General features: G+C 44.9%; 3 protein-coding genes, 1 non-coding gene and 1 pseudogene across 5 annotated transcripts; 2 read left to right on the top strand and 3 right to left on the bottom strand.

Annotated features, from left to right (window-relative positions):
- Window positions 1-2,482: 2,482 nt before the first annotated feature.
- On the bottom strand, window positions 2,483-17,336 carry TAB1 (TGF-beta activated kinase 1 (MAP3K7) binding protein 1). The gene is made up of 11 exons (XM_048501926.1): window positions 17,205-17,336; window positions 15,473-15,609; window positions 14,990-15,143; window positions 13,183-13,269; window positions 12,417-12,555; window positions 11,964-12,077; window positions 7,405-7,516; window positions 7,158-7,302; window positions 6,146-6,368; window positions 5,699-5,855; window positions 2,483-3,801 (listed from the first exon to the last, which is right to left on the bottom strand). The coding sequence occupies exons 1-11, from the start codon at window positions 17,232-17,234 to the stop codon at window positions 3,594-3,596; spliced, it is 1,506 nt and encodes a 501-aa protein (XP_048357883.1). The 5' UTR covers window positions 17,235-17,336; the 3' UTR covers window positions 2,483-3,593.
- A 5,941-nt stretch (window positions 17,337-23,277) lies between these two features.
- Window positions 23,278-62,322, bottom strand: SYNGR1 (synaptogyrin 1). Of its 2 annotated transcripts, none has more exons than XM_048501927.1 (4): window positions 61,834-62,322; window positions 45,486-45,723; window positions 35,871-36,016; window positions 23,278-31,571 (listed from the first exon to the last, which is right to left on the bottom strand). In XM_048501927.1, exons 1-4 carry the CDS (start codon window positions 61,933-61,935, stop codon window positions 31,353-31,355), a joined length of 705 nt encoding a protein of 234 aa, XP_048357884.1. In that variant the 5' UTR covers window positions 61,936-62,322; the 3' UTR covers window positions 23,278-31,352. The 2 variants fall into 2 exon arrangements, with proteins under 2 accessions (XP_048357884.1, XP_048357885.1); XM_048501928.1 differs by lacking the exon at window positions 23,278-31,571 and adding an exon at window positions 32,306-32,752.
- Window positions 51,067-60,361, bottom strand: LOC125434554 (annotated as a pseudogene).
- Window positions 62,323-80,090: 17,768 nt separating the features above from the next.
- RPL3 (ribosomal protein L3) lies at window positions 80,091-89,057 on the top strand. Its single transcript, XM_048500661.1, has 10 exons — window positions 80,091-80,212; window positions 82,061-82,253; window positions 83,054-83,222; window positions 84,057-84,192; window positions 84,967-85,153; window positions 85,551-85,711; window positions 86,672-86,773; window positions 87,114-87,209; window positions 87,576-87,695; window positions 88,947-89,057. Exons 1-10 carry the CDS (start codon window positions 80,210-80,212, stop codon window positions 88,989-88,991), a joined length of 1,212 nt encoding a protein of 403 aa, XP_048356618.1. The 5' UTR covers window positions 80,091-80,209; the 3' UTR covers window positions 88,992-89,057.
- LOC125435996 lies at window positions 85,267-85,359 on the top strand. The gene has a single exon (XR_007244972.1). It is a non-coding gene; the product is annotated as a small nucleolar RNA U83B (small nucleolar RNA).
- Window positions 89,058-144,179: the final 55,122 nt, after the last annotated feature.

Below are 144,179 nucleotides of genomic sequence, written 5' to 3'. Positions count from 1 at the left end.
CACAGGCTGATTATCTGAGTTTCTCCAATCAAGGTCCAAAAACACCCACTTACCAGCATTTTACCTTTTTTACCCCAAAAATCTTCAAAGTGGTGTACAGTAGACATTTAAGAAACCCCCCACAATGATGAAAACGACTGAAATTTATCAACTAAAACAACCAGTAGCAGAACAGAGAGCCTCGCGTAAGAATACCGAAAGCACGACAAAAACAGAAAAGCCTTGACTTGCGCACGAAAGAACAAGAGGGAAGATGCTGTCAGAATCAGCCCTGGAGGGACATTCCAGAGTTCAGAAGCAAGAAGGCTCAGCTTCTGATGGACGACCTTCTGGATAAGGGTGAGGGTTCACAGGAGGAATGCTCCCTGAAGTTATCAGATGTATGCTATTTAGAGAAGGGGTGTCCAACTCTGGCCCTCCAAATGGTCATGGACTATGATTTCCATCAGCCCCTGTCAGGGGTTGATGGAAATCATAGTCCATGACTATTTGGAGGACCAGAGCTGGACACCTCTAATTTACAGCTATAAAAGTGAAAATCAGCACTTGATAGCCAGTGCAGTATATCTATCCCAAAACAAGTGATAAAGCAACTTCCATTCTGCAGCAAAATATAACAGGTTGAACTTTGGTATATTCTACTACTGCCACCTCCTGGCTCCTTTTCTTTTCAATAAAAAGTTTAGTAGCTCTCAAAACATTTAGCAGTGTTTATATCACAGGGCAAGAGCCAATGGGGTGTAGTAGTTTAAGGTGCCAGACTACGATTAGGAAACCCAGGCTCAAATTCCCACTCGCGCCACAGAAGCTTGTTTGGTGACTCTGGGCCAGCCACACACTCTCAGCCTCGACCCTGGCAAGTATTTGGATGGGAGACCTCCAAGGAATGTAACAAGGAGGCAGGCAATGGCAAACCATCTCTGAACATCTCTTGCCTTGAAAACTCTATGGGATTGCCATAAGTCAGCTGTGACTTGACAGCAAATAAATAAATAAATCACAAGGCACAGCTTGAATGGAAAGTCTGACAAGCAGCTTCCTTGGAAGGAATTCTGGTAAGCCAACAGAACAGCCATGAACCCAATTTGATTATGAGTTCCTCACCCAACCACTACCAGTGGGTTTGACATCAATTCCACCTCAATCAAGATCAGCAGAGAATGCTTACAACATATATGCCCCACCTACTAACCTCTATCTCATGATGATCAGGCACGCTTTGTAATTGTGGCCTTTCCTTTGCTTAGAGGTTTGCCAAAGCCCCAAGCAATTGTCAGACCTCCCTGTCTGGGTTGTCTTTCAGAGACTAGGATTAATCTAGAACTGGATGGTTTTAATAACATTTTTTAAATTGATAAGATTGTGTTTCACATTTTAGCATTTTTCAAGCTACTGCAGAAAAAATAAGGTAAAATGTATGTGAATAAAGGAATTTGATCCTAAGCTCCTAATATTTATCTTACCTTTCCTCTAAGAAGCTCACAGGACATCTAACCCCACAGTCCCATTTTCTCATCATAACTCTGTGGGGCAGGGTTACATGGAGAGAGCATGGCTGGCTCAAGATCACCCAATAATCTGGTTCCAGGTGTGAGGGAATTTGAACCTGGATCTTTCCTAACCAGTTCTAGCCCCTAAACTTCAGTGGCTCTTTTCCATCTGACTGTGAGTGGGGAAACAGTATCCACTTTTAAACAGGCAGTGAAAATTCCTTTAGCACAACTTTCATCTGTATTTTCTCCTGTTTTATATTTAATGTAAGGACTAGTAACACTTTCTTTCTTTCTTTCTTTGATTCCTGCTCTCCCTTCTTTTTGACTTCATTTTACTGACAGTGGTAGGTGAAATGGAATCATTTCCCAAAGTACCTCAAAGTGGATCCCACCAGGTTCAAACATTCCCAGGGCAGCCTTTATCACACTTATATCTTGGCCTTGAGAAGCCTCTAGCTCCCCACAGAATAACAAAATGAGCAGAGGCAGCAGTCTTGCTGGATGAAAGACGGTGGTTCCAGAGCTTCCTGCTATTAAGAGAAATAATTGATTATGAATTATTCATTGTTCTAGCCAAGGCCTGACCTCATGCTCCCCCCCCCCCCCCCCCCCCAAAAAAAAACGCTTGCATTTTCCTTCCCTTCAGTAAAAAAACCTCTAGGCAAAGGAAGTCTTCAGCTCAATGGTGTAAATGGCATCCTTTTTCAGCCTCAAGGCAGGCACTACTAAATAAGCACAGGATGTCCTATTCCCACCTCCAGCTAATCTGCCTTAAAAAAGGGGCCTGCTTCTTTTCCACAAGTTACTGTCTATCCCCAGGTGCCATGGAAAATCTGACATATCATGAAAACATTACAGTGTCCTTCCAGTGCTTTAAACGTCTGTCCTGGTAGAGGGAAAACATCACTTAGATGTTGATAATACAGCAGCAATTCCTTTAAAATTATTTTCATGCTTTCTCCTCAACAGCTCAAAGAAAACAACAGAAATAAGAATGTGGAGGCTTTAATAGCATCACATACTGACCAGGTTTAATTGTGAAAGTACAAAACTCCACCAGAATACAGCTTGCTGTACATGTAGATTGGAGTTTGCTGGCTTTACGCAACTCAGTTGTACCATCATCATTCCTGCTCTCCAGCTGGATATCAATTAGGAATGAACCAGGTATCTTTCCCTGTATCATTAAGTAGATCTATTATACCAGATTGCTTCTAAGTAGTAAAAGAGTCCCCTCCCTTTCTAGTGGGATATCCCCTGAACAAACAGGAGTGAGAAGGCTGCTGTTTAAAGTAAAACTATGTTGATAAGGAAGGGCAGAGGGTAGGTTAGATCTAGTTTCAAACTGATGCTTCCTCCCTTTCACTGCTTCAAGCTTTGGTGCAAAGGGCTTACTGACTACCAGAGTAGAAGACTAGACAACAATGTTGCCTCTCTGACTGAACTGTCAATGTTTATGGTACCAAGGCCTATTGCTGATGATGTAGTACATCATGCCTTTCAGAAGCAGGAGATGCTCTTGTCCCTCACAAGGTGCTTCTCCTATATGAGCCCTACAGCTGACTGAAAGCTGTAGTGTTTACTTTAGGAAGCTGAGGATTTTACGTTTATCTATTGGATGTTAAAAGGTCACAAAAATAAAGTGAAAATGTGTCCGATAAAAATGACGAGAAGCTATAATTTATTCTGTAAACTAGATGTATCTTTCATGGAATTAAATCAGTATCATGATGAAGTATTTCCAGGACTAAAACTTGAGCAATAGCGTGCACGCACACCCACAACCCTTTACAGACATGGTCTTTTCCACAAAAGTCCAGCCTGGTGACCGCAATACTAAAGATATAGGAAAGGTTCACAATCCACTCTAGAGCCCACAAGGCCTGCACAATGGCAGAAACAATTAGAAAACAGGTTGATGTACATGCATGTGTCCTGACAAGCTGATAAAAACTGTATCAGCAATCTCTTGGTACATTAGCTTTGTCCACAAAGGTTCATGCTTCAAGGAAGAATGGGAACAATTTGATGATAAATTAGTCCTGCCTCACCAGGTTCTATTTTCCCATACTGAAGTTCACAGGAGCTGGTCTCCTTGGATTACGACACAGTCAGTGCTCCTGTTTCACTGTGGTCCATGTTCCAGAGGCGGTAGAACTCTGCAAAGTCCACATAGGGCTCAACGCGCCCATCTTCATCTGGCTGGAGAGAGTGAGAGGGGCGGGAACGAAAGAGGCCCCCATCTGAGCTTGAGCTGCTACTCTGGGTATGAGTGTTGGTAGACTGGAGGGTCACAGTTGGACTTTGACTGAGAGATGGCCATGGAAAGAGAAAGAGAGGCACACAGTCACTACTATCCACACAAATGATCCAGCAAACACAAAATGTTCCAAGTAATATAAACAGCAAATTCCTCATCCTGTCCCTACCTGTATCATTATGGAAACAAAGTCATAATTGCTATATTACACTCATGAGGTAAAAGAAGCCCAAATCCTGCAATTAGGCCATTTCACAGCCAAACCTCCTCGATGCATACCTTTGCAAAACTCATTTGTTGCATTTATACTTTACATTTTCGGGCAAATATCTAAAAAAAATCTGTGTGGATGCACATAGTTGGAATATTTTATGTAAATCAGGAAAGGGTACATACACTTGCTTCATTAACATTAATATGGAAAACATAAAAGAGTCCTTCAACGGTGGTACCAAGAAGGAATGTAGGAAGATTGAAACTTTAGTACTGATAATGGGGGGCAATTTCTGTGTATATGGATAGAAGAAACAAAACAGTCTACACAGCAGAAACTCCACCAAATCTGCCATTAGCTAAAATGCATATTTAACATCTCAAAACTGTTTTTTTTTAAAGAATATGGAAGGGACATACTAGAATCCAGGAGTGGATATGCTAAGGGGGGAGGGGAGGGGAGAGGGGAGAGAGAGAGAGAGAGAAGATATTTATGAAATAGGGAAACATTAGTAGGTAGAGAGGAATGGGAGTTTTCAAGCAATTTATATGCAACATGCTGGATGTTACTGGGTTCCTCCTTTGTTACCTTGTACGAATTACTTCAGCAGTGGCGTAGTGGCTAAGAGCAGTGGCTAAGAGCAGGTGCACTGTGATCTGGAGGAACTGGGTTTGATTCCCAGCTCTGCCGCTTGAGTTGTGGAGGCTTATCTGGGGAATTCAGGTTAGCCTGTACACTCCCACACATGCCAGCTGGGTGACCTTGGGCTAGTCACAGCTCTACGGAGCTCTCTCAGCCCCACCCACCTCACAGGGTGTTAGTTGTGAGGGGGGAAGGGCAAGGAGATTGTAAGCCCCTTTGAGTCTCCAACAGGAGAGAAAGGGGGGATATAAATCCAAACTCTTCTTCTTCTTCTACTACTTATATTGCCCCTGAAAGGCCGTTAGAAGAAACTCCAGAAGTCATTTTCAAACTTTTATCCACAACCATATCGGGTAGATATATTTTTGCTTTTTTGATGTAATCATTTAATGAAAACTAAGAGTCCGGTCATTGTCCCAATTATTGATTCATAGTACATCTACAACTGTTTAGGAACATGTAGCCCAGTGGTGGTGAACCTATGGCATGGGTGCCAGAGGTGGCACTCAGAGCCCTCTCTGTGGGCACGCACAGAGTGCCCCCCACACACATCTAGGCTGGCCGCTGGGCTCGATTATTAGCATTAAACCTAAAACCTAGTTTTGGGGAAGCAGTGTAGGTAACCCTGTTAAGCGCTGTTAAACCCCACTGATTTTCATGCAAAGAACTAAAGTGCGATCCTTTACCTGGGAGTAAGATTGGTTGCTGGCAATGGGGCTTGTTTCTGAGTAAACCTTCCTAGGGTCGTGAGTCACCTGTTGGAAGAGTTGCACAGTTGCTTCAAAGCAAAGCCACTGACTACCACCAAGCTTACTCCTGAGTAATGCACGCCTCTGAGCTAAACGAAAACCTCAGTATCTAGAAGGGTTAAATCTAAGCTGTGCTTGGCACCTCTTTACATAAATGGATTCTTTTGGGTTGCAATTTGGGCACTCGGTCTCGAAAAGGTTCACTATCACTGATGTAGCCAATGCTGTAAACTGAAAGGACCCCAAAAGCAGATGACAGGACAAAAGCAGAGTATTGGAAGGACCATGAGGGCAGAGGGAGGCCTCCAAAGGCAGCCATGTCAGAGCAGGGGATGCTTACTTTGTAAGAGTTGGTGTGACTTCATCCAATGTAGAGCTACTGTGGGCACCGTTGACCATCTGACCTTGGGAAGGCATGACAAGAGACAACGTCACACTGGTTTTGCTAGTACTCTGGTTACTGGAGTATGGCACTGACACTGGGTAAACACGGCCTCCTGAGAAGTAAAATAAAAATATACCAGTGCATGAGGAAGCTTTGGAACCCTTAACAACTATGTCACATCATGAGTGAGTGGCATTCCCCATGGGCAACTACTGAGGACCTTGCTTACAAAGCTCCGTCTTTCCAACATCTTTTGGCTTCTGCATCACTTGAAGCCTTAAAGGGATAAGTCAATTACTTCAGAACTATGAAAGGCCAACAATAAAGCATCACAGCTTGGACAGAACCATTTCTCCCTCCCTCTTGCACACATATTCAAACACTTATTTATGTCAGCCATACCTTGCGTTGGGGTCAGCGTGGGCTGGCTCATCTCACCCAGTGGATATGCAAAATTCCTCACTAGCAGCGTCATGTCCTCATGCCGAGAGCAGAACTTGGACCGTTCGCCACCACTGGCGTATGTATCACAGTGAATGCGCTTCACTCTATCGACAACAGCCTGTGCTACAGAATCCAGTGAAGTTTGCTTGGCAAATTCAGTGGCAATCATGGCTGCAATTTCCTGGAGAGAAAAGAGTATAGGGGTATGTTTTGGAATTGTTGCAAAGATTTAAAGCCTTTTAGATATACAGGTCCCAACCACAAACCTGGCCTCCAGGTGCGAACACGCTCTTCTATGTGAAAGAAGTATGCAGACATGGCCCTATCACCCACATGACTGAGTTCTTTGAAGATTCACCCTGCTGTGTACAAGCCTCTCATTAAGAGGGCCTTCACTTGGCATGGGGATCTCCCACCTAATAGGGGGTACTGCATTAAGTCACCTGACATGAACCCTGCAGGGTACCTTTGTTAGGATCCTGGAAACAAAAATTGCACTTCAGGGAAGAAAGGATTCACAAATCTCCCATAAACAATACCACCGACCCCAGGGCTCCACTAGTATCACTTCCTCTGCTGTGAATCATGCAAGACACAGAGAAAGAATGGGAGCAATCCCATGCTGGTTTCTTTCTCCTGGACTGCAATTTCACTTGCCTACTGTCTTCTCTGCCAAGTCAGTGGAAAGGAGAACCTTGGAATTAAGGATGTGGCTTTGCTTCCCTGAAGAGGAAGACCATCTTTACCATCTAGGTCTACTCATGGGCTCTGGATTTTTGGTCTCTGTATCTATTCTATTGGCTCATGTCAGCAGCCACAGCACTGTCTACAGCAAACAACAGGAATCAATAATGCACACTCTCCAAATAGCTGAGAGGCCAATTGTCCCTATGCTTTAGCACAGAACACATGTCATAATCAATGCAACAAAATCCCTGCATGCGGTTTAAATCTGCTCTGGAGCTCTTACCTGATTGGCTTGCCCAGGTCCATGAGCTGCTTCCAGAGCTTTGTAGAGCCCTTCTGACATCAGAACAAGAAAACCTGTCACTCCATCAAGTGGGTACCCTCCATGGATTTCAGGCTCTGCTATGATTGGTTTGGATTTTGCGGTGCTATAAAACAAAATGAACCATTAGTACTGAACAGGGGAAAGCAACAAAGACGGAAGGACTTCCCTTCAAAGTAAAGGCTTGGGACAGAAACCTTTGCCTCACCTGAGAAGTTCAATGTCACTGTAGCCATATTTGACCTTATAATCCCCAATGCGGCGAGTGCTCTCCTGCCCACATATGGTTCCTACTTGCTTTATTTTTGTTGCGTCCAAACCTGCCAGATAAAGAATCAGCTAATTGACTTTGATGCATGTGGCAGATCTCTTGTATTTGCATTCTAGCACAGGAAATTGCCTCTAGCCAAACAGACATGTCGACTGGGAAGGAAAATCTAATAAATAAGATGGCGGACCAAACAAAGAGAGAAGGGAAAAGAGCAGTAATTATTCATGAGAGTAAAAAAGAAGATATGTGCACTCAGAAGCAGCCTTTTTTTTGCCTCAGTACACACCCAGTGTAACTTGAGATCTTTTGCCCTGTGCACCAGCTAAGGGTATTAGTCTGCAAACAGCCTCCAGAATCCATCTTAAGATGGTCACATTTTGCAAGGGGGCTTTCCCATGCACTAACAACATATTTCCCCCTCCCTCCCTTTTTGCACAAGCATCCATCCTGAAGAAGAGTTTGGTGACACTCTAAAGCCAGTTATACCCTACTTGCAAGGTTCCCAGAAGCCTCTGAGAAGAAGCTGAACTAACTGGACTTTTGGTCTTAACTGTTCCTAATGTTATGCTGTTCATTCACTTTACAACTTTTAACTGGGTCCAATAAAAGGGCTATGGTCCTCCTGCTGTTTGGATTTTTTGCAGTGGACCAACACGGCTGCCTATATGCCTCTGAAGCCAATAAAACTGATCTTGGAAATCATGATCAACGTTCAGGGCAAAATCTCTGCAGAGCAATAATTCTAATCAGAACTCTTCTGTGTAACAAAAGGATAAAACTTGCGTATTTCGAGACCAATTTTTCAAAAAATATTCCTAACCCACTGTTTAGTCCAAAACCACTCAAGGTGGCATATGGACAATCAAACAAAACAAAAGCAGCCCATGACGTACAGGCAATTTCATGACAGCAGCTAATGGTTTGCTACCACTCAGTGCAAAGGCCTTCTGAAACCACCAGGTTTTCACTGTTTAGTAAACTACACCGCAATAGAGCCAACTGGACTTCTTTTGGGAAAGCATTCCAAAGTCAGGTACTTCGAAGAAATCCTACACTGTGTTCGCACACCACACTTCAGAATAAGAATTCTGACATCGGTTTGCATGAGAAGTCCTTACTTGACATTTAGGGCTTTTAAAAGCACAAAATGGGCCTGGAAACAAACTAGCAACCACTGACTGCTCTGGCAAACTGTTTTCCACCAGCTGTAGCTGCTAATCACTTTGTCATGTAAAATGCATAATTGTATTGTGCTCTATATGTTATTATGCATGAATAAGAGTGCTAAGTACAGCGAGGTGTAGAAAGCCAACACTGTGCAGTGGTTAAGGTGACTAGGATCTGCGAAAACACAGGATTGAATCCCCCCTCTGCCACTGAGACTTGCTGGGTGACTTTGGGCCAGTCACGCCCTCTCAGCCTCGACCCTGTCAAGGATATGCACGGGAGACCTCCAATGAATGTTGTGAGGAAGAGGCAGGCAATGGCAAACCACCTCTGAAAGTCTCTTAGCCTTAAAAACCCCATCAAGTTATCATAAGTCAGCTTGGACTTGACAGCAAAAAAAAAAAAGGTCTACCTTGTGCAGGGAAAGAGAATGGCTTGCAAAAACCTCTCCTGGCTACTGCTGTCTCCTGGGCATCCAAGAACAGTACTGGATCCTGGAGTTACCCCGAGCTCTGACCCTTAGCGATAAAATCCATCCAAAACAGGATACAGATCTATTTCAAGATGAACTGATACCTCAGTCAAAATTACATCCACTTTGTCTGGATTAAGTTGCATCCACATCCAGCCGATCCCTGATCTCAGACTGAAGTTCATGAACTCCAGCCACCCACCCTACCCAGCATTTGAGTGAAAGGAAAGCATACTGATGACATCTCATGTATTCTATTTATTTAATTCATTTGTCCCCGGCCTTTCTCCCCAATTGGGAGCCAAAGTGGCTTACATAATTCTCCTCTCCTCCATTTTATCCTCACAACAAAGCTGAGAAAGTGTGGCTGGCCCAAGGTCAGCCAGGGAGCTTCATGGCACGAGTGGAATTCAGACCTTGGTCTTTCCACATACCATCCCAGTCCAAAGCTCTTAACCGCTGGACCACACTGGACCACACTGGCTTTCACTTTAACCACTGGACCACAATGGCTTTCACTTTAAGTGCTAAACTCTGTGGAAGAAGAAGAAGAGTTGGATTTATATCCCCCCTTTCTCTCCTGTAGGAGACTACACACTCCTTTCACTTCCCCCCTCACAACAAATACCCTGTGAGGTAGGTGGGGCGCTGAGAGCTCAGAAGAACTGTGACTAGCCCAAGGTCACCTAGCTGGCGTGGGTGGGAGTGCACAGGCTAATCTGAATTCTCCAGATAAACCTCAGGCGGAAGAGCAGGGAATCAAACTCGGTTCCTCCAGATTAGAGTACACCTGCTCTTAACCACTATGCCACTGCTGCTCCACTGGAGGACAAAAGGACCCTTGCAGAGTCTCACTAGCCAGCATCCATGGAGTGGCTCAGCACCCCCTCTTAGGACCCATCCTCTAAGAATGACCAAAGCAGTCCTGGTTTTCCTTATAGGTGGGAATCAGAAAACTACCTTAGCAGTCACGAAATATTTAGCCACAGTGTTTGCCTGTAAAAGGGCTGGCTCTTACTCTATTCAAGACCTCTGATTTAAAAGAACAGTAAGATAAGAAGAATGACCAGAGTTACAGTAAGGAGCAATAACAAAAGTATTCTAAAAGATCCCCCCCTACAGAACGGCTGTTGCACAGCAGCCTCTGATGGTCATAAGCCCTATTTTAACCCCCAGTTACAAAATTCCATCAACAGAGACAATTAAGGCTGAAGGAGAGCAACTGTTCCAACACAGTGGATACTAGTGAGTGTGTGGATTTTACTTCCTTACTTAGGCCGTTTCTGCACGGCCTCCCTCACTCTCATCGCCTCGGGCAGGAGTCTCTTGTCAAGGCGCATATGGAGCTCTGTCTCACACGCAGGGCGCAGGCGAGCAGTGCAACGGGGAGGTGCCGGGTAGAGGCAGGCTGGCTCCGCATCGGAGCCGCTTCAAAGCTTCGGCCGTTTTACTGGCGTCTTCAGCCGCCTGGCGGGGCGCCGTGAGTCTCGCTTCGACACGCTTCGCCCTCCAACCCCTGGAGGCCTGAGGACAGTGTGGGCGGTGGAGGACAGTGCATGGAAGGCGACGCTCGCGAGGGCTGCACGCCTCGTAATTTGCAGGGGAGTGACGCTCGTAAGGCTGGGCTGGGAGAAAGCGCCTCCGGGCGAAGCGCTGCTCCGCGACTGGGCCGCAAGTAGGAGAAGACGATTATCTCTCAACAACAACCCTTTAAAGCAGTTGTTGTTTCAGGTATGCTTGACGCCGCTCACTGGGGAGTGGAAGAGGCTGTTAGGTCACGCTGCCGCGCTGCTGCTGCAGCAGCGGCGCTTGTAGGATCGGCGCCTGGGGGGCTTCTTTGGCTCTTCAGGTCGTCGGTGAAAAGCGGCCGTGCAGCAGATACGGCCTAAGATTTCTTTTTCATCTCATCTCAGGGGCTCTGCACTGGATCTTGGCAGCCATTTAGCCAATCTTAAACTGTAAAGTAGCTCAAGCTCAGACAGCAGGGCTTTCTCAAGGTTACCCAAGTCAGATTCATGGATGAGAAGATATTTGTGTGGTCCCCGTCTCAAACTAGGGCTCCCACCGCAACAAATTCAAGTTGTGCTACTCCCTTTTTTAATAAGAGAGAGACAAGGGAAAGCCCTAGACTGAGCTTTAGAAAGTTCTCACAGTTTCCTACACATTTCCAAAGTGAGGGAGATCTTCTCCAGGATTAGAAGCAGCTGTTTAGAAATGGATTTGCTTAGGACACATGCATAATAACACATGCACAAGGCATTTATTCTGGTTTACATGCTTCTAATTGCTATCAATGCTGATTCACAGTGACTAAAGACTAAGTAACAGGCTAAATAAAGGGATGATTGGCAACAGACCCCTGTCTTCAATCATATCTAATGTTCTGTTTTGCACTCCCTACAAGTGGTAAAAAGAAAGATCAATCATCATAATATATTAATACTGGCATAATTTGGCATGACCCTAAAAAAAGGTAAAGTTTCCCCTTCAGTCGTATCCTGGAGTATCACTGCAAGCAGTGATTTTATAGGCAAGCCGTTTTTGTGCATGTAGCTTGCACATTACTGTTTTCCCCGGCTCATTCCTTTTACCCCTAGCTAATGTGCGTTGTAGGTACTCATTTACTCAACCATAGAATCGGCTGGCTGGCTGAGCTTGGACTCATGAGCCAGCTGCTAGGATATCTGACCCACAGGGGGCTCAAACTCCTGACCGTGTGAGTGGCAGTGCAAGCACTTAACCACTATGCTACACAGCTCTGCAAGGCAAAACCACAAAGACTATGCCCTGGCAGCCCTTTCTCTGTTGATTCAGCTGAAAACCAAGAACAGTCTCTCTGGGCATGCTGCTTACTCACCCAGCTGGGAAAATCGGAACAGTTCGTCCTCATTCTCTGTGGTATGGTCCATATTGAGTTGTGTCACTTGTAACCCATCTACTGTAGATTTGCACAAGAGAGCCCGGTTCGTTCCTGTGCAGAAAAAGTGCATGATACAAAAGTGTAGGAAAAGGAAATGAGACAGGCAACAGGAAAAGGATATACACAGGTTCAAATTGCAACCAACCATTATCATTTCAGTGCAACATCATGAAGCAGGGCTTGCTTGGAAATTCCCAAGGCTCTTCCCTCTTTCCCAAGAAGCTATATTACTTGACAGAGTTACTTGCAGCCAGTTTCAGAGGCTCTTTAAGAAGTCAGTAAAGTATGTGTTTCAAATGCAAAGTGAATAAAGTAATCCAGTGGCCTTTTCCTTCATTGATCCGGGCTGCACTCAGGAAATGCCCAAAACAGTGGTGAAAAGGCACATACCTACATTGGCGATGTAAAGCTTGCTGTTCAGAATGACCGCCACAATAGCCATGGCTCCTCCAGAGATTTCTTTTTCCACAGCCTTCAAGCGCTCCATGATTTTCTGGTACTGAGGCGGCAGCTGGTGATGAGGCACACCCTAAAACACAAAGTTATGAAAGCCTGCTTAAAAATGATCCATGTGCCAGTCTTGATATATTTTTAGCACAGAGATTATATAATGTTCTTGATGCCTTCAGTACTCAGATCTCTAAACAACTGCTATACAACAGGCCCTGGAGAGAACATTTAAGGAACTGAATTTCATGTTTTGCATCTTAGTTGTTCCCCTTTGCAAATGGGCGTACCTCCTCTTTTCTTTCAAGGCATACTTCTGGTGAAATGGGGATTCTAATTCCCTTGAGCCAAGGGGTTGAATTTTGTAGATTACTGAGTGGGAAAATACAAGGGCCCAGTCCTGTGTAAATATCACAAAGTGGTCAAATAAGCCCCCTGTACCAATTACATCTTTCAGTTCAACCTATAGGTGCTAAACTGACAAGAAAAGATTTTAGCTCTTCTGTCATTTAGATCTTTTAGGATCACCAACAAGTAGCACCAAATGAAGGCAGATTTTTGAAACATAAACACATTGGAAATGGGCCAAACCATTTCCCCTGCATCTAGGCTTTCACGGAAGACTTCAAGGATTCTCAGACAAAGAAATTATACAGTTACAGCTCCCTGTTTCCAGTAATGCTTCTTTAAAGTCAAGAGGGTATGTTACCTCCGGTAGCTGGGACTGAAGGCTGGCCTTTTCCGCCAAAGCATCATCAATGGTCTCCAGGAAACTCCTCTCTACCACATCAAAAGCCTAACGGGGTCCAGAACAAGGAGAACATAGAAAGATATCATCAAACAAAAAAGAAAAATGCAATATCAGCTACATCGAATTCAGGACTACACAGGTCGCACCAACTTGTTCAGGAGTGTTGACAACACACCAATAGTACTCCTTGTTATGCTAAAAACCTTTCTGTTTTTTTTCCTACAGTTTCCTCTACTCCATTTTCTCGATTCCTGTCTGATCCAGTCTGGCAAGGCAAATTGAAAACCTAACACAGAACAGCCTGTACTCTTTTGACAAAGGATGCACCGAGGTTGGGGAGAAATGAGACGAGAGCACGAGAGCTGGTCTCCAGCTCAGGAGAGCAACTGAGAGTGGCTGGAAACTGTCTTAAATCCAACACAGGCATCTCCTCCCTCACAGACCGAGCATGTTCAAGAATAGAGCTTTGCAACATGGGGACCAACAACCTTTTATGATTATAAAGAGATACACTATGTCAAAATTCAGACCAAATCAACAAAGAACCAGTTTAAGAAATCCATTAGCATAACTGAAAATGCGCAGTTATAGTCTGCATCCAGATTCCTAGCAATTTTTCACTTCCATCTTCTCCCTTTCTGTACAAGGATATCGAAGAACCCCTTTATTCTGATAAGATCTTTACTATTTCCTTCACATTTCAGTTGTTCCAGCATTGCACCCACTCCTCCCATTTACCTTAACTTAAATATTTCTCTTTTTTGTCAGTATTTTATATCAAAAGCTGTGCACTACCCATGAACTTCATAACTGAATATTCAGTTAACGGAAGAAGCCCTCCTGAGGCAGTTAATACATATAACTCTATATTATAAAAAATAGAAACACTGTTTCAATTGTAATTGTAACAATAAATTACAACCATTAAAGGAATCACTAAACAGTGCTCAAGGGGTCACCCAAAACTCATCAGAAGACAGAAACAGCTAAGCTCTTGTCAAAAGCCTGGCAGAACAACAACAAAAAAGTCTTCATCCGCCTCTGAAAGAACGCACGTGAAGAGGAATGGCACGCCTGCAGGGAAAGTTTATTTCACAACACGAGGGCAGCTACCAAGAAGCCTGTTTCTGATGGATACCCACACTGCATCCTACTGAGAAGACAGCCCAAGCAGGTCACCATTACTGGATCTCAGAAAGGTGTCACGAGTAGAAATGTAGGGCTTGCGTAGGAGTAAAGATGTGAGTGCCCAGGGGTGGGAAAAGAACAGGGAAAAATGGGAAACAGTTTTTTGTTTTGAATCCTCCCTCCCCAGGGATTTCTTTTCCAATATTTCCCTTGGAAAAATTGGAATATTTAGGGGAATGCTTAAAAAATCAGCGAAATATTCCCTTCAGGAAAGAATTAAGTGCTTTTAAAGACGTTTTTACAACCTCAAAATGGACAGTATCCAGATTTATTTACCTCATTTTAAAGTCTGCCTTTCTCATTGGGACTCATCGGGGATTACACAGTATGTCAGTGCAATCAAGAGAATAAGACATCTGATAAACAAGATAAAACAGCTCAGCACTGACAAGGGGCAGACTACCCCAATGTTGACAACAAGAACAATATAGAGATGCGCTGTATAGTGGCATCAATCTGTTGATGACACCACAGTGAGATTTTGGCCTGACCCACAACACAGATCCTCCTCTTCGTTGTGCTGCAAAAGAGGGGCACCAGTATATTCCTGATACCCTCACAGACAGAGTTCAAGTACCTGTAGCAGGACTTTGCGCACATCAGCATCATCAGGATCGGCACTCAGCTGGCCCAGCAGGAGCTCCGCAGAGAGTCTCTCCCCCACAAAATTGGTGATCCGGTTGCCATCATACCCGTTGAAGACTCCATAGAGATAGCAGTTGTTCTCACTCCTGCCAAAAGAGGTCAGGGTGGCAAGGATAAGACAAGGTCATCACTATGTAGTGTACGAACAGCAACTGAACCCACAATAAATATATTCCAGTTAAAATGAGCTTGTTAGAATGAATGGGTTGGATCCAAACTGAGCTGACTTCAGAACTCCTTTAGTGGGATCTTCTGTTTCCTAGGAGCAGCATTTTGTGGGTATCAATGGGTTACAATGGGAAATGGGAAATAGAACACGTCCATTCCACTCATGGAAAGTTTAATCTGGATCCAACCCACCAAGATTGTCAGTTTTGCCACTAAATCATTCTACCCCCTTCTGTAGGCAACTTACCTGAATTTCAGCCAATTATCCTCCAAGGGGTGGGTTTCTGTTCCTTTTCCATCTGCAGTATATGAACGGTTAGAAGATGAACCCACACCAGACAGCTGGCAGAGGGGCAAGTCATCTGTCCAACTTGCTGGTTGCTCCTGAGAAACAACAGAAAAGAGCTTCAATACAGCTTCTAGCAAAGGCCTGAATAATGATCACACCGGTTGAGATAGTCTTTCAGTTGCCTCACAATTTAAGGGCCAACAAAAGTTAATGAACAAACTTCTACTGATCCCGTTTCCGACCACCATCTAATTATTTCATTGCTGTTTTCTTAATTTACTCAGGTTCTTTATTGCACCCATTCAGATATGCCTCTCCTCTTGCCACTATTACATTACTCCCAGTTCTTCACTTTCTATCCCTCTCAACACACACACCTTGGCTTGAAATCAAATGTACAAAAAAAATCTGCTAGTTAATTCTGAATATATGCATCTTGAGCTGGTCTTAGAAAACAAAATCAGATAAGGTTCACAAATTTTAATTAGTGAAGCTGGATAACAGAACTCCAGCTTTCTTACTTAATTGTCCTCTGTGCATAACTGGGCTATTTGTGGTACACAATATGAACATCTATTGATGCAAACTACAAGGGAACTCATACCTTCTATCTACACATAAAAATGGTCATCTGCCATTTCACCAACTCTGGAGCTGTTAGAGACCTTCCAGGTGCCATTTCCACAAAGGTTTTATATAAGGGACATCACAGAAAAGGGACCTCCTGACGGGTTGGAGTTGATGGTTTTTCCTGACAACTACTTCTGCAGTGTCCCTGATAGTATGCTTGGATCAGGAGTGATTGACGCAGGGACTGATCCAATTCATTTTATTAGGGCATCATGTCAGCATATCAGTCATCCACAGTGCTGGGGAAAAGAGACAGCCTCTCAAACAGGGCTGCACAACTTGTTACTCTACAAGTTGAATACAAGCCACCAGAACCCAGCCAGATCTTTTTTAAAAATCAGTCAGCAAAACTAGATTATCTAGTCCACAGCTGCACCCCTCTTCTGATAACCCAGAAGGACTGAAGTGTTGGTGGAAACCCCCCAACCTAACCCCACCCCTCCATATATTGTCTACTGTCTTAGACTTTTTATAAACAACTTCCTGAAAATGTGAATGCCAAGAGGTCCACCTCTCCTTACAGCCACATCTGTGAAGATATATGTAAATCTGCAACTCCTCCCTTGAGGAAATTAATCCACCCACTGTAGTCACTGAGCCGAAATCTATCCGATAACTTATTGTCGGGTGCAGCTTTCCCTCCATTATTCACAACAACTGCAGGATAACCTGCATTTGGAGATACTTTCCTGTTTTGTTCCATTCTTAACAGTATACTTCACTGTACACTGGTAATAGAAAGCTTATGCATATCCTATGTCCAGTGAGCTGGCTAGGAAAGGGGATAAGCAGAATGCAAGAGTTCCAGCCATTGCAGAGACAACCAACATGTGCAGAGACAAAGCGACAGGATAGTTTCTCTCTTATTCTTCCTACCTGCAGCTTTCTAACAGGGACCCCCCCCCCCCCCCCCCGCCACGTTCCTTAGACATGAGCAGCCCTTCCCCCATAAAAGAAGGCTCAAGCACCCCCCAACTTTTCCTTTGAAACTGAGCGTGAGTGGGGGGCGTTTTCTTTTCTCAGATTCCTCCCTCCCCAGGGAAGGGGCTGGGTTTCTCACACTCTGCAGGAGACTCCTCCTAGCCGCCATCTTTTCGCAGGAGCGACATCCTCCACCCTTCGCTGGCGAAGGAGATGCAGTGAGCCGGAGGGAAGACAGGCCTAGAGCGTCCTTTAGTTTCGTTAACGGACGATGATCCCGCACTTAATGACAGCGCCACCTGCAGATGGAAGGGAGTAGCGCCGGTTGGGGCAGGGTTTATGTTGTTTTCGTTGTCCCGCATTAACAGGCGACAGGAGTGCAAGAGAGCGTACATTTATCCATTTCCTCGGTATTTTGAAAAGAAAGTCCCTTAAAATGTATGTGGGGGTGGACACCTGAAATGCTGAAACATGGACCCTGGGCTCTCCATCTCAATGGCTTGCGTTGCCGTCTTTTTTCTCTGTTGTGCCTTTAATACGTATAGGAGAGGAGATGCAGCTCTTAAACCCTTTCTGCACATGCAGAATAATCCACTTTCAAAATTGTTTGCAAGTGGGTTTTGCTATTCTGCATAGTAAAATCCAGCATTGAAAGTGGATTGAAAATGTATTATTCTGCGGAAGGAGCCTCAGGTGTGCGACTTCTGTCTATTATAAAAGCATGGAGCCTTTCAAGGAGACAGCAATTCTAGTTATAATTGATATCTCAACTGTGTCCACGTCATTTAAAAACATTTATGTATACATTAATACTCTTTCATGTGCTTGATTTGTCTACGATAGTGAACCTATGTACACTTTAAATACATGTAAATATATTTGCTTAATTTTACCCAGATTTTCTTCACAATGGTGCCCCCAAAGTCACTTCTCCTGTCCTCCGTTTGATCCTTACATCAACCCTACGAAGTAGGCTAGGCTGAGTGTGTGACTGGGCCACAAGGGCACCCAGTAAGTTTTCATGATGGAGTGGGGTTTCGAACCTCAATACCTCTGTTGTACTCCTCATTGTCTTCTGCAGATCATCACTGGTGCTCTGCCCCACAGCGAGGGTAAGTTTCCTCAGGGGCAGAGATTTCTGTACTGACACGATCCCACTTGCAGTGCCAAAGATTTCCCTTTCACCAGAGTCTTACCTCTGGAGTCCAGCAGTATTCAGTCTTCACTCTAGCATGTAATCCTGTGGAGATCTGCAACTGAGATAATATCAATATTCTACTACAGGGGTGTCAAACATGATGCTGAGGGGCTGGAACCAGCCTCTTGAGGTGGCTTACCAGGCCTGTAAGCCAGCTGAGGAACCTTCTCTCACTCCAGATCTGGCCCGGCAAGCCCAGTTTTGCTACGGGCTCACCAGTCAGGCCCCACCACCTTCCCAGTGCTGTTCTGGGGTCAGCCAAGGCAGCCACCCCACCCACCCAGGGCCCAGCCTGACCAAGTCATATTTATGTCAAAACTCGCCCTCGTAACAAATGAGTTCAATATTTATTTATTTATTTATTTATTTATTTATTTATTTATTTATTTATTTATTTATGGGTTTTTTATACCGCTCTACCCCCGAAGGGCTCTGAGCGGTGTACAACATAGTTTCCTCTACACAGTGTACAATAACCCATATAAATACCCCATTAAAATTAGATTAAAACACAGCGATAAAAATTAATAAATACAGATGACGTCCCGCAATAACCCCAATTAAAACCCTCCCAGAGGGGGGAAGCAAACAAAAGTGGGTCCCATAGATGATCATGGGAGCTCTAAAACGGAAAGATGAAAAGGGGGGGCACTCTCAGCGACTGGACACTCCAAAAGCCTGGCAGAACAACTCAGTCTTACAGGCCCTGCGGAACTCACCAAGGTCCCGCAGGGCCCGGACAGCTGGAGGAAGAGTGTTCCACCAGGCAGGGGCCAGGGCTGAAAAGGTCCTGGCCCGGGTGGAGGCCAGTCGCATCATTGAGGGGCCAGGAACCACCAGCAAATTGGCCTCTGCCGAACGCAGAGGCCGAGTAGGGACATATGGGGTAATACAGTCCCGAAGGTACGAGGGTCCCAGGCCGCGTAAGGCCTTAAAGGTCAGCACCCACACCTTGAAGATGATTTGGAACTCGACTGGGAGCAAATGCAGGTGGCGCAACACAGGTTGGATGTGATCACGAAAGGCGCCCCCTGTGAGCAACCGCGCCGCCGCATGCTGGACCAGTTTTAACCTCTGGATCAAACGCAAGGGAAGGCCCGCGTAGAGCGAGTTACAATAGTCTAACCTGGAGGTGACTGTTGCATGGATCACAGTGGCCAGATCCGCGTTGGAGAGGAAGGGAGCCAGCCGCCGGGCCTGGCGAAGATGGAAAAACGCAACCTGGGTTGTATGGGCCACCTGGGTCTCCATTGAAAGAGACGAATCCAGGTGGACCCCCCAGGCTGTGGACAGAGGGGGTCGGCGCCAATGAGACCCCCTCCCACACCGGCGGCTGGAAATTCCCAACCTCCCCCCCACGGTCAAGCCAAAGGATCTCCGTTTTCGATGGATTTAGTTTCAACCTGCTCTGCTGCAACCAACCAGCTACCGCCTCCAAACAATGCTGTAGAGCCGCAGGGGTGGTGACAGCTCCCCCCTCCATCGACAGAATGAGCTGAGTGTCATTGGCGTACTGATGACAGATCAGCCCAAAGCTCCGTACCAGCTGAGCAAGGGGTCGCATATAGATGTTAAATAACAGCGGGGATAATAAAGCCCCCTGAGGCACTTCGCAATGAAGTGGGCACCTCTGGGAGGCCTGTTCCCCGCACCACACTTGCTGACCCCGGTCCCGAAGGAAAGAGACAATCCACTGAAGGACAGTGCCCCGTACCCCGGAAGCAGCCAGGCGGTGGGCCAAAAGGTCGTGATCGACCATATCAAACGCTGCAGTCAGATCTAACAATACCAGCAGCGCCGATCCGCCTCGGTCAAGCTGTATACGGAGCGTATCTGTGACAGCGACGAGAACCGTCTCCGTCCCATGCCCAGCACGGAAGCCGGACTGGAAGGGATCGAAAGCCGATGTGTCATCCAGGAAACCCTGAAGCTGCTCCAACACCACTCTCTCAATTACCTTCCCCAGAAACTTCTGTTCAAATAGCATCCTGTTCCACCTCTCCTTATTTTCAAAGATTCCCCCCCACCCAACCCCCCGCTGCTGATGAGGCCTTTCCTGCAATCACTTAGCTGCCCTAGCACTAGTATTACAACCCCCATAATAAAAATCTAGCAATTCCTGTCCACAAAGGCAAGATTCTATGGTTATATTTATCTGAAAGTAAATTCAGTGAATATTCCATTCCCCCGCCTTAATTTGTATTTCTCTCTCTCGTTTCACAGCATAAGACCAGCCATGGACGTAGGTAAGGGGGGTTTTTTCTCGGGTTTGAACCCCCCCCATTCATGTCCGAAGTCTACCACCGCTTTTTTGTGGGGTTTAAAAAAATCCTTTTTAGTGCTTTTCGGTTTTGGCCTGCAGGGGCTGCAGAGTTGTTTGTTGGGACTCCGTTTCCAGATGTTCAGGGAATTAGCACTCCTTATCAGTTTCGTCAGCATGGCCACTGGGCCATGCTGGTAGGGGCCGATGGGAATTGTAGTTCCTGAACATCTGAGAGCCGCGAGGTTCCCTACCCTGGCTAGCAGCACCAAACTTTCAGAGATTGTTTGGTGGACTCTTCTGATGATACTACCCAGGTTTGGTGATGTTTGGTTCAGGGGGTCCAAAGTTATGGACTCCCAAAGGGGGGTGCCCCCATCCTCCATTGTTTCCAATGGGAGCTATATTAGGAAGAATGGGGCTACATTCCCTTTGAGGGTCCCATATCTCTTTGGATTCCTGAACCAACTTTCTAATCAAACCTGGGATGTACTATCAGGAGAGTCTCTTATTGATACTTCACTACCAGTGGGTTTTGTGAAGTTTGGTCCAGGGGGTCCAAAGCTGACATGGACTCCCAAAGGGAGTGCTCCCATCCCTCCATTGTTTTCAATGGGAGCTAATAGAAGATGAAGACTACATCTTTGGAGGGTCCATAGCTTTGGGACCCCTGAACCAAACTTTAATCAAACCTGGGATACTATCAGGAGAGTCTCTTATTGATACCACTCCAGGTTTTGAGAAGTTTGAGTCTAGGGAGTCCAAAGCTATGGACTCCAAAGGGTGCTCTATCCCCATTGTTTCCAATGGGAGCTAATAGGAGATGGGGCTACACCTTTGAGGGTCCACAACTTTGGACCCCTCTGGAACCAAACTTCACTAAACCTGGGTGGTAATCATTAGGAGAGACTCCTAAAGATACCCTGAAGGTTTGGTGCTTATAGCTTAACAATTGCACTCTGACAGCAGGCACCCCTTACTTCAGATTCTCCTTTAAATCCACCCCTTCTGCATGGGATTTAAAGGGAGAATCTGAGGTCCTCAGTTTAGAAGAAAAAAGAAGAGTTTGGATTTATATCCCCCTTTCTCCTGTAGGAGACTCAAAGGGGCTTACAATCCTTGCCCTTGCTCCTCACAGCAAAAACCCTGTGAGGGGGGTGGGGCTGAGAGGAAGCCCAAAAGCTGTGACTAGCCCAAGGTCACCCAGCTGGCGTGCAGGTGGGAGTGCACAGGCTAATCTGAATTCCCCAGATAAGCCTCCACAGGTCAAGTGGCAGAGCAGGGAATCAAACCCGGTTCCTCCAGATTAGAATACACCTGCTCTTAATTACTACGCCACATTGAAAGTGATGCTGTTTCAGGGTGGATATTCATTCTAAAATATATCATTTTCAATGTTGTTTATCAAGGGACCCCAGATTCTCCCTTTAAGGTGGATTTAAAAGGAGAATTTGGGCTCTCTAGTTTAAACACCATTGAAAGTGATGCTGTTTTGGGGTGGATTCCAGCATCACAGCAGCTGCCCGGGGGGAGATTTTGCACCAGGCTCCATTTTCCCTATATGCCTCTGCCCAGAGGGGAGGGCAGGGCAAGGGAGTCTGTTATCCCCGACCTCGGAGAGCTGCTTTAGTAAGCCAGGCCAGGGCGGGCTTGGGAGTATGGCCATGCCCTAGGGCTGGTGTGGGGGTGTGGCTCACCCCCCAACCCCCATAAAAAAAAATCTATACCTATGTCCCTGAGACCAGCCAGTTGGATCAGACCAGAGGTCCCCTGTAATCCAGCATTCTTTTTCACACCAGCCTCCCAAGAAAATAAGAACTGATTAAAAGCCATTTGGTGCACCCTGGGTACTTTAAAGCCCATCCTCTTTGTGGTCCATCGCAAAGACTATCAAGACAATCTTGCTTGGTATACAATCAAGGAATGAGCAGAAACATTAAGGTAGCCAAAATACTAACTTTTTCAAAGAGCTTACAGTGTCTGTCAGGTGCAAGTTTTCTCCCACCTTCACTATTTCAATGATTTTTATACCAAAAAAGTAGATGCTGGGTGGTCTGTGAGGTTGCCCACTAAGTTTCCATCAGGCCTGAAGAAAAATGCTAAATGTGGGCAATTAATGCTTTTGATGGCACAGCACCTCCTGGTATTTGTTGTAGATCAAACAGATATTAAAAACAGTACACTGGATATTAAAGAGGCAGGACATTTTTCTCCAGGTCTGCTGGCAACCCCAATTCCCCTGCCTGTGTCAAATAGTTATTTCCTAATTTTTAACAGTTCCGTGTATATAATCCTTTCTTGTCATATTAATGTTTAAAATCTTTCTTAAAAAACACAGACCTAGACTGTTGTTTAGTGGAGTTTGGCTTTGAGGTTCTATTGCAAGGTGCCAGTAATGGCAAGCAGAAATATTATTTCACAAACACACCCAGCTGAAAGATTCGTTTGAATTAAATTAAATGAGGATACTTCTGAACTGTCCCAACTGTACTTAAGTGTTGTTATCCATTTTTCCCTGCAGAGCGCCATAGTTTGAACTCCCACTAGATCAGTTGGTTAATTTCCCGGCCTGAATGGTTTTGAGAGAATTGCTGAGCTGGGCCATTTTTATATTGTATTGAAGGGGGAGGAAGAATACCTGAGGTTTACTTTGTGTGTATCTATCATGTCTGTGTTCACTACTTTGTAAAACACATACAGGTATATGATACATTTTTTAAAAACGCAGAATGGGACAAACACAACATATTGGGGTTTTTTTGTCTTTTGAATGTAACTTTATTGATAAGACACACCAGTAGTTACCACCTTCACTTTTTTAAAACCACGAATATACAGGACATCGTAAACACAGGTGCCAAAATGGCAGGATTTATGTTTGTTCACTTGGGAGGAAACAGACTAAAGAGAGCAGGTCATTTGGGAACTGGACATTTGGGGATCCTGTATAGACCAGGGCACCCTTTCATTGTCACATGTATAAATATATATTTGAATAGTTTTATATTATACATCTTTATATATAATATATATACTATACACAGGCAGTAATGCTGCGCACAGGGAGTGCAGAGATTTCCAATGAAGTTGCCACAGGAGCTGTACAGATTGTCAGAAGAAATGGTCTGTGTGACGCATGAGGCAAAATGAACAGTGATTTAGCTTCTCAATGATGTTCCAGTCGTCTGTTCTGGTATCTGAAAGATCACCTGTACACTTTGAAGGGGGGGGATGGCAGGATCAAGTACTGAGGCTTCCCCATTATTCACAAGGTGACTGAGGTAACATGAATGAAGTAAGCATATGTGCATGTTTAAGAGTCAAGGGGAGACCTTACTGCACCTGCAACAGCTAAGAAATTGGAATAACAAACTAGGTCTGTTCCAGCCTATTTGCTTGCACGGCAAAATAGCATCTAACTCAGAATACGTGGATAAGGTCAATCAGTACTTCCCTTCCTAGCAGGGCACTGAAGAGCACAGATTGCCTGCTCAAATTGTGACCACCAATTCAAGTGAAGGTCACATTTGGTCATCTGCCATCTTTGGTCTTGACTGCTCTGGCTTTGCAACATAGGGAGGGAGATATCAAGCAGCCAGCATTCCTCAGTACCGACCAGTGGTTGCATTTGGCTCAGTGGCTCACCAACTGTGCAGACCCTGGTTTGTACTATTTGGCAGAGATTGATCCCGAATGGTGATAATGCTTGTTAACAATGTTGCTGTTTGTGCGTTCACTTTTCATTTTCTCAATCTGAATATATTATTACTGCATTCACACAAGAGAGTGGCATTTTACAGCACAGTTAAGTGCTTTAATCTCATTTTAAAGCTGCTTCACCTAATTCAGCAGTAGCTAGGGGAAAAAACATTTCCCAAAGTAGGCATATAAAGTAGGATAGAAAGCACACTCAAGGACATGTACCTGGGACCTATACTGAGCTGTACCTGTTTGGTGCATATAATATACACACATTTGTCCTTCGCACGATATATTTTCGAAGGGAGATTTTGGAAGTGTTTTGGGGACCACATACATCACTGATTTACGTTATATGTCAATTGCCAACCCAATTTACATAAATTGCTACGCGGTTTACATGATTTTCCTACATGATTTTCCTGTTCTCCATTTTATCCTCACATCAATCCAGTGAGGTAAATTAGGTTGAGAGTTTGCCTGGCCCTAGATGACCCAGCCAGCTTCCATGGCAGAGTGGAGAATTTGAACCTGGATCTCCCAGCTCCAGCTCCATATCTAATTTGTTTTATATATATATCAAATTTGTTTTGATGCCATATCCCAGTGCTGTTTCACTGTTGCAAAACTGTTTCAGGCTAGCCGGAATATCTCTTTTGCCTTATTTAGTGATGGGATCTCTAAAAGATGCCATTTTACCCAGGTGAATAATGTCCCATCTTATGTTACATTTACATGTCATGAATATTTTTAAGTACACCTATCTGCTGGATTGTGGCCATAATTTTTTTTCCCAGTTTGACTATGGACAAGTGAATGGTCCTGTGTAGGGCACTGCATGGAACTACAGAAAATATTCCTGTTTTGATTCAGGAATCCAGCCATTTGTGACAATAAAGTTGGTGTTTAAAAGGGGAGAGGAATAATTAGTTTGCATGCATCCAGTTTGAAAGTCTTGGCCTACCCCCCTCCCCAATAAAATCCATGCAAGCAGATGTTGTAGAGAAGAACATCTCCTGTTCCACCACAACACATGAAAGCATGCACCCAACACTAATGAAATTTCACAACAATGTGGGATTTTCCACCCCCCAACCCTCCACTCCCAAGATTCTCTCTTTTCCCTCCAGGGGGAGACATTAATATGAAGGACCGCTCCCTGACCTCAGTTATTTAAAAAAACCCACTCTGTAAAATACCCACCCTCAAGCCTAAATATTAGGTCATCGCAATAGAAGAGACAGTCACTTGGGAGGTGGAGAACCTTTCCTCCTCCCTCATCGTAGTATTACTTTCAGTTAGGACACAGAGACAGTCTTAGTTTCTCTTCATTCGCAACAGCATGCACTATACCCCCTCTCATTCTCCACTAACCTAGTCTAGCCGCTCACCATATAAGGAGCCGCAAGGGTCTGCAACCTGCGGCTCTCCAGATGTTCATGGACTACAATTCCCATCAGCCCCTGCCAGCACAGCCAATTGGCTATGCTGGCAGGGGCTGATGGGAATTGTAGTCCATGAACATCTGGAGAGCCGCAGGTTGCAGACCCCACATACACACCACCATGCAAACTGCATAACGGGGGTAGCCCTAACAACTACTACAACGGCTTCTCCCCATTCCACTCCTTGACCAAAGTTCCATGGCCTCCAAAGTCAAAGGCTGTGAGGAAAACAAATGAGCAAAATCCACTAAAGAATATCTACATTCCCAGCAGTCTGTCACTCATTTTGGTACAATTCTGCCTTGTTATACTTCCCTCTTCCTATCTAGTTACTTGTGGAAGAAATATTATTTTCACATGGGTTATTTGCCCTATGTTCAATGTTGCTGGGAAGCAGTGTTTGTTTTTTACTGCTACTTTGCAGCATCATGTTGCATTTGTACACCTCCCAGGGTTTACCCACCTCTCCTCTGATCTTTCATGAACCTGTTTTGTTGCAAAGGTTAGGAAAGATTGCAGAAAAATATGGATTTCCTACCCACACATCAGCCATATTCCCTCGCACTGTCCCATGGATATTCAGTGGCCAATTTTTAGGTTAGGAAAGATTGCAGAAAAATATGGATTTCCTACCCACACATCAGCCATATTCCCTCACACTGTCCCATGGATATTCAGTGGCCAATTTTTTAAAAATCTGCGCTGGCCTAGGGAGTAGAGGGAGAATAATAACTGCTGAGTGACTGGGGAAGAGAAACTGTGGGGAAATCTACCAGGTGGAAGCCCTTATGCTGCTGTGCTGTATTGGCAGCCATCCATTTGGGGAAATCACCAAAGACACACAGCACTTATCAAAATAGTTACTACTTCAATCAAAATCCTCATGTTTAAAAAGGGAAACAGCTACAAATTGGCCACAGTAAGCAATTTTTATAACACTGGAAAGATCAGCCACAAGTAAGGAGGCCAACAGGTCTGGGGAAAATTTCTGTCCCTTTAATAGAAGCGTAAAGTGTAGAAATGGACAGTTAAAGATTTTCTTGGTATAGAAGTAAATAACATCCCACTGAGACTCTGCTAAAGGGACTTTTTCTACTCTAAGCCAGCTGGCAATGCTAGACACAATTAACAAACTAAATAAATTTTGTAGTTGCTTTGAGAAACTGAAGTCCATGGACACAAAGACATACAGCTGGTCATATCAACTTCTGTCAGTGGCTCGAAATTTTACAATTGTGCTTTGCTTCTTAACCTTGGCCTTCATATTGGGCCCCTCTTCCTCATCTTCCTAATGGTTAGCACCATACTCCTGCACCTCTGCAGATATATGTATGCTTTGGGGGACACAAACAAAATGTTCCTCAAGTCTATTCCCTTAAACACTTTATTTACAAGAGCTATTTTCTTTTTAGTCGCCAATCTTAAACCCTCCCCTTAACTTCAGGCGTTAAATGCTTAAGAGCATATTGGCTATTTGCACTGTGTGTGGACTTCTGCCCTGGCACATCATAAACAAAGGCATTAAACAGGTACTGAAGAGTTTTCAGTCTGGCCTACCCTTGTGACAGGAGAAGTTCACAGTATCTGTTAAGAGTAGCAAAGGCTGCCAAGAGATGTCGGGGGTACAGATCTTGACAAATAGTGATGGGCGGGGCCGGAGCGAGTGGGAACTGTGCCCAGGACATGCATGCACCCTGCGCCCCTGCCAAGCCCCCACCCCGGGGTGTGCCCGGTGCATCACGTGCGCACCCTGTCCCCTTGGTGCTACGCCACTGGTGATGAGACAAGCTCTTTGTAAGAGTACCAGTCAGCTCTTTGTTACATCATTATAGCTATACAGCAAGCACTTGACTAAGGCTGGGATCATCAGTGTGGTACTTGTGGGCACCAAAAAACACATTTCCTGGTGCCAATCAAGTGTTTTTAGAATGTGGGTGAAGTCAGGTGGAGCTTCAGCTCAGCAACACTTCTGATTGGCCACTGGAGATTTAGTTTTCTAAGCATTTTTTTAAAATGTTGCTTTGGCAGCAGCTCTATCACAGCACAAGGATCTTCTCTGTGGAACTGAGGGTAAACTGCAGCGGCTGTGCTATGGCTGGCTCTGCCTTCTGTTGCAGCAGTTTTGTGGCTACACTCTCCCTAGTATGTCAGAATTCCAAAAGTGGCCCCAGGCTCAAAAAGACTGGGGACCCCTGGCCTAAGGTCACACTGCAAACTCTGCCCTTCTAATGCCTTACTTTATGATAACGTGAAACATTATTGCATCATCATTTTTAGGCATAATTCTTCCCTAGAAGTACAGAATGTATGAAAAGGCCAGAGCTGCTGACCCCAAAATACACAGGTCCAGAGAGGCACAAAGCTAGACCACTAACCTTTTAGTGTGAATTGGGTACAGGATCAGGCACTAAGACCAGAGGAATGCAGCAGTTCACCATATTATTGCTTTGGATCACTTCCAAGATTACATTTCCCTACTCATAAGAAAATGGGATTAAGGGTTCAGTGGCATCTGGTAGGAACAGACACACAGTTAAGGAGCTGTCAAGATTTTTCCACCTGATATTTGAATTCAATGAGTGTATTATTATTTGGGGTGCCATCCTAAGAAGTTACACATTTCTAAGTCCATTAACTTCACCAATGGAATAGCAAATATCATTAGCTGATAGATATTCCAAACTGATTATTCCAAACTGATTAATCCCAACGCATGTAATTTTGGGAATGTGCTCCAGCAGGTTTTGGGGGAGGGGGTTTAAGGTGCAAAGAATTTGTTCTCTGTGGTTCTCTTAACCATCTAAAGATTCTCTTGAAGGATTAAGCTCAGATAAAGAAAACAGAGAAAACACACAGTAATAGGAGGGATATTAAGCATGGTAGCTGATCTCACCCAACACAACTGTCTTCCCTCCCAGCTAAGGAAAACATTCACCGTGGGAATTATGGCTGGTTCTTCTTGACCACAATGGTGTGTGACATAGTTTGCTCTGCGCTAGAACTAAATTGTCTTCCCCCTTAACACCAGGAAAGCAAGAGAGACACAGGCCTCTGACCCACTGTGTAAATGCCAGAGGGCTCAAAGGGTTGACAAAATTTAACCACCTTTAAAGCTAGTTTCTCCTTCAAGTCAACCCAGTTAGTTTTTTTCCTCCTCATTTTAATACACAACACAATGGATTGTGATCACTTAAGCCAACATTATGTGGCAAAGTGCAAGTGGTCGAAAAGTTTTGTTTCACTACTTGGTAGACAAAGTGAATTTACTACCCTATTAATAGGGACCGGCTATTGTTGTGAATATATCTTCCAGGCAGTTTTTCATCCTGGCATCTCTCTTTAGAAGTCTTATGGAGTGACAGAAACATCCCATAGCTGCAATTCTATACACACCCACGCTCTGGTGTAAACCCCATTCAACTGAGCGGGTCTAACCTTTGATCTTGCGAAGGATAGGACTGCATAACAATTCCCAATGACCTGTGGCGTATGGCTTATTACTAGGGGAACCATTCTAATTGTTTCCCTTCCAGTGCATCATTTTCTTGGCTACAGAGGACAAATTCCATATAGGAGCACAAAAAGGTTTTGGAAATGAGGAATTATTTTGGTGTGCCTTCGTATATCCAGAATAATTTTGTTCCATGGAGGCTTGACTCACATAGCCAAGACAGTTTATTATTATCAGGGGATTCTAGCATGTTGAACTAATCTTTCAAGTGCACTGCTACATCAAAAACTCATCCCATTTAACTGATGAACAGAGATTCTCCCAATCACAGATGCCCATATGTAATCCTAGTGGAAGTCTCACTAATTGGGCATTCAAATTTGAAGACAGCCTCGCTCTTGGCTTTGAGAGTCCATGCAATTTCAACTCTACACTTTGTCCAGTATCAAGCAGGTTATGGGTTAGAGCATTTATAAACCATAGTTCCACATGTCAAAACACACTGGTTTATATGTTCCTGAATACACATACATACACACGCACACACAAAAGGGAATACAAACCAACCCAAATTGAATTAGGTACCACAAAAGTTAAGCAGGAACAATGTTAAAAATGTGTTAAACATAATAAATCAATTTATTGTACAGCGCACTTAAATATAAATTAAAAACAGGCCTTGAATATGGCCTCCAGATTGAAGCCACCAGACTAAGTAGTCATCAATATACATAAAATAATACAAATAAATATCCACAAGTTCATTCCATACAAATAAACAGTAAAGAGGATCAAATGTTTTTCAGTCGATCGGCCTTCTTCAATGATCACTAATACACAGATAAATATACACACCAAGAACAATTGGTGGTATAAAAAGCCAAAATAGAGGTTGATTAAATACTGTGTTGCCACAGTATTTACATTATCATTATCTGGTCAGATTGCTGGCTGATGTAGACATACATACCATAAAGGAATGAACTGCTAAAACTAGTTATCAATTACAACCATACCATTTTATGTGAGGATGAAAATCTTGGTATGAAATCCGAGAGTCATGGTCCAAACAACGTCACACTGTCAACATGCAGTTTTGTTTATTACACCAATAATAGTTTTGGGTGTGTGTGTATCTAAGTATTAGTGACCTGAAAAAGGCCCATTGGGCCAAAATGTGTTTGCTCCTGTTTACTGTGCTTGTGGTCTGATCTGCACGTCATCAACTTGCGGATATTTATCTGTATTATTTAATGTACACTAAGGACTATTTAGTCTGGTGGTTTCAACGTATAAGTTAAATTCAAGGCTTAGACTTTTAATTTATGCTTTAAGTAACCCATGTTCCTGTTCAACCTTCTGACATGTTCCTGCCCGTGTTAATGGTGCTAGCAAGTTCTCTCATATACCCTTGAAACACACACATACTCTAAACACCTTTTCTCAGCACTCCAAAGAGCAAGCTGAGGGAGAGATTGGCCAACTGCAATTCACACTTATGACAGAAGCGGAATATGGCCAACTTCCCATGGAGAGAATGCAGATCAAGATTACCTGGGTCAAAAATGCATTCTAATATGGAAATAATAGCCATAAGAATTAACCAGTTGAGAGAGGACCAAGTCCTCCTTTGTTTAGAACTATCAAGTTGGAGTTGATGCAGGCCTTGAAGTTGAGTTGGGTGAAAAGGTAATCTCAGGCCTAGTTGACACCCCTCCCTACATGCCTATCATGGTCACACTCCACTGACTCCTGCATCATTTTACCTTTGCCTGACGCACGTCCACATAGTGTCACCCGGCACATAGAGTTTTTCTACCCCTCCAAGCCTTGTTCTCTTTCTTTGCTGCTTGCACTGGCACCATCTCTGTCGCCTACTCCAACCTAGCTATTTTGCCTTCAGGTCTTTCCGTCTTTTCCCCTTACAGAAAATAAGAAGCAAATCTCTTCCTAGAGCAGCTTTCTATAAAAACAGAAAAAAGGTTGTCTCTTTCAGAATATACCACGAAACACTTTGGATTCAACCATTCAAACTCAGTAGAGGAGCAGCGAGGCATTAGGTTTTCCAGTTTTAAAAACTATGAAATTAAAAAGAAAGACTCTAGAAGGCTGGAGGGTGGCCCAGAGCCACCTGTCGCTCCAAAATACACGTGTCTGTTTTGCACCTTGGCTTGTTGGTGGCAAAGAAGACTGGGCAGAGGGGAGGGAAAAGGAGAAGAGCTTCCCAACAGCTCTCAGTAGTTCTGTGTCTGGTACCCCTGTGTGTCAGCATCAAAAGCATCCACTGAAGGAGGCTGCTGATACGTCCCCATGCTAGCTGTAGTGTCATCCTCATTTGTGTAGGGCGCGTAAGGCATGCCAGCCTCCTGGCTCGGGTCCATGTAATCCTGGGAGAAGAGAGCCGAATCGGCGCCAAGCAGGTACCGCTGGAATGCCAGAAATGACTGGCCCACCTTTAAAAAGAGTATGTGGCAACACAGGAAAAATGTTGGGGGTGGGGTGGGGGAATGGGAAGAAGGAAAATATGGAGGGGGAGGGAGGGGAAACATATTAAGGAGAAACAAAAGCAGAATTAGTAGTGGTTAGTGCACAAGACATCATTAGTGCATGAGACGCTGGAATTATTAACAAGTCAAACCTAAAGACATTCAAAAACAGGAAGAAGATTTTAACATGCCCCACAGAGCACAAGTTCAGAAAAGAAACCACAGAGTGAGCCCAAGCAACTGTTCCCCTTACCATCTTGTATCTCACACTATTTTAAAAAGGACAGCAAAAATAATAATGATGTGCATATTCGAAATCCCCAGACAGAACATGGTGCTTATTTTCAGGGCTAGCCTACATACGTTGCAGGTTTTGGCCTTAGTACAGAACATGCTTTGTTATGCTGGCATTAGAATGGCTTGGGAGGAAAGGTTTCAGCTCCTTTTTCAGGCCACCCACCCTGTACGTGTAGACTCATCTTTAGTAGTCCTTGGGACACTGGATATACTGGCAGATGGGCATTTTCAACACACAAGAACCATCAAAGCCCAGTGGTCAAGCCCAGCCTCATTACAGAAAGTTTTTTCGCTACACTCTTTGGCAAAATTAGGGGGAGAAAGGCTCAGAGATCACCAGCTGCCTTCCCAACACCCTCAATTTGTGCTAGGGGAAGAGCAAACCAGAAAGACACGAGAAAGAGTAGAAGAACAAAGTGTATTTTGGCAATGCCCGTTGGCAGTTAAATCATATTAAGGCTGACAGAAAAGTACATTGGTGTTGTTTGGCATGAACTGAGGAGAGAGGCACAGAGGCAGGAAGAGAGAAGGTGAACAGGACACATTCTATGTTCAGCAATTGGAGCACTAAAGGGAAGGTAGAGGATCTCCCCGACTTCAAGGCATCTCATCCTCCTGACATTAGCTGTGCAAACACTCTCTAGAAAAAAAATTCTGCCTCATCTTCCTTCTTGCCCCTCAGCGTGGAGCTGGAAACATTTTTACTCCAACAATTTCCTCCCTGCTATGCCCAACCTTTCTGGACACTAGCATTAGGGCAGCAGCGGTGGAGAGTTAGGGAACAGTGTGTTGTATTCTTCCTGAAAGGTAATGTCTCCAAATCTCCGATAAGCCAGAAATGTCAGCGTGCTCTGTAGGGAGAGAACAGGACGTAACAATGGGCATTAATGAGGGAAAGGATTCAGCAAGACCTCCTTGGTTTAAAAAATGCATCCTATGGACTAAAAGAAGAAAGGGATTGTTGGAGTGTCAATGGAAGGCCTCACCGTTTTTTGCAAAGGAGACCTGCATGACTGCAAATGCTACCTTCAGGGGCAGCAGGCTCTAGCTGTACACACAAAGGGCTGCATAAGAAACAAACCTCAGCATTCCCATGATTTTGCATTAAAAAGTGGATTGTGGGAGCTCAATTGAGCAGCCGGCAGCTCCAATCTACAATGGGGGACCATTTAAAAGTTGAGTGCCTATCTTAGCATTGAAGATTTTTAAAGCTGTGGGGACAAACTGATTATCTCTGTTATTTTTAAAAAAGGATAATAGCTCATGCAGGGGTATTGGCTATAGCTATAGCTGATTTTCTATGGGGGGGGTCTGCAAAGTGTTATACTGGAAGGGATGCATTAGATACCTAAACAGGGGCAGAGCAAGGGGGAACTGAGCCCGGGGCATGCCTGTGTCTCTGCCACGCCCCCCACCCCACCCCAGAGTGCGCTTCGTGCATTGCACCTGCCCCACCCCACCCCTTGGCGCTACTCCACTGTACCTAAATTGTTTTACTTGTTCCAGGCTATGATCATTTAACTTCCAGTTTTAGCAAAAAACAAGAGCCTTAGATTTTTCGTAGTTAAGTTCTAATCTGCTGATCGCACAATATTCAGCACAGCATCTCACCAAGTATTTCAGACCCTCTTGCATGAGTGACAGCAATACAGCACCATCTGCATGCAGCAGAATGGGCACATGGGTTGAACATAATTTTGGACAGTATCCATCCACTTCCAAAATAAAGGGAGCTAAGTCGTTTTTAAAAAGATTAAATAAAAAAGGAGATAGAACACAGCCCTGCTTAACTCCTTTATTAATAGGGATCTTTCCAGTGAGCGATCCTGTCAGAGAGCACTTGACTTGGCAGTTTGCAGAAGTATGCAGCTTCTTAATGAGGAACAATACTCAACTATCAATGTTCAGTAGCTCTACTTTCTTCCACTGAAGATCTCTCAAGACAGAGTCAAATGAGCCTTTCAAGTCAAGAAAGGCAGTGAATAGTTTGGTCTTACTTCTTAAGACATATTTATTTATTAAGTGAGAGAGTATCAAGCAGTGATCCAGGGAGGAGCTACCTTGTCAAAAGCCCTCTGGTTCAGGGCCAGGGATTCCCTGAAGGGACATCCAAGACCTTAGTCTCATAAGAATATATCTGGCATATAACTTGCCCACAACTAACAGGAGGATAATTGGTCTAATGTCTGCCAGGCAGCCAGTCACCCTTTTTATAAATGAGGATACTATTGCATTTGTCCAACTCTTAGGGATAATGCCTCACTTATTTATCATAGTAAAAAGAGCAGCTAGCATAGGTGCCCACCAGTCAAGATCTATGGTACCTTCAGCATTTCTGCAATAAATGCATCAGGGTCTGGGGCTTTCCCAGTTTTCAGCTGCTATATTAAATCTTTAGTTCCCTGAGTAGTAATGGGGGACCAATCTGGGCAGCCAGTATAAACCATTTCGCAGGTCAGCTCCTAAAAAAATAGATTTGAATAGTGATCAACCAAGTAGAGGTGGGGATGCTTGCCATAGAGGGAATAGTGTTCCACATATTGCCACCAACCAGTAACAAGAATTGTTTAGAGTTATGTGATAAAGTAGTGTACAAAAGTTGGTTCCCATTGTATTTAATATATACATTTTGCTTCTCTTTAATAAGAAGCTGTAAGAGCTGTTTAAGATCAAAAAACTCTGAAGGGAGAAATTTAGCATTAGAGTTTTGGTAATGACGATAAATAGTTCAAATGTGGCTGTTTATTGCTTTACATTCTTGATCAAACCAGCCACTATTATTCCTGCTCAATTTGGTTCTTTTTTCCTGACTCCTGGGTGAGGGATTCAGCAATGTAAGCAACTAATTTTTCATATCTTTTTATTCTTTCCAAAGGGTTATTTGTATTCATAATGGAAGCTCTGTAATTTAAACTAGGTTGGTTACAAAGGATTTCTATGGTTTTCTGAGTCATTCGAGGAGACCAATTAATTTTGGGTAGGGTACCAGAGACCTTAGATTGGGCTGCTCCCGTGTGATGGTTTAAGCAAAAAATGTTTATTAAAGGGATTCGGTCACTAATAATTAGGTCACCCACTGTAAAGAAAATGAGAAAATTCCTCATATAAGGTGATATCAACATATAGTTGATTACGCTGCATCCCCTAATAAGGTTTTAAAACCAGCCAAAGGTAACAAGCAGCACCAAAGAGAATCTTGAAAAATTGGGCAGAACCAGATCACTGAAAGCACAGGATAATAACAGAAAGTGTTTTCAGAATGCAAAAGTTTTATTAACAAACAATAAACAAGCCATTCGCTTGCACTGAATATGTCCTAGACACTGGAATAGCCCCTATACCAGGAGTGGCCAACCTATGGCGCTCCAGATGTTCATGGACTACAATTCCCATCAGCCCCTGCCAGCATGGCCAATTGGAGCCCAGGCTCCAAAGCCCATTATCATGACATGGTCAGTTTATGACAATCATTTGAGGAATATAATTTTGAAAAACTAGGACTTGTGAGAGTATATTAGGGAGATGGAGAGAGCCCATATAATAACAAATTTGAACAGGCCCAGGGACATTATAATTGGGCCCTGTTGGTAAGTGCAGACCCACAATAAATTCAAGGTATTTAGATCTGTCTTTGGCCTAAGGACAGAGAGTTGTCCTGCCACTCTGCCCTGCCAGGATGGAGATGAAGTTCATACACAGCTGTGCTTGGGATGCTATGGTAAGTGAGGCACAAAGAACAGATCTCTGCAAGCAACCAAATACTGAAGTTACATGAAATTTGGCACATAAAACTGTCTGGAAAGTTCTGGCCGTGATCTATCCAGTGACATGTTTGGATATATGTGAAGACCTTTTGGATTGTGAAACCTGCAAAAAAAAAAAAGCTGCACTGCATGTAATAGCACTGGAAGCTGAAGTAACAGGATGTCTTGGGAAGGAGAACCACAATTACTTAGCTGCATTACTTACCCAAGTGAAAATGGAGAAAAAAGAGAATGCAATGGCTGCCCGGGCTGCATCTGTCCCTTCATTCATCGGATTGTCTTCTGGCTTTGAAACTCTCCATTGGTCAGCCAGGAAACAGAAACTGACAAACCAGAGGAACGCCCACAAACCTGAAAGACCACCATCAAAATGAGGAGGAAGAAGAAGAAAAGGTAAAAAGAAGGTATGAGTAAGTATCAATTCTTCCATTTCCCTAGCAAATACTAATATATGGCAACCCAAAGCATTTTTTCAGGCAAGAAGAACTATCATTTGTGCAAAGCAGAGTAACATACCAAGAGAACACGTGGAAAAGGCAGGTGAGAAAGTGGTGCATACCTCTCCCCCTTCCTGGGCATTTTCTCCAGCAGATGCCTTGTTCCAGCCTTTTTTAGCCTGAATTTTTTTCTAGTCTGGCTCAGAGCCCTTAACTAAGCCCAGCTGAGGGCAAAATGACCTTGGTGGACAATATTTACAGAAAAGAGAATCAGAATGTATGGGTTAACCCCTTTTCCCAACCATCCCAGCATTTGTGTTACCTTGGTGAATGCAGATTTGGAAACATGAAATTGCAGAGGTAAAATTTAACTCTACCGTAAGATAGGAAAAGCAGACATTCTATGAAATGGGGAAAGACAGACAGTTTCAGCAACACTGGGCCTGTAGTGTAATTCTTAGCTGGTATTATCCATGACATGTGAGACCTGCTGGGCACGGCAAAAGTAACGTCATGTGTTTGTTTATTCCTGAAATGCAGCCTTCTGTAGAATTAAGCCACGTTATAAAACACTGTCCTGGAAAGCACGGCTGAAGGGTGAACGTCTCAAATCCACTGCAGAGGAACTACAGCTATAGACTATACAAAAACCTACTGGAATCTTGCCAAAATTCTAAGACTAGTTCCTTATTCTTAAGGGAAGAAAAATGCCACAGAATCATTAATATAATATTTTTCAGTGATCACTAGTTCGAGACTCTTTCCATGGATGGATGTTACATGAGGTAGTAATGCAGATAATAAATATCAGGGAACACAAGGAGAGACAGACACATTTCACACATATAATTCCAGGCTCTTCAGAAATATAGGCACAAGATCATAACGCTGCAAAAAATAAAAAAGACCCCAATCTTCTCTCCCCACTCCATTCAGTATTGCAATTATTTTGAAAAAAGAATGGCTACTTGCAGTGCATCAACCCATCCTACTTTCACCTCTGATAAACAAGGTTTTGCAGATATTCATGCTGATTAGCAAACTTACAAAACCTTACCTGACCAGAGGAAACGGTGACATAAAGGGAACTGTTGCTCGATCTCACAGCAGCGTTTGATGTGGTCGATCACGACCTTTTGATCCACCGCCTGGCTGCCTCTGGAATACGGGGCACTGTCCTTCAATGGATTGCCTCGTTTCTCCAGGGTCGGGGTCAGCAGGTATGGTGCGGGGATGAGGCTTCCCATAGAGCCCCACTTAGTTGTGGGGTTCCTCAGGGAACCTTGCTCTCCCCGCTTTTATTTAACATCTACATGCGACCCCTTGCTCAGCTGGTGCGGCGTTTTGGGCTGGCCTGTCACCAATATGCGGATGACACCCAGCTCATTCTGTTGATGGAGGGGGGCGGCGGCCTCTGCCCCTGCAGCTCTACAGCATTGTTTGGAGTCGGTTGCTGGTTGGTTGAGGCAGAGTAGGTTAAAACTTAATCCAACGAAGACGGAGGTCCTCCTGGCTGGGCCGGGGGGAGAGACCGGGGGATTTTCAGCCGCCTATTTTGGAGGGGGTTGTGTTGGCCCCGACATCCCTGGTACGCAGCCTGGGGGTCCGCCTGGACTCTTCATTACCAATGGAGGGCCAGGTGGCCCATGTCACCCGGGTTGCGTTTCTTTCCCATCTTTAAGCTACGGAGGCACGGCGGCTGGCTCCCCTATCTCTCCCGGTCCGACCTGCAGCCATCATGTGATCCATGCGGCCGGTCACCTCGAGGGATTTGGATTACTGTAACTTCGCCTATCGTGGACCTTCCCGCGATTAATCTTTAAGTTGAAGCTGGTCCAGAATTCAGTGGCCCGGCTTTTGACAGGCGGTGAATACTCCGATCATATCAGCCCTCCGTGCTATGCCGCTCTGCACTGGCTCCCAGTGGAGTTCCGGATTGTTTTCAAGGTGTTGGTACTGACGCTTTAAGGCCTTACAGCGGCATGGGGCTGGCCCTCAGCTACCTACGAGGACCGCATCACCCCTTATGTCCCACCCAGAGGCCGCTGAGTTCGGCTTAACTGGCAAGAACTGCTGGTGACCCCTGGCCCCGCTGATGATACGGCTGGCCTCGACCCGGGCCAGAGCCTTCACGGCTCTGGGCCCCTGCCTGGTGGAATGTCTCTACCTCAGCCGTTGTCCGAGACTCCTGCGGGACCTTGAGTGAGATTCACTCATGAGGCCTGCAGAGCGACAGCCTACTCCACCGGGCTTTTGGAGAGGCCGGCCGTGGTCCTACTGCCCCCCACCGAATCTGAGGCTGCCTATTTCCATCTTTTTATCTTTGGTTGGGCCTGATCAATTGATAACATCGCGGGCCCGACCTTTCTCCTGCCTTCCTTGGCCTTGGTTCGGGTGCCTGTTTTAAATAATTTTCGTTTTAAAATACTTAGTTATTTAATCTATTTGCTGCATAGGTTTTTAAGTTTTATAGGCTGATCCGTGGATTTGTTGATTTGATTTGTTGATTTGCTGCTTGTTGGAACAGCCATGTTGTGAGCCGCCTCGAGCCCTTCGGGGATGAGGCGGCCTATAAGTTTAATAAATAAACAAACAAACAAACAAACAAACAAACTGTGGGAAGCAGAACATCGCCCGAACTACTTTCAATTGTCTCAGAAGCCACTATATCTCTTAACTGTAAAATACATTATTAAAGCTTTGGTGAGTGTGGGACAGCTTGGGAGCACTGCCCAATTTGGAACTATCTGGTACCTCAGGGCACTTCCTTTGCTGCACTTTGATACAGAAATATTTCTACATCTTCAGGCAAATCAGGCATGACGTTTGGGAATTCCATGAATGGAGCTCCCAGACCCTTTTATATAAACAACAGATAGAGATAGACTCCAACTGGAATCTTGAACAAGAAATTTTAAACCTTCCTTCCCATCTTTAACCCAATCTGAAACAGCCGCACAGAGCTACATGCCCCCTTGGGAGCACAAATAGGAACTGATACAGTTCTGCAGGCTTGATCCGAATCAAGTCCCTGTTTAAAAGAAAAAGAACAGTTCCATTCACAGAACTCCCAGTGTCACACCATGTCTGGCTCTTATTCCTTTTTAAAAACTTGTAGGCAGAGTGACATGAAGAAACACTTCCTTTTCATAAAATATACAGGGCAATGTTACCAAGGGACTGAACATACGACCTTCTTATGCTAAGCCCATCTTGCTTCATCTACCCTCACTGCAACCTACTCTCGGTGGTCTCAGGGAGAGGCAAAAGTCTTCCCAATACTTGCTACCAGAGAGACTTTAATCTGAATTTTCAGGGTTTGTGCCTAGGACCTTCTGCATGCAAGGTGTGTCCTGTATCAGTGGACCATAGCCCTTCATAGTACTTGCAGACATAACCACAGCATTCATCCACTTGCACTGTACTTGGGCTGCAGTTCCAACCACCATCATCTTAGCAATCATACAATGCTGGGAACACTGAAAGACCTTCTTGTGCATTATCTCAGTAATCGTGACAACAACCTGGTAAGACAGATCTCGTATGGTCCTTCCCATATTCCAGATCCCTTACACAGATAATTATTTACTGAATGCTGCTATCAACTCACTGTAGCTGGGAACTCACTCCTCAACTCACAAGAGAGGCACATTCACCATTACCAGCTATCAAGAGGAGCACATGAACACTGTATGGCCTATACACCACCTCAAGCACATGCATACTATAATGTAAGAAATAAGTATTAAATATGTAACCATCACTGAAATATATCGCACCTGTAGGGTTCTCTCTTCCTGCCACAGCTGAACCTCAGCCAGTCTTTGTGTATCTGGAGTGAGTGGAAGGGCTTCCGACTCTCTCCTCAGCAAGACGTGCAGCAGGTAGGAGCAGAGAGAAATTGCCCAAGGCATCTGGAAGATGCTATTTTGTGGCTGCACCCCCCTCACTGTGTCAGATTTCCAAAGGAGCCCACAAACTCAAAAAGGTTGGGGAGCTCCCAGTTCCTCCAGCAGTGGCTATTTCTAGATGGGAGCCATTCGCCAACCACAGGTCCTATCTACCTTGCTCACTTTCCTGGCATGTGAAAAGGGTTCCACAACAGGGCTGCCAGGTACCTCCTGGCAACCGGCAGGGGGTAGGGACTTAGAGTAGTAAACTTGTTCCAAGACTGCCAATGTTCCAAACACACTGAGGTTATTTCTGGCATGTACCAGAAGTGACATCATTGTGTTGCCAACAACCATGGGGACACTCTGGAATTTGAGCAAAACTCTATGGAAGAAGCCATTTTTACCACAAAGTTTTGCCTGTGTCTCATTGGTGACATGTCACTTCTGGTGCATGATGGAAATAACATCACTGTGTTTTGGATGCCAGAGGCCTTGGAGTAAGTTTAGTGCCCTTGCCATGCTGACTTGCCATGCAGCACTGGAGAGTTGGATGCTAAAGTGTGGGATTCCCCACTTTCAGCAGGGGGCTGGTTAACCCTATGCTACACAGTGGGAGAGCCACAGGTAGCAAGTCAAAGAGCCACCTGTGACTCCCAAGCTGCTGAGTATCACGGTGCTATAGCTTATAATACAATCCTATGCACAGAAATAAATCTCACTGAGGTGAGGCTTACTCTCAGGTATGTATGCTTATACTAGGGAAGTGTTATTACATGAGGTAGCGCAGTATAGATACTAGGATCTGGGAGACACATGTTTAAATTCCCATTGTGCCATGAAAGATTGATGGGTGATCTTGAGCCAGTCACACACTTTCAGCTCACCTACCCCATAGTGTTGTTGTAATAATAAAATTGAGAAGGAGTTAATATTGTAAGCCAGTCTGGGCATCCACTAGGGGGAAAAGTGGGGTATAAATAAATATCATTGTGCCTAGGAGGATTGGGGCTATTAGATGGCAGCACACTCCAGATTATCACCCTTCACTGCATTATAAGACCTTTTACTAATATACAGTCACAGCTGTTCCCAGATACACTTACACAATTTGCCAAATGGGAACAGATTTATCCCGGAACAGACTGCAGCTTTAGTTACAAAACTGAAAAGTGAAAAACAAACCAGACCTAATACAACACCGCTCTCATATTCTCTGCTCCACACCAACATCATCAACCACAGGAGATTACAGCAGTGTCTGGAATCTACATTTTAATACCTTTAGTATCTTATAGAGTGAAGTAAATGTGCAAAGAATGAATGGGCGATAAGGAAAAACGTACTAACGAAAGAAAATATGAGCAACCTGACAGTCATGGTAGTAACTCAACAAGCAGTATGTACTACGTCTCCAAAGGCACCTTGCCACGCTGGAGTCCAAATGTCCCCAACAAATCACTTCTGGACCTACAAGTGTCACTTGAGAAGATTAAATGCAAGCTGTTATTCATCTCTACGAAAGACAGTGGAACTGCCAAGCTGTTTCTGGAGCCTTAGTAGAGCTATTTTTTCCCCCCTGGAGCATTAATGAATAATATGTCTCAGACTTTCCCACTGATACACATGTTTCACAAGCTTCAACAGGAATCATCTTAGAAGTGGCATTTCACATTCCCACAAACACAGGAGAGAATGCATTTCCAAAATGATACTTGTCATTTATAGTACTATGACTGTATTAAAATTAATTTTAAAAAATTATATCAGCTGCCCAATTTATAAGGAGCGCCTTTCGAGTCAATCAAATTTTTATTTAACTGATAAAGAATCTAATTCTAAATCTGATCCCAGGATGTGGATCAAAATATCTCACAATGGGGCCACACGTAGATAAAAAAGATGATTCCACAAATCTACAGGAAACTTCAGGTTTGCAGGGAAATCCAAACCTGGTAAAAATGGGAGGACTAAACAAGTTTTTTAAAATGTGCGGACATATAAAGGAGACAGACAACTAGGAAATAAGGAGGACAGAAGTAGAGGATAGGGAGACGTGGTCTTGTGGGGAGGGGGAAGAATAAAGGAGATAGGTCAGAGGGAGGGGAAGTAGAGATAGCATGAAGAATTAGCTTTCCCTCCCACTAGCGCCTCCAGGTCCACCAGCACGTCTAAGCTAAACTAACTGAACATTACATTTCTAGTTATTACCAACAAAATTATCACTAGCCTATTTGAATACAAATACCCACATTTGCCATTTGTGGCACATGAAGAGTTTCAAAAGGAAAAGGGAAACTTCTGACTTTAAAAAGCTGGCTGCTTGAAGGCAATAGTCCTAAGAACCAAAAAAAGTTTGAGAAAGCAGAACGAATAATTAAAATTAATCATATATACAATATGTCTTTATTGCACAGTGCTTAAAAATAATGTTAAGAACAATGTTCCGGGCGTGAAAGCCTTCGACAATACAAAAATAATGTTAAATGCTTAAAAGTACAATAATTCAATAGAAGCTTGAATCCAAAGATTCAACCTTATAATCAACCTTTCTACTGGACTCCTTGTGACTTTTGTATAATTTTGAACTGATAAGTACTGTTTATGTGTCTATGTACTCTGACCTCTAAAGAAGACCTTTCAGGACAAAACACGCCAGGTCAATCTATGTAACAAGTTATGTGCAATCAATCTAATATTTGGGTCTCACTGAAGATGCAACCCTTAGATTCAAATTTCAATTGAATTGTTATAATTTTAAGCATTTAACACTGATTTAACATTATCTCTTCAAGCACTGTGCAATAAAGACATATTGTATATATTATTAATTTTAACTATTCCTTCTGCTTTTCTTAACCTTTTTTGGTTCCTACAGGTTGGGTTTTGATTTCCCTTCTGTTTCTTTGCAGGCAATAGTCCTTCATCACAGGCAACAGGCTATTTACAAGGCTACTCTAGAATCTCTGCTGTTCTAATCAAAATGTCATATACAAATAGACTTTCATAAGGAATGAGATGTAGTGTCTGAGCCAATATTAATCAATACTGCTTTGAACTTAAAAAAACAACAACCCTTCACTGTATGACCTCCTTGCTTGAATATGACTTTTAGCAGGAGCAAAAAGAATGTACATTTTCAAAGGGGACAGGAAACAGACAAGCAGAATAAGTGTTTTACGGTATGCTTTGCATGGTGTGCATCCTGGCATCAGTATGCGTGTGAAATAGGGCTGGCTTCTCAACAAAAACAAGCATGCTCTTTATGAATACACTTTATGATAGTTATATATCCACCTTTCTCCTGAGCATCTCAGAGCCTTAGGCAGAGTTGAGTTATTGCTTCTACAAAGAATAAAAAAAGTTAAATAGGGAGCTTCCGTTTAATGATTTATTTTCTGTGCTATGACTACATTGCTCCTTTCTTTTTATATAAAAGTACTAGATTAGGTTTCAGTGCTTCGGCCTATATCCAGCTACACAGTGACAAAGACCTGCGGGCATTTAATTCTACTTAGATGGGTTGGTGATTTCTGCCATTTTTGGTTTCCTTTAGCAGAACATCACTTTACCCTATCCTGTTCCTTGGAGTCCACTGATTCCCCTAGGACAAAATAAGGGGTGGGAGGTGGAGCAGGCACAATGGGCTGCATAAGGTAGGGATCCCAAAATTTAAATATCCTTCTGTCTTTGGAACTGCATGGTTGGATACAAGACATTTTCCTCCTGAGGTTCATGGGGTTACCCTCTTTAGAAAAATTGTTTGAACAATTTCGTCTGATGCATTACAAGTGTTTTCTGTTGTTGTTAAGGGGGCGGAGATAAACATTATGAGCCAGAAAAGATGTTGCAGATCTCTTTTTGGTAAAGGTAGTAGTAGTCCCCACAGCAAGTCATTATTGACCATGGGGTGACATCCCATCTATTAGGCAGGCAATTTGCCGGGTGATTTGCCATTGCCTTCCCCATTCATGTATACTTTCACCCCAGCAAGCTGGGTACTCATTTTACCGACCTCAGAAGGATGGAAGGCTGAATCAACCTTGAGCTGGCTGCCTGAAACTGACTTCTGGCAGGATCAAACTCAGGATGTGAGTAGAACTTTCATTTCATTTGACTACCAAAAGCTCTATGTAAATACCAATTTTTATTAGTACTAAAAGTACTACCATTTCTTGTCCTCTTTATCACTTACCGCTATGTTATATTAATCCTCCTTTGCCCCTTCTTCAACAGTTAGGAGAGAGCTTCCCCAACTCTGATTTTTCTTTATAACATATCTTCCAGCTCCTGTCCTTCTCTCGCTTATAACTTTAAGTATGAATAACTGCTATGGATGTACTACTATTTGTACATATGACAAAATAAATCAACTCAGAAAAGGTTATGCTGAAATAAATTTTGTTAGCCTTCACAATTCTGTTGAACTTCTCTTTCACTTTATATTCCCTAGCAATCTACAACCACAGAGAAATCTTAACTATGTTCTAGTGTGTCGCTCATAGTTCATCTGTGCACAAGCTTAACCAGGAACACACATGAACACCCCCCCCCCAAAAAACCACCACCAGAGAACAGAGTTGCCCTACCCATGGACATCGTGGTACTTGTCAATATTTCCACTGGCACCCACCCAGCCTTTCAGAAAGTGGTCACTGCCTTTGTCAAGCTGGCCTTGTTAACTGGATGACCTCATTCAAATGACAGGATTTTCCACAAATGCAACAGCATCAGCAGCCACTGGAAGATCAGGAAGACTAGTAGCATCCAATCTTATGACTTCATTTCTCCTTCAGTCTTTCTTTCTGCTTTAATTTCCCCTTCTCTTTCTTCTTTCCTATCCCCCCTGGCTTTCCTTCATTTTTTAATTCTCCTTCTGCTATTCTTCTACAAAGTAGGGAGAAAAGTATTAGTGTCTGGCGCTGCTCCTATGGGTTGCATTCACCACCCTTTCTCAAAATTCCAAAGGCGCTCACAGGCGCTCACAGGCACTCAAAAAGGTTGGAGAGCCCTGCCTTAAGGTATTCTACACTCCCCTATATTTCACTATCTGTGGAGGTTTGTTCTGCAGGTCAACCGTACTTCCTAGGAAAAGTCCTGTGACACCCTCCCAATTACTCTAGGAGCTCATTTATGGATTTGGGTATAAATTCTTACGTTCAAGAGATTTTGTTTTTAATGGTGTGTGCAAACTTACAATGGGAATTTCTGAGAGAAAAAAAGGAGGATAATGAGAAAGACTGAAGGGAGAGGAGACTGACATAGGGAAAGATGTTGCAAAAGAAGAAAGAACGAGAAGTCAGGTATCATCAAAGGGTGTGCTGTGAACACAAGGTTTTTCTTCATAATTCCATACCACTCCTGCCAAGAATATCAGACATACAACATAGGGTCTGGAAATTAAAGACTGGTTGGTCTAAAGTGATACAGGATTTTCTTAATATTATCTTCCCTACAGAACCCTGAGCAGTGCCAATCCATGAAGAAACTCACCAGACACACCAACATCGGAGAGCACAACTTTCTTGCGATCCTTGACACTGCTGATCTGTGGAAAGTAGACATCTAGTGCCAGGTAAAGAAGGCAGCTGAGGAAGGCAAGGACTCCCACGGTGATGCCATAACCACAGGCATCCTGGTTGCGATTGAAAATGCAAAATTCCTCTGATTCATCTTGATGGTTAAGGTAGCCTTCATTCACAATGGAGCCAAACACAACAATGGAGAAAAGCTAGATACAAGGAAGCAAAGAAAGAAGTTTTTAAAAATCCAGCCAAAGCCAAGCACTGCCAGCTTCCACTGATTTCAGAGGAAGAAAGTACATGCATGCATACTTAACATTCTTATTTAAATAAGTGGAACTTAAAAACATGTTTCACTGTGGTTGGACTGTACTGCGGGTATTTTAATCTACCATTCTAGAAGGCACCTAAATCCAGCTAGACCTGAGTATGCTTTCTCTTCCAGTTGAAAGGGTACTCACTGAAAAAAGCAAGCATTTATTTTCAAACTACAAAACCCTAGTAGTCATTTACCACCATGATTCACTCACCCACTCAATCCTCCACCTCATTCCAATCTATTTTTTCCATCTGTTCTCCCTAGTTTCTCCACACATTTCCTTTGGCCTATCCAACAACTAGTACCCACTTTACACTCATTCTAGTGATGCCTTAAGCTTCACTTTCCATTCATCAGCAATCCATCTGTCTCCATCTCTTTACCTTTCCTTCTGTCTGATTGCTACATCTTTGTATTTATACTGTGCCATACACTGTCCATTATCTTTCACGACCCAGACATATGTATATGACCAACAGCAGGCTGGCTAGTCAGTTTTAGAAAGAGCTGAATCCTCAATTGAAGATATGCTCAAGAATGTTCACAGACTATCAGTTGCTATCCACTGTCTCTTCCCTACTATTTTTAAACTATTAGTACTATGAGATTACTACACGTATGGATTTAAATTGCTGTTTTCAGGAAAAGAGGTACAGTATTTATTTACTTCATTTATATCCCATCTTTCTCCCCAGTGAAAACTCAAAACAATGTACAGAGTTCTCCTCTCCTCTATTTTAATGTCACAACAGCTCTGTGAGGTAAGCTAGGCTAAATGCGTGTGACTGGCCAGTGGGCACCACCAAGTGAGCTTTCATGGCAGAACTGAGGTTTGAATCTGGGTCTGCCAGGTCCTAGTCCAGGGGTCTGCAACCTGCAGCTCTCTAGATGTTCATGGACTACAAATCCCATCAGTCCCTGCCAGCACGGCCACTTGGCCATGCTGGCAGGGGCTGATGGGATTTGTAGTCCACGAACATCTGGAGAGCCACAGGTTGCAGACTCCTGTACCTAGTCTGACACTCTAACTACTATGGAACACCAACTCTCAAGGACAGCAACAATAAAGTCCAGAAATTAGTCGGGGGGGGGGGGGGGCGACAAGAGGTACTTGATCAGCTATAACTCCTGTGTATTTAGGACTATACATCTGTGCCTCCTGCTTTATACATTTAATGCATGAAATAATAGTAATACACATTGCAATAGTCAGGGTAAACATAACTGTTCCGCAAAAAATAAAGCAGCTCTTCATCTCCTGAATATTCTATATCCACAGTGTATGTGCTGTTCAAGTACCTGGCTTCCTTTTTAAAATCATCTATAAACATACTATTAAAGAAGAGTTGGGGGGGGGGGTATTGTACGCCGCTTTTGTCTACCTAAAGGAGTCTCAAAGTGGCCTTCTCTTCCCCTCCCACAACAGACACCTTATGAGGTAGGTGGGGCTGACAGAGTTCTGAGAGAACTCTGATCTATCAATGTCACCCAGTAGGCAGCATATGTAGGGGTGGGGAAACAAGCCCAGTTCATCAGATTAGAGACTTTCACTCGTGTAGAAGGGTGAGGAATCAAACCCAGTTCCCCAGATTAAAGTCCACAGCTCTCAACCACTTCCCCACACTGGCTCTTATAATATAATGAAATATACACTGAAAACATTCATATTTCCACTGTATATATACTGACCAACATTTTTGTGTGCATGCAGTGACTGTGTATGTTTCTTATTTCTCTTTCCTTTTGTTTCAGAATTTGCAGGTTATTTATAATAAAAAAGACACCTAAAATATAGAATTGAATTCAATTAAAATAAAATAAAATTTAGATGCACTAAACAGATAAAAGCCAACAAAAGTCCACAGGCTCAAAAAGGTTGGGGGTTCCTGGTCTACATGTTCCTTGCTTTTGATTACATAATGAGCTTTGCTTCTGATCACCAGTAGTCTATCCTACAAGACAATTCGAATGGAAACCCACATTGCTTAACAGTTTTAGATAACCCCTCAGTGGATACTGGTGGCTCTGGGCAAGCAATCCTTTTTGGATGAAGGGAGCAAGTAGGAGCACGTCTGCATCAGAGAAGTGGTTGAAGTGCTAAATTAGGATCTGCAAGACCTAGGTACAAAGTCCTATTCTTCAAGGGAAGTCCTGAGCCAGTCAAATACACTTAGTCTAACCTATCTCATCGAATAGTTGTGAAGATAAAATGAAGAAAGGGGGGGATGCTGTTAGCCACTTTATAGAGAAAAGCAGTGGCAAAGCTACAAGGGGACAGGGGGGTGCGCCATGCACCAGGCGCATGCCTGGGGGCACAGAAAATCGCCCCAAGACCGCTCCCCATTTCCCCTGCGCAGTCACCCTTCGACTTACCTTAGTTCCAACTTCCTTTTTTGAGAATCTTTTTCAGGGTTCTCCAAAGACTCCTGTTCTCTCCAGTAAAACAAGCCTGATCCAGACTATGGTTCCCAGGGAGACCTTGGGGCTCCCACTGCCAAGGTCTCCTTGGGAAGTATAGAAGGTTCCCATCAGGTCAAGCTTTTACTCTTAGAACAGGCCTTTTGCAGCCTGAAAAAGTTCTCAAAAAGAAAAGGAACTAAGGTAAGTGTGGGAAGGGGGGAGGGGAGGCGCCGCATGGGGGGGGGGCAGAAAATATAGTATGCACACCAGGCGCAGTTTGGCCCAGCTACGCCTCTGGAGAAAAGTGGTGAACAAAGGAGTTGGAATATTGGAGGAGATGGAGGAGGGAAGCAGACAGCCACTGCCATGAGCTGGATGAAGCTCTCTGAGGGGGCGCAATAGACTGGAAATGGCAGCTATGAAGGAGTTTGAAAAGATCCTTAAAGGTAAGGATATGTTGCTGGTGACCAAGAAGAAGAAGAAGAAGAAGAGTTTGGATTTATATCTCCCCTTTCTCTCCTGTAGGAGACTCAAAGGGGTTTACAATCTCCTTGCCCTTCCCCCCTCGCAACAAACACCCTGTGAGGTGGGTGGGGCTGAGAGAGCTCCGAGAAGCTGTGACTAGCCCAAGGTCACCCAGCTGGCATGTGTGGGAGTGTACAGGCTAATCTGAATTCTCCAGATAAGCCTCCACAGCTCAGGTGGCAGAGCTGGGAATCAAACCAGGTTCCACCAGATTAGATACACGAGCTCTTAACCTCCTACACCACTGCTGCTCCAAGAGCAGGATAATTAGTACTATAGTATTTTCCATTACTAGGTATGGATGTGAAAGCTAGACAACAGATATCTGATGGGAAGAAAGTTGATTCATTAGAAAAGTGGCGTTGGAGAAGAGTTTTATGGATACTATAGATTGCCAGAAAGACAAGTAAGTGGGCTCTTGATGAAATCCAGTCTGAAATCTTCCTAGAAATTAAAATGACTAAACTGAGGCTATTGTACTTTGATCACATTATGAGAAGACTCACTGGAAAAGACAATAATGCTAGAAAAAAATTAAGGCAGCAGGAAAAGAGGAAGACCCAATATGAGGTGGATTGACTCAATAGAGGAACGTTGGCCCTCAGTTTGCAAGATCTAAGCAAAGCTGTCAATGATGGAAAGTTTTGGAGGTCATTAATTTATTGGTTCAACATCAGTTGGAAGAGACTTAATATACAACAGGATCTTTTTCTCCCTCTCTCTCTCTGAGCATATGATGTGAGGTAGGTCATCTGCTACTTTGCAGCAGTGCCTCTGTGCCTCCACCTGGGCTCTACCTGTATATGTGTAAATAAAGCAAACCCTATGGATCACCAGTGTTCTCTCTTTCAAAGCTCACCAACTCTGGTAAGCACTAAGCCCATGCAAATTCTCACCACTTTAGTGAAGAGGGACTGAATTGTTTGTAAAATGTTCTCTATTTAAATACGTTTACTTATTTTTCAAAATGTATTCTGTTTCCATGATTGAGAGCAGAAACAGACTGCCAAGACTGTAATGGGCTGGGAGGAGAGAATCAATGACAGCCACAGGCAATGTCACACATTGCACAGGACAAGTTGCAAGCCCTGGCCACTGCAAATGTTGTCCAGACTCTATCCAGTTTAATAACCTTCAGTAGGTACTTCACCTTGACTTGGATTGCCAAAGCTAGCCCAATCTCATCAGCTTTCAGAAGTTCAGCAGGGCTGGACTTGGTTAGTATTTGGATGAAAAAACCACCAAGGAATTTCAAAGTAATTATGCAGAACAAAGTGATGGCAAGCCACCTGTATTAGTCTCTTGCCTGTAAAACACTACAGGGTCACCATAAGTCAGCTGCAACTTGATGGCACTTTAGCCACACCCAGCAGATATTTTCTTCACTAAGTCAGATTTCAGCATTCAAGGCCTGCCCCAGCAATTGCTTTTTGGGCCCCACGATAAGCTGGATGGGGGGAGGAGTCATCTGTACCACAGACCATGTGATGCTTCCATGGTGATGCCCATTTCCTGCCATCTATTATAACCTCCTGAGTAGCATGTGATGCCCATTAGTGTTTCTTGAACACCATACAAGGAAAACTGTCACAGTGCCTCAGCATCTTGCTACTTAATTTAGGAAGGTCTCCTTGTTTTCAACTGAAGAATGTCTGCATTCCTCTCTCCGCTTACAGCCCTTCAACACCCCATGATCTCCTTCAGTCACGAGGCTGCTACGCTGCCTCTTTCACTCTCCCCTGCTCCTTTTTAAATTCAGTTATAAAAAGGAAATTGTTCTGTTACATAATATTTCTCACAGGATTTATAATCAAATCCACTTCAGACAGAATAAAGCAAAAGCTTTTCTTTCATTTGAGGAACCAATTGGCAAATATAAAAGGGAAGCTGAGATGGAGGAGGGGGGAAATGTTTCAAAGTCCAAAGGAAAAAAATTCAACAATCATCTAGACAAAGATCCCCCCCCCCCCCAGCCTTTTTGGGTCTTTAGACATTTACAGCTGCAAATTTGGTATATTGCTGGAGAACCAGAAACAGACTTTCTTCCAGAATATATATTTTACTATTGCATTTGTAGGAGCACGATTTATTATGATCATCATTTGAGCTTCTCTCAGAACGTCCTTATCGTGATCCATAGCCATTCATGCTCATACTTCAGCAGAGGTCCTAAGACACAACTTTCAGGGTCCAGGAGAAACACATATATGCACACACCTATATCAGCAAGCCCCAGGAAATAACGTAACTCAGCTTGCAGCTTCCCCTGGATCTGACCATTCTCATCAAGGGTGACTTTAGCTGAAAATCAGTGTGGAGAACAGCCAGGAAGACAACTTGCCCGTAAACCTTTTTCTGACCCAGTCATGCTGGAAAGAATCCCATAGGATGCTGAAACAGGAAAAATCTGTCCTATAGGTCCAAATGGTCCTGCTTTCTGCTACTTCCAGTGCTAATTTCAGGTGCTGATCACATCTGATTGGCATCTCCAAGGAATAGAACGGGTTCTTGATAGCAAAGTCTGAATAAATTTCATAGATCTTGCGCAACAGGGAGTCTATCCCCGACTGCCGTGGGTCAGCGAGAACCACAAATTTGATCAGAGTGGAACATGGAGTCCAGCATGAGCTTCTTGTTGGAGGAGAGCCACAGGCGGCCAAAGCAGATGGCCACGGGGAAGTTGGCCGGGCTGCTCAGGAACTCCAGCATGTTGTGCCCATCGGCTGTCAGGCGCCTGTTGACCTCCAGGCCGTTGATGGCCAGCACGGCATGGCCCACGCGGACGCCGTCACGCTGCCCGAAGGCCACCAGGACACGCTCGTCATGCGGCTGCAGCACCAGCTCCAGTGGGAAGCCGAAGGTCTTCTCGCTCTCGGTGCGCGGCGCGTAGTGGTCCCTATTAAACTATTTGGCACTTTACTTTCCCAAAAGCAGACACTGATTATCCTACCAAGATATGTGACCAACTCACATCTACTAGACTGCATCTCTCTCCTCCTGTGTCCCTAAGTTAAATTGATCCAAACAAGCACCACTGTAGCACAGGTTGCCGACCCTATACTTCAAGTCATATTCAATACAAGTATATTTGTCTGAAAAGTTACAACCAAATATTAGTTCCTCACACCGATGGCTGCAGATAATTGGTGTAAATCATGACACAGAACAGGAGAGAGAACACATGTACTTGTTCTACAAAGCAAGAAGCAGTACTGTCCCAGCACTGATAGCTTCAAAGATGTGAAGTACTGATCCTGCATCTCTATGGCCCCTTCCGCACATGCAGAATAATGCAGTTTCAATCCACTTTCAATGTACTTTGCAGCTGTGCGGAATAGCAAAATCCACTTGCAAACAATTGTGAAAGTGGACTGAAAGTGCATTATTCTGTATGTGTAGAAGGAACCTATCTGCTGTATGACAGGCAGGAATCCAGCAGAGAGAGTCTTCTCCTGCATCTCTATCCCAGAAAAAACTTCGATGAATTTCAGCTTGTCTTAAGCAATGACTGTTCTTGAATACAGAATGAAGAGCACATAATCTTTCCCATGATACTCATCTCCACTAGAGTATAACCGTTTCTGCATCTCTTGAAATCACCATAACAGAGCTTGACATCTATTTCTTGTGATTCTGTGGAATATACGAACAGAAATAATGTAATTGCCTCTGAATTATTCCTGCAGTAGTACCTAATGTTGTTTTGCCATTGTGTGTGTGTGTGCGCGCACACATGCACACAGCCTCTGCATTTGGACAGCCTGTGCCTGCTCTCCCCCTCCCCCCAATGCATCTCTCCAATCTCTTCATGGTCTGTTTAAATGTCAGCAGCAAGAACTGTTTCACTGCTTTTCCCTGACAAATGAACGAGGGGCCACTTCAAAGCATGAAAATGAACACAAGAACAGAACAATTAACCCCCCCCCCAGGTAAGTTCAAAAACCACAGTTTAATCTGCCATCTCTGTATTCATGTATGCAATCTCACAGAGAATCCCTATAGGCCACTTCTGCATCACAGGGTAGTTCATACATGAAAGGCTGACAGATATTATTTCTTAACTGAAAATGTTTTCTTTGCTAGCTATCACTCGTTAAGCCTACGAACTGGAAGCATCAGGAGACATATAGCTGGCAAAATGCTTTGCAAAGGCCAGGACTGAGGTACGTTTCACTGTTGCTATGGATGCTAATGGCCTAACATACCCGCCTTGAGCAGCCCTTAAGGATATTCATCGCCCAGAGACAGAGAAACACTGTTCTACCTAATTTCACTAAACCTAGACACACTCTCTCTGAATTCCCTTAATTTTGATGCAGATTTCTACACTGATTTTATACACTGAGAATAGGTTGCTTTGCTTCTCTTTTTAATCTGAGGACCTCTGAAGGTATACGTATCTGACTGCACCTGGGAAACTGGCCTATGCTCTCGAATGCAGCAACAAAAAAGGTTGAGACCCTTAGAGAACGTTTGAGCCATCAAAGAAACAAATCCCAGAAGGCACAATTGCACGTGTCACTGCAACCTGGACACAGGCCAAGCAGCTTCTAATCAATTACTGCCCTCTAGGCAGCCCCAAAGGGAAGGAGGGGTCATCTGGCCTAAGCACAGGGTTGCCAGTTTACAGGTGGATCCCCTCCCAGAATTGCAACTGATCTCCAGAAGGCAGATATTTATTCCCATGGAGAAAATGGCAGTTGGCAGGAAGACCCTTGCCCCTCCAAAGGCCCCGTCCCCACATCTCCCGGAATTTCCAAGGCCAATGTCAGCAGCCCTAGGTTGGACCTCAAATTAGACATTTGCAATTTTTAGGGGGGGGGGGTATTTGATAAATCGCCCAGCTTGTTTTTATGGGCATCCCTGTCAGACCAAAATGTGATATATTCCCTTATTTTTCAGTTGCGAATTAGTAATGTGATCTGGTAAAAAGCAAGAATATTTGAATTATTTTGCTGTGTTGAATACCAACTGTCATGATGCACTATAACTGTCTCAATAACTTAGTGCATTTGAACAGGAAAAAGCTAGAAAAATCACAAAAAATCACATTATATCTCATTTTCTTTTTTGATTCCTCACTTTGTTTTGATTTGTCATTTTTTTTTTACATTTAGATACTTTTAAAGCTGGTAATGGCCCAGGTCTCTCTAGGCCTCTATGGAGACCTGATTCTGATTCACTCCTAAAAAACAAGAGCAATCTTGATTTTTAAAAGAAATTTTAAGCAAGGCCAGTTTTTCAAAACACTGATAGATATCTATGTAACAGAAAGCCTGTGCATCTTTTACTCACAGAATCTTATGCTGGAATAAATTCTGCTAATGTTGAAAGTGCCACTGGACTTTATAAGAATGCTTTGAAAACTGGCCTTGCTTAACATTTCTTGACACAGTATTTCTATGAGGCAGCTCAGGTTGCATCCATTATTCCTAGTATATTTATAGAAAGAGAATGAACCCCTTTCACATTAATGTTTACCTGCATTTATATATTGCCTGAAGTAAACAGGGTTTACTACCACGACTCGCATGTAATTCACAGTGCTACCACGACTCGCATGTAATTCACAGTGTAGCTCCCCCACCACATTTCTACCGCAATTCAGCTTCAGATAAAACCTTATTTTGGAGTAATTTCTCAGAGGAACATCTCCGTTGCACCCCCCCAAAAAAATGTACCCCTGCTTGTTACTTCTACATATTGCATAGAGCTAGATCTGCTTTGTTATATACTGCCTCACATTCCTATGTATTTATGTTTTTAATTATTAGCATGAAGTTATTAAGATTTCCAGTCAGCTTCTTCCTGCTCACAAGATACTTCCTTCCTAAGAGCTTTTTTTAAAAAAAAAGTCAAAAGAAAGATCTCATGATAGCATGTAATAGTAACAAAATGGGAATGCATGACGCAGATTACTGCTGACTTACCAGCAGTGACAGATCCACTGATATATCTAGAAACAAGCATACAAGTAACGTTGAAGATGAAAGAGAGATGAATGAGTAAAGCTGCCCTCTTCTTTTCCTGGGAGGGCAGTAGTGTTCTAAGCAGATGAACTTCCTTTTTGTAACAAGGAGATGCAGTAAAAGGAGAAAACCTCTCCCCTCTGCCCCAATTCATATGTATTTCAACTACTGAATCTCTCTGCCTATCACTTAAATTTTAGAAAAGCCCTGCCAAGAAAAAAAGAACAAGGAACTGTACCCTTGTACTGCAATGCCATTCAATTTATTTATGTTCCAAATGACCTTGCTTATTTAAATATTATTTATACCAGTGGCGTACCTAGGCAAACTGGAGCCCTGGGCAAAACCTGCGTTTGATGCCTCCCCCATGGGCAGCCACTCTCCCCCACCATGACCAAACAATGATTTTTTCCACCAGGTCGTTTCAAAGTCACCATCACATTATAGAACATGCCCCAACTCACAAATCTGAACACAGCAATGGGCCATGCCACACAGCAGAAATAATTTTTTTGAAAACATTTTCAAAATGCTTTCAAAATGTTTTATTACTGCTATGAAAACATTTTATGGTGTTGTATCCAGTCACTCTTAATTGGGGAAACAGGAATCAATTTCAATAAAGTTATTTACCAAACTGGGGACCCTTAGATTCCTTTCCTCTCTCTACAGGTGGATTTAAAAGGAGAATCTGGGCTCCCTAGTTTAAACAAGTGATGCTGGAATCCACCCCCAAACAGCATCATTTTCAATGGTGTTTAAACTAGGGAGCCCAGATTCTCCTTTTAAATCCACCTTAAAGGGAGAATCTGGGGTCCCCAGTTTAAACAACATTGAAAGTGATGCTATTTTGGGGAGGATTCTTCTCCCCCCTGAAACAACATCACTTTCAATGTTTAAACTGGGGACCTCAGATTCTCCCTTTAAATCCATGTCGAGGGGGGTGGATTTAATAATAATAATAATAACAACAACCTTTATTAGGCATTGAGAGAATAAAAGAAAGAAAGAAAACAAGCATTGGCAGGAAGGGAGTGGTTTTAAAAGGAGAATCTGGGGAAATTTAGGGGGTGCCTGCTTTCAGGGGTGCAATTATTAAGATAGAAGAACCAAAATTTCAGAGTATCTTCGTGAGATCCTAATGATGATACAACCTAGGTTTGGTGAAGTTTGGTTCAGGGGTCCAAAGTTATGGACCCTTAAAGGTGTAGCCTCCATCTCCTATTAGCTCCCATTGGAAACAATGGGGGATGGGGCACCCCCTTTGGGGGTCCATAACTTTTGACCCCCTGAACCAAACCTCACCAAACCTGGGTGGTATCAGCAGGAAACTAACCTGATGATACCTCCTAAGTTTAGTGAAGTGAGGGGATCCAAAGTTATGGATCCTCAAAAGGATAGCTCCATCAACTATTAGTTTCCATTGGAAACAATGGGAGATGGGGCACCCCTTTTGGGGGTCCATAACTTTGGACTCCCTACACCAAACTTCACCAAACCTGGGTGGTATCATCAGGAGAGTCTCCCAAAACATCTCTGAAATTTTGGTGCTGCCAGCCTAAAAATAGCACCCCCTGCAGGCCAAAAACAGGAAAAAACACTGAAAATAGAAAACCCACAAATGAACCTGCATTTTTGGCACCCACCACAAGGGTGCGCCCTGGGCATCTGCCCACTTTGCCCAATGGGAGGAACGCCTCTGATTTATACACAAGTAAGTGAGAAGGCAAGACTTACTGGAAAAGACAATGCAAATGGGAAAAGCCGAAGGCTGAAGAAAAAGAGGAAGACTTTCTGTGATGAGGTAGATTTACTTAATAATGGAAGACATGGCCTCTACTTTGCAAGACCTGGGTAAGGCTCGTCGAACGCTTTCACAGCCAGATTCAACTGGTTGTTGTGGGTTTTCCAGGTTGTGAGGCTGTGGCCTGCTAGATCTTGTTCCTAATGTTTCCTCTGCATCTGTGGCTGGCATCTTCAGAGGTGTATCACAGAGAGAAGTCTATTACACCCTGAGTCCACACTGTGTTACATACTGGACACAGTGTTAACAGACTTCTCTCTGTGATACACCTCTGAAGATGTCAGCCACAGATGTAGGTGAAATGTTAGAAACAAGATCTACCGGACCATGGCCACACAGCCCAGAAAACCCACAATAACCAACTGGGTAAGGCTGTTCAGGATAGGATGTTTGGGAGGTCATTAATTTATACGACCATCATAAATCAGAAGCAGCACTTAACACATAAATGTGTACAGGACTGAAGCATTTGTTCTGGAGCAACTTTTAAAGCGACAGGAACTGGCTAATGAAAAACAGTGACAGCTACACATCAGGGTTCACGTTGTATTTGTTCTCTAGTCACAAATGGTTATCTTATTTGATAGTTTTCTTTACCATATGACATTTCCAAAGCCCGCATTGTTAAAGCAAAGGAACACCCTGAAGCTATTTAACTATTTTAAATGGAACAGTGCAACTGCCTATAGAATCAACAGCTCCCAAGGCAATCTGGAAAACCTGAACAACATGAAACAGGCACATCTCAACACAATGATTGTTTTCATTTGCTAATGAGAGGAAAGGCTCGCTTTAAAGCTTAAAGGACACTTTGCCTTTCAGACTTAATATCGTAAAGAGGAAGACAGAAACTGAGAATAATCTTCCCATGACTGCAGTCATTACTCTCCTCCTCGGGACACAAAATTTGCATGAATAACTCTTCTAACTCCACTTACAGGCAGAAATATCCATTTGACCTTATACATATGAATGCAGATTACCACTGGTCATGGATCAAAATGACCCTAAAATGGATGGCATCACTATGTGTAACTTGCACCCATCACAAAAGCAGCAGAACCAGACTACCAAGAAATTAGAAAGAGGCCTCTTACATACTCAAGAGACTCCCCGCATGCAGAAAAGTGACTTTGCAATTAGTCTTTTAAAAAACAAACCAAAGACTTAAGCCCTTTGAAGAGGTTATACTGTGTGCACAAGAAAGCTGACAAGCGCACGTATCATGAACACACTCCCAAAACATGTGGTCCTCATATTGTCTGAACATATTTTGCATGATGCACTACAGCATGTATGAACCAGAACACAGGAAACCCCAGTGGTCAGTTTGCTGTATATGCTTGCAAAATACACTCATGATAAATGCAATTGTCAGCCTCCTGATACACGTGGCCATGACATATGAAAATGGGGGCCCTGTTGTGGAAGAAAGCTAGGTTACAAATTCTCTAAATAAATAAAAAATAAATATGCTGCAGGAGACACACAATACTATCAGTCATGAGCCAGTTAAAGGGATGGAAAAAAAGAAGTATGTATCAGCTCCTGAGATCGTAAGAAAACCATGAGATGCAGAAGATTTCTAAATTGTTGCTCTTCCTGCAACTCTTCACAGACTGCTGACTTGCCTGTTCTAATTCAGACCTGGAAATAGCTGCTTGCCAGGTCTTATTTGGCAAATAGGAGTCAGTTTCAGACAACCAGGAACTCAAGCTGTTTCAAATAAATGGAATGAAACCACATACTCGCTGGAATTAAGATGAGGCAAGAGAAAACCACAGACCTCTGTGGCCAAAAACAGTTGAGTTGCCTCAGGGTTAGGTGTTCTGCATGTGGATAAATAAAGGCAAACTAATCTTCCCTCAACTTTCAACTGGCACCATCTTGGGTGAGGCCAAGATTACCTGTTGCGCAGACAGTTTATAGCAGTGCTGAACCACTTTGCAAGTACCACCCATTGAAGCAGCCACATAACTATTGTGTGCCCTATGTACCACTCCACAAAACACACAATAAGATATAGCTATTACTATTATATGCATATAAATATAACCTTTTAAATTACTAGAGTACTACTGTGCCTGTCTCTCCCCGTCATGGCTAGACCTTAGCCAACCCTTGTATATGTGGAGTGAGGGGGGAAGGGCTTCTCTCTTCGCATTCTTGTGAGAAGCTCAACAGGTTGGGCAAGACAGTAAGATTGCCAAGACCTTGCTCAATTCCTGGAAGCCTGAAGTGTGTGCCACATTGGGAAACAGTGCTCAGAGGAGGCACAGGTGGCATGTCAATGAACCACATGAGGCTCCTGAGCTCACTCCTGGTTTAAGTTAACCATTCATTCATTCCCTTTTTGAGGCCTAGCAGCTGGAGCAGCAGATAACTAAACCTGCTCACCATGCAACCTTCACTTACTACCGGTAGTACTTTATAAAAAAGCTCTACTGACTCTCAGTTCAAAGCAAGCAGAGAAATTCTAAATTACCCTCTCACAGAGACAGCGTGCAGTGGTTAATAATAGTGGACTCTAATCTGGAGAGCCGGCTTTGATTCCCCACATTTCCACATGAGCAGCAGACTCTAATCTGGTGAACCAGGTTTGTTACCCCATCCCTACACATGAAGCCTGCTGGGTGACATTGGGCTAGCCACAGTTCTTTGTAACTCTCTCAGCCCCACCTACCTCCAAGGTGTATGTTGTGTGAGGGAAAGGGCAGGAGTATGTAAGTCGCCTTACAGGAGAGAACAGTGTGGTATAAATCCAAATTCTTTTTATTTTCTCAGAACATGGATGCTACAATACACACATAAATTTGTACAGTAAATCCCTGGTTTCAATATGCAAAGGAACCAATTCCCAGGACTGTCAAGTTAACCACTTTTTGATCCCAAATGCTTTTAATCAATGGACAGTTATACCTTATGAACACTTAGAAGTAAATCCAACTGAAAATAGTGATACTTACTTCTGAGTAAGCATACAAAGCATTTACTTGCAATCCTTGGGAATAAATGTCAGCATGTTTTATTTCCCGGTAAGTATGCACAGGCTTGGCTGTTTTTCCCATTTGAAAATCTCTGAAGAAATATACCTTATATTATATAAATCTAACTTTTTTTTCCTTTTCAAATCAGAAAGAGTTCAGTTGTACAACAGCACACAGGACATCCACAAGCACCACACTGTCATTACTACCATGTGCTCAGATGGATGCTCCTGGAGTGGACTCTGGATGTAATAAGGCTGAAAGTCACTTCCAAGGTCAAGATGCAATTGACAGTTGGTGCTCTGGGGAAACAGGAGCACATCCAAGAAAATTTTGGATGCTGGCTGTCTTTCTGGAGCTGAAAGGTCATCTCATCTCAAAGAAAGCCAATAAAGTGGCATTCTGAGGCAAAAAAGCAGCACACTGCAGAAACCCTCTCTTTCTTCTCTTGTCCTTAGGAAGCCCTGCAGCAACAGAAGGAAAGGGCCAGCTTCCAACGGGGAGAAGGTTTTGTCCCAGTTTATTAAGGGCAGAAACGTCCATCTACTGTTATATCACAGGGACCATGAATGCTGCATTACTGCCTGTGCTCTCTGCTGCCTTCCTAATTCAGATTTCAATGGCTCATGCAACAAAATGGTTTTTCCAATAAGTCGTGAGAGACTGCAGTGGCAGATACAAGCTGGGAAACTTATGTCCTCTGGTAAAGGAACTCTGGTGTATTGTGCTATGCTGTAAAACAAACTCACCAGGAGATACTAAGTCATCCTCCATCTTCCTAAGGCACTGCTGGAATTCAGTAAGGCTCACCCACTCTTCTCCCAACACCAGTCCCAAAGTCATATGCAGCAAGGGAGGGACTGACAATAATGGGCACTCACACAAACATAGTACTCATGAAATAAGCTACTTGGGAGCAAAAATATTATACTGGCTGAATCCTATAAACTGTAACAAGCTAAGCAAACCCCACCCACACCCCAAACTTCTGTCTCTTAATAAATTATCTCATTTAATCCAACTTTTTCATGCAAGGAAGAGGCACCTCTTTTCCTTGATCAGCTCCACCACACAGCAGCTTCCTTCTCTCTTGTCTGAAAACACCCCTAGGAGACAAATCCCTCTCTAGCTTCAAGGTTTGCAGCCTGCTGTCTTAATCCCAATGACCTTCTTACATATGCTACAAGCACATAGGCAGCCATGGCAAGAATATCACGAGCTGAGCAGCCTTCCCCCACCAGATAAGCAACCTTCTCCCATGACAGCTATCCCAAGAGAAATACAGGAAAAAGAGGACTGATCCCACTGACTCTTGCTGACTGATCCCATCAACTGCACCTCTTCCTTAATCATCCACAAGACACACTGTTATATGAACATTACTGCATATTAAACTGTGGTAAATGTGTTGAACTGAAAGCAAAGAGAGTTGCATTTTATCGAACATCTACCTTCCTTCCTTGCCCCTGATCCTGCCTACATGCACAACAAATGCCGAGGGTAAGGTTAGAAAAGTGGCGATGATGCAGAGTCACATTCCCAATTCCTTCCTTCAACTTTTACCCAAATATGACCGTTCATCGTGTTTAAAGATTAAGTTTAGCCATTCCCTTTTTTTAAAAAAACTGTCCGAGATTTTGGAAAGGTCTCCATGAAGAAAGAAAACGCTTTATATTATAATCTCGTCCCATGAAAGCAGGCGGCGAAGGGCAGGGATTCAGAATGCCATCCTCAACTGGCTTCTGGCATTGCAACTACTCGCCAGTCGCCCCTTCCCCCGCAAAGCCCCGGTTTATCAACATGGATGGCACTGCAGGCTTGGGACTGTCTAATAATGCAAGGGGCGGGAAACGGAGAAGGGAGAAGCAACCCGAGCTGGGGGCTCCATGAGGGGCACCGCCTCGCTTCCACCGTAGAGGTCATTCTGGGCAGCGGCGCTTCGTGTCACCGCTTCGGGGGCACCTGCCCACCCCCACCGGAAGGGCAACAGCCCCGCTCCCCATTAAAGAAGAAGGGAGAAACACGAGCAGTGGCCCTAAAACGCTGGGCATTCTTGGGCATTTTCCCTCACCGGGAGAGACCTTCCTCCTCCTTCTCCTCCTGTAAACCCCGCTAAATGCCAGCTCTCGCCCGCCTGGGCTGCACTCAGACAGGGGCGCAAGCACCAGCCAAGCCCTCGCCAAAACCAATGCACTTTCCGCACCCAAAACATTCAAACCAGACTTCAGCCCCTTTCGGAGGGAGCGCGCAGATGGTTCACACACACACACACACCCCTTAACTACCCTCCCGAGGCAGACCCGAAGCGTTCTTACCCAAGAAACCATCCGGAGGATGGTGTGAGGTTGCCGGATGAAAGTCTGAGGGTCGAAAGCGCCCCCGGCTTTCCCAGCTCCATACGCGGCGCCAGCTTCCATCCTCGGAGGAGCCCCGCCACCCGGCTGCCGCCGCCTTCTTCTCCCTCACTCAGCGGCTCGCAGCAGCCAAAGTTTATTGCAGCGCGGCAAACGGCGGGGGGTGGGTCGGCGGGGGGTGAGAGCCCCGCCAATGCAAGCCGTGCAGGGGCCGTGTTCACGGAGGCAGTTGAGCAAGCGCGGCGCTGCAAAGGCCAAAAACAGGGCGGGGGACCGTCGAGAGCTACCAGGGCACGGCAGCTCGGCCTCGCTGCTCACTCGCTGCCCGGTGGGCTGGAGAACGGGAGGGCGAGAGACAAACCCGGCCCGAGCCAGAGCAGCAGGCTCCAGCTGGCCTCAACCTGGCGTGTTCCCGCTTCGAAGCAGCCGAGAGGCGAGAGCGAGCACCGAAGCGCCAAAAGGGAGCGCGCCCGCGTGCACTTCCAGGCCCCGCGGCTTGCAGGGGGCGGGGGAGGCGAGCGTCGACAGGGCGCTGCAGAGCTGGGGAGGGGGGTGGCTGCAAGCGAGGCCTTGGTCTCAGGAGGAGGCTTCTTCCTCACTTGCTTTTTTTTCTTAAGCGACAGATAAGATGACAGCTGGTGCTTCAAGTGCCATTTAACAAATTATGAGAGTTTTATGGACAAACAGTGAGCTGTCCTTCATTGGCCAGTCAGATAGACTAAAATCTGTCTAAGGAAACCCTCCAAACCACTTTAAAGACAGGACTGTTTGACAACTGATAAGTGCCACAGAACCTGAGTTGGATGGCCCCAGCTAGCCTGGTCTGGTCAGATCTTAGAAGCTAAGCAGGGTTGGCTCTGGTTAGTACTTGGCATGGGAGAACACCAAGGAAGGCCAGGGTTGCTATGCAGGGGGAGGCAATGGCAAACCACCTCTGAACATCTCTTGCTTAAGCTGAACCTCACAGGGTCACTGTAAGTCAGCGGAGTTTTCATTGCTTTTTTGACACACAATTTGGCCTTTCAGAGTCCAGTGGCACCACGAAAAGTAACAAAATATATTCCATCATAAGTTTTCAAAATTCAGACCACTTCTTGAAATGATTTCTCAGAAAAACTTAGGATGGAATAAATGTTGTTATTCTTAATTCTACTGGAGTCCTGTCCTATTTTGCGAAAACACAACTACCTGCCTGGAATCTACAATAGTGCTTCACTACCTGATTAGTATGAATGGACCTATGGGTCTATCAATATGAGTTTGGGCATGCCTAGGCAATTGACTGTTATCCACTGGGAACCAGGGCCTATTGACAAAAGGATGTTAATGTTCCCCAGTGCATGACAATTGCACAGTGATGGTCCCCTAATAGCTCAGTGAAGTATGGTCCCTGTCAGAGCTTAGGAAGGGTCATTTATGTTCCTCTTTGCCTTCACATGTGCTGTACTTGTAAATAAAACAAATAGGAAAATGCTATACATCTATAGTGCATTCTTCTTCAAAGGGACTGCCTTTGGAGCTCCTCACAGTAAAGAGTAGGCATCAAGTTTTGGACCACAAAATGATGTCTTTACCAAGAACATGCAAAGCTATGAAATATGATCATATAAACTACAAGTGGGACCAGTGAAGAGACTTTGACTAGAGGTTCGCCACCACGGAGATAGGGTGAGGAGGCCATTTCTGACACCAGATTATTAAAGAATAGCAAAATTATTTATCATTGTATACACTGTGCCTCCGTTTGTATTTTCTGCCTCTGGGTTATGTTTGTATGACCACAACATGACACCCACATGTTTGTATGACCACAACATGACACCCAAAAACTGACTTGACATGGAGTTACTATGTGTTAAAGCAGTGGTTCTCAACCTTTCTAATGGCGTGACCCTTTAATACAGTTCCTCATGTTGTGGTGACCCCCAACCCTAACATTTATCCATTTTACAGATGGAGAACACTGATGCAGAGAGTCTTAGGCGACCCCTGTGAAAGGGTTGTTCGACCCCCAAAGGGGTCCCGACACCCAGGTTGAGAACCACTGTGTTAAAGGACCTTTCCCCACTTACCTTAAGCCCCACGCTACTTGAGGAGAGTAGCGCGGGGTCCCCCGGCACTCCCCGCGAGAGGGGCGGTGACAGCGCAGCCGCCCCGACGCTGCCGCTGTCGCGCCCCTTCAGCGCGCGGCATCATCCATTTTGATGACCCCGCGGCATAGCGGGAAACGTGGTGAGTGGGGAAACGCCCAAAGAGTGGTACCAGCATTGACTGGGTCTTTCCTTTACCCTAATTGGAGGGATTGATTACATCCTATCAATTGAGTTTTTTATTCTACCGTATAAGTACTGCACTGCATGATGGGAGATTTTTCAGAGTGAACATTCTATTTGCAGCAGTTAAGACAGTTGAACTAAGATCTCTGTGTGTGTTGACTAAAAGCTCTCTCTTTGTGTGCATGTATTTTCTGTCAGTTCAGATAATGTTTGTTGTTCTGCTTGAAATTTGAAACCTGTAAACTGTAAATATGAAAGGAGTTCCTTTGTGCTGTTTGTAATGTAATGAAGTAAAAGAAGAAAAACAAAAAAAACCCCATCTGATCTTAACTGATGCCACAACTTAGTCTCTAAACTTCCCTCCCTGCACTGTTTGCAATTGTAAGACCGAGAAATTAGTGGATCCTACTTAAAACTATTTTTTGCTTCATTATTTGGGGTTTGGGGTTTATATTATATTAACTTTAATATGATGTTAATTTTATGATTAATATTATTGAATGAATAAAATTAGTTAAAATCTTTAAATCATAAAATTTGCACAAAGGCATTTCTAGACTATCTCACGTACATTTTCCTTATGTTCTTCAAACAATTCTACCATTGTTCACAAGCTTATTGTATATTTTTCTATCACATTTCCAAATCATAAATTGCAAGATTCCTCCCAGGGCTCGGAGACAGACCTGAGGACAGAGCTGCTGGCCAAGTGAGTGTTTGTCCTGCTGTTCCCACGCTGATGGGGAGGATTTCCTGAGAGGACACTGTATCTGAGAGAGTGGTGCTGGGGGCCTGCTGGAGAGGGGTCTCTGATTGCTTCTCTGTGTGTCTAGTTTGTGGCTGAGTGAGGAGGGTCTATTTTCCTGAGCGTTGTTTGATGGCCTGGCCTTCTGCTGTGGCTGTGGGGGCTTGTGAGCCTTGGAACTGCAAAGCTCCTCCCTGCCAGAGGCAGAATGGAGTCAGCTGGGCTGGGAGACAGAGCTGAGGACAAAGCTGCTGGCCAGTTTGTTACTGACTGAGGACGGTCTGTTTGCCTGGGGTTGATTGCTGCCTTTTGTTGTGGCTACTGAGAGGTGGGGGCTGCGAGCCTTTGAATTACAAGGCTCCTCCCTGGCCCAGGTGAGAGGGTTGTTGGCCTGGGTACCCTATAGTTCAGAGGCTTTAACACTGCTGTGCTTATCACATTTAGCTTAGCTAGACATTTGCACAGCTCTGAAAATCTCAGGTTAGAAGGTGATCTCAGGTGAGTCTCAGATTAGAAGTCCAACAGGCATTTGTGGGAGATTTTAGCAGGATTTGTGGGGGCGCCCAGAGGTCTGTTTCAGCGCCTGTTTCTGAGGAGGAGGGCAGTTTCCAAACACAGGAAGCAGACTTTTGGAAGAATACGACACATAGAAATAGAAGATTCAGGGATTATTCTGTGAGTTTAAAATTACAAAATCAATATGAAGTTCTTTCCCTTGTCAGTGATAATGAGGAATAGGCCCATGATAACAGAGTCAGTCCTCAGAGAATGTGTGGGTGACCTTGGAAGATTCAGCACATAGAATGGCCCCTGCTGATCCCCAGAGGAGACATGTGGTGGCAGTGATGTAGCACCCATGGGGCAGGGGGGCAATGCCCCGGGTGGAGCTGCTGCAGAGGCGTGGCCAAGCCATGGAGAGGGCGGGGTGGGGCGGGCAGCGCTATGGTAGGGGCGCAGGGTGCACACACACCCCGAGCGCAATGTCTCCTCACTTTGAGTCTGTGTGGTGGTGGTGCTGAGGGGGACAGAAGCAGTGATTTGTAGGCCTGACAGGATGTCTTGAGAGGTGTATTGTCTCCTGGGGTGAAAATCCATGATGTCACAGGGAGGATGACAAGACTCATCAAGCTCACTGACCATTATCCCTTCCTTTTGGTCATGAGGAAACCAATGACACTGCAAGATATAGCTTTCAGGATATCACAAGGGATTATAAAGCTCTGGGCAGGAAGTTAAAGGACCTTAATAAACAGGTTGTCATTTTTGTCTCTCCTCCCAGTTGAAGGACACAGCCCAGGCAGGGAGAGACGAATAATAGAGGTGAGCAACTGGCTTCACAGATGGTGCTGCTGAGAACGATTTGGCTTCTTGGACCATAATCTGCCAGTTCATGAAGATGGACTTCTGACAAGGGATGGGTTGCATCTCACAGCAGTTACCATAAACATTTTTGCTAGGATCAGGAGGACTTAAAACTAAGTTATGTGGGGGAAGGAAACAATATTCTTAAGGGCAGGAGTTCAGCAAGTGCTGAACATAAGAGTCCAAATGCTATAGAGACAATTAAACAAATAGTTCAAGAACCCAACAGTGAGGGAAAAAAGCCTTAAATAAGCAGCCAAGGGGAATGATATGGTCTCAGATGTTTCTGCACTAATGTACAGAGCATGGGAAATAAGACAAACTTAAACTCTTAACATGGCAAATGAAATATGACACAGTAGGCGTTCCTGAACCCTGGTGGGATGAGTCTTGCAATGTAACAATTGAGAGGTATTAGCTGTTTCAGAGAAATAGGAAAGGAGGAGAAGTAGCATTATATGCCAGGGATGATTACATCTGTGAGCAGGTACATGACTTACATCCTAGGAGCCAGGTTGAAAGCATTTGAATAAAATTTAAGGGGGAGTGAAACAACAGTGATGTCATTGTGGTGGTCTATTACAGATCTCCAAGTCAGACTGAAGACATGGATGTTGCTTCCTTGGAACAGATGACCAAACTTTCAGAAAGGAGAAATGTAGAAATAACAGAAGATTTCAATTAACCTGATATGTGTTGAAAGTCAAACTCTGCCAAGACTATAAGGTCCAACAAATTTCTCACTTCCCTTGCAATTATATTGTCCAAAAGAAGAAGAGTTGGATTTATATCCCCCCTTTCTCTCCTGTAGGATACTCAAAGGGGCTTACAAACTCCTTCCCCCCTTACAAAAAACACCCTGTGAGGTGGGTGGGGCTGAGAGAGTTCAGAAGAACTGTGACTAGCCCAAGACCACCCAGCTGACATGTGTTGGAGTGCACAGGCTAATCTAAATTCCCCAGATAAACCTCCACAGCTCAAGTGGCAGAGTGGGGAATCAAACCCAGTTCCTCCAGATTACATCTGCTCTTAACCACTACGCCACTGCTGCTCTCTCTTTGGCAGTGGAAGAGTCAACAAGGGAATCTTCTATTTTAGATCTGATCCTAACCAATTGTAACAAACTGGTTAATTGGGTGGACGGTGCAGGATTCTTAGGTGGGAGTGACCATGTTCTCCTGAAAATTGTTACACAGCAAAAAGGGGAAGCCAAGCGTAGTCAAACACACATTCTAGACTTTAAGAAAGTTGATTTCAGTAAACTTAGGGAACTACTGTGTATGATCCTAATCGTTAAGAATATTAAAAGAAAGGGGAGTACATGATGGATGGAAGTTTCTTAAAAGTTAGATCTTGAAGGCACAATTTCAAATTGTTCCAATGAGGAGGAAAAGGGTAGGTACCTAAGGAAACCAGGATGGATGTCTAAAGAATTTTCAACTGAGCTAAAATTTAAAAGGGACATGTGTAAGAAATGGAAAAGGGGGAAAATCACCAAAGAGGAATTAAAACAAATAGCCAGCATGTGTAGGAAGGTCAGAAAAACTACAGTGCAGAATGAGCTCAGACTTGCTAAAGAAGTTAAAAATAATGAAAGGGGCTTTTTTTTTGTTATGTCTGTAGCAAATGGAAGAACAAGGAAATGGTAGGATTTCTGTGTGAAGATGTCAAAATGCTACAAGGAAATGGAGAAAAGGCAGAACTACTCAATGCCTTCTTTGTCTTAGTTTTCTTTTAGAGTAGATCATTTAACAGACAGCCTGTAAGCACTTAGAAGGGAATGCTGTCAACATGGGTTTCTCAAAAACAAGTCATGCCAAACTAATCTTATCTCTTTTTTTGATAGAGTGACAAGCTTAGCGGATAAAGGGAATGCTGTGGATGTAGCATACCTTGATTTCAGTAAGACCTTTGACAAAGTCTCCCATGATATTCTTGCAATAGACAATGCTGTTGTTAGGTGGATATGTAATTGGTTGACTGACTGAACCCAAAGGGTGCTCACCAATGGCGGATCTTCATCCTGGAGAGAAGTAACAAGTGGGGTCTGCAGGGTTCTGACCTGGGCCCAGTGCTATTCAATAGTTTATAAATGACATGGATGATGGAATAGAGGGCATGATAATCAAATTTACCAACGGAATAAAATTGGGAGGGGTATCTAATACCCCAGAGGACAGGTATAGAATTCCCATCATCTTAACTACTTTGAGTCAATTCTGCTTGATGTTGTGAAATTTGTACAGTATAACTAAGAATTTGACTACCAGCTTTGTAATTTACAGAAATCCATCAATAAGGAGAATATTAGTTCTAGTTGACATTCTAGTTGTTCAATAAGGGTCCTAAAATCTTGGTTCGAGGAGCACTATAAAAGCTGCACCTAAAAAGTACATGTTGTAAAGTTTCCATTTCTCTGCCAGCACCTGGACAAAGTCTTTGGGGATGAGGAATTTTTCTGAATTTCCCATCTAAACAGGCAAAAGCAAAGCTGAACAAGAAAGGCCATTCTGTAAATATTTATTTCCAAGGTTGTAAGATATGAGGCAGAACAAGGGATATATTCCATACTGATTGGCAACTTGAAAGTTGGAACTCTCTCCAGATCCAATTGTCTTTCTGTATCTAAAATTCTTTGCTTTAGTGTTTGCTTGACTGTGTCAAATCCTAGTGACAACAAGGCTTGTGAAGAAAATCCAAGCCATTCAATGTTGTCTTTGACTGTGCAATCCAAAGGGGTGGGGGAGCTGAAGCTGCATTGGAAGTGGTGAAAGGGTACAAAGTTGAACAGACACCAGCACAGATGGACATAACTTGGTGGATGGCCACCACAAGCACCCAAACCCAGAAGCTTGATCTGGGTTAATGCACATGCCCACATGGAAGAGGGCCTCCTGGGGGTCTTTCAGCCTGGGAACACCATCTCCCAGCCACACACACATTTTTTGCTATGGGTTTTCCCAGAGATGAAAGGAATTTCTCCTTTATTGTCCACACTGTCAATTACCTCTTTGGAGGCAGCATGGCAGCACAGTCCCCAGATGCTGCTCTGCCATCTCCACCCTTTTGGATTGGGCTGTAATGGCCTTGACCCAACTTGATGAATAATTATCATTCAAAATCAATGGCATCATTCAAAATCAATGACATAATTCAATCTAAACCATAGATAAAGTGATAAAAGGGCAATATTCGCCTCCACACTTATTTGGCCAGTCTCTCATCTAACCATCGCATTTGATACACTTTTTATGGACCTGTGATATGGCTCTCAAAAACTTTGCTTGTGTTTGCACAAGAGGAGCAAAGCAAGAAGAAAGTGGAGAACTATGCAAAAAGTGTTTTTGCATGAAAGCTGAGTATCACAAACGAGCTCTGAATGCAGCAGGTCAGTGCTACTAGTGTTATTAGACCTCACTGCAACATTTGATGTGGTCGATCACCATCCTTTGACCCACTGCCTCCATGGGCAATATACCAGGACAGACATTGTCCCCAGACCATTTTGGGCTTTGTACATAAGTCTAAACCAATCTGATCCAGTACTTCACCTGGAGCAGCTGGCAGAGCACTGGTTGGATGACTATCTGCCACAGGATCGCTGTCAGCACCCTCTCTGCTGCTTTCTGGACCAGCTGGAGCTTCCAGAGCAGGCCCAAGGGTAGCCTTGCGTAGAGGAAATTGCAGTAGTCTGATCTGGAGGTGACTGTTGCATTGATCACTGTGGCGACATTGGATTGGGAAAAATAGGGGGCCAGCTGCTTCACCTGGCATAAATGGGGAAAAAATACTGTATGGGTCGTGTGTGCCTCCTGGGCCTCCATAGTTAGGGAAGTATCCAGGAGCACACCCAGACTCTTGATGGTTGACCCAGCTTTTAGCTGGACACCATCCAGGGTCAGCAGCTGCCGAGGGGTCACACAAAGATGTTAAATAATACTAGCGGGCCCGGCCACGTGTTGCTGTGGCAACTGTCCTTCTCATCACAGTCCGCAACCCACACAGATGTCCATGCAGGTCCAATGATCCCCAGCATAGCCTTTTGGGGTGGTCAAATGGAGTCCCTCTTTCCCTTTTCAATGCACATATATGGTGCTGTCTTGTTTTTTTAGTATAAGGTAACCCTTTCCATTCCACAATGGAACTGTGGGGAGTGTGAATCCCGCTGTCCATGAGGCTGGTTGACATGCACAGTCCCGGCTTGGGTAAGGCAGAACTGGGGCAAGCAGGCTATCCCAGTCAGGCAGCAGAGGCAGGGTGGTGAGGCGCTCAGATCGAGTCCAGCTCCCTGGGTTCTTAAAGGGCCACGTGCAAAAGAAGCGGAGCCGGTAGTGTTGGTTCGCTCCCACCCCATGGATTTTCTTAGAAGAAAAAGGCAAACTCCAGCTCACTTTTAGTAAAAGAGAGCTGTGGCAAATATGGGTGAGGAAGTGGGTAAGTGATGGTTGGATGTGAGGGAGGGCAGAGTGAGGTGTGTGAGGATAAGCTGGATGTGTATGAGAGTATGTATGTTGTGTGGTAGCAGTGGGTGAGGCACAGAGAGTGAAAGTTACCAGCGGGTGAGGGGGGGAACCCCACCTGACGTCTCACATGGCAGTATTACCTATTTACTGTTTTCACTGCTCACCTGTGGCCATCTGAGTGAACATTCTAAGGGCATCCCAAGCCCTCAGGCCACAGACATGCTGCATGAACATTCTAAGGGTGACAGTTAAACACAGCCAGCTTCATGGCCTGGTCTGCCAGGAAAAAGACATTTTACCTGGCTCAGGTATGGACTTTCAGCGATTTGAAGGTCCGATTACCTGCCCGCAACAGGGAGGGACGTCCTGTGAAAAATTGGGGGCGATCTGTCCAGCAGCTTCTGAGGGAGACCATCAGGGACAAACACACATTTGGATTTTTATATATATAGATTGGTGATAGAATCGCCCCTTGTGGAACTTGCCAATTGCTACTCTCTGTCCCCAGCCCTGGAAAAATGAGCACAGCCTTGCAAGGCTGTCCCTTGAATTCCCTTGCTGGCAAGATGGTTGCCCAGGATGTCATAATCAACCAAGTCAAACACTGCTGACAGGTCTAATAATACCAGCAGCACCAACCCACCTCAGTCCAGGTGTCTCCAGAGATCATCTGTGAGGGCAGTCACAGCTGTTTTCCCCTATGGCCAGCATGAAAGCTGGACTAGAAAGGATTCAGGGCTGATGTCTCATCCAGAAAGCTGTATATCCCCTGCCACCCGGTCCAAGACAAAGACATGGTGGAGGTCCTTTGGGAAAACAGCAGAAGAAAGTTTCTCCACTCTAACACTGCAGACCTGTTTGGAAACACAATAATCCGTTGCAACGGGAGTTCCGTTGCAATGAGGGGAATGGAGTCTGACCCGAATCAACTGTCGCAACGTAGCGCCATGAGTTACGAGAAAGTGGCGGCCAGCCGAGGGCGGGTCTCCAGTGTGATTGGCTGGGAAGAGGTTGTTTATGATAGGTTTCCCGCATCGAAGCTGAGTGCGAACGCCATCAAAGAGGCGCTTAACTGTGCCCTCTATTAAGATCGCCGGCACATGCCAATGACGCCAGCAGTAAATCGTTGGCCGCGCTTTCTGTGGAGACACACGTCATCAGCAGTGTTTCTGGAAGTGAAAGCAGAAGCCAGCCTCGTCGACGCCATTTTCGCCTCTTGTACTTCCTCATCTCGCTCGGCGCCGAACATTTTCCATTTGCTCGGCACGGGCTTTGAACAAGTTGAGATCGTGAAGACGTGACTTCGACTGGATGTCGACACGTCGTCTACGCCATCAACTACGCCGCGATCTCTTTAGGACGGGACAACTTCCACTCCTTAACAAGATGGCGCTCCCTGTTCCCTGATTGGCCGTGAGCTGCGCGTCACAGCGAATCAGCCGCGCGCAAACAGCCGAGGTTCCCCACAACCCCGCAGCACCCGCGGGGTTTTTAAAAAAGTTGCTCTTTTTAGCGGAGCTAATTTGCCGCGCAGCCAGGAGGCGGGAGAGAGGTAAATCCCTGGCAGCCGCGCAGTGAGCGCCGGAGATGTGGGGAGCGTCCAGGACCCCCGTGGCTTTTAAAGAGGTGACCCCGCGGCTTATGGTGAGTGGATAGTGACCCCCATATTGGGACTGTCTTTACCCATCAAGCCAACATTTTGTAACTGATAATCATTGACTCCTGGTGAAGTACCAATTTAGGTTCAAGATTCTGGTACTAACTTTTAGAGCCCCATGCAAAGGGGGGGGGGCAAAGGGGCTAGTGGGAGCAGGATACCCTTGCACCAGCACATTTGCCCTACTTGGGACACTTACCCCAGCAGAGGGCCAGATGCGCGGGTAGCCAGTAAACACCATGTCTCTCCGGTCTTGCTGCCTAAAAACGTGGTAATGGGGAGTGGAGGGAGAGAAGCTCACCATACCTGGAGCATGATAGCATGAATGTGCACAGTTGTGGTAAATCACCCCTGTGTGGCAGGTGCAGCAACTGGTTGGAGTCTTCAAACAGCAACCCAGGTACAGAATGCTAAGCATATGACTCCATCTGGCAAAGTATACCAATAGCAGTGGATGAATACCTATTTGGTTTGGGAACCTCTGGGGAGCCTGGATAAGAAGGGACAGTATCGTCAAACAGATACTTGGGATGGATGCAGGGGCTTTACAACCTCCCAGTGGCCAATATGAAGGAAGAGGGAGGGCGTTCACAAGCTGGTTTGAGAATCCTGCAAAATGGAAAGGTGGAGGTATAAATATTTTAAGTAAATAAAGGTGTCCATGACAGTGACTCCAAGCTTGATTGTTCTGCTTCATTTCAGCAGCCCTGGTTGCACTTTCAAGGGTTTTGTTTCATGTCTCGGCAGATACTTGCTTAGCCCTGGAAAGTACTTTCTTGTGACAGTGTACGGCATTAACAATAAACATGCTTATCCAACACAACTAGACAACACAACTGGAGCCCCTCAAAAAGGCATTATTCATACAAGGCATTACTTTAATCAGAGCAAAAGGAGAAGTTAAACTTCCAGCATTCCCTGATCAAGTTTAGCAACAGCCTTTTGAAAAACTGCTGAAATAAATATTTAATGAGAGACATGTGGGAATTCTAGAGCTTTGGAGGTTTCACTGAAAATGCTTTTTAACATGTTCTTATTTTCTGAAAAACAACTGCCGTAGGCTGTTCTATTCCTATTTCACAATGCTCTATTACAGAAAACACTTAAAATTTCATTATGTACTTGTAGATGACAAGGAGTGATGCATGAGTATTTAAATACCCCACAAAGTACCTTGAGAAAGTATGACCCAGTTATGGATCTGAAAATTGAGAATGATGGTCTGCTAGCAGACATGTAACTCTGATCAATTTTATTTAGACTACAATGCGGTCCATTATGAATGTATGTTACAAGGAGATGACTACTGGGTCGTGAGATATTAATTGTATCTGATCAGAAGTATTTATACAGGTTTCCCCTACGTATTGTGTGGTTTATGATAATATTTGCTTCTTTTTGATAATATGTGCTATTGAGGAAGTCATTTTCCACAGTATGTTCATATTTTGCATATTTTGTACAATTTGCAGATGTTGCATTGAGTATTTTGTGGTTTTTTGAACTTGACATTTCATATGCTGTGCTTGTAGCTTTTATGCTTCAATTAATCTATTTTTATATTGATATTGAGCAATTTTTTTTTGCTTTTTCTCAACCGTGGCCTTGGAAATATCAGATTAATTTGTTATTAAAAGAATCAGAAACACTATTTTGAAGAAGGAGGTGTTGGCAATAGTACAATAACTGGAGGGAAGCCAATTTGCTTGTTTTAAAATCCTCTTACTCTGTGCTCTTTAAGTACAAAATCTCCTCTGTGGAAGAATGTTGAAAGGGAGGTAATTTTTGGTTTGCTCTAGTCTGAAAACAAAAATTTCAGAGGAACTGCTCAAACAAGTTTAATGCTACACAGCAAGATTAATGCATTCAGTTTACCCTGTGGCTGGTTTTGAATTAAACACTACCTTGCAATAGTTTACAAGCTGTATTGTATTGTACACACGATGTTACTGATTTAGCTTCCCTATTCCTGCAGCTTTAGTAACAGCAGTGAAACAGTGAAATATCCAGATCAGGAAAAGTTTCACATATTAAATTATTGTTTGTTTTGTTTGTTGGGCTGCTAAGCTGAGCAAATAGAGAAGTTATCTCTGTCGTGTGATTTGACATTTTAAAGGTTTTGGACCATATCTCCCCAAATTCACCTCCTCCAGGCTCCTCACCTAAATCTTCAGGAATTTCCCTGACTGGCAATGGCAACCATCGTAAAAGTCTGGAGAGAAGCTACCTGATATCATAAATGGTTCAGCATTCATTGGATCCAAGATGTTAATATTAACATAGTACTGTAACATGGCAGATTATAAGATGGGGACAGCCTTAGGGCCAAACTAGACAATACCTTATTCCTGAGTTTATCAAGGGGACTCCATGGCATTTTAGAGCTTGGTTTTTAACTTTTCAAAATGCCATGGTTATCCCATCCTGGTAAGACCAGGATGTAGGAGGATAGCGGCTCCCCCCTTCTCCAAGAACATTTTTTTGAGGGGGAGGACTACTTTAAAAAGCAAACAAATGGGAACTGTTAGTTTGCTAAAACATAATAACTATTGATTGACACAATCTCCTAGTTTCTTCCTTTAACTTTTTTCATTGTAGAATTATGACAACAGTACAGCCTTAAAGTAGTTTATGGAACAATTCCAAGCAGGTCCACTGAGAAGTAAATCTCATTATATTCAATGAGACTTACTCCCAGGAAAGTGTTCTTAGGATTGTATCCTTTGCAACCAAAATTCTTGCATAGCATCAAATCCAGGCAGCCTTAAGAGAGTACCACTCACCTTCAACATGATCTACCGCTTGCCAAAAGCAGAGTTAATAATTCATCACTGATTTTCTAGGTCTCATTTAATACCAGTTCAGGTTGCAATTCTGATCTACTTAGCCAGCATCATACACAGGGCCTTATCAGAAAATTCTGGTTTAAATCTGTGAATGATATGATTACATCCAACAGCAGTAAATAATATTTGCTGATTAATATATCCATTTTGTACATTGCATGTAGGATATAAGGAAGATAATATTATGGTGTTGTATATATTTTATAAAGATGATAGCCTTATTATTATGACTGTTAAAGCAATGTTTCACACTGAGCTTTATATTTCCATCTTTGTCAATTCCTCTTTACTACCAGGAATAAGTCATATTTTGAAGGGGGAAATAAAGTTTGTGTGATAGCTAGGGCCATGGGTCAGGATCCTCAAGGGGATCAGAGAGTGCCCCCCATAAGAGCTCCCACATTCAGCTGTGAAAGTATTCTCCAATCTGAATAATTTAGCATTATGATTCTGAAAAGATTGACTTTCAGAGCATTGTCAGATAATATCAGAGCCTTGAGTAACTGTGTGGTCTTCAGAACAACTTGTGTTTTGCAGCACCCGATGTTGCTGTAGCATGTCCAGATCCTGTTTACTGAGGATATGAGCTTCTCCGACCGGGTGAAAAATAGTGACAGGAGAAAACGCAGAGCTGCCAGACCTTCCTGTCAATTGCAGAACAGGCCTACAACAGCCCAAATTGCCTGTCTGCCCTCTCCGTGCCCCCACTCCACTGAAAAAAAACAAACTGGTGATGAAGAAGCAAGCATTAAACAGCTATTAGGTGCTTTCAATTGAGAAATAATCATGACTGCTTTATAGCATGTAATTATGTCTTCTGTGGGGCAAACATGGGAGAGCCATACTTAAATTTCCTGACATTGTTGTCCCACTTGCAAGCAGCTACTGGGGGCTCTGAATTCGATTGGTGTAGTAGCCTTAGGGGATGGAGTATTTTATCCTCCAACCATTTTCCCAGTCTAAATTGTTCCCTCAAAAACTGCTGTTAACTTTTCAGAGGGGCAGGGTGTAATTCAGCTTTCCTCTCACAGGATTAACAAGAGTTTCAGTGTGTGCTTAACTTCTGTCAGGAAAATTGTGTCTGTGTTGGGAAAGGAATATCCCCTCCCGTCTCCCATAAGTAACAATGCTCCAGCCAAATTCAGCCACCTCAGCTTCAGCTCCCCCCTAATAAAAATGCCTGAAGATTCAATATTAGACCTCCTGTTAGAGTGTAGTTCGGTCCTGAATCCCATCTAAGTAACAGTCAATTGATTTCCCAGGCCACAGTTCACATTTGGAAGGTGAGAAAACAGAAACACCACACATGCATTTTAAGCCCTAGAGGATAATGTACTTTCATAATTTCCATTATTATAATTTTGTCATCAAAGTCACCACCATCAATTGTTCAGAATGAGAGTGCTAATGCTAAGATGTTTTTTTTTCTAAATTAGTAACTCAGCACATCTGAAGTGGTACATCCTGTCTCTTTATTTGAGCATCTTCGTGATGATGGAGAGTAGGGAAAAGTAGAAAGCAATGAAGAATATACATGCCCTTTTCATCTTCTTCATAGCTGGGTCTGTACCATGTGCTGAAAATTCATTCTTCGTTTTGGTGCTGTTCTGGAACCTTACATGCAAAGGGGTAGCTGAGACCTCTAAACCATACTTGCCTGGTCCCCTGATGATGTGTTCAGTGGCCACAACACATTTAAGCATAACAATGGAATGGGGTATGTCTTTGAGGGTACAAGGTGCAGTGCCCTTGAAACGGTTACATAAAGGGATCCGGGTAAGCGGGAGGCTGTGGGTGATGTCATCCAAGCTGTTTTCTTCGTAAGCCTGATAGTGTGCAGGTGTGATGCTTTTTAGAAACTGGATCAGTTCATATTTCGCTGCTGTTGCTGACTGACAGAATGCTTCTTGCACCTCATTGAGGAACCTAAGGAAGACAGCAACAGCTATTTGCAGTATGACCAGCCACAACGCTGTCTGGTAGCTTCCACCGTTGTGTTGGAGAAAAGAGTCCAGGGGGTGATAAGATGGGTGCACTGGAAATGAAGGAGCTGGTAAGATTGCTGGTGTCAGGAACTCTAGAGTCCATCTGGCAGCACAATACAGCAAGGCACTGACCCAATAAAAGCAGTAGCTCTGGACAGCCAACTGAGATTGCTGGATGATTTGGGCCGCTGGAAGCAGAACTTCTCTCCCAAATTTCCTAAACAGAACTGAAAGCACCACGCTTGACATCCTTAGGGCACAATGCAAAAGGATGAAGATCCCATTCATATGGGCTGCAACCCAAAAAAAGATGAACCTTGCTATGGTGCTAAGAGCATGAAGCAGTGTCCTGGAGACTTTCACACAGAGAGAGCACATTAAGAAAACAAGCACTGTCAGGTGGGCCTGGGGCTGCCCCCATGTATGTTCTGTCCTCATTGTAGTCTTATTCCCAGATGGCTGAGAAACTGTAGGTTATTTCTTGTTCGTTTTGATGTAAAGTCATACTTATCCTATCACAAATGTCTTCACTTCTCTTCTCACCCCAGTTTCAGTGCTGGACATGTCTCCTCACAGGGCTGAATGATATCATCAACACTGATTGCATCAGAAAGAGGCCTAACTTGTCATGTTGAGTCAGTGACCATCACTTGCCTCCAGGCTTTTCTTCATACCAGCCACACACACATATGCATAATTTTAAAAATAATTTATATGCCACTCTCTGCCTGCCAAAGCAGAGCTCAGAGCAATTTACAAGATAAAAACATCAATACAATAATAATATAACATATAAAACACAAAGATTTAATACATTTAAATGAATCATTTACATTTAAAAATATATCGCTCATCAATCAGTCAACAGCCCTCCAGCTGTTAAGATATTAAAAGACAGTCCAGCAGCATAGGGGAATTGTCAAGAGTCCAGAGTGGGTAAATGGGCAAAAGGGAGGCTGGAGGGGGGAGAGAGCTGGAAGGAAGAGGCAAGCAAGAGGGCACAACTTTGGTTCTGTACCTGTCTATTCAAAGTGGAAAACACAGAGAAGTAGAAGCCAGAAGCGACAATGTGGCTGAGGATGAAGGGGAAATGCTGGGCAATGGAGTTGGTCAGTGCAGGAATAGGAATGTTTGGCCTAATGTTGGTAAAAATTAACAAGTGCCAGGTTACACTCTGTGTTCCATCAAACACAGAGTGTAACCTGTGCAAACTCTTATCTAAAGATAAGTATATGTATTTTTATTGTTTAAGAGGTCATTAATTCATAGGGTTGCAATAAGTCGGATGTGATTTCACAACATTTAACACACACACCCCTCCCGCCAGTTTCTGGTTATGGAAGTCACTTCAGTCTTGAGTACATCAAAATGAAGATGCCTGTACATTTTTGGCCAAATACTGGCTATTATGGACAGGCATGCTCTTCACAACTATTGCCAACAGGCATTGACATTTACAACACAACTTTACAAAATATACTTACAGAATCAGCTTCATGCTGTTTTTCAAACAGTTATTTTTTTTCTACCAGTTTTCAACCCAGTTGTGGTGATTATGGACATCACATATCTTATAAATGGAAAATTTGAACATAGAAGCTCCTAAATATATATTTGGTCCCCATGCATCATTGCAAAGAGATGACTGTTGCTATAAAATCATAGTTTCAGAGTCAGTAGTAGAGATGTTTTTACTGTGCAGATCAGGTGTAAAAAGTGCTGGTCTTCAGAGTAAGGATATGAGAACAGATATGGCATTTTGTACAGAGAGGTCTACAAAATCTCTCATAGAACATAATGCCTTTTAAAAATGATTAGATAAATAGGGAACTGTGACATTTAAAGACTTTGTACCTATGGATTTCAGATGATTTACATAGTTTATTCTGATTCTTTATCATATTTCAACAAAATGTGAAAGGACAGAAATCGAGAAAGAGGATGAGTATGTGGGCAATTGGATGCAAGGAGAAAGATCTGTACAACTGAAAACCGTTATATGCTGAATAATTTTAGTTCACAAAATGATACCACTCTATTATAAAAGGGGTGCTATGTGGGGCATTTTAGGTCTACAATGACTTATATCAGCCCTAACGCATGAAAGCTCATACTGAAATAAATGTTAGTGTTTCAACAGCCACAGGACTTCTGTTTTATTTTATATCAATTAGTCATGACATTGATCATTTTATTCATTTAGGGGCATTCCTCCACACTTAAGATCCCATGACGGGGTGAAAATGATGACTTTAAGAGAGGCTTTCTCATATGTTTCATTTCTGTTGGCTCCCACTGAAACTGCAGGATCTCTTACGCCAGTGCTATATAAATATATATTTATGTTTATGTCCACTTTTCTTGCTGAGACTCAAGGCAGATAAGCAGGGGTTCTGTAGCTGGTACTTTAAAGACTAACAAGTTTTTATTCTAGCATGACAATTTCAAGAAGGAACAACATTGTAAACACAGAGTCAAACAGGCATGAAATCCAGGATCAGATGTCATTATGCAAAATGTAAAAAAAAGTACATCTATTACTCACACCAGTTGTATCTTATAGTCTCTCTAGTTTTACTAAGCTAGCAAACACCTGAAATATCTTAAGTCCTTATAACGCTTTCGGGAAACGGTATCAAAATTCTTGATTAACCAGTGCAGCAGTTTCATGCTGGAGAACAGGACTTATTACTGCCTAGTAAATACGCCAACTCTATGCATGTTGACTCAGAAGCAAGCCCAACATAGTCCTTTCCAATTTATATTACGCCGGCAGAACTGTAGATTTAATTTCAAAATTGCGCCTTTCGAAGAAGATTGATTATAGCAGGCGCCCGTAACTAATCAGTGTATTTAAATAATGACCTATCAATGTCAAGATCTCGCGAGTTTGAGCACGCATAGAATGCGTTGGCGTTAGTGCGGCGCGCTGACGTACATACGAGGACTTAAATAGCGCATGCGCCGTCTTCGCATTCTCTTCTACGTCAACCCGGAGACAAGATGGTGAGTGTGGTTGGGTGTCGGAAAAGAATTATCCATGAACATCGCCTCCGTGACCGTTTCGGCTGCGGGGGGACCGCGATTTTCTTGCTGTAGGGACTTCGTTTCCTGTAATCCGAGAGCTATTTAGGGCCTTCCGACTCTGCGGTCGTTGAGGGACAGCTGAGGCCTGTCCTCGATGTAGCGAGGGGCGCCGGCCTTTATTTGTGCAAGCCGCGTGTCATTTACCAAGCCTCTGATATCGCCTGTTGTTTTTTTTATAGGCTCCCTCAGTATTCTTGAAAGGTTTAACGCCTTGATTGGCGGTGAACCCGCTTAACAAGTGGCATATGTGAAAGATACTTAGGGATTGACCTACCAAAAAGCAGGGGTAGCATTGACTAGAACAGTACCCTTTCAACTCCAGGAAGTCGGCGTAGAAATGTCATCCTTTGCAAATAAATTCCTAATGGAAAATAACTAGCAGGGTAAAGAGTTTCCTGTCTAGCTTGATCTATAACGTGGTTAATAACCGATATAAAACTAATATTTGGATCCACTCTGTTAAATACTGGAGTTGAATTGTCTCCAGTGGTATTTGGCTGCATTACCAAAATATTTACCTAATATTGGTGGGTGGGTGGTTATTATGCAAGGGAAGTTGATTTTCATATGAGAGTAACACATTTTGTATATTTTTTATGTAGCATGGTTTGTCAAGGTTATAAACTACATCAGGAAAGGGTATGGTTGCTTTGTACTGTAGAAAACTACACGCACTTTAGTATTACATGAATACATGAATATAGAGTATTTGTCCGACGTATACAAAAGCTTTAATATATCAGTATATCATTTATAACACTTAATATTGTTGAGGCCAAAGGTGTGGCATAATGTGGTTAAGAGCAGGTGGACTCTAATCTGGAGAATCAGGTTTGATTACCCACTCCTCCAAATGAAGCCTGCTAGGTGACCTTGGTCTAGTTACAGTATTCTAAGGCCCCTTCCGCACACACAAAATAACGCGTTTTCAAACCACTTTCACAACTGTTTGCAAGTGGATTTTGCCATTCCGCACAGCTTCAAAGAGCACTGGAAGCAGTTTGAAAGTGCATTATTCTGCATGTGCGGAATGAGCCTAAGAAGTCTCTCAGGCCCACCTACCTCACAAGGTGTCTGTTGTGGGGAGAGGAAGGGAAGGAGTTTGTAAGGTGCCTTGAGACTCCTTACAGTTGAGAAAAGTGCAATACAAATCCAAAATTTTATTTGCTGTCATGGGACTGTTAAAGAATACAAACAGTATTCATTCCTAAAAGTAAAACATCCTAGAAAGTGCTGAAGAAAGCTGTTTTATCATTTTGAAATGATGTTAACATGATCATATAAATGTAATGATCCAGCAGCATGGTGTAGTGGTTAAATTGTCAGACTAGGACATCTGCGAGACCCAGGTTCAAATCCTTCTGCTGTGGAAGCTTTCTTGGAGGCCTTGGACCAATCTCACACTCAACCTGACCTACCTCACAAAAACCGAGGAGAGCCATGTAAGCCACTTTCGATCCTCGTTGGGGAGAAAAATGGGATATAAATGAGATAAATAAAAGATCTGAAATTAGTTTGCAGTACTGTTGTAAAGAATCTGATTTGGTTAGTAGAGTATGTAAATGCAGACAAAGTGAAAGTATGTTGTTGTTCTTCATTTGAGGAATTGATGGTGGCTGGAGGAAAGTGTTTCATTTAAGTTTGTGTCCCAGTCTTTTCCCAAAGAGGTTAGAGCATCTTATCCTCACAAGAACTCTGAACTGATACAGGAGGGGAGAGAATGATTCATTCACAGCTACCTGCTGAGCCATATATATTTCTTTCCAGTCCCACCGCAAGTTCTCAGCTCCCAGGCATGGATCTTTGGGCTTTCTGCCACGCAAGCGCAGCCGGCGCCATCGAGGCAAGGTGAAGAGCTTCCCCAAGGATGACCCCAACAAGCCCATCCATCTCACTGCATTTCTTGGGTATAAGGCTGGCATGACCCACATTGTTCGTGAAGTTGACAGGCCTGGATCCAGTACGTATTTATCAGTCATGAGGTGGGAAGCAGTTGGGAGGGAGGGAAATGTCATTAATATTAGGCATTTCTTTATTATCTGTGTTTGTTCTCAGTAAACCTTGTAGCTGAAGTGTCCAACTCTGGCTCTTCAGACGTTCATGGACTACAATTCTCATCAGCTCCTGCTTGCATGGCCAATTGCCAGCAGGGGCTAATGGAATTTGTAGTCCATGAACATCTGAAGAGCCAGAGTTGGACATCCCCGCCTTATAGCAATCCTGATAGACCATTGTCTCTTCCACGTGGCAGATGAGTCTGAGCAAATTGTGCCAGACAGTTCGCTGCATTATCTCATTCAAGGTGGAAGAAAGCTTTTGTGAACATGTCTTTTACCCTGTGTTGAAAGATTGAACTAAGAGAAATTACCTGTTACTGCCCCTAGTCCTCATTGTGGGCACTTTGACTTTTCAGAATAGTGTTCAGAGTCCATTCTAGAGGTTGTTGTGGTAAGCAAGTCTCTTTAATCTAACTCTTAAGACTTCTGTGCTGAAATTGGTTTTGAGCAAAGCATTTAAGGTTTCCCTCAAGCAGGAGTTTGACAGACAACAGTATTGTGTAATAAACTTGGACTGTTGTCAATTAAACAGCCCCATTAAAGTTGTTGTCCCAGTAAATCAAGCCAAATGTTGAGAGGTTTCAGTTTGTGACTGATTCAATGGACTAAGACTGTTATGTCCCTGGAGTTTGTTATTTTGTAAAAAAAAAAAATCTATATTCATGACTGCATTGATATTAACTGTACTGTATTTTTCCCACAGAGGTGAACAAGAAGGAAGTTGTAGAGGCAGTTACCATAGTGGAAACCCCTCCCATGGTCATTGTGGGTATTGTGGGCTACGTGGAAACTCCGCGTGGCCTTCGCACCTTCAAGACCATCTTTGCTGAGCACATCAGTGATGAGTGCAAGCGTCGCTTCTACAAGAACTGGTATGAGGGCAGTGATTAATTTTTCTAATTGGGGGGGGATACTTTATGAAGCTCAAGCCTAGGTAATATAAAATATTTCTGGAAGCCTTTAGGAGTGCCGGACTTCCATGTTCAAGATCTGGGAGAAAGTAATTCAGAGACAGTCGTAAGATTTGATCTCAGCGTTTATAACAGAACACTTTGAAAAGTGATAGGAACTAAACTAAGGATAAAGGTGATAATAGTTGTGAAGATGAATACTACACATGATGATCTTCTCGACGGGCGGACATAAAATTGCCTTTTGGCAGTTGTTGTTGATCGTCGAGTACTGAATGTAGTAAGCTGCCTTCAGGCATACCCTGTTACCTCTTTTCACTTGCACATATACAGCTTGTTTTTTGCCCACCTTTCCTTGAAGACCCCTCACATAGATCTGAATTTTGGCACATTCAGTTGTAAACGTTTTTTCCTGTTAATGAATGGAGTCAGAAAGGAGACACTCAACCATTATGTAGTATTAAGGAGATAAATTGTGTTAAAAGTTAGAGCAGTTCACTTGCACATCACTGTCAAGCATGAGGAATTTCTATATAGTGCCATTTCATTTCAGTAGTGACGTGTTCTGTACAGCGCATTTTAATATTCTCTGCTTGCATTTATGGCAGCTCCGCTCAGCTTTGGCAACTTTGCCTTTGTCTGATGAGCTCCAGGCTCCGCTTGTCGGTGGAAAAGTCCTTAGAAGCCGGCAATGAGCCAAAACTGACCTTGTGTGGCCGCTTCTTCCACTCAACCACCTCCCTGGGTGGGTTGATGAAGGGCTGTGCCAATCCCCTTCTCTGCTCCTCCTTGAAGGCATAAGTCCAAGAAGAAGGCTTTTACCAAGTACTGCAAGAAGTGGCAGGATGATGAAGGCAAAAAGCAACTGGAGAAGGACTTTAACAGCATGAAGAAGTACTGCCAGGTTATCAGGGCTATAGCTCATACCCAGGTAAGTCTTCAGCATTTGGGGATTTACTGAAGACCTTAGGAATTAAGGGGTTTGGTTACTGTGGGCTGAATGGAATGGGGACTGTAATCTGGTTTTTGGTGCCATGTAGCCTAGATACTAATGTGCTGAAAACTTGTACATCACTGAGCAGTTTGGAAAGGCCCTGTCTAAAGCCAGCCCTATTTGGCTGTTGAATTTGACCATTTTTATAGATTGTGCAAAATCATGGAGTCCCAAGCATGAGATATGAGAGGGAGGCAGCCATTATATTCTTTCCAAAAAAAAGAACCAAGTGGAATTGTAACGTCATCCTATTTAGTTCTGTTAGGTAGGCACTAGGACCCAAGGAGAACATTCTAAAACGAATACGATCCAGCACGTGGCTGATGAAGTTACAATTCTACTAAGTTCTTTTTGTTGTAAAGGGTGTATCTGATAGACTACCAGGTCTCGCACTCTGTTACTACATTTTGTCCTATTCCTCATTACCCTTCAAGTCACTGCAGAGTATTGCTCACTTCGTACAGCAAGGTCTGTGGACTCTCTTGAAAAATTACTAGTTTATGGAGCGTTATAGATTTCTTATGGCGTTTGGTTCCAAAATAATGGTCAGCATTAAAGTCACATGTGAAGATTTCGGAATCAGTAGAAAGAAGTCTGACATACACTGGTGTTGTTTGAGCTTGAGATACTTAACGTGATGCAGGAAACATCTGACAAGGCCTTCTTGTTGGGTACACTACAGTAATGAATACTAACTTTCTGGGTCCTCAGATGCGCATGCTTCCTCTGCGACAAAAGAAGTCTCACCTGATGGAGATCCAGGTGAATGGTGGCACTGTGGCTCAGAAAGTAGACTGGGCCCGGGAGAAGCTAGAGCAGCAAGTGCCAGTATCAACTGTCTTTGGCCAAGATGAAATGATAGATGTCATCGGTGTTACCAAGGGCAAAGGATACAAAGGTAGGGGGGTTTTGCCACCTGATACTTTTGCAAAGGTTTATTTCTGTGCTTTGTATTTTTCCCTGGGCATAGGGAGGATGGAAGATAGTACATTGTACTGTTACTAAGTAGAAGCTGTTCAGTGATGAAGTCATGGAATATGCACTGGGCACAGTGCCTGATACCCATGAGGAGTCATTCCATGCTGCCTTCCTTCTGAGATCAGCTTTGGGAACAGTGGCTAAGAGTAAATTTTGCTCACTTGAAAATGATTGTGTTGCGTTATATGCCTCTGACAGTAAAGGCAGGTGTATAAGATGGATAGTTGAAGCTTTGTCGACTGCTTTTCTACATGATTTTTCTGTTGTCTACAGAGTCCAATATATTAACGTATTCATTTGGTCTACCTTGTTTGTAGGGGTTACCAGCCGGTGGCACACCAAAAAGCTGCCCCGCAAGACTCACAGAGGTCTGCGCAAAGTGGCCTGCATTGGAGCATGGCACCCTGCTCGTGTGGCCTTCTCTGTAGCTCGAGCTGGTCAAAAGGGCTATCATCACCGCACAGAAATCAATAAAAAGGTATGGGTGTGCTTTGCTGTGTGCAGCTTTAAGCTGAAATGATGGATATATATGCCCTGTTCTCCATAGAAGTCATTGTTTAGGTGGGGTGAGTGGGAGACTTTATAGCAGAGGCAGCTGGACTTAAGCCTGCTGAGAACTTTAGGAGTTATTTGCCAAGCTCTTGCGCAAGGCTGTTGGGATCAGTTAACATGTATCCTGCGGTGTCCGGCAGGAATGCAGTGTCTCAGCAGAACAGGTTGCTGTCCCCTAAGGTTGTTTGGTGAGAAATCAAGCTTCTTGACTTGGGACAATCTAGATGTGTTCCAGTAGGTGGCAGTGTTACTTGATTCCTCTACAGAGGCAGTAAACTGCTGAATCCCAGTGTCAGGAGGGAACATTAGGGTGAGATCTTGGCCTCTATTCCCATTTTTTGGCCCTCTAGAGTAATTGGCCACTGTGTGAGACATAATGCTGGACTAGAAGGACTACAGGTCCAAGCTAGCTGAATAATTCCTATTTTCTTGCTGCAGTCAGTCATGCTGTGGTAAATTATATTTGCAAGGCTTTTGCTGTCTCAAAATTCTGTCAGTTCCTAAGCTGGATATAGCCCAATACATCCCTTAGCTGTCAACAGTTATTGTGGTTTTCCCCCTTGCAAGAATGAATTAAACAGCTTTATAATGGGCCCAGTGAATGATGGTCATGCCAAAGGCTTTAACTTCAGTTGATATTGCAAATTAGAACAAAATTATTTTCTTGGAAGCATAACTTATAAGTTAAATATGTCAAACTGAAACATAATCCAGGTGTAGGAATTGTGGGAATGACCAGCTGGGAACCCTCACATTTGTGAAATGTTGGAGGAATCAAGTTCCTTAGATAAAAAGGTCAGCCTGAGAGGTGGATATCCAGATTTAGTCATCAGCTTTCCACTGTTCATTAAAGAGCAATTTTTCCCTTCCTCTCTTGGATTACTAGATCTACAAGATTGGCCAGGGATACCAAATCAAGGATGGCAAGTTGATCAAAAATAATGCTTCAACAGAGTACGATCAGTCTGTCAAAAGCATCAACCCTCTGGTGAGTGGTTTTCTACTTCTAGTAAAAATGTGTATGGGTGTGTGTGTGTCTAGGCAGTAAGCCTTTGCATTTGTGTGTAGATCAAAGCTTGAGGGTCTGTTATTCTCTGAGGCATGGACACTTAAGTTGCAGTACTTAGATTACTAATTGCCCTGGCAGCTGATGTAGTTGCCATTTTCCTTCAGCATACACGCAAATTCCTTAGGCTAGTTTTCTTCTATAAATTCTGCTTGAGGTGAAGTTGCTGGTGTTTTGGTTTGGTGTATCTGCTGGGAAATAGAATTAATTAGGAATATTTACTAACTGTTCTGTACATTGACTTGCTGTTTTCATAATACAGGGCGGGTTTGTTCATTATGGTGAAGTGACCAATGACTTTATCATGTTGAAAGGCTGTGTTGTTGGGACCAAGAAGAGAGTTCTCACTCTGCGCAAGGTGAGCAGTACAAGGATACTTCTGGGTCCCATTGAGTCTCTCATCAGATCATTCAGCAACAAACTTTTTTTGGGGGGGGGGTGGTATTGTGTGCGTCTGCCTATCCCTTAACACTAAGCAGTTTGGATGAGTCTTCCTGTATTGTACATGGTAAGGCTCGTTCCAGTACAGCAGGCAAGTTTTGCACACCTGGAGGGGAAGCCAGGTGCTGTCCATACATTATCCCTTTCAGGTTAAATAGAGAGCTGTACAGTAATACCTCTGGACTGTGACTTTCTCACCTTGTCTGTGGTGTTTCCATGTGGCAGTCTGAAAGTAGTCGTCATTGTGGTTGCCAGTTCATTCTAATCCACTTTTCCCCCTTAGTCCTTGCTTGTGCAAACCAAACGTCGGGCCCTTGAAAAGATTGACTTGAAGTTTATTGACACAACTTCCAAGTTTGGTCATGGCCGCTTCCAGACAGCAGAGGAAAAGAAGGCTTTCATGGTAAGATGACTTTCTTTGTTTATCTTTTGCTGCATAGATCTTTAAATGCAGTGTTGATGGGTTCATTGTGTTGAATTGGGCTACTTCCACCCAGGTGCAGTGGCTGAGCTGCTTCAAAGTGTGAGAGGCAGGAACATGTTCCCAGAATGTGAAGGGAGCATACTCATTAATAGTCTAGGCATAGGAACAGCTTTTTCCTGCCATGTTTGTTAGCTAGTGAAGGCGGTCCTGGAGATTTCATCTGTGCAAGAGCTCCAAGAGTAGTTGTATGAATACTGGTTCCAGTCTCTGTGGATGGATTCTCAGAAATTATATTCAGTAGTGGGTAAACAGATAGCATTTAGAAAATTATGTGTAAAGAAGGTGTATGGTAGCAGCACGTTAAACCACACAATCCTTGGTTTTTTGACCCTGAGATTTCATTAAGCTTTGCTGTAAAGCATAAATGTTAACAGTCTTGAGAGCTAGATTTGTCCCTAACATGGAGTTGTTAAAGATGTGATAAACTGTTAAGACACAGTATATTGAAATTAAATTGCAGTGGCTTTTATGTGTCTTTGCCAAAGGGCCTTTTTGAAATAATATTCAAAAGGTTGGGTTCATCCTGTTTTTCCCAAAGGGAACATTATATTCCCCACACCAGGAGAGTGCTGATTTCAGTCAGATGTGGCATACTTCCCTTTTAAACATGTGCTTCACTAGTTTTAAATTTCCAAATCCTATTTAGGACTACAGTATATAAAATATAAGATATAGTATTTAAGAACTTAAATTATCATAAATAGGCTCTGTTTACATAAGCATTTTATTAGACCACACCAAGATGTGCCTAGTCCAGCAAGTTTTGTCAATCTGCGTGTAGCAGGCAGGTTACCAGTAATATAGTCAATTCTCCATCTTGTTCCTTTTCCTACCCATTATTAGTCTTAATTGGTGTGCAGTATATGACCACTAGATGGCAATATGATAATTTTAATGATCTTATGGTATTATTCTACTGCAGAGATGTCCAACTCTGGTGCTTCAGATATTCATGGACTACAAATCCCATCAGCCCCAATTGACCATTCCAGCAGGGGCTGATGGAGTTGTAGTCCATGAACATCTGAAGCACCAGAGTTGGACACCCCGTTCTACTGTCTCCTCCAGAAGCATGAAAAGACAAAAATCCTAAGGTGTACTCCTTGATAAATGTGAGACATGATGGAACGTCTGTTTTGTGCACTGACATACTTATGACTTTCTTCACAGGGACCACTCAAGAAAGATCGTCTTGCCAAAGAAGAGGCAGCATAATGCCTGACAAATTGTGGTAATCTGGCCTGTAGTCTTTAATAAAGCTACAAATATTTTCCAGAAACACTTCCTGGCTTATGCTTTATGAATTACTGTTGCTATAACCAGCGTTTAGCTGGATTATAATGGGTTGTGCTTACTTATCCCATGGGTACAAACAGGTAGGATGTTAGGTGGCAAAAACCCTCCTTTCAGTAGATTTGCTTATATACGATGGCTAAAAGCATGGATGTCACCTGACTGTAGAAACTCTCAACCTTGGGACTTTATACACATTAACCTTTGCTCTGCTGGTCGTGTTACTTTTTGTGAGAGAAGCTGGAAGACCATGCACTTTATTTGTCAGCCTCGCTTATGTTCCACCTTTCTCTCCAAGGGAGGACTGTCCACATTCGTCCCTTTTCCATTTGTCCTCAACATCCTGGGGAAGTGGCTTAATCTGAATGTGTGACTGGCCCAAGGTCATCCAGTAGTTTCCATGGCAGAGTGGGGATTTGAACCTGATTTCCCAGATCTTAGGTCAACCTTCTAACCATTACCCCACTCTATGGCTATTATAGATGGACCTACAAATATTGCTAAACTCGTAATGCCCAACAGCTACAGATCTTTGTTCTTACCTGTCTGAACATGTTGCACTGCCCAAATTTGAATACAACAGGCTGCCCTGTCCACCCTGTTCCGAGGTGCTGATTACTCCTTCAGTGTACAAGATGCAGAAGGCTGATTCTTGTAGGTCTTTAACCTTCTGAATCTTCTCTATGCTGTGATTATTTAGGAAACACACATCCTTCCTATTCTAAAAATATCCTAGGTGGCTTATAACAGCAATCTCTAAGCAGGTTTGCTCAACTGTATTCAATGGGATTTACAGGAAAGTTCTTGGGATTATCACTTCTGCGGTTCCCACTTGTATTGGAATAGTATCTATGGGACTACCTCTCCAATCTCTTCCCCCCCCCCCCCCCCCCCGCCACAGTGTGTTGTGTTCTGTGAACAACAACTTGTTGGCAGTCCCTGTCCCCAAACTCATCTGACTGTCCTCAACCAGGGCCAGAATGAAATTTCTAGGCAACCTGATGCCTGCATTTTATCAAGTGCTGCCCACGTTCATAAATGTACAGCTGAGTTAGGGGGCTCTGAGCTATTCCTCGTTATAAGGGGCTTTATGCTGCGTGCTGCTAGAACATAAGTTCTCTATAATCAAAATACCAAAGAATGGGTATCTTCAAGTATAGAGTCCTGAGTCTGATTCATGGTTGTGTCTAAAATGCTAGGCACCAAAATGTAAAAAATGCTTTCATAGTAAAAGGACGTACAGTGCTGAACACCTTGAATGTTAGGTAGTAGTTCAGATCTGTTCCTCAGTTATTTATCCACAAAATGGTGTTAAATGTCAAACTTCCTGGCAAATGCCCTGTAATGTAGGTTAGCATTTCTTTTCTTTTTTTAATGTTTTTATTAATAACAAAAGAATATATAAACAAAATACATAAATATAGAACAGACATATTGACATAAAACATAGACAAATTACATACACATAGAACAAAGCATTTCTTTTTTGTAGAGCTACAGAATCATTTATGGCCCTTTTATTTGTGGCAGAGGTGAAGTTTGAGCCAGAGGCAACTTGCCTTGGTATTTACTCTTGCCCACTATACTAAAGGGATAACAACGATGGCTGGCTTTTCAAGGTTGCCTGTGGGGATCATGTCAGGTATGTGATGCTCTTCAGGCAATTAAAACTTTGCCTGCATCTTCTCTGGGTCATTCCCTGGGTTTCCAGAGTCTACTGTCTGCTTACAACACAAGGGTTTGTGAGGAAGAGATGGAGACCTCTGCAAGGCATTAACCAATTTAATTCCATTGTGCCTTTTAAAAATTTCCTGGGCTTTGCTTTCTCTGCTGTTGGCTTCCAAAATATTGGGAAACTGTGGGGCAGAGATCTGCAGGTTGGAACAAGGGAGTGAGCTGCTGGGCAGTGGGGCTGGCTCAGTGGCAGAGCATCTGCTTGGCATGCCAGAAGGTCTCCGGTTCAGTTGATGGCTCCTCAAATTTAAAAGAAATCAGGAATGATGCGATGTAAAAAACCTCCGCCTGAGACCCTGGAGAGCCGCTGCCAGTCAAAGTAGACAGCAGAGCCCTTGATAGACTAGAGCAGGGGTAGGGAACTGCGGCTCGAGAGCCACATGTGGCTCTTCTGCCCTTGCACTGTGGCTCCACGAGCCGAGCAGCCGGCCCCATCCTTGCTCGCCCTGCACTGCCCACGGCTGGGCTGTGCCGGGGACTTCCCCTCTCGCCCGCCCCATTGGAGCGGGGTGGGCACTTTCCCAGCAGCCGACGAGGCCGAGTCACCGGCTTCATCCTTGCCCACCCTGCAGGCAGCAGGGTGGGCGCATCCATGCGCTTCTCAGAATGAGCTGAGTAAAAGGTAAAAAAAACCACTATATATATAGTGTTATCTTTATTTCAAAAATTATTTGCGGTTCCAAGTGTTTTCTTTTCCTGTGGAAAACAGGTCCAAATGGCTCTTTGAGTGTTAAAGGTTCCCTACCCCTGGACTAGAGGTATCATTCATTATAAGTCAGTTTTACTTTTGGATGACCACGGAGGCATCACCTTGTCTTGAAAATCTGAAGACTGCAGCTTTAGAAGTGATTCCTGGGTGTGTGGGTGGTACTTTATTAAATTGCAGAATTGGTATCAAGTTTTAGTGAATTAAATGGTATATTTTTCCTAGCAAGGTTCTTGCTTAGTAGGAAACATTTCGGTGCTCATCCAGTTTTGACCTTTCAGATATCAAAATGCGTCAAGAGAAGGGGCTGCTGAATGTTCTATATCATAGACACATTTAAGAATTAAAAAATGGGTTTTAAAGGGTATTGCTTCACTTAAGTTTGCAATAGGAAAATAAAACCCAGAATTCTTGTTCCCATTAGTGATTTCCACAGGGGTCAGTGTTGATGAATCAGGCCTCATTATGTGAAAATGCCCTAGGAAGAAACCCTACTGTTGCAAACTGAATGAACCAGTAGGTGGTGGTGCACTCTTCGCTCTCTGTGCTGTCTGTCAATTGGTGCTTTTACTTCTAGCCTTTCTGTTGCTGTGCCAACTTCTGCATCCTATGTTGAGAACAGTCTCCACAGCAACAAGGAACAATCAGCTGAGGTCAGGGATCAGGACTTTGCTGTGAGCTCAGTCTGGAAAAGACTGGCCTGGGAGAATGAGTAGCTTTTTCCCAAGTGCCTGAAATCTTAGCAGAGGGGGCAGAAAGCTAACTGGTTGTCCTTTCCATGTGTTACATATTTGCTAGTCATGTGTAATTGCCTTTGTACAAATGATGCTGTTAAAAGACTGATAATCTTAGTGGTGATAAGCTTTACATAGTATGGTTTAGAGTGACACACCCTTATGCTGAAAACAGTTCATTGACAAGTCCAGCCTTCTGGACCTGCAGTTTGATTGGGGTACCCAGTCACTTTGTGCTAGTGCTCCACATACCCTTGTTCAAAATTACACAAGTGTCCACAAGCTCAGAAAAGTCGAGGGCCTCTGTTCTAGTAACAGTGCAGCAGTGACATTTTGCTGATAAACTGAGGCTTTCTGTGGTGTTGAGAAAAGCCTTTCCCTGCTGAACCCTGCAATCTTTTTCTGTATGGCAAAGCATTTCCATCGCTGAGTTAGTCATTCCTCAGGATATTGTTTCTCAAGCAAAACCAATTTCTGAAGTTGCTGCAATTTCTTCGGACCCACTTTAAAAGTAACTTGATACTGCTTTCCCCTTTCCAACAGGAAACAAAGGTCAATTTGTGGGAATGTAGGAGTGTGGGTGTATTGGACAACCAGCTATCCTTCATGGTTACTTTGTACATGTTTCAGAGCCATCTTCTTGAGAGCCAGCATAGTGTAGTGGTTAAGAGCAGGTAGACTCTAATGTGGAGAACCAGATTTAGTTCCTCACTCCACTTGAGCAGAGGACTCTTCTGAACAAGATTTGTTTCCACACTCCTACATTCCTTCTGGGTGACCCTGGCCTAGTCATAGTTCATTCAGAACTCTCTCAGCCCCACCTACCTCACAAGGCGTCTGTTGTGGAAGGAGAAAGGGAAAGGAGTTTGTAAACCCCTTTGAGTCTCATTACAGGAGAGAAAGGTGGGATGTAAATCCAAACTCCTCCTTTGTCGTCTTCTGTGTTGCATTGTCTTCCAACCCTGGGCATCATGTCCAACCTACAACAGACTTTCACCCATTTCAGGATCCTGACTTGCCAGTTGAGAACAACTGACCTAGAGTTCTAATAATACAGAATTTCTGGATATTAGGGTAGGTCCTTAGAGGCATTTTCATAACAAGTCATGTATTAGATCAGAATACAGGGCCAAGCTTTCAAAAGATTTCTCCCTTAAATAGCACACCAATGAGTATTGTCTTCTAGCACTTTAAAGCACTTGGCCCTGTGTTGGAGCAGCTTCAGGGCTTCCTGGAGGACACATCGGCCCTCGATCCCTTCCAGTCCGGCTTCCGTGCTGGGCATGGGACGGAGACCGTCCTTGTTGCCGTCACAGATATGCTCCGCATCCAGCTTGACCGAAGTGGATCGGCGCTGCTGGTGCTTTTGGATCTCACCGCAGCGTTTGATGTGGTCGATCACGATCTTTTGACCCTCAACCGCTTCGGTTGGCTGTTGCGGTCAGAGTGCGGGCATAGCTCCTTTCAATGGCTTGCCTCGTTTCTCTGGGAACGTAGTCAGCAAGTGTGGTGCGGGGACCGGGCTTCCCAACGGTGCCCACTCACTTGTGGTGTACCTCAGGGAGCTTTGTTGTCCCCGCTATTATTTAATATCTATATGCGACCCCTTGCTGCGGGCTGAGTGCGGAGCTTTGGGCTGACCTGTCACCAATATGCTGGGATGACACTCAGCTCAATTTCATGATTGATGGAGAAGCGGGGACGGCGCGTCGCCCCTGCGGCTCTACAGCATTGTTTGGAGGTGGTTGCTGGTTGGATTTAGCAGCGCAGAGCAGGTTAAGAAACTTAATCCAACGGCAATAGAAACAAGAGGTCCTTCTTGGCTGCGGGGTACCGTGAAAGGGGCTGAGGGTCTTCGGTCGCCGGGTGCTGGAGGGGGTCTCTTTGACACGGCATCCCTTCCGCTTCCGCAGCAGAACCTGTGTCCACCTGGATTCTAATCCTTGTCTCATGGAGACCCAGGTGGCACATGTAACTCCGGGTTTAGCTTTCTTCCATCTCCGCTCAAGCCCGGGCCGGCTGGCCCCTACCTTTCCCAGACCGACCTTGGCCACACGGTCGATCCACATGCAACGGGTCACCTCCAGACTGGATTGTAGTTGTACTCATTCGCTCTACGCTGGCGCTTCCCTATGCGGTTGGTCTGGAAATTGAAGCTGCTGTCCAAAACGCAGCGGGTGTTCGCTTCTCACGGGGGTCTCAGTCAGAGATCATATCACCCTCGCCCCGTGTTGTGCCAGCTCTCGCATTGGCTCCCCAGTGGAACTCCGGATCATCTTCAAGGTGTTGGCTTTTGACCTTTAAGGCCCTTTTTTTACCGGTCTGGGGTCCCTCATATACCCTACGTGGACCGTCCTCACCGCCCCCTCTTATGTCTCCGGAATGGTGCCTCCTCCCAGCTTTCCTGGGCCGGAGGCGAATTTACTGGTGGTTCCCGGCCCAGCCCCTCCATGATCGGCTGGAGCCTTCACCTTTCGAGGCCAGGGCGTTTTGCCTGCTCCTGGCTCCCTGCCGCTGGTGGAACGCCCTCCCTCCACCAATTAGGGCCCTGGCGGGACCTTGAGAGAGTTCCTTCCAGCAGGGCCTGTAAAACGGTGCTGTTCCACCGGGCTTTTGCCCAGGGAGCTCGGGCCGCTGTGGGTCCCGCCCCTGCGTGCTGTCCCAAGTGCACCACTTTGGCTTTTCATCTGGGTTGGACCATCTGCCAATCCCCTCCCATCCCAGGGTTTGACCACTGGGGTTGGGTGCCAGACGTCTTCTATTATTAATTCAATTATTTATTGCAAGTATTACTGCTGCTGTAGTTTATAGTTTTATAGTTTTATGGCTTTGTATTTTGACTGGGGTTATTCGATTTGTTTTATTGTATTGTTGTTGTTGTTGTGCACCGCCCTGAGCCCTTTGGGGGTAGGGCCGTTTACCAAATCGAATAAATAAATAAATAAATAAATAAATAAAATAAAGGTTAACAGGAAACTTTTTTGTTTGCCACAATATACAAACACGGCTTATCCTGTTGGGATCACCATCTTTTGCATCTGATAGCCAGATATATGGTGTTTGTGAAAAAATGGGTTCTACCTTTAGTTTCTAGGGAGATTTTCCAAGAATTTGTATAATCCTTTAAAAATCCATCTAGGACAGTATCCATTGGTGCATCCTTTAACTAAGCACAATTATCCCTACTGAGCTATTGTATGCTTTTCCTGACACAATCATTTATTGTAAGTAATGTGTGACGTCTGCTTAATTCTTTTGCATGTGCCTAATGCTCTTACTCAGTAGAGTTAAAAGTGACAACTGGCTTGTCATAAAAAAATAACGCTAACAGTGCTTTGTCTGTGGGAATCTGTCTTTGATGGGATGGTTCAGTCCTGAGAAGTATAAAAATTGTCAAGGACTTTTCCCTCATCCCAACCAGCAATAAATGGGTGGTTTTGGGGGTCTATTTTCAGCCGCAGCACTGCTGTGTTTTGAAAAGTACTTATTGAAGTCTAAAGTGCAGAACAGTGCCCATGTGATACCAGCTTGTGGATCGGCTAGTTATGGCCTAGTCTGCTAATTGTTTCTCTTTGCAGGTTCTACTTTAAAACAGCTAGTCTGGGGCTTTTTACTTTGGCACCTGCCACTCTTTAATTGCCCCACAATCTCAGGTAAACGTCTGTGACTCTATTCTGCAGTTGCACATATCCTGTTAATCTCTGAAGGAGGCGCCCTGCAAAATGAAGCAAAAATCAGGGTGGAATTGCTCAGTCTTTCCAGTCATGGGACACACTGATGTGTGTATATTCACTTGCTAGGAAACATCAGACTTGAGACCAACATGTCCCCACTCTCCTACTTAGCAGCTGAAGTGAAAAGCAGCGGTGTCTCCTCAGTAAAGACTTTACATTATGTTCAAGGCTGCCTCTAGCGCATGAAAGGATTTGAGTTTCCATTCCCACAATTAGTTTCGCAAGAGGCTCATCTGACGCTGCTGCATTGAACCAGTCTCCTAACTCTGATCAGAAGGACAGGTGGAACACTTCAAGTATGCTTAACATGGAAAAGGAGTTTATTAATATGCCTAAGGGGGGATGAAGATGCCTTGAGCAGCCTGTAGCTGTTCTCTACTGCCTTGGCTCCCCCAACTCTTTGAAAGACATGTTATTACCCTCATCCTGCCGCCGCCCCCCCCCCCCCCCTGCTATTTGATGCTGCAGATCTTAGGTGTATATTTAACGCCAGGTTTGTTTTTTTTTAATGGTAGTTTGGTTTGACTTGTGTTTCAGGCAAGTTTAAAACTGCTGCTTTTCAGTCACCTTAATTATTATTTATTGGTCTATGACAGTACCTACCTAGAGGCCTCCACCAATCTGATTAAAAAAAAACTATAGCAGGGAAATACTCCTTTCTTTACATAGTAAACTGACAAGGTGGAGTTATGATACTGCTTTTATTACCACAAAGCGCTTGAATGATTTTGCCCCAGCTTGCATGTGTTGTGTTAAACTTTGCAACTTGGCCAGGAACAGGATACACTTCTCAACCCCAGCACTGAACGGACAGGCTCATCATATCCACTATTTGGTTGCTTTTGATTGTGCTAGAGTTTTTTTACCATTCCAACCACCTCCCCCCCAAATTAGGAAAAAAAGCAAACCCAAAGAGTTTATAAGAACCCAAAGGCCACCCAAAGAGTTTATAAGAACATGCCTGCTGGATCAGACCACAGTCATCTAGTCCAGCATTCTGCTACTCACAGTGGCCCACCAGGTGCCTTTGGGAGCTGAGATGCAGGATGTGAAAGCAATGGCCTTCTGTTGCTGCTGCTCCTGAGCACCTGGTCTGCTAAGGCATTTGCAATCTGAGATCAAGGAGGATCAAGATTGGTAGCCATAGATCGACTTCTCCATAAATCTGTCCAAGCCCTTTTGAAAGCTATCCAAGTTAGTGGCCATCATCACCTCCTGTGGCAGCATATTCCAAACATCAATCACATGTTGTGTGAAGAGGTGTTTCCTTTTATTAGTCCTAATTCTTCCCCCCAGCATTTTCAATGTATGCCCCCTGGTTCTAGTATTGTGAGAAAGAGAGAAACATTTGCTCAGTTTGTTGAGGCCCTTTTCTTCAGTGGAATGGCCAAGTCTTGAGAGACTGGGATACACCTGGAGCCCATCAAAAGTGGGCTATGTGACTCTATTGGCATGCTGGCCTTATACAGCAGAGGTCATAACAGGTGAATCCCTGCACTACCTGCCAAATCAAGGCAGGATTCTAGATAGTCTTGAACTAACAATTTCCTTCCAACAGTCACAAAGGCTTTTTAAACTGCCGTCATCATCATCATTCATCTTCATATGTTCTGTTCATCCAGAATAATCATCCGGAGCAAGGTGTGGATTTAACTTGGTTTATGTTAAGATGCCAGGTTAGGACAGCCCGGACCAACCCTCTTGACTGAAATCATGTCCTCTCCCTGCGAACATAGCCATTTGCCTGTAATCTTTTCAGTAAACTGGGGCATGAGTCACTGGGTGGGGGAGAGCTAGAAGAAAACAGGAAAACTAGCGCCAAGGTCTTCATCAGGTTTGTTCTGATTTTTACCAGGTGTCACAGTGGATAAAACTCCTGTTAAAGAGTTCTGGGGGTGAGAGAGGCAGGCCCATGATGCATTACCCCACTGCGACCCCCTTTTTTGCTGCCTTTTTTTTTTGTTATGGAGGAGTTCCCATCCACCTGCCACTTGCTCCCTTAATCCTGTTGCTTGCTGCCTTGTTTTGTTCATGGGGGGACGTGTGTGTGTGTTCAGCATTACTTCATTTGCTGAAATGTCCTCTGTTGAATTGATAGAATGAGGCTTCCTCGTGCCACAGCAGTTGCTTGCCCCCAGGTCTCCTCTTTCCACAAATGACATCCCCCTCCCCTTTTTGCTGCCAGGCTCTTAAGTTTCCCCGATTTCTGAAAACCTCCTAGAATAAACCTTTTGATCGCTCTGGAACTTGGGTGGAGAGGAGCGGGAAAAATCCAAAGAGGATGCAACCCAGCAGAATCTCTGCTTTCCATTCAAAGCCAGGGGAAAATTCAAACTTTACTTGGTCTTCAGAACTGTGAGGCTTCTGAGGTCTGCAGTACTGTGATTGTGGGAGCGGGGAAATCTGTGTGTCAATGGAAATGCCCCAGAGGAAAAGTATGCTCATTGTGGAGGCTTAAGAGGCTTCGTTTCACCTGCCACTGTACTGTAGGGATAGGATGGAACTGTATCTGCTAAATAATCTCTCTCTACCCTGAAACTATTAAAAAGACACATGTCCAGGGTAAACTAGCAACTGATGCAATTTGTTTTGAATAGAATAATGCTCCCGTTTACAGTTTCTGGTGATTTTTGTTTCTGGGTAGTTTAAAAAAAATTACCCACATGGACTATGACCGTAACAAGAAACACTCACATGCACAACATTATCTTCCTTACCTCCTGCTGAAGTGAAGAAGAAGAGTGGATTTATACCCTCCTTTCTCTCCTGTAGGAGACTCAAAGGGGCTTACAATCTCCTTTCCCTCCCCCACAACAAATGCCCTATGAGGTGGGTGGAGCTGAGAGAGCTCCAAACAACTGTGACCAACCCAAGGTCACCCAGCTGGCGTGTGTGGGAGTGCACAGACTAATTCCCCAGATAAGCCTCCACAGCTCAGACAGCAGAGTGGGGAATCAAACCCGGTTCTCCAGATTAGAGTGCACCTGCTCTTAACTACCACACCACTTAAGGCTAAGTACGTGGGTGTGAACTGAATGGATATTCTTCCCCCTGTTTGTCCCGTTTCCATCTCCCACTTCTCCCTAGCTTGCTTCCCCTGTATCAAATTGTAGATTGTAAGCTTGTTGGGGGTATCTCTGTCTATCATTCTGCAAGTGCCCTTACATTTATATTATCTGGCACCATCACTGTGTATGGCAATTCACAAAAACATTACAGCTCATTAGTAAATCAGCAGAGTTCTCTTCTGCCACACCTTTGTCAATGAATTGCCAGGTGATACATAACTCCATACTTGGCAGACATAAACATGGAATCCCAGCTTCATTTCTGTAGTTTAAGACTGTGTTGGGATGACTTTGGATGCAAGAAGAATAGGAAAGATGTGGATAAAGGCAAGAGTGGAGAATAAAGGAATGTTTTGCCAGTTGATGTAAACATTTAGTTACTGGGGAGGTGAATGTTTGTGTTAGTGTGACAGTTTTCGCTTTGGGTTTGTTTCGAAACATCTCAGTTTCCTAGAAAAGTCCCATTTCAACCGTATTCATGTGATTTTATTTTTGAGGAAGTTTCTCTTCCTTCCCTCTTAATTCAAGTGTCGCAAGTTTCTTTGTGGTCATTAGTAAAACACAGAATGTGCTAAATATAGCCTCTTTCTTGCCATTTAGGATTTCCCAAAATGCTGCTATTAACTCTGCCTGCCTAATCAGGAATTTTGATGGTGATAGTGGATTTTTCTGATGTTTCTAAGTGTGGCTTGACCATCTTGAATATCACAGTTCCTGATTCTATATTGTTTTCATATTACCATAGTCAGGTTGTTCATATTCCATACAAGGGTGAAAGTAAGCTAAAGAATACCAGTAAGAAAGTGGTCAGAGTGGTACCTCCCATCTTTCTGGAAGAAATGTGAGTTACTTTCACCCCTGATTCCATGTGGACCGTAGTGTAGAACCTGGCATCAAGGGTGGTAAGTTTGGTTTAGTCAAACCACCCAACGAATTTGACAGCTAGGGATTTGAACCCTTGTTTCTCTGCTCTCAATCCAACAATTTACCCATGATACCAGAGCTTCCTGAAGTGATGGGTTTGTGGCAGGCAATTCAAGAACCAATGACTAGGTAGGTGTTCTGCTATTTACTAAATGCTGTAAGTTGAGATATCACATAGCCCAGAGATTTCCAACTTGACTATATAGCTCCTCCTTCGGGATCAATTACAAATCCTAGTGGCCATTCAGAATTTTTTTTTGAGGGGGGGGGAGGGAAATGGAAGGAGCACCCTTCTCCACATTTGCAATGATTTGGGATTGCTCTTGTCAGCCATTGGAGGAGAGTTGTGTTAAATTGCTTGATCTTCCTAAGGATAAATCCAGAACTCAGATTTCTCTCCAAGGCACTTAAGGAGCACATGGCAAATTGGAATCAAACCTAATATGAATGAGTTGGCTGAGGGCCATCAGGTGCAAGGGTGTAACTGAACATGTGCCCAAGACCTGTGCATATAAAAATGTTTATATAAATGAAGCTGCCTTGGGCGTGGTGCTGCTTTTATCACTTTTTTGTTGCTGTTCTTGTGGATGGGGGGAGGTATGTGATGATTTGGTAGGGTATCCAATATCTAAATGGAGCTTGGAGTTCTCCCTCCATTGCATTGATCTCTGAACAATGCAGTTCAGTTCCTGTGGAGGAAAGCTAGATTCAAGCATATCTACGAAGGGAACTTTGACTCCCAAAACTTTATATCCCAAATATCTTGTTGGTCTCAAAGGTGCTACTGGTCTTGAATTTAGCTGTTCTACTGCAGACCAACATGTGTGCCCTCTGAAAATATCTGGAGGAAAGAGCAGTTTTGGAAGGTGGACTCAGTCATCACCTGGCCACATTGCTCCATAACTCCAGACATTTGTTCAACTGAGGTTGCTAGTAGTGGATCAGCGACTAAAAAAACCTGAGTCCCAGAGCACTGGCTGGTGAAGGTCAGCATTGTCTTCTGTGACTTGTGGTTCCTCTGAGGACACAAGTAGAGGGTCCTCATCTTGTTCCTGAGCCTTTGTTATGTGGAGATGCCCGCGACTGAACCTAAACTTTGCATGCGAAGCTCATGTTCTACCACTGAGCCAAGGCCCCACCCATAGCTACTGGTATAGAGTATGCAGATTTGGTCTCCCAGTCAACAGCTACCAAAATAAAACAAATTCACGCCTCCTTTAGGATGTGTTTAGGGATGCTTTAACCAGCTGGTTTGGATCCTGTCCTGATTGCCAGTTGCAGATGTTTTTTGGATGACTGGTTCAACTGCTCAGAACCCATTTGTAGCAGTTCAAAGGGTTGCTGTATTCCTTCAGAGCACGGCACATTTGGCTTTCACAGGTGTGTTGTGTCACAGCCCAGTGGAGCCCTCCCCATAAGTCATTGCTATGAACTACTGTTCTCTGCAGCCAGAACACAGAATTAAATCAGTCATCAAGCATATAAGCTGCTGGCAAATCAACACTTTTTTAATGCTATCATTTACTTTTGCTGTCTTTCCGTATTCCTTAGTCACAATAATGGCTGCCAGTCTGTTTGGAGTGGGAAGGTTATAATGTATGCACAATTTTGCCAAGCACTATGGGAGTTGTCTTTCATCGGCTTTTTGATTCTTTAAAAAATGTGCTGCATAGTGAGAAGCAGACAAAAAGTATTGTCGAAAGCTTTCATGGCAAATTTTTCACCCAGCACCATCAGGGTGTCCTTGTATTGTTGAAGGCTTTCACAGCCGGGATCACTGGGGTGCTGTGTGGTTTCTGGGCTGTATGGCCGTGTTCTAGCAGCATTCTAGCAGCGAAACGTCAGGGGAGAATGCTGCTAGAACACGTTACGCTGCAGCCCGAAAACCATGTAATAAAAGCACCATATCTTGATTTCAAGAACTACTTTTTGTCTGGTTGTGGTGGGTTTTCTGGGCTGTGTGGCCATACTCTGGTGGATCTGCGTGACCACAGCTACACAGCCCGGAAAACCCACCACAACCAGACAAAAAGTAGTTTGAAATCAAAGACACCCTGGAGTGCTGTGTGGTTTCCGGGCTGTATGGCTGTGTTCTAGCAGCATTCTCCCCTGACGTTTCGCTGCTAGAATGCTGCTAGAACACGGCCATACAGCCCAGAAACCACACAGCACCCCAGTGATCCTGGCGGTGAAAGCCTTCGACAATACAAGGACACCCTGATGGTGCTGGGTGAAAAATTTGCCATGAAATCCCAGTAATATCTACTAGGCAACCAAGCACATCTAGGGAATGGGCTTACCCTGTCTGCAACAGCTGCTTGCAGACTACTTACAATCTGAGGAGTTTGTTCTGGCGTTGCCTAGCAACTTCTGTGGGTGTTCTCCCATCTCCAGGCTGATGCTTAAGCTGAGTGGGAGCCATTTTGCCAGGATCAGTTCCCACGTGACATTAGCACCTCTAAATGGGAACCAAATAGGCTTGGTTGGCAACATGGCTTCCTAAACAATAACTTTTTCCTTGGAAGAGGCTGGTCGGGCGAGCAAGCACCAAAATGTTTTATATGCTGCCTCTCCTACTTATAGCAGGAGTTCCCTACCTTGTTGAGCCCACAGGCATTTCTGGAATTTGGTAAAACTGTTGAGTGCCACCGCAAGATGGCTGCTGCAGAGGCATTTCAGGTGTTGAGAGGTTTCAGCCAAGTATTGTCACATAATGGATGCAGCTGCTTCTGAATCAGTGCCCCTGCAACAAAATGTTTCCTGGCCTCTTCTGAAGCACCTCCTGCCCCAGGAGCTGGAAGAAAGTCCTAGGCTAGCTCACTTCTTTGGAAAAGAGGTGATGTCTGGGTAAAGTTTCTATTAAGAAAGAGTTTTGATCTTGGTGTTTTGTCACAGGGAGAGGTTTCTAAGCCCAGAGACTTAAGGAAGTCTGTATTTGTGATCAGGCTGTGGCATGCCTGTCTTGAGTGAGCTGAGCTCTGTGCTTCGCTGACCTGTCAGCTGGTAAGGAGTGAGCTGAAGCTCCCCAGCTTTTTCTATTCAAGACCCTTTGAATATTATCCCCCAAGTCTCAAGAGCAAGTCAGTGCCAGGAAACACACTGGTGGGCGGGCATCATGGTGCCCACAGGCACTCTGCTGGACATCACTGGCTTATAGAATCTTGGAATAAGGAATGAAAATAGGAACAGGTGATGTGTGCCCAACCCCTCCCCTCAAACTCTTCTTGTACAGAGAGAAGGTAAAAATATCACACTTCCACACCCCAGCAGTCAGGTTTGAGGCTAGCTAAGTATGAAGGCTTTCACAGCCAGAATCAATTGGCTATTTTCTGAACTGTGTGGCTGTGGTCTGGCACTGTTAGCTAGTGTTTTGTCTGCATCTGTGGCTAGCAAGAAAGGTTAGGAGCTAAAACTGCCCAACAGCCTAGAAAATCCACAACAACTAAGGAGCTTCCTGCTTAGCATTTCTGCTATGGGCGGTTGTGCTTCAGGACTAGGTTTTGGAGGCTCAGAGCTAGGTTGCCAGGAAGCAGCTTGCCCTGGCACAAAATTTGGCCATGTATCAGTATTGTGCTGTGGAGATGGGAAGATTCCAAACAATTCTCTCAGGTGATTTCTCTCCCCACCCTCAAAATGTATATATTATTGTTCCTTGAAAAGTTGTGGTGCTGTCTTTGGAGAAGAATATGGTGATGGGGAAAGGGGTTCTTGCCTTCTACCCTAATTGCTTCCAATTTCTACCATACAATCTTATTTTTGTAAGACTGGTGGGAAAACTTTATATTCATTTCAATGGAATGCTGTACATGGGTTGAAGAAGAGGAAATGGAGGCTTTCCTTCAAAGTAATAATTCTGTACCCTTTTTAGGATAAAGATGGCACCAGATTTGAGAATTCATCTGCCATTTCCTAGACTGTCTGCTCTAAAATGCTCCGCTTGTGTCCTAGTGCTTTGGGGACAGAACTAGATAAACCCCAGGCCCCAAACAGAGCATTCTAGAACAAAGACAGTCCAGGAATTGGCAGATAAATCCTCAGCTCTGGTGTCATCTTTATCCCAAAAAGGGTATAGCCAATAAATGTTGGTTCCTCAGCAACTGAACAGATAATTTCTGAAGAAGAGTTGTCTCTTTTTTCTGTGTTTTATTGGAATTTGAAGCATTGCACATGTTGGGGGAACAAGAGCACACTTTCATTTTTCTGTTGCTGAAACAGTCCCCTGAAATTCCTTGGTCTGACTTTCACCATCAGGAACAGGAGAGCTTACAAACAAGTCAGGGTTACTGGAAGAGTCTGAAAATGAAACAGTTGCACATCATAACTGCAGACCAGGACATGGAAGTATGCTCAGGGTTAATTTAATATTTGCCAGTAGGGCAGTTATCATGAAGACAGTATCATGGTTGGGTTTGAAGGAGAGCGGAAGAATTTTCTTGTCAGTTAATTATACCCTAGCCTAGTAACTAGGTTGGGTGGATTTATATGTATACTGTTTTTCCATTTTTATAAGTGGAGATGTATTTTACGCACACGTAACCTGGCATGCCCTGATACACTGCGGTAGTTAATTTTGCCTGGTGAAGTCTCATCATGAGGACCAGCAGAACAGCTCATTTTCTCCAACCGCTAACATCAAGGTGTTCCTGCATCATGGCTTTAAACAAACTGAAGTTCCAAAATAGCCCGCAATGCATCTCAAATGCACAGGTTTCAGTGGGAGAGGAATGCAAATACACAGAATACATCTGCAACAGCATGGAACCATGCAGTTAGTTTGGGATATTTATGTGTGTAGAGCAGAGGGGGAAATGTAGTGAGATCAGCCCTTGAATCTGGGCTGAGTTGCCTTCTTCCATGTTTTTTTTTGTGCAAGTGTGTTGTACTGCAACTGGATTATGGGAGATGATCAGTGAAGGGGCTGGAGTGGCGAACCTCTTCCTGTATTCATTGTAGCCATGGACATTGGACACTCCCCCAGACTTCAGTTAAACCAGTGGTTCTCAACCTTCCTAATGCCACGACCCTTTAATACAGTTCCTCATGTTGTGGTGACCCCCAACCCTAACATTTATCCATTTTACAGATGGAGAACACTGATGCAGAGAGTCTTAGGCGACCCCTGTGAAAGGGTCATTCGACCCACAAAGGGGTCGCGACCCACAGGTTGAGAACCGCTGAGTTAAATGATTTCCCTATAAAGCTGGACTGGGTGAGAGAACCCTGCCTGAGCTTCTGCTAGGGTTGCCAGCTCCAGGTTGGGAAATAACTGGATATTTTCAGGGTCGAGCCTGAGGAGGGCAGGGTTTGGGGAAGGAATGGACTTCAATGGGGCAAAATGTCACAGAGGCCACTTTCCAAAGTGGCCATTTTCTCCAGGTGAACTGATCTCTGTCACTTGGGGATCTGTTCTAAAGGATGTTGGCAACCCTAGATCCTGCACAGAGGTCTTGGTCAGAGTGAGGAATAAGTGGACTGCTCTATAGCATAGGTGTCAAACTCGCGGCCCTCCAGTGTTATGGACTACAGTTCCCATCATCCCCTGCCAGCATGCTGGCAGGAGATGATGGGAACTGTAGTCCTTAACATCTGGAGGGCCACAAGTTTGACACCTGTGCTCTGTAGCATTAGATGGAAGTTCATTGCATCTGGGCAAAGGCAGTTGAAGATGGAATAAAAGCATTGACTGTTTCTGGGCCACATAAAGCAGCACACAATAGCTCTGATTGATTTGGGTATTCCTTTCTATCCTGTTGTATCATTCGTCCAAAACAGAATGAAGTTCCAAAATAGCCTGCAATTTATCCCAAATAACATGAACACGGGTTTCAGTAAGGGCAACAAAAATACACCGAATGTGTCTACTCTACAACAGCAAGGAAGTGCTACCAGCTGATATAGGTTCTAGGTAGAACTTGTCCATCTTATGCATGTTCAAGAGTCCTTGATTGCTCAATGCTGACCTTTTCACACCTGTCCTGCAATCCAGATGTGCTGCACTGGACAGTGCTTGTTGCTCCCTCTTCACACAGTAGTTCCTCCTATCTTTCCACTTGATGTTTCCTCCAATTGCCTAGCAGATGCTTCCAGACTTCCTTCTTTGCCTTGACCACAGTTACCCATGCACTGAGAGGAGGGAGAACATGTTCATATGCTGAAGAAACTAGGTAGCTAGCTGGGTGCTCCCTCCTCAGCTGACGAGTCCCCTCTCCAGCCCCATTTGGCTTTTGTCCCACGGCTGTCTCTTGGAAGTGGAATTCAGAGCAGCCCTAACGTGTGTTCACTGCTACTATTGCCTGAACAGGCTTCTTCTCTGAAGCTGGGCCAGAAATTCTTCACACCCATTCCCAACAGGCCCCAAAGGAGGGGAGAGCGGGAGGGAGGAGGCGGCGGCAGCAGCAACTTTGACCTAGGATGAGGGAGTGTTGATGTGCAAGGACTGCAGAGCAAAGGACTCACTAGACCCACTTTGCTTAAAACATTTGCCCTAGGTCCAGCAACAGGCCCAGGGAATTCACAGAGTAGAATAGGACCCAAATGCCTTTTGGGTTCAACTCTTGGGATACCTGTCCTTCTATCCCTATGCAGATCAGTCTAAGCAACATAAACCACTGGACCCATTATGCAGAGAGCAGGCACAAAGTAAAAAAGGACATTCTGGCTAGGGCAACCTGTGGCTTTCCATGCTGGCAGGGGCTGATGGGAATTGTAGTCCATGAACATCTGGAGAGCCACAGGTTGCAGACCCCTGGGATAAGGAGACAAATGTGTTGGTAACACTTCTGCTTCTTAGCCCATATCCCATATTATGGAAGAAGTTCCATTTCTAATATTTTAAAAATCTGTTTCTCCTTCCAAGGCCTATTTTATCATAGTGAAGCAACAAAGTTGATGACCCTTTCAGGGGCAGCAGGCCAGCAATAGCCAAGGACTCCCTTTCTCTAGCTACAGTGACATTGCCAATGTGTTCAAGTTCAGCAGTTTTCCTCAATCCCCAAGGCTCACTGATGGAAAGGCTAAGGGTATCAAGCTGAGAATGCAATGCTGCACCATAAAAAGGTAACTTTTGTTGTGGGAACAGCAGGCATACCCTAAGGTACAGTTCTTTATTATTTGTTCACAGAAAATATCTGGAAGCTATGGACCAAAGGTTTAGAGTTGCCAACTCCAGGTTAGAAAATGCCTAAGGATTTAGGGATGAAACTTGTGAGGGGAACATTTGGAGCGTTGCATGATCTCAGTGTTGTATGATGCCATTGGAGACCACTTTCCAAAGCAGAGATTTTTCTCCAGGTGAACAGATCTATGAAACCATGGAGATCAGAAGGAATTCCAGGAGATCTCCAGGCCCAACCTATTGGTTGGCAACCCTAGTTTTGACTGGTGAAATCAAATAACATGTCTGTCTGGGTGCTTTCGATGAAAAACAGCAAAGCTATTGCCTGAAAGCAGTGAGTGGAGGGTTTTGATTTTAAATAAAAATCTGCTCTGATGTGATCTGATTATAGTATTTCTTTAATGTGGTCCTGTTTTAGTTGATCTTATGTGTAATTTTAAGCTGTCACTGTTTCTTTTTAAACGCTCTGGGCAGTATTCAGCGTTTCACTGAAGGTCTGGGCACAATCGATCAATGTGTATATCATTGAATCAAGTGCTGTGATATTGCTTGTAGTGTTTGTGCCATAAAGCACACTTCTGAAAACAACACTGACTCACCACAATATGCAAGTGAAAATAATATGATTATGCTCGCTTGCAAACTACTGCATATGTGCTTGTTTCTGCTCCATATGGAAAACCACTGAACACTGGAAGTTCTAGTGTTAGGGTCTGTTGATAATTGAGACTCAAGAAAGGTTCAAGAGCTTTATTGAACTGTGTCAGGACCTTAGCTGCAAGAAGCCAGAGCTGGGATTATCAGTACATTATTAGTACACCCATGGGATTATCAGTACATTCAAATGGAATTTGCTGTAGCTCTTTTCAGATATCATGATAAACTATGGTTTGAACAAACCTTTGCAGCTAGCATATATATCCCAACTGTCCCACTTTCACAGACTCTCCCCTCCCACCTGTTCCCACAATAGAAAGAATAAGAAACAACAGTATTTAGGCCAATATTGTTGTGTGTTCCAGGACTCAAGGACTAGTGATAGACTCATCCCAGCCTCAGGGAGGGGAGGAATGAGGGAGGCAAACTTCACTAGTTACAAGCACAGCAACTGAAACCGAATGGCCCATTAACATACGGATAACAGTGAGTGCAGGTGTGACCTTGGCGCCAGCCCGTTGATGCCAGGCCGGGCGGGAGCCAGGCCTGACACCTAGTCAGCCTGGTGAACATTCAAGTCTGTCTTGCCTTGCCCAGATAATTCCTCACCTGTTCCTACAACTAGCAGAAGCAAAATAAGCCTCTGATATGTGTAATTTGCATTATTCATGCAAGTTGCAAAATCCAGCTTTTCTTGGAACACTTTCATTACTACAAAACAGGCATTTAATTTATGTGTATGAAATACTTAGAGACCTGTCCATAAGCAGGCAAGTGAGTAATGAAAAAGAAGTACAAGATATGAACAGACAGCAAAGGAAATACTGGACATTGTAAGAGTAATGAAGAACCCCATAAGAAAAAGGGCGCTATTGTGTTGGGGCAGGGGATGAGAACCTGTCTGGAATAATTTGTGACACAACTGTATTGGCTCTTTTCCTGCCACTGAAGCTGTCTCTTTCCACACACATATGCGTGAGGTGCTGAAAGATGCCTTTCCCAGGTGTCCTAGTTGCCATGGAAGCCTTCTGCTATGGCTGAAATTCTTGAGGAATTGGGCCTGCATGCAAGAAGTGGCTGTGTTTTTTTTCATAAGGCCCTTATTCTTGCCCTCTCTCATTCACCAGATTCCCATTTTGTTGTGGAGCAATTACAGGTGTCAAGTTCCAGGCTGCCCAGGGGGGCGGAGCAGGGGAGTTAGATCATGGAGAAGGAAGGACCTAGCTGAAGTAGAACAGTAACAGTTTTTCATTAGGGATTCCAAAGCAGGGGCCCATGGAAACCTTATCTTTAGTCAAAGGATATCTAAATCAGGAAATACTTGTACAGAGCAATTCTGAAGGTATGGCTACACTCAAGTGGTTAGTTTCCCACAACAATACAGTGTGAAACATACACTAAGCATACCTGGACAAAGGTGTGCATTCAGTAAAATAATTATGTGACTGTTTTCACAAACAGCACAAGTTGAAAGTCAATCCACCTTTACCACAGGAGCTTCGTTAATTTATGTTCATATTTTTTGCCCTGCCTTCTTCCACATTCAGAGCGATTTACCTCATAAGAACTTTTAAAAACAACATCACAAGTGATCATAGTGTGAAAGAAGCAACCAGCTAAAAAGTGAAAGCACCCTCCTTATCTTCCTGTTAGTGTTACTGAAGAAAATGACTGAATTTGTGATGATTTTGGTGCTACATTAACCACTATAGTCAAAAGCAACCCATGGGATTATCAGTACATTCAAATGGAATTTGCTATAGCTCTTTTCAGATATCATGATAAACTATGGTTTGAACAAACCTCAGTAAGTTTCTTAATAGTGTGGTTCACAGAGTGGCAGTGTCTTTTGTGGGCACCTGGAGAGCAGTATGGGAAGTGTGGTTGCCAGCCTCCAGAGAGATCAATTGCCCTGGAGAAAATTACACCTGGACTCTTTGGTACCCATCTCCCTGCCCCGCTCCATCCTTACCAAACACTTCCCTCCCCAGGTTTCACCCTCGGATTGCCAGAAATTTCCCATGCCAGAGCTGGCAACCCTAGGAGGACATCCTCCTTGCTAGGAGGCAGGAGAGAGACAAGAATTTGTCAAACTGGGGTCTGTCTGCACAGGCTGAGATTTGTGACTTCTGCCTGGTAGTCTAATCAGAGTTTTCTGCACAAACCTCAGTTGAAACAAATCATGGTTTAGCACATCATCAGAATTCTGCCTCTCTGTTTTCTGAAATCAGAAAGACTTCACACTAGTTTTGCTTTAAGATCTCTTTGTACATATGGAACCAAAGAATAAACAGGGATGATTCTCCTTTGGAGAAGGGTCAGCTGAAGGGAGTCAGTCTGGAGGGCTGAATGCAGCCTTTGCTCTATCCAAGAATGTCTCAGAGCCATGAAGTTAAGAAACAACTGTCCGAGAGGAAGGAAGGAGACGAAATATGCCCAGAAGGCAAAAACTCACATTCCCAGACATCTCCATATATTTTTCCAGATGAGTGATATGAGGTATAATGGCTAGCAATAGAAAGGAAATACCCTTCTCCCAAGGGCTTGGCTGACTGGTTTGTCCCTTTCAAACAGCTCCCTTTATAGCCTGTATGAACATCTGCATTGTGCCTTTACCTCATCAAAGTATTATTGAAGACTATCAGAATCCCACCTGTATGCACAATGGCCAGCAGGGGCTGCCACACCTCAGCATTATCGAATGACTGCTTCTGTCATTAACTTCTGTCTTCTGTAGCTCCTCTTGCAGGAAGGGAAGGAAACTGGAATGTACTTGGTAAGATCTGGAAATAATCTCCCATGTTTCATACAACCATCTTCCTTGCAGAAGTACCTCTGTCATTCCAAGCTTTTTTTTAATAAAGGAAGAACCCACCATGACTCTTCATGCTGATTATAATTTTCAATATAGTCCTTAGTACTGAAAAGATGTTCTCTAACCACCCATAAAGAGCTGTCATGATGTAGTGATTAAGGTGTCAGACTAGGACCTGGGAAACCCAGATTCAAATCCTCAGCTGCGGCATGGAAACTTGATGGGTGACCCTGGGCCAGTCACACACTCTCAGCTTCAACCCTGGCAAGTGTTTGGATAAGAGATCTTCAAGGAATGCTAAGGAGGCAATGGCAAACCACCTCCCAATGTCTCTTGCCTTGAAAACCTGAAAGGGTCACCATAAATCATCTGTGACTTGACAGCAACAAAGAAAAAAGGCACCCTTGCCATAGACAATTGTATTTGTGCTGGCTACTTTAAACAAAACGGGGATTAGTTGCCATAACTGGCAGCAGCCAAAGTGCAAAATGTAATGTGTGGAGAAGGCTTTATGTTAAGGGTCTCCCATTTTGGTGAGACTGTAGGTCTCCAATTTGGTCAGGAGTGTGCGCTGCCACAAGATTGCTGCTATTGGGCCAGTCACAACTGTTGGGAGGTAGCTGTTTCAGAATGGGTGTTTCCCTGAGGCACAAAGGTGGTACCTCCTGGATTATTCTGAATCACCCTCTCCTTAAGAAGATGGAGGAAGCCAGGGCTGGTTAATCACCCTGAGGGTGCTTTAGGGGAGAAGAAAACAGTCACCAGGAAACACACTGGCAGACGCGAAGGTGGCCAGAGGCATCACGTTGAGAAAAAAAATGTTTTAGGTTATATGCAGACTTATGTTCGTTTAATACTGGGGAGGAATTTATTCTCTGACGGATGGCCCAAAGTTATACACATTTTCTTCCCTGACTAGTTTATCAAGTTATTCCCATTGCCATAGCACCAAATAATGATGCCTACCTGGGAAAAACCCAATTGCTCAAAGCATTTCCATACTATGATTTATTATGATACAGCATGTACAGTGCAATTTAATTCCTTTTTTCCTCTGATGCATACCCCAATGGAAGCGTGGCAGTGAGGCTGCTGGTAGGATAGGACAGCTTTCCGAAGGTGGGAGGAGGCTTTGGAATTAGTGGAGCTGTTAGAAAAGAAGGCAGCCTTGCCAAGCTGATCAGAGAGAGTAAACTGAAAAACCAGAGTAGCTTTGCATGTTCCAAGAAGCACTGCTTTATAAGAATCCTCACAGATCCGTAAAATTGCCTTTTCTGAAGATTTTTGTGCCATTTAATAGCTGGAAGAACTTGCTAAATGGACTCGATATTTTGTGATCACTAGTAGTAGGACCCCCTGGTTTGTGTTACTTGGGGTGAAAAGAAACAGACCGATAGCTGGCATTTAGCTGACAAAGCAGACATTTTGCAGCTGGCCAAAAGCATGAGGTGGGGTGAAGCTCCAAGGGCATGCTGTTTGGTTCTGGGGCACTGATATTGCTTTTAAGGCCTCTGCTCAGTGGTGGGATTCAAATAATTTAACAACCGGTTGTTTAAACGCGCCATTTTAACAACCGGTTCTGCCGAACTGGTGCGAACTGGCTGAATCCCACCACTGCCTCTGCTCCCTTGTGCTCAATTTGTACACTTGTTAAGAAACAAAAATACCATACATCTCTGATGTTCTCTAAGGGAACCAACATAGTGCTGTCTGCAAGGGACTGTGAAGAGGAGTTTGGTATACGATAGCGGTTAGTGAACCTGTGTTGCTATCTTTGGGAATGTTTTCGCATACGTTTTCTGTTGTAATTTAATAAATTGGAATTGTTATGAGTTTATTAGAATTACGTTGGATTTTGAACCTGGACTTTGGGGACTCAAGGGGCTACATGTAGGAAAAGGGCTACAGAATGGTTTATCTTTCTGTTTTGGCACTCTATAAGCTACCTTCAGTCTCAACCTGCCACTTTACTATAAACATTTGGCTACACAGCAGAGTGAACTAAACTGGCTTGCTGATTTAATCTGTTCTGGGCTGAGGCTGCTTCCGCACATGCAGAATAATGCACTTTCCATTCACTTTTAACGCACTTCGCAACTGTGCAAAATAGCAAAATCCACTTACAAACAATTGTGGAAAGTGGATTGAAAGTGCAGTATTCTGCATGTGTGGAAGGGGCCCCAGTCTTGTTTGCTCACTGCTTGTGAAAGGAATGCAGCTCATTTAAGGGTTTGGTGTGGACAATATTTATAGACATCTGAAAAGTGGCCTGGCTTGAGTCTCCTTCCAACTGAATATGTGGATGGCTGAATGTGATGCTTCCTGGGGATGTTATTCTGGCTCAGAATCAGTCCCATTTGTCTGGTAGTCATGCCTCTGCTCTCTTTCTCTCTCACACACACAAAATAGACAACACGGAACTTGCCCAGGTGGTGACATCATTTCTACAGTCTGACCATTTCTACCGCCTGCAGCTGTTCCTCACTTGCACACTAAGCAGGCAAGCCAGGACCCAATGCTACCTCACTAAAACTACATGCATCCCACTTCATTCTCCCCCCTGGGGAAAGAACAACCTGGCTTTGGGCCTACACAGCTAGAATTCCACAAACCTGCACTGGCTATAAGGCTGCACACTGAGCTCAGTTCCACATTTATAAAAGAAACTAGATCCTGGAATTTGGCCAGGGTTTTGGTGAAGGAGGAGGAGGAGGAGGAGGAGGAGGACACCCCATTCTTCTCTGGTGAAAAGAATGCTGGGTCATCAAATTTCAGCTGAGCCACAGTGAAAAGGGCCTCTCCTCTGTTAGAGAAACAAAAATTCATATCTGATTCAGAGAGATAAATCCCCCTCCTTTAAGAATAACATTTGCATTTTCTTTGTTTCTGATCCAATCATGAGCTAAGCTTTAGGTTTGCAAAGGGAGGGTCAGGAGGGACCTGTCCCTCTAGGCAACAAAAGTGATGGGACTCCTTCTGGGAGACATCTACTGCTGATAGAAGATAAATAATACATAGGGATCTTCTTGCCACTTCAGGCATCTTAGACACAGAATGTGTGCTCATGATGGGCATGAATGCAGTTTGCTAGTATGCTCTCTTCTCCCCTAAGATTCAAGGAGGAGGGAAGTTTTCCAGTAGCTCCAGTCTGCCATGGCATTGGGAAACCATTGGCACCACCTTAATTCACTGAGTCTCAGTCTCCTTTCTTTCCTAGTAACCAGGATTGTAAACCCAGGCTGAAGCCTGACTGAGCCTTCTAGTTACTGGGAAAAAAACAAACTTTAATTTGTAAAGGAGCCTTAGAGCAGAAGCTGAAGGAAGATGTTGCTTACCCACAAAGGGCTCCATGTTGCCAGCCAAGAAAGTGGGTGGGACAGAAGCAGGAGAAAGAGGATATCACTTGTATTAAACGAGTCAATCCAGGCACTTCAGATCAGTTTCTTGCATGCAGATATGGATGAAATCTCCACACACCAATCAAATGGATAGTTTTGCACAGAGGGAGATCCTGGAAGATGGACCCGAGTTTTAAAAGTTTGAGAAACACCAACTAAGCCCAGCTCAGTGTTCTCCCAAAGTAGAACAATGCAAGCCATCTACCTCCTTGATAACTTGCTTCTAAATATGGTCTTCTAAAGAGATTCTTACCTGAGCAATTAACTGAATGGATGGATTGAAGGAGACATTTTTGGCTAAGCTATGAGAGGAAGTCAGGGAGACAACCATATGGCCTAAGGTTAAGATGTGTCTATGTGAGCCCACCTCATTCACTGCTGTTCAGGTATTAGTCAGGAAAGCGTGATTCACACACTGGAGAAAGTGCACCTTTCCTCTGACAGCACAGCCCGAAGGCTCAGGCACCGAGGAGGTGTTCTGTTGCTTCTTGCTAGGGGAAAAAAATGCAACATGAATTTGGGTGGAATAGCCAAAGCAGTTTTCTTCTTCAAAACATCAAGTATATAGCTTGCCAGGGTCAGCAATGCACTTGGAGCCTCCTGTCATCCCAAGCATGGCATACGATATGAGTGTTTTAGCAGGAAAGTGTGCCAAGGCAAAGAGCTTTACTTGTTTTCAGAGTGCAGCAATTCCTGCTGAGGTTCCCTGCTTTCATAGCAGTTTACTGGGCCACTGTTAGTTTCACTGCAGTGGACTGATGTGGGTCAGGCAGTGAGCTCACCAAGAACAGCCAGATGAGGTGCTGAAAAAGGGGGCCTGAACAGTTAAGTTACCTAGGTCATGCTCCCCAGTAATAAAATGAGAGCTTGAAAGCTGCCAGTCAGGATGTGCCTATAATGATTTGTCCTAGATCGGGGGGATATTTGAACCCAGGGACTTCTACATTGAAATCTGAAGGCTCATTCCCAGACATATGCCACTCAATGTCTCCTCAGTTGATGACTTCACAGATGATGACTCACAGTTGAACCTGTGAGCTGCAGTCATTGAAAAATATGGCATTTGAGGTGACGTCAGGAGCTCCGAAAGTTCTGTCTCTGGTTTCTGATCCATGGCAACTAATTCACACATGTAACTCACTGCTGGACGTTCAGGTAAGCCAGTGACGAGCACTGCATATGTGGACCCAAAGCAATGGATACATTTTTTAGCACAACAGTCTTATCAGTTGTAGGATTTATTATGTTATTGTTTTAATCCCACCTTCCATTGAGAAGCTCAGGGAGACATGCATAGTACTCCTCCCCTAAGATTGCCCCACAAGATCGAAAATGTCCTCATTGCATTTCTGAGGCCCAGTCTATGGAACATATATTGCTCTACTGCTCTAAACACGAGGGGCTCAGGAGCAGTCTCTTTGCTTTGTTTCCTGTAAAGTTTAACGAATATACAGCAGTTGGGAAGGTCATATTCTTATTAAACAACTCTTCTCCTTTGATTGTAATCTCTGTAGCCAAGTTTCTATCAGATATTTTGGAATAATTTACTCTGTACTGGTTCTCCATGCATAGAATAATCTGACTTGCCAATGCTTGTTTGCTTCCTTTTATTTTTTTAATGCCTAGAGCCGTCCAGGGATGGGTGGTTTATGATGATGATGGTGATGGTGATGGTGATGGTGATGGTGATGATGATGATGATGATGATGATGATGATGATGATGATTGTTGTTGTTGTTGTTGTTGTTGTTGGTGGTGGTGGTGGTGGTCCCTATTTTATTCCTCCAACATCCCCTTGAGGTTGGTAAGAATGCAAGATGGTGATTGGCCCAAGGCCATCCTCCCCACCACTTTCCCACTGAGCCCAGGTGCAGCTCTTTGCCACCACTATGCCACTGCTGAGCCTGAAACAGCTCCTGGAAACCATCACACCCATGGTTGGGAGAGTAGAGGTTCTTGGACACCAACACTGCCAGCCGAGAGTGGCTCCACAGACATTGCCACTGCCACAGCTTCATCTGGCATGGCTCCTGGACTCTGCCACTGCTGCCAGGACTGGAGCAGCATCCACACTTCATTACCAGGCCCTGTGCAGCTCCCGTTCTCCTCCAGGACACAGGAGGTAAATCTGCTGTTTACTTAGGATATATTTAAATTCCTCAAGGTAATATTTTAATGTTTTAATATTTTTATGAAAACCTGGATGGTCCCCCAAGTATGTTGAACTGTTTTGTGGCCCTGATCCAGTTTTAAATATCCACAGATGGGCCTATATCATATTAGCTAAAATCAACAGGTGAAATTTTTAATGTTAAAGGACTAAACCTGATGACAGGCAAACAGCATCCAATCAAACCGCTTTGAAAGGAACAACTGGAGATATGTTGTGAAAGTGGGCGGCAGAGCCATCTTTAGAAGGAGGTGAGCTGCGGCAATTGCCTCAGGTGGCAGGTAGGGGTGGGGGGTAAGGAACAATGACCTGTCCCACTTATCACCATTCAGACAGTGCCCCTATTGTCACCCCTGCCCAGAATCTCCTGTATGGTATATTCCAAATTCTTTCGAGAGTCTTTCATCTTGCAAGAACTGGGTCATCGTTTCCAGTTGCCTACTGCTAAGATAATCAAAATGGTGGCTGAACTCTTGCCAAAGGAAGCACTCCTGCGATCGTGTAGCTCAGCAAGAAAGTCAGGAGAGTTATCTCTTCTCTGACTCCTGGCCGTGGCAGTTACTGCTCCCTTGTCTGGTGTCCCTCCCCCAGGTGGCGAAACACCCTGGATTGCCATTGGTCAGCACTGTCAGAGTTGCATCGCATGCATGTACATTTCAAACATTTTACATGAATGTATAAAAATTTGACATATTTTACAACATGGGTCTGATCTGTGTTCAATAACCCTGGGACAGAAGCCCCCTCTCCACGTGGCTACACAAGGGTGAGCTTTTGAATGCTGCAGCTGTCTGCCTGCCTGTGGCTGTGGAGCCAACTTTTAAATGTGTTGTTCTCTGTGGCCCCCTCATTGCTGTTCATGCAAATCCTCCTTTCACATGTCAGCTTCACACTCACACCAGTTTTGTGAATGAAGTGGGTTTGCAGCCAAGTCGACTTACCCCAGGCACACCAGGGGCGTTTTCGCACACACTGTTTGTTGCAGATCTGGCATGTGAGGTCGTCGCAGTATCACACATCTGTTCGCACACACTTAAGCCGAAATGTGTGCCGACCCCCTTTTTGTGCCACATTCCAGCCGTTGTTCCACATTTTTCCTGTCGCTCGATACTTGTGCAACTTTTGAAAACGCAGTTTCCCAGAATTTGGTGCCTAGTTGGCGAAACAAATGTGGAGCGAAGTGATCAGGCGGCAGCGCAGGGTTTACGCCTTCAGCTGCAGACGAGATTTGATCCATCCACGAAAAGCGGGCGCTCTAAGGCGCTACGCATTATCTTTGTTCTTTTGCATCTTTATTCTCCCCGGGCCTCCTCATACCGTTTCGGCCCGTGCTTTGCCGCTGACCCACCGAGGTTCGTGGCCCCGTTGCTGCACGGTGATATTTGCTCCAGCACGGTGACTCTCGGTTAGCTCGTTTCTGCCCCGTTATCACAAGCAACGCTTCAAGAGTCTCGTTAACGGGATGGAGGAAACTTCAAGCGTTAATAAACAATCGGCCGCCATTTCGCGTAATAACCGTAGGGCGTATCATGGCGGCCGAGGACGCAAGGACCCTACGTCGCGGTGGGGAAGAGGAAGTTCAGCCGCTGAAGTCCTCGCATCGCAACTTGGACGGTTTGAGGGTGGCAGATCAAATCGCCGGTATAACAACAGGAGTCCGGTTGAGTGCGGACGGCAAAAGACTTTGAAAAGGGACTTTAAGCGGATACACCAGCACGCCACCTTCAGGAATGGAGCCTCGGACGATGTTCTTCTATGAGGAGCTCGAAAGCGTATGCCAAATAGGACTTATCAACCCCCAGCATCCAGCCCGAGCGACAGAGCAAGTCGCCGCGGACCGCTTCTCCAGACGCTAGCCGTATGGTGGGGATTCCACCTCAGCGTTGGGGAGCGAAGAGACTTGGAGACCATAGACGTAGACCCCTGCAGGTTTCCACCCCATCCCCTACATCCCGGGTGAGTTTTCCTATACTTCTGCCTGATACTCCCGATGTAGCGCTTTGCTCTGTTGTGCCTCTCTTTGTGATGGGGCACTCCAGACTCTGCACGTCACTTCTTGGTTGGTTTAACTGTGGTCCCCACTCATGTTCTATTTCTCTGTAAAGGTCGCGGATGTGCGGGGGGGGGGGAGAATGCTTGCATTCCCGCTGTCGCTGATGTTGCACAGTGCAGTGGACTACAGGGTGAATCCTCACTTCCCCTCTCTCTCCTTTGGTCAACGGTTCTTACCCATTACTGAACTTGTACGCTTTTCGCCAACAGTTTCCACCTTACCTCAAGAAATCAACCCAATTCTCCAGAGGACCTAATATGCCACGCAGATCCCTATGCCGCAGATGAGTTATGGGTGAGTTCATTCCAAGCCGTTTAGCCTGCTGGTGTAAAGGCCATGCTTTGTGGTGTTCCCACCCATTATCCTCCATCACAGTAGCGGCGCCATGAAAGTGGGGACGGGTTAAGGGCAATAAAGCTGTTCTTGGACGGAATTTGCCCCAAAACAACCCAGTGCACATTCAATGGTTTCCTGCCAGGAGGAAGCCGATGTATAGAGCAATGGTCCCTCACAGGTTTACGGCATGTGAGGTGACCACAACAGGATGCCTCTCTTAGCCATTGCATGTTAGTGCTGGCAAAGTGTCACAAGCCCTGCCAGGGTGGTGCTGCTGAACGACAGCGACCAAATACCCCCGCGGCGCCAGCACTCACAGCGCCAATGCGTTAGTGCTTTTGTCCGTAAAGGAAGAAAAGGGATGAGTGCTTTGACCTCATGTTTCTCTCCTTCATGGTAGCTCTTTTGCAGACACCTCTGAGTGACATGAATGATGTCCCTTGACCATCCTATTGCTGGCACAGAGTTCTGGGTGCAAATGAAGGTGCTGCTGAAACATCAAAACCCCAACCCCACACCAGCTGATTATTGTGGTAGGCACTCTGAGAGCATAGTATGTCCACTCCATTGCAGACCCACAAGAGAAGACAGCATGCAGCTAAAAGTGAGCTGCTCATTACACAAATTGCCCACTGAGCTCTCACCGCTGGAAGTTCTCAATGTGAATGTTAGGGGTTCTGGATTCAGCAGCTTATCTGCAAAACCCTGGGATGCCTATGCAGATTCGCTCATGTGCTCAACAAGAAAGTGTCTCCCTCCATGCAGCCTAGGGTAGATGACAGTGGATTCATGCACCTTCAGCTGCATCACCTGGCTATTAATTTTGCTTCTTTCAACAACGATGTCCTCTATTAGGCTCCACACCCCTGCCCATGATGCAAACTGGACGCCCCTCACCAGAAGCGAGGAGAATGACTGCTGACATTGGTATGCAGCGACGCGGTTGGAGTGCTCGCTGACTTTGCTGGCTGGCCATGGTGGAGCAGGGAGAGGTCGAGGCAATGGAGAGGAGGCGCTTCAGGATAGGCGGAAAGGGAGGGTCATTCGCATGCAGGCAGCACTTAGAGGCAAAACAAGGGAGCTGTCATCGCCATTGAGGCCGGGCCATCGACAGTGGGGAATGACATAATGCAGACCCTTGTGACGGCTTTGCGCAGCGCATGGCTCCTCGGGTGGCAGGGTGCTGGGGGTTCAGTTGGGCGCCCTCTGCTCCTGCGGTCGCGATCACAAACCTTTGCTCGCTCCCAGCCAGCAGTGCCTGCCCACTTGTGAAATTGCTGGCCCGGCTAAAATCTCATTGGAGATGCGCAGAGGTGACTTATCCCACTCTGGCTGAGGACACCGACTTGGAGTCCTGTGTGGGCTTCACGAAGCCTCTTCCATCACAGAGTGGAGGACCTGATGATGGTTGGGGAGACCCTCTGAGCTGTGCTGCACTCAGGTGGCTTGCCAAGAATCACAGCCAATGCACAAACGGCTTTGAGGAAGCCCAAAGCAAGAATGGACCTGTGAGGACCTCCCCTGTTATTTTCTCTGTCTGCCACCACCACGCAGGCAAGCTCTTCTATTATTACATAGGGTAGCTAGCGATGTGCGCTAGGCATCAGAGTTAAATTTGTTTAATATTTTAAAACAAGGCTACATTAATGGCTGCCCCTCTCAGGTAGGTTGCCAGGAGAGGATGGTCATAGTAGCGAACAATCCTCTCTGCTTTGCAGAGATAAAATCCAGCCAGAATAATTCACCCACCCATAATCTCACCCTTGTTTTCTCTATGTCTGCCACCACTGCACGCAGAACCCTCCTGCTTTTACATAGGCTATTGATGTGCGCTAAGCATCAGAGGTTAGTTGGTTTAATATTTTAAAAGGGCTACACGTCCCTGGCCTCTGGTGGTGTAGGTTACCAGGAGAGGATGGTCAGGAAAGTAGACAATCCTCTTGCTTTGCAGAGAGATGTAACCAGCCAGCTATCCACCCCACCCTTGTTGTTTTCTGCTCTACTGGCTCACCACCACGGCCCAGAACCCCAGCTATTACACTGAAGCTAGTGGATGCGCTTTTAAGCATCAAAAGGTTAATTGGTTTACTATTTTAAAAGGGCTGCCACGTGCCTGCCCTCTCTAGTAGGTTGCCAGGGAGAGGGATGGTCAGCGGAAAGCAGACAAATCCTCTGCTTTGCAGAGATGTAACCAGCAAACGAATTCACCCACCCCCCCCCTGTTTTTTCTCTGTCTGCCACCACCACGCAGGACCCCCCCCCGCTTTCTTGCATAGGCTAGTGATGTACGTGCTTAAGCATCAGAGTTTAATTTGTTTTATGTTTTATAAAACGCTATATTACGCCTGTCCCTCTCCAGGTTGGTTGCCAGGAGAGGAAGGTCATGGAAAGTAGACAATCCCTTCTGCTTTGCAGAGATGTAACCAACAGCGTTTATAATAAAACCATATGCGCACAAAGCATTTGTGAAAACCGCAATTGCCTTTATTGTGTGATTTAAGCAATTGCATTTCTACAGCTAAGACAACTGAGGGTCACAGCGGGAGATGGGTTAGGGGAAGTTTGGTGCTTGCTCTAGCTGGATGTCAGCCGCCATGTGGTTTGCCCGCCTTCTCTGCAGCCCCCTCAGCTTAAGTGCCAGGAGCCTCCTGGCGCCCCTTCCTCCTGTTCATCCACTTCTCAACCACAGCCAGCCTGCGCTCCAGATCCCTGCTGTCTGAAGAAAGTGTGTGGAAGATATAACACAGTGAAAATTTTAGATGATGCAAGGCGCTGGGTCTGGTTCCCTGCTGCTTGTGTCCCCCCCCCCCCCTCAGAGCTCTTCAGTACCGTTGTGCCATCCCCGCTCCATGCAGAAAATTCTGCTGCCGCATACCCTTTAAAACAACTTTGACCCAGTTTTCATGCTCACAGTTGGCATCCAGCGATGGCTCTTGTCTGAGTGCCAACTGCACGTGTGCGTGGTTTCTGTTTACAGAGCGTCTCTGCCGTGGTTAGAGCCCCTCTGTGTCCCTAGACATTCCTTTGCAAACATGGAGAGATTGCAGAGCCAGTTAGCATTTGAAGATGCATGACACAACTCTCAGTAACAGGGCAACGTTGGCATCCAGCGGCAACACACCCTTCCCAAAGAACATGGCACTCTGGGTAGGCTTACCCCTCATCTTCACTGCACTGCACCTGGGTGGCCCCCTCGCTCCTCTCCTCCTTGGTTTTGGTGGTGCAGGCTGCTGCTCCCTGAAGGGAATAGGGGATGCATGGCTTTAAGCCCAGATAGCCACATACATCTAATTTTTTAAAATTAAGCTCCTCTCCATTATTCAACAACAGAGCCCCCTGCTGTCATTGAACAGGAGGCCAGCATAGCCCAGGGCTCCCATCCAGACAAGGTGGTAGGCGTGGCAAACCGAATGCAAGTTCCCCTATGTCTTCAACTTTCTCAAGTTTGTAGTTCTTAAAGAGTTTGCCTTTGTGACTCCACACACATCAAGTTTCTCAAGCTGGGGCCGGGAATATGGTGCGCTCTTCAAAGTCAGTCCAGCTGTTGGTTAAAGAGAGTGTAACCTTTTCTGCACGCTGATGGGTAAACTTGGCGCAATGCAAGAAGCAACGGGAGAGGCAGAGTGGCCTGAGAACACTCACGCGTCACAATGCTTGCCCCACCATGATTTAAATCGCCTTTTGCAGCTAGACGATTAAAGGCTGTGACTGAGAGCATGCATGTAAGCGGGTAAGAGATAAACGGTGCTCACATGCCCGCTTTAATTTACGCATGACCAGGGAAGTGGTAAGGAAGAGGAGAAAAGAGTGTGCCCTCCGCCCCCCTTCCTCCTACTGCAGCATGCTCAAAGGGCATCACATCTCTCACTTGCCCACCCTCAGAAGACTGCACTTGGCGTGGTTGGATCAGACACAGCAATTACATTTGGGCTTGTTCATGAGAACCTGAATTGACAAGGTAAGGTTTCACATCACCAGCCCATACTTGGCGACGCTGGGGTATGCACCACGGCCAGGAGTGGTCTGGCTCTGGCTGTTAACCTCAAGAATCCACCGCCAGACAGTGCTTCATTGTTACCCGCACATTTTGCTCGATTTTCACAGTCCCACACCTCTAATCGCTGTGCTCAAGCAGACCCATTGCCGCGAGAGTGCTCTGCTGTAACACTAAAGTAGAAGTCACACTCCTTCAAGCCAAACTCACAATCTCAATTGATTGGTTGGTTCTCAGTGGTGCTCAGATTGTGCTGGGCTTAGGTGCATTTGCAACCAGAAACTGGTTTGTCACGGCAAGAGCACGCTGTGGAAAATTACCAAACCCCCCCCCCTTCATTTCCGCTGTCTGCTCGCGACCACCAGCCTTCAGCCAAGTATTCAGCATGAGGGAGTAGTGCTTTGGCCTCCCCAGCGGCACGCTTTGGTTTCTCCAATCGCGAGGCCGCTCTCAGCTTTAAGTACTCTTTTTGAGCTTTCCACTTGTTTTGAATCTGGAGTAGGGCTCCTGTTGTGTCCCCTCCTTGCCATGGCCTTGCTGAGGCCGAGTATATTTTCCTGTTGGGAGCCTTCCGCTACTCACACTGGTAGTTCGGCGCCACCTGCTGATCACAGACAGATTATCATCGCCTCCACCCCTCCTTCTTCCCGACCAGTTCACACCTCGAGGGACGGCATATCGACTCTTTAAGTGCTCACTGTTACTGAGGGTGATAGAATTGCGAGGGGATGGAGCTTCAGCCAGCCCGCATTGCAGGCGCTTTGAAGGGCAAGCCTAGTGAGCTAACGGGAAAACGACGATCGCATAGCATGTTTAACCTCGAACTTCCTGTCCCTCATGCCTCCAGCACAGGCTGTAAAACTGCTGTTAGAGTGCTCCCCAGCAAACAAGCATCCATGTTACGCTTAACAGGAGTCCTGGCAGTGTCCTATGAACTTCCAGTGCACAGTCCTCACTTAAGGCCTCACTGTTCCCACACATACCTCACTTAATAATACAATTTTTTCGCTCACAAGCGTTTGGAAGTCGGGGCTGTCATGACCCCATCTTGGAGGCTTGCCCAGGGACCATTGGAATTCCAGGAGGATTCTCCGCACAAACCAATCGCGATCTTTTTTTTTTCACGCCTCCCAAAGGTAGCACCGCACCCACTAATCCACTCGCCCATGAGACAAATTCCTTTGTAGCAATTGAAAGGTGGTTCCACCTGGATGCTGCTGTCTCCAAGTGTGAGTGGAGGGGGGGAGATGTGTGAGGTAGAATTGAGTATAATCGCAGATGGGTAGGTTTGGTTTATCAAGTGGAAAAAAACTTTATTACGGAAAATAAAAAAAAATTTTGCACATTAGCACAATACACCAATGGTACAAGACATGAACGGAGGAGACTACTGCTGCACAGGGCGGTTGCAGTAGAGTGTAGGTGGCTGTGGGCATTCCTCACAGCCTTCCCCTTGCCACAGATGCTGATCCCTCAGAGTAGGACCCTCACCCTGGTCAATTATGATGGGCTGCTGCTCTTCCATCTGAGTTAGCAGGGGCCAGTCCGGCCATTCACTCTCCGGAGAGTCCTGATTTTCCTCGGCCGCATAGGTTGTGTAGAACAACACAAGTGGCAAATTGTGGGAGTTAAATCTTCCACCCTTAGTAAGCAACTTGTGCCACAGGCACTTCCACCTCCCCTTTAATCGCTCAAAGGCACGCTCCACAACACATCTGGCCCTGCTCATTTTCTGTTGTACAGGCTTATCGCTCGTGGATGAAGGTATATGGCTTTACAGTTTCACCTCCAAGATGGGGAATGCGCCATCCGCCAAAATCAACGGTGGACAGCTTCATCGCGGAATGGACAATACAGGGTTAACTGGGAAGAAGGCACCCCTGTCCATGGCCTGTGTGAAATGGCAACCCCTGAAAATAGCGCCATTGGCTTACCGCGACCAATGTCCACCTCAAAGAAGCCGCCCTTTGTCATCGCGAAACAGCCATAAGAACAATGGAGGCCACCTCTTCCTGTTGATGTAGTCCAGGGCGCCCCATGGTTTGGTAGAATCTGTATGGCACCCGAATAATTCGTTCGACGCGACTGTGGGAAGCCTATGTTGCAAATCCGGGCCGCGATAACCTGGAGGTTGTTTGGGAAAAAAAACAGACAAGTTAGTGTCATACCATTGCTCTGTGTCTCTGAACAGCGGCAGGGTGAGGCACATGAGTGCGCTTATGGGACGATTCTGCAGGCATGCCCTTGCCATGGGCGCTACTCTCCTCATCAGAGATCCCACTGAATTTTCATTTCCTCTCTTCTCTATTTTATAGAAAGGCGTGGAGGGCCAATTGGCTGAATCGGCCCTCCCTGGATTAAAAATCTGGGCCCTGGCCCTGGTACCAAGAAAGCACTGCCAGGACAGGCCCCAGTTTAAAAAAGATGCTGTCGCGACCACCACCCATAAACCTGCTCTGGGTTGTGGGTTGCCCAGTGCCTGGCAGCTGTATCAATACAGTGTGGCAATGCCAGGCCAGTCGAAACCGCTTCCTTTAAGGAGTGGTGTCGGTGGGTTTATTTACCCAAGATACTCAAATGCGAAAACAAATTCAGAACGCTTTACATCTGCCTCAACCCCGCGACACGGTGTGAGGATATCTGCCCCCTGGTGGAACTCTTCCCAGCCCTTCCTCCCAAAACTGGCCCAGAATGTTCAACATTTTTTGCCCCTGACCCGAGCTAATCCCCACAGCCCTTTTTTCTTCCAAAATTAGATATGCATACCCACAATTCCTGATCGGTCCGCCTGTTCGAAGGGCGAAAGACGATCCCGATGACGCTTGTTGAAGCCTACCCACCACGGGAGCTCTCCGGCCCATTCAATAAAATAAAGAAAGGGGAACATGTGTCCCCTTAATCGCCTGGACTCTGTGTAATCAAACCAGAAAATTGAAACTGTACCTCAGGGCCAAGACCCAAGAGACACGACCCAAAAAAGTGAGAGTGTGTAACGACTGGTAGCACCATCAAACCCGCTGTCAGCCTACCTTCTCCACTGGATCCGCGAAAACCGACAACCCTTCTTGAAACAGGATGTTCTTCACGGCTTCACAGAATTCATGGACAGCCTCGGAAGCGGTGGTGGTGCCCACTCTCCAAACTGCTGTCCGCATTCCTCTCTTGAAGGAGTTGGGACTGGCCAGGATACCGTACCATCCCCACTCTAAGACTTCATCGGCAACGCCGCATGCGGTGTTCCGTTTCAATGCTGGTGCTAGGCTGTCAACGATCCTCTGTTCCTCTGCTCATGCGAAGTTCTTGAGCCATTCCTCATCGCTCCATGATGACCACACGAAGTTATACCACCAGTCCCTGCTACGCAGCGGGTAATAATTCCAGAAGCGGGCGCTGGCGTAGCGCGCCAAGGCAACCCAACGGCGGTATCCACGCCTGCTTCCACTCCTCGACCGGGCGAAAGTGCAGCTTCAGGGTAAACTTATCATGCACATCCGTGGCGTGCATGAAGGCTTGCGCGCAGACACGAATTCGCCCAGTGGCACAGAAGCTGCCACACAACCAGGAAGAAGCAGCTCTGTCTCCTCTGTGTCCGAGGCATTGCGACCCGATGGCTTTCCATCAGATATTATGCCCATGCTAAAGTTCTGTAGCAGGCACAACTAGTGAGGGCAAACTTACTAACCAGGTAGCAGTACCTCGACTCCTTGGTGCAACGCTGAGAACTCGAAAGGCTTTATATGAAATGGCATGACGGTGATCACGCCTCAATCAACGCTGAGATGTATGGTTAACGGGCGGTTAATCAGGTTTCACTCCACCCACGCCACGCCCTTCACGCGGACAACGAGGCAACGCCTTCACGGGTGACGCGAAGGAACGCGGCCCACCCTGACCGGCCTAAGCGACTGCGCTACAGTTAATCAGATTCGGCTGCTTTGCACCGCGATTCCTGTGAGATGTAAAACATCGGACTCGCTGGGCAAGGGGAAGATATGGACTACAGGGCCATGTGCAAATGCCATCGAGCGACGAAACTACATTAAAAAGGCAAGGAATCAATGCGGTTCGCTTTTATTCTGGAACAAAAAGTGTGTGCGAAAACGCCCCAGGACAGGCTTTTAACAGTAGCATAAAAGGGAGGGTGGCTAGACATGGCAGCCATGATCCAGGTGGTGCAGGGGCGGGACAGATTCTCTGCTGCCACTCTCTTTGTTTAACATGAGAAACATCTCCTCCCAAGAACAGAACCTGCCAAGGACAGACCTCAGGTGGACTGGCACCGCTGGGAAGAGGGGAAGTCCAGGCTCATGGCTGGCATGTTATATATTTATGTCCAGTGAAAAGACAGATTAGGCCTGTCAGCATAGGCTCAGTCACAGCAGTGGTGCCCAAGCTGGGAAGAGAAAGGGAGAAGAGCCACCTCATGCCATGTCCTTTTCCGGAAGCCAAAGCTTCATCGTTTAAATGCCAATGGATTTGAAATGTGTCGCCCCATGAAGAGAGGCCTATCGCAATCGCTTCTCATGCATAGAACCTTTGTCTTTCTAGAAGCCTGCCAGTAAGGGACTGGATCTTTCATTGCTATCTTCATTGCTGAAATCCTCTCCCATGTCCATCTTTTGAACAATGTCAATGACCTTTCTAGTAAAGAATCCAGAACACTGTTTCATATCCCCCAGGGTGTCCAATACTCCTTAATTTGCAAAAATGGAGCTGAAGCTTAAAAAACCCAACTCTTGATGCTAACTTCCCTATTTCCAATCTCCTCATTTGTGAGGAAGGTTTTTGAGAGATTAGTCTCCGAGGGGACTTCAGCTTTGGTGTACAAAACACTCTTGTTTTCCTTAGGAAAAAGAAGGTTTTAAAAACTGCCAACGATGTAAATACATTCTAGACTGGCGTACAGCACTGAGACTGTACTTGTGGCTTCAAATCAAAGATTTTCCTGTAGTAACTGTGAAGGGAAATGACCTTCAGTGGTTTTGGAACCCACAAATCCACAGACTCTGAGATTTTGACTGCTAGACCAGGAAAGCATTTGCGGAACTTGCCTGGAGCATTTCTGCTTGCATGTCAGCTTCGTTTGTTTTAAAATTGTCACACACTCTGAGCTTTTAGGCTATCATGGTTTTTTTTTTAATTAAAATTAATTATATTTGAAATTCAGTGCAATTATATTTGAAATTCAGAATTTCCTTAAATGCCCATCACCATTTGAACCTATTCCTATGCTAGGGGAGAAGTGCAACTGTAAGCCAGCATAGGCAGTTGCACAGAACTAGCAGAACGCTGCCTGACTGCTGCTGCACTCCTAGATCTGAGTTCTTCATGCTGTGAGCTCACTGCCCCCAGCAAACAGATGCTCAGAACTGTCAGGAGCTGACAGAGTTCATCTGTTCACAGAGGGAAAGAAAGAGGGGCCCCTTCTTTGCTTGCATACTTGTGGATTGGAGCGCCAAAGTGCAATCTTGCATCACTGAACCATTAGAGGAGTTCCGCCACTTACTTTTCTGAGAGGTGAACTGCATACATAGTCACTTGGTAGAAAAGATTCAGCTCTCTGTGCATGAACCGACATGAACACATGGAGCTGTCTTCAACCAGGTTAGACCATTAGTGTGGCAAAGTCAGTGCTGTCTACTCTGACTGGGCAGTGGCTCTTCTGAATCTGAGACCCCATCTACACATTCTGATGTTTGTTGGGGGACAACACAGAGGTTTCATATCACAAGTGGGAGTTCTGTGTCTCCCAGATGTGTGCCAGCCCTTATCTGTTTGCAGCCACAGCCCACAGGAAGAAGTGGCTTTAGCCTCCCCCTCCCTCCCTGCACACACACATTGTTTTCATGTCTGCTAACAGCCCCATGGAGGTGCTATTGGCTCTACTGTAAAAATCAAGTTACTTGGCTACCCACAAGTTTCACAACTGAGCCAACAGCAGCTCCAGGAGGATGCAGTCTGAGGATGCGAAAAGACGGTGGGGTAAGAGAACAACCCTTTCTCCCTGTGTGCTGTGGCTAGATCTGGGAGACACACAACTCCAATCATATGTTTGATGGACAATCCTTGTGAGGACTTTGTGAGGAATACATGGAGCCTCACAGCCAGAGGCCTTTCACATCAACCACCATCTGATTGTTTTAACTGCAGATGCCGGGGACTGAATCTTTCTGCATGCCAAGCAGATATTCTCCCACTGACCCTTCCTGTACATCTGTTCGGAGGATTTCTTTTATGGCCCGGTAAGGATGGGATAAGAATGTGGTACGGTACACCACAGACTGATCTCATCAGATTTCAGAAGCTCAGCAGGGTTGGTACTTGGAAGGGAGGCCACCAAGGAAGACCTTGCAGAGGACGATTCATCACTTGCGTATGGGATTGGCAAAAGTCAGCTGCAACTTTATGGCACTCTGAACACACAAAAATAGGATATGTCCCATATCCAAGAAAAGTAATTTTCCCAGAGTTGTGTTGGGAAATTAGGAAGGCCAGGACCAAGCTGGGGTGAGCAGCCTCTTGGAGCACTGCCAATCCTACAGGTGCCTTTCAGTTGTGGCTCAGCCAACAGTGGAGTAAGAGAAGATGGAAACCGTAGGCCAGCCAATGCCTGTGATGGCTGCTGCTGGCTAGGTCTGAGCTGAGCAGCCCCGGCCTGTGGAATTGTTGACTTTGGACCCACATGGCCTGCAGAGTGGCAAAGGGCAAGGCAGTGAACACTGTCACCGGCTGGGTTTGAGCCAAACAGCCCTTGCGAATTGACAAACACCACCCCAGGCCAGTAGCCCACCGGGGAGTATCATGGGAAGAGCCAATCTGCCCTGATCCTCTCCACAGTTGTTGACTCATTTCTGTCTGGGTTTGAGTTGTGGAAGAAAACGAAGTTGGCCTACAAAATGATGCTGATTAGGCACAGCTCTGCAGATGGAAGGGTAAGGTACATGACGCTGTAGGAAGCCGTGTTCCAGCATCTTGAGGCCGCAGTCGCTCTGCCTCTTGCATAAAGTTCTTGCTGAGTGCGTCAGCACTGTCATACAGCTGGATAACCGCCATGGAGAGGGTTGTGATCTCACATCTAAGTGTCTTTCAATCGGCTGGCAAGTAGCAGGAGACGTCTCGAGAAACTCAGATCCTGTTTTGATGCTGCTGTGCTGCTTATGTACTAAAGGAAACCCGGACAAGGAGCGGGGGGAAGGAAACACAGGAAGTTGCAGAGACACAAGCGGAACCATTGCTCAAAGATACCTACTCTCTTGTGAGGAAAAAAAAGAGATGCAGAAAGTCCATGTTTGAATCAGACATATAATTTTGCAAGGATATCCACATTTGCTCTTCCATTTTAGAGCGCTCCAATATGCCAGCTCCTGATTCCTTGCTTTGGGTTGGATTTTGTTTGTGCTGACCATAGACATTGTAATATTTGAAGCAACAGTCTTTCTGCTTGATTTATAAAATGGCAGAGATGGGGGGTGGGTGGGGGGGGGGGGGGTGGAGAGAACAGACATGCAGACCCCCCTTTTGGAATCTGCTGACGAAAGCCACTTCATGTTGCTTTGTTAACCAGCTGTGAGCCTGGAGTGCAACTGGAAAGGTAAGCAGCAGCTCTTGAAAACGTAGGTGCTTTTTCCAATGGAGGGCACTGAGCTAGTGAGTGCAAAACCAGGTTGCTTCTATATAGCACCGATTCTGTGTGCCACTTGCATAGCCTGAAAAGGCCAAGCTGTGTGCATTGCTCACAGAACATCCACACAGAGGCTTTCTGTTCACTTCCCTCACATCCATGCAATTCTCTCTGCATTTTTTCCCTGCAGCACCACTGAAGAGCTTTTCAAATTTTGTTTTTAAATGACCATTGTATGAATGCTCCATTAAAAAGCACTTCAGTTTGGAAGCCAAAGGAGAGAAAAGCTTCCATGTCAAAGCAGCCCTGGTCCAGGCAGCCAAGCTTGTGCATAAATAAGCATTAAGCAGATGTATCTTCAGGATGCGACCAAATGGACAGTTTGCTGCAAGGTCTGGTGTTGCTGATTGCTCTGAGATGCACATGGCTTGAATGAAATATTTTGCTGGAGAAGCTCCACTTCACACCTGCCTGTTCATGCTCTCCTTTGTCATTTGCTTAGATGAGGCATCTCCTCCTGTTCATAAAACATGTAGCAAGTTTGTACACCCTCAGTTTGCCTTGGGCCCATGCGGAGTATTTAATCAGCTGCATTCAATTTTACAATTGGAAATTGGTCGCCCTTCTTTTAAAGTGTGTGTGTGTGTGTGTGTGTGTGTGTGTGTTTACTGGACAATTATTTTGTGACTGTCGGCAGACTGAAGGGTTACACACACTCTCCCTTTCCTACATAGTTCCATTGCGTGCCTGCAATTTGCATTTTGGATTTTCCTCAATGGTTTGAGCTCTTTAAACCTCCATTTCAGCCTCCATTTCCCCACCACCACACTTGGACTGCTGTGAATGCTAAGAAATACATAACTTTGGTAATGGAACAGTTAAAAATCCTCTCCTCATACTGAGATGTCCAAGATCCTGGAAAAGGGATCAAGCATCACAAACGAGAGGGGAAAGTTCCCTTTTTTGGACACTGAGGAAAACCATAGAGACAGGAAGTGCAAGGCAACTGTCCTTCCTGTTCCTCCAGACATTGCGATTATACAGAAGAACAGTAAATGCTTTGTCCTCCCTGCTTCCTTTATTTGCATCTGCAGGAAATTCAAAGCCATTCTCAGGGCCAAGCGCACATGACGAAGGATCTCCCGATATTTCTCTTTCATTTTAAAGCAGCTATCCAGTGGGTGGCCGGACAAGGCTCTAAATTTGATCAATAGTCCTTTTCACCATTTCCATCTGCACCTGATTCTTTGTAGCATAAGAATCAAACGAGGCATGTGGAGGAGGTATGTGTGTGTGTGAGAGAGAGAGAAAACTTAGACTTGGAAAATGGTGGAAAAGAAGAAGAAAAGTGTGGGGGGATTGCTAGTGAAGTGTGCACACACACACACACACACTGTGTTCCTAGTGTTCAAAACTCCCTCTTTCATTTTAAAGGTCCTTCCTCTGATCCCGGTTTCTCTGTTTCCCCCGTTACTCAGGATCTGCTTCTGAAACTGGGTGATGGAAGGAATCCAGGAAGCAACCCCCCCCCCTGCCACCCCCCAAGAATTCCTCTAACAGCTGCTAGGGCTGCATGACATTCAAATACCTTGCTAGTGTTTGCATTTCTGCAACTCTAGGTGAGGGGGGGGGGAGAGCAGTGGAGATAATGGCACTTCATCTGCAGGGGATTCAGTTGCCCCCCTGAGGAAGAAAAACTCCAAGGGTCCCCTTCTAACCTGGCTACAGCTGTTCTAAGAAATAAACACGTTGTCTGGTTTGCCACAGTCAAGCTTGGAATGGGAAACCCAGACCCTAATGCAACTGCAGTGTGTGGGCGTGGATCTTTCTGCCATTTCAAAGGGCTCTGCTTTCTGCTCCACAATGCTAAGGCAGCTGTCTCCCATGCATGTCTCTTGCACACAAGGAGCTCTCTGTCCCGCATGCACAAAAGGAAACTTTGAGGAGAAAGGCCGCAGAGAAGGTCCAACTAACTTTCTCAGAAGACGTGGGGAGGAAAAGATCAGTCTGTCTGCCTCCTTGGACAGTCGCACTGATGCAAGTGCTCAGCTATCTCTGTCCAGGGCCAGCTTACAGGGCTACAAATAGCAAAAGTGATTGCCTCACCCACCCCACCAGTTGATGACTGTCCCCTGTTGGCGCATTCCAGGGCTGGGTCTCTGCCCAAGCCACACAAGCGCTGGAGGCTGTCAGTGCGCGTCAAGAGTTCAGACTAATCCTGGCCACTGATGTGGGAGAGCGCAAAGGGCACAGGCTCTACCCATGGTTATCTTCCAGACCCCTGCTGCCACCAGTCAAGTTTAAGGTGACCCCTGTGGTGCTGCCACTGCTGCTGGGGCTTGACTCATTCTCAGCCACTATCAGTGTGGAGGTGGTGGATGTGTTGAACTGTGTCTGTGGTACAGCATTTAATAATGCACAACTGCCTCGACAGAACCAGTTCTGCACCCCCCTGCCTTGAAAGGTCTGTCTGCCTGTTCATTCCCGCCCAGCAGCAATGCCATAAGTGTTGCCTTTGCCCTGTTGTAGCAGCTCTTTTTCTAGTAGTACATTTATGTGGGCAAGCGGAAGCCAGTTGAGTGCCTTCTCTTCAAGGAGCCTTCGGGATTGTAGATTTGTCAAGTGGCTAAGGGTCCACAATATGCACCACAGCACTTGAAGGGTGGCAGATGAGGGACGCATGAATTCCCAAAATCCCTTGTCAAAAGTCAGAACCATTAAACCAGCGGTTCTCAACCTGCGGGTCGCAACCCCTTTGGGGGTCAAATGACCCTTTCTAGGTGAGGGGGGGTCACCTAAGACTCTCTGCATCAGTATTCTCCATCTGTAAAATGGATAAATGTTAGGGTTGGGGGTCACCACAACATGAGGAACTGTATTAAATGGTTGCGGCATTAGGAAGGTTGAGAACCACTGCATTAAACCATCTACTTGTAGACACACTTTGATATATAAGATGCCAGGCAATTTCTTGTATCTGACAAAAGAAACATCTCGAAAGTTTATAACCTGATAATCTTGTTGTTCTCTAAGGTGCTACTGGACTCAAATCTAGCTCTTCTACTGTAGAATGGCTACCTGCCTGAAACAGGCTATTTCACTGACCTTTCTTCCATTCTAAAAGCTCTGTCCAATCACTGCTATTTTGGTTTTGGGGGCTCTTTCTGATGCTGCCAAGGTTGTTCCTCTTCATGCAACTTCATTTAATCCAATTCCTGCTCCTTCCTTTGCTGCTTGCCTACCACACAGCAGAAGCAATTCACCAATTGCCTGGCCTATCTGATTCCATCTTTCTTTAGTGTTCTCTGAGGAAACACACTGTAGGAGGCTCTTTCAAGTCTCTAGGCATGATGGATGATGTGGGAAGGAGATTTTATTTCTCTGCACTCCTACCAAGAGCTGACAGTATAAAAATGGCCAAAGGCCATTTGATAGTTTCAAGGAACTTGAAATCACAGCCATAAGAGGAATTCTCTGGCCTCAGGAACTGTCCCAGATGCTCTCTTCCCTGACCTCACCTTGACTGCATCTTATGAAATGTTTCCCCATTAGTGGGTGCCACATCACTTCCTTCAAGAGAGCTCCTTCCATCGTCCCACTTCCTGCTCCTGGTTAACATCACCCGCAGCTGGCTTCCTTTGGGCTAAGGAGCTATCTCCGGTGCTTCCAGTGTTTCTGCACCTGCTCTACCACTGTGAGAATTCAAGTTCCCTGATTTCTTCTTCAGAGAGGCCCTGGGGCAGCTTCACACATGCTGTTAACATTTTGCTTCTACGGTTTTTCAACACATGTAGCTTGATACCTCAAAAGTGCCAAGTACTGTTACCAAGTATTGCTATACTGACATAGTTCCACACACAGCCACAACAAAATGTCGCTGGGGGAAGGGAATTGCTGCATGGGGGGGAGCATGCTGATGTGTGTCATGTGTTTCCCTTTTGAGCCAAAGCTTTCCCCTTTGAGGAAGAACAGCAGGATGGTCATGGGTAGAGTATCCATATGGAGGATAGGGGAGTGAAGCCAAGCTCTGCCTTCAAAATGGCAGCCCTAAACACCACCCTCTACACTTGGCCCTTTCCCCCCGTTTTCTCAGCTGAGTGTGGGAGGGTGGAACAGGGGATTGCCAGGTTGCTGGGGTCCAGCAAAATTGTTACTGTATTGGTATTTCTGAAGTGATGCATTCAAAGCAAAGGAGGAGGGGAGGCTGGGGGGCTTTAACAGAAGCAGACAGCATGGGGACAAGGATTGTGAAGACTGTTCTCACCAGCTTCTGTGCTGCTTGCCTCCCCATCCCCCCTTGGAAGCTGTCTGTCATTTTAGTAATAAAATACGTACTTCTCCTTTATGACTCATGAAATCATATGGATGAGATGGGATCATATGTGTGTATGGAATCATAAGAGTGTACACGGTCTAGGAAATTATGAGCAGAATAGAGAAAGATCCTTTGGAGAACTGCTGCCAACCAGGAGGGCTGACGTGGAACCAGGCAGCTTTGTAAATAGGTACTCACAAATCTTCCAGAGAGGGGTGCTCCAGAAATGGTATATAGCAGCAGAAATCAATGCACCCACTATATAGTCATAAGAATACATGCTATAGATTCTGATTTTCAGAATGCAGGTGGAGCATCTCATATTTGAATGCCCTCACATTATTAAAAAAAGCTTGCACAGAGAAAATCAGCATGTTGGAGAAGAATCTACCTAGACATCTTCTTTCTGATGTGCCAGCTTTTCTCCAGCAAAAGCATGGTTCATATTAATGTATTGTTGAAGGCTTTCATGGTTGGGGTCAACTGGATGTTCTGAGTTTCCGGACAGTGTGGCCATTCTCTGGCAGTTTTAGCTCCTAACATTTTGCCCACATCTGTGGCTGGCCTTTTCAGAGGCGTTTCACAGACTGGAAACCCCCCAACAGCGGACGGTTCATTATTGTCTGCGTGAATTCAAGGCTGTACTACATAATTGTGTGAATGGGCAAATTAGCCCAGATGACTTTCTTCAGCAAAGCAGATTGACTATGAGCTCAGGAATCAGGAAGTTTAGAGCCTGAATGCCATCTCCTAATACTCTCTGGCTCTCTCTTTCTTTGATCTTAAGCAAAACCTTTTTACAGTTCGTGCTTCCCATTTTCTGTCTGTGAGGACAGAAGAGTCTTCTGCTAAAGAGCCCTGTTGAGATTCATTCGTTCATCTCAGCAAAATGCCATTGGCTTCTATTTGAATTAACAGAGAAGCAATTACTGAGGGAAAAAAGTGTGCATATGCTACAGTCATGCAATGCCAGTACTAGGCATGCAAAATGGCAAAGACCTTCTATCCGGGGGATGGGAGATCTGGGTGTCTTAAGCTACCATGCTGATACTAGCAAAACGTACAGTAGAAGAAGTCAAACTCTGCAACAGCACCTATCTGTACATGCATGCAGGGGGCTACATCCAATTAGAAGATATGTAGCACCCAGAATACAAGTTGGGGCAGAGGCAGAGTGATGGGCAAGCCTGCAATAAGCCTGGAATGAACTGGAAATGGAAATTCCAGAAATTTCCTGGACATTTCCTGAGCCCTCCGGGGGAGGGCGGTATACAAGTATAATGAATGAATGAATGAATGAATGAATGAATGAATGAATGAATGAATGAATGAATGAATGAATGAATGAATGAATGAATGAATGAATGAATGCTGGCTGGGAGTTTGGATAGAGCTTCAGTGACTGAGAAACAGGAATCACAATGGGACAGAAATCAACCTCCAGGTGAGGTCTGGAGATCTCCTGGCATTTCAGCTGCTCTCCAGACTACATAGATTAGTACCCCTGGAGAAAATGGCTGCTTTGGAGGGTGGAGTCTATGGCATTGTACTCTGCAGAGGTTCCTGCCCTACCCAGGCTCCACCTCCAAATATCCAGGAATTTCTCAACCCAGAGTTGGCAACCCTACAATGGGAGATGGTGTTCCAAAAATTTTACTGGAATGGAAACCAGTGCAGAAGAGGGAAGAAGACTGACTCTGTAGAAAAGCACAGGCTGTGCATACAGAAGATGCCAGTTCAGTCCTTGGAATCTACAGTTAAAGGATCTCAGAGAGTAGATGCTAGGAAATGCCTTTCTCTGCCTGGGAGCAGAGTAGGTACCAGTCAGAGTAGGTAATACTGAGTAAGATGAACTGATAATTTGACTCAGTATAAAGCAGTGTCCTGTGTTCAAATGGAACCAGAAGAAATCCTAAGGGTGAAACATGAGGATTCAAGAGGCATAGGAATGTGTTTGGAGCACATGTTGGAAACACATTGTAAGAGAAGATTGGTAAGAATTGCTGGAGTCTTAAGTACGTGGACCGTAAAGACCCATCTGAACTGCACTGGGCAAATTGTGATGCTGTCATCCAGATTATCATGATAGCTCCCAGTCACCTTATCAGGATCAAGCTGGGTAACTGTGACATCAAGCACCATCTAAAATTAGAGCTCAGCCATCTTTTAAACAGGAGAAGCCAGAAACCTAGACAAGAGTGGATAAAAAGATGGCTTCTGAAGTCATGTTTATTTCCAGCTCAGGATGGGGAGTGGACTTTGATTGCAGAAGGGAATATGCACAAGGGGCCCTGATATCGCTCTGTTCAATGTGGTATTGTGAAAGATTAGATCATTGCTCGCATTCCAGAAGACAGGAACTCTGCAAAGGCAGTAATGGGCCGGATGTCATGATTCAAGATGAGAGGCGAAGGATATCCCCTCTCCTCCTTGAGCCAAGAAGTGACAATACCACCCCTGGACCCTGGAGCACCAAGTCTCCAGTGGGGGAAGTTTCAACAGGTGCTCCGTGAAAACCTCTGCTGCGTTCCTTAATCCGTTCTCCAGCACGCTTTGTTAGCTCCTAGTATACTTCCCTGCACTTGTCTTTTTGGATTTTGGTTGTTTTGGTTATCATTTACAAAAGTATTTGACAGGAGCTAGCCCTGTTCAAAGCAGGACTTCCGTGTAGGTGGACAGAAGGCAGGGGTGGGGGAGAGCTGCCCTCCCATTCAGTGCCACAGCACAGCTGTGAGGCATCCCGGCCAGACTGAGCTTCTGATTGTGGGGCTGCTCAAGATGATGCAAATTGGCCACCTTTGCTATTCACGGGAGAATTAATATTTCTTCATTGAAGCCCCCTTGTATCGGAAGGTGCAAAGAAACATAGATGCCCTCACTCCAGAGAATAGCTGAGCCCAGAAGCAGGCTTCTGTACACAAATCACTTGGTGTATCAGGGTGAAAATCAGATGTACACATAAATGTGCACCAGAAGGCACACTCAAGTGTGAATGCACATTTTTTTTTGTGGGATGTACACATTTTGAATGCACACCAAGCCCATGTTCTGATGCAACTAGTCACTATGAATACCTTTTAGAGCGAGAGCTGTGTGGAGCACGTACTCTGCATCAGTTGTCTCAAGACCACTCGCTTGAGGGAACCCTTATCTTGGGGATTTGTTTGCCAGCGAGGCATTTCAGCAGATGTGTGAGTGGAGTCTACGTTGCTCAGACAGTTTTTGTGTGGGATACTCAGGACAGTTGGCCTGTTGAACCCCTTCAGCCACAGGGTTCTTGCAAGGAGACTGTCAGTCTTTGCTGCCTTGGCCCTGGCTTCATGGGCTCCCCCAGCCCCCCAGCCCCCAGGGCCTCCATGCTGGCTCAATGACTGGAGACAGCCTCCTTTTAGATCTGTAGCCCTGGGCTTTTACTTGACTTCTCTCTCTTTGAAGTGCCAGTGGGTACCTGCTTCTCCTTGATGCAAAACACCCCTTTTATCCCTTTCACCATGTCTCAGAACCACCCTTCTCTCTCTATCTGTCGCATCTAGGTCTTGGTCTTGCCCTTCCCTTGAGACTGGGGCAGCCATGCTGTATTATGCAGCATCAGATTTCCACCTTTCCCTCCCCTTCTCCCATACCTTGTAGATCCTGTCCCTGGACTCTCTTGGGGAGATATGGGAGACTGCAGACCACTCCCTTATCCCTCCCTGCTTTCCTGTGGGGCTGGAGCCAGCAGCCTGTGATTGTACTGGGACCCTGGTATCCTGGGGTCCGGGTTCACAGGGGCAGTTTTCACCACTGGGACAGGGGTGTGTGTGCCATCTTTTCCCCTCAGGAGACCCTTCCACAGAACTGCCAGCAGGCAGCTCTTTTCTGTGAGAGGAGGTCCGGGGGGGGGGGGGGCATCCTGAAGGGCTTGTAAGCTGAGGCAGGCAGGTCATGCTTACGTCGGGCCCCATGCGCTGCTCGTTGCCCATCAGCACAACTTCCCTGGCTGGTCTGCTTGCCCTGTCAGAGCCTGCAAGGGCTGATTAGGTGGGCCACAAGCTGCTGACTGTGTCCCCTGAGTCCAGGGCCCCATCTGAAAAAGTGGTGAGGTCCAGACAGATACCAATATTCCTCTGAGGTTCTTCATGGTGGGGGAAGACTGATAATGATGAAACATCTTCTAGGGAATGTATTGTCGAAGGCTTTCACGGCCGGAATCAGCTTAGCTGCTGAAAGGCCATGAATTCTTAGCAGATTCTTTCGATGCTTCGCCTGCATCTGTGGCTGGCAGAATTCCTCTGAAGATGCCAGCCACAGATGCAGGCGAAACGTCAGGAGAGAATGCTGCTAGAACACGGCCATACAGCCCGGAAACCACACAGCACCCAAATCTTCTAGGGAAGCTTGTCGACCATTACTGATCTTGTCCTGAGGAAACATGCTTCCAAGAAACTCCTGTATGAAAATCAGTTTGATGAACACAATATATCTGTGGGACCTTCATGAACTGTGGACTGGACCTCTTCCCTTGAAGGTCTTCATTCTAAAAAGGTATTTACGTTACAATTTGTCCTGATGGTTGTTTATATGGGCCATACTATTGTGTTGATTTACGTCACAGTTTCCACCCCTTGTGCTTCTTTTCCACGAAGGGCCATTTTGCCTTGTTTTCTTCCATGAGAACATATTGCTAAAAATGGCCATGGACGGCCATTTCATTTAATGAGAATGAAGGGGCGGGGTGGGGGGAGATTGCAAAATAGTGTGCAATGCATCCACTGCAACAGGCCAAGCTGCCTAGTCTACGAATGGCATCTGTGAGGATTGTTTACTATGCTAAAGTAAAGGCAGGCAGATCCAGAAACTCAAGGAGGAGAAGCAGAGTTTTCTTGCATCCTCACAACCTGCAGCTATGGCCTCCGGTGTCTTTAGCTGAAACTCTTCCACTCTTTCAGCCACTTCTATAATTCTGTAAAATAATAAGAGAATAGTGATGGAATGCAGGAACAGAGGAAATGGTTGCGGGTGATTACAGCTGCCAAGATTTTTTAAAATTATCCCCGCTCCTGTGTCTTGAAGAGCTGCCCGACAATCTAAACCTTTCTTTGCTGGTTATCTTGAAGCTAAGAAAAAGGCTACATTTCTTCATGTCAGGCTGCTCTTAAATGCACAAGAGCCCTGTAAGAAAACTACATGGCAATCCTCGGAGTAGTCATCTGCAGAGAAGATGCAGATTTTGGGCCGCTCTTTGCTTTGGTGTGATCTAAGGCCTCCTTTCCTTTCCTGCCTTCTTGCCTATGAGCTAGCCTTGAGGCACATGCTTGATGAGATTCCCAGATGTAGCAGCAAACAATAAAGCAGGGGAAAGCAGTTTTATTTTGGAGCTCCCAAATCCATCCCCTTGGGCATATTCACCCTTCCAGTCTCTTTCCTGCCACTCTTTAGGTGTCCAATAGTTAGAACTGCCATCTGGCTACTGGATCTGAGTCAACCACCTTCCTGTGTTCCCTACCTTCTAGATCCTCTTCTACGTCAAACGGAACTGCCACAAACAACAACAACACCAGAATGAAGTCTTTGCCAAAAACATAAAAATGGTTGGGGTTGCCTGTACTTTCTGACTGTTCTGCATATCTGCCTCACACTTCTTTTGCATTTGCTACTTTGGCACAAGTTCGTTCCCCCTCCCTCAGAATTAGGAATGGCCCATGAAATGCAGCAATGAGAAATCACTTCCTGTGACGTGTTCTGTCCTTGCCATACAAACTGCAGTAGTTCTTCTGGGGGCTTCTTTGTGGCATTGTCATTGTGTCATTCCCCCTCTAGGTAAGATTTTCACTGGCTCTGGACGCAACTAGATGTTACAGTATTGCCAGGAACAACTTGGGGATGCTGATGCCATTTTAGAGCTGAATGGGATCCATTAAAATGCCACAAAGGCCTGATCGAGTGTTTTGACACTTGAAAGGGCACAGGTGGGGGATGAGACAAGAGCTTCAGGTCCCTGCCATACTGAGACCCTCAGATTACAAACTAAAACACACAACCCACAAAGGTGGGGGTAGGGGTGGAGTAGCCAAGGGAAGTCAGTCTTACAATATCTAGGCTGATCTTATTTTGGCAGTGTCCTTCCTGAGAAGGAGATAATAATATGTTTTATCCCCACCCAGCCTGAAAGGAGATTTTGTTATTTTATCTTTACAACAACAATCCTATGAAGAAGGTCAAGCTGAGAGACGGTGACAGGCTGTAGACCACCCACAATGTATCATAGCAGAGTGGGGATTTGAACCTAAGTGTTCCAGATCCTAATCTAATATCCTAACTACTACACTACATGGGCTCTCCAATTGCACTGTATTGCACTGATGATGCACCCTCTCAATAGGTGGGGTGGCATGAGCAAGACTATAATTCAATTCACGTCAGCAGCCACCCTTATGGAATCAGCCACCCTTTCGCTCTGCCAAAAGTGATGTCATTGATATCTCAAAAAAAATAAATGTGTGGAGTGTAAAGAGTGGTGATCCTGGCAACTTATAAAACGAGCATCAACAACCGTTCTTCAGGATGAAGAAGGGGGCCTTTCTTTATCTTTGCCTCTGATACATAGTAGTGGAGGCAATATGGGGATGAAAGTGTGGCATACAATTCCCCCAGCCCTTTGTTCATTAGTGAATAAATGAGGTCCTTTATCTGGAACAGCGCTTATAGGAAGCCACCAAGCCAAATGCAGCCCTCCAGCTATTTATGAAGGTTCACCTGTAACTCCCTAGAACCGTGGTGGCGAACCTTTGGCACTCCAGATGTTATTGACTACAATTCCCATCAGCCCCTGCCAGCATGGCCAATTGGCAGGAGCTGATGGGAATTGTAGTCCATAACATCTGGAGTGCCAAAGGTTCGCCACCACTGCCCTAGAACTTCTGCTGTTTCTGCCTGCTCAAGGCTCAAGGATTGTCAGACTTGGTTCCCAGGCTGTGTTTGGTGCGGTGAGGAACAAGATGTACAGACCAGTCTTAAGAAAACACTTCAGGCTGCTTTGCTTTTAATCAGATGAGAATTCCAATTTCATCAGCAAGTGAGGTCATGAAGAACACCTAGCCCAATCCCATGTAACATCCCCCCTCCCCAAATGCACAGAATGGTTTAGCTATCCTTTCCCCCAAATTATTCAAAAGGGAAAGAGACGAAGGAAATACAATACCAATATTCTCCCTTCTTTATCAGTCTTGGCTTCAAAAAGCCCCCATTTCATAGTCTGAAATCTTGTTGCTGCTTTTCCGAATCACTTCTTGAGTTACAGTCACTCAAGATAAGTCAGGCGGGCATGATGCTAGAAATAAAAGGATCTGGGCTGTAGTATGGCACACACAGGATGAGTTAATTTTTCCAGCGCCGCTGTTCCCTGGTTGGCAAAGTGTAAGGGGCGTGTGTTTGAGGAAACTGAAAATGTCACATAGCTGTTTCTTCTGTTTCTGGCAGCTTGGGATACAGGTAAACTGTATAAGGTCTGGTGTTATCTCTGCTGAAAGACAAACAGAAACGGGAAAGTGAGAAGGAGTTCCTGATCCAAAAGGTTCCTTATCTCCTTTCCGTTTCCTTTGCCCCAGAGAGATATGGTGCCCTCAATGCACTGTTGTTCCTCCAAGGGCTCTCCCTCCTCCCTTTCTTCTCACCTGTGGCAACTGTGCAGTCACTTGAAACCACATTCCAGCCCAGAGCAGTTCTCCTCATTCCTCAGACCCGCTGCCTGGCTGATTACTACAGTGGCCACTGCTCCAACACAGGCACTGCATAGAGTTATAGAGACATAGTTGAATGCCTGAGAACCCAACAGTTTAATGCACGTTCTGCTCATTCACTGAAAACAGAGTGCTAACTTTCATTCAGCTGTTCATTAGAAGCTTAAGACTGTTTGTTGAGTTCACCTGCCACATATTCAAACAGTATACAGCACAGTGCGATTGTTAGCATTATAGACACAAGCATTCTCGCACAGCCCAATGGGAGTCATAGTTCCCTCTCCACAGACCTGACTAGTTGATGCAGGCCACTTCACAGCCAACTGTATAAATAAGGAGGGAACAAATCAGTCAATGATTTATTGATAAATGCTGGTTATTGTTTTTTTTTAATGTACTATTTGGCATTCTTCTTTAGTGTACATTATGAACAGTAATCTGGCTGTACATTTGTTTGGATCGGCAACATTTCATGCATGTGCAGGAGGGGGTAAACCAAGGTCTGTGCACTTTAACGACATGAACCAGTGGTGACCATGAGGGAGATTTCATGTCCCTTTGCCAAAGAAGGCCCAAATCATAAAGAAAAGAAAATTATCATCCACAGCCAGGGGCGGAGCGAGGGGGAACTGCGCCTGGTGCACACACATGCCCTGCGCTCCTGCTGCGGTGCTGCCTGCGACCGCCACAGAATGCGCCTGGAACGCCCACACCATGGCGGCGCCCAGGATGTCGCACCCCACCCCCATCCCGTTGGCGCTACGCCACTGTCCACAGCTACAGCACTGCTGCAATACTGTGTGGCTTATGTTAGATGGTGGAGACACAGGAGATCTGAGACTTGGATCCTGTCTTATGATGACTGTCAAGAATGGTATGTTCATGAACATGTTTGGCATGAAGTTCTCAGCATTTATTTATTTACTTACGGTACTGGCCCAAGGACACCCACAAACATACCAGATCTTCCTTAATATCATAAAGTAAACACTACATCTCAACCACTATATCACAATGACATGCTTAATAATAGGTAGAATCTGAAATCCTGGAATAATTTCTCTGCCATATGCCCAAACTAGGTATAATAGGGGCACCCAGTACATTTGTTCATGGATCCATCTATACACATTGAATACTGGAGTTGGGAGGGTCTAATTTTTGTAGAAAACAGAGTGTGCAAGTGATGAAGAAAAAGAAGAGTTTGGATTTATATCCCCCCCTTTCTCTCCTGTAGGATCTCCTTGCCCTCCCCCACAATCTCCTTGCCCTTCCCCACAACAACACCCTGTGAGGTGGGTGGGGCTGAGAGAGCTCCAAGAAGCTGTGACTAGCCCAAGGTCACCTAGCTGGCATGTGTGGGAGTGTACAGGCTAATCTGAATTCCCCAGATAAGCCTCCACAACTCAAGCGGCAGAACTGGGAATCAAACCCGGTTCTTCCAGATCAGAGTGCACCTGCTCTTAGCCACTGCTCTTAGTCACTACGCCACTGCTGATGGTACATTAATTCTGTCCTCTGCTTGTTTTACCTCAATATGCTCCAATGCTTGATGCCCGCACAGAGGTAAAGTAGAGAAGGGGTTAACGCACCTCATGGGTGGGCTCCATTTTCTATAAAAAATATACCATACCCATCATTTGCTTTTGTCATGAATGGGCAGATATATGAAGAAATACACCCTGATGTCTTCACCAAATCTAGTTTAATCCAAATAACTTTCTTGAGCCAAAAACACAGGTTTCCCACTGTCAAGGTTAAGGAGGAAAGTATGAAAATATGCACGCTGCCTTTGCTCTAAACCAAGAGATTAAAGACTTGTAAGCAAGCCTTCTAGTACTAAGGAAGTAAAACCAAGCATCTGAGCAATTGTAACTCAGTGGTTTACCTATTTTTTTTAACACTTTTCTATCCTGCCTTTGCTCCAAAGGGCTCAAAGTGGCCTTTATTGTTCTCCCCTCTTTGATGGTGCCTTTGTAATCCCCATGCTCAGAATGGGTTGATCCAGAAAGGGGTGGA

Source organism: Sphaerodactylus townsendi, linkage group LG06 (assembly GCF_021028975.2).
Source record: "Sphaerodactylus townsendi isolate TG3544 linkage group LG06, MPM_Stown_v2.3, whole genome shotgun sequence".
In the NCBI taxonomy this organism is placed as follows: domain Eukaryota; kingdom Metazoa; phylum Chordata; class Lepidosauria; order Squamata; family Sphaerodactylidae; genus Sphaerodactylus; species Sphaerodactylus townsendi.
Note: the sequence above shows the minus strand (reverse complement) of the source record. Positions and strands in the feature narration are given on the sequence as shown.

Coding starts and splice junctions, on each gene's coding strand:
- TAB1 (XM_048501926.1), bottom strand. CDS start 17,234: ATGGCGGCTAGGAGGAGTCTCCTGCAGAGT. Junction 7,517..11,963: donor GTTCCGATTTTCCCAGCTGG/GTGAGTAAGCAG, acceptor TTTATCTGGCAG/GTTTGGACGCAACAAAAATA. Junction 6,369..7,157: donor GACCTGGGCAAGCCAATCAG/GTAAGAGCTCCA, acceptor TTTTCTCTCCAG/GAAATTGCAGCCATGATTGC.
- SYNGR1 (XM_048501927.1), bottom strand. CDS start 61,935: ATGGAAGCTGGCGCCGCGTATGGAGCTGGGAAAGCCGGGGGCGCTTTC. Junction 36,017..45,485: donor CTCCGATGTTGGTGTGTCTG/GTGAGTTTCTTC, acceptor GTGGTCTTTCAG/GTTTGTGGGCGTTCCTCTGG. Junction 31,572..35,870: donor TTTTCTCCATTTTCACTTGG/GTAAGTAATGCA, acceptor CTCTTTTTAAAG/GTGGGCCAGTCATTTCTGGC.
- RPL3 (XM_048500661.1), top strand. Junction 86,774..87,113: donor TCAAAAGCATCAACCCTCTG/GTGAGTGGTTTT, acceptor TTCATAATACAG/GGCGGGTTTGTTCATTATGG. Junction 87,210..87,575: donor GAGTTCTCACTCTGCGCAAG/GTGAGCAGTACA, acceptor TTTCCCCCTTAG/TCCTTGCTTGTGCAAACCAA.